This window comes from Pelophylax lessonae, assembly GCF_965119305.1.
Source record: "Pelophylax lessonae genome assembly, chromosome: 3".
Taxonomy (NCBI): domain Eukaryota; kingdom Metazoa; phylum Chordata; class Amphibia; order Anura; family Ranidae; genus Pelophylax; species Pelophylax lessonae.
Window position 1 is genome coordinate 176440036 of NC_138770.1, and position 136951 is coordinate 176576986.

At 44.0% G+C, this 136951-nt stretch overlaps 1 protein-coding gene across 2 annotated transcripts; it reads left to right on the forward strand.

Annotated features, from left to right (window-relative positions):
• Window positions 1-30379: 30379 nt before the first annotated feature.
• LOC309551296 (uncharacterized protein) lies at window positions 30380-101677 on the forward strand. 2 transcript variants are annotated; one of them, XM_082251825.1, is made up of 10 exons: window positions 30380-30692; window positions 52230-52295; window positions 55053-55127; window positions 67243-67314; window positions 73204-73286; window positions 77035-77143; window positions 80617-80734; window positions 89722-89910; window positions 96373-96563; window positions 98497-101677. In XM_082251825.1, exons 1-10 carry the CDS (start codon window positions 30581-30583, stop codon window positions 100902-100904), a joined length of 3423 nt encoding a protein of 1140 aa, XP_082107951.1. In that variant the 5' UTR covers window positions 30380-30580; the 3' UTR covers window positions 100905-101677. The 2 variants fall into 2 exon arrangements, with proteins under 2 accessions (XP_082107951.1, XP_082107950.1); XM_082251824.1 differs by lacking the exons at window positions 30380-30692; window positions 52230-52295; window positions 55053-55127; window positions 67243-67314; window positions 73204-73286 and having other exon boundaries at window positions 77045-77172; window positions 98497-101676.
• The last annotated feature ends 35274 nt before the right edge of the window (window positions 101678-136951 follow it).

Here is a 136951-nt window from a genome sequence, read left to right on the forward strand (position 1 = left end):
ATATTTCAGCTACAAATCGAACTGTTACTGAGTTATTGAAAATAATAAAGCTGCAGTAACTTTTTTGGCTGTTAATCAATTTATTTTTAGACTATTACAATTTAATTTGCAGTTTTTGTGATAAAAACATACTTGTTGAGATTAGTTCTATTATGTGTGGAAGGCCTCATGCACACTGGATGTTTTGCTAGCTCTTGTAGACACCTTTCCTCCAGAGAGCAGCATTTTGGCTTAAAAAATGCTTGACGCATGTAAACACTTGTAACATGTTTAGGTGTTTCAAGTGCTTAAGCATTAAATAATTGGTCAGAATAATAACTTAATCTGGTCATTGAAATGAATTGACTCTTAAGTGCTAAATGCACCAAGCGTTTTTTTATTTTTTTGCTAAAAAGCAGCTGCTTCTGGATGCACTGGCAGTGTTTTTTTTTTCTACCTCTAAACTCCCCCGCTTCTAAACTGCTAGGTGTGCATGGACACTTAGGCAAACATGCAGAGGCATTTAGAAGCAAAAAACAAAACACCAGATGCCCCTAAGAGCAACTTTTAAAATGTCCAATTTGCATGAGGCCTAATAGTTAATGTCTTTTTATTTTGTAGATCTCAAGTGCATAGAAAGGCCTAAGGGATAGTAGCGCAAATACCATCTAAATTGTTTCTTCAATAAAACCTCAAGCGCATGCAGTCCACTCAAGTGATTCCAGTGACAAATCACAATTTTTGATTTTCCCTCACTTTCAGTCCTGGTGACAATGGGGACTTAAGTGATTCTACCTATTTGGGACACAAATAATAGTAGGATTTATGAGAGTGTTTCTACTGTAGAATTAACCATAAAGAGTTTGGCTTTTGCACTTTAAAAAAGTCTCATATCTACACTGAAAAAAATTATAAATGCATTTTTCATGAGCTGAACTCAAAGATCTAAGACTTTTTCTATGTACACAAAAGGCCTTTTTCTCTCAAATATTGTTCACAAACTGTCTAAATCTGTGTTAGTGAGTACTTGCCGAGATAATCCATCCACCTCACAGGTGTGGCATATAAAGATGCTGATTAGCAGCATGATTATTGCACAGGTGTGCCTTAGGCTGGCCACAATAAAAGGCCACTCTAAAATGTGCAGTTTTACTGTATTGGGGGGTCCGAAAACCAGTCAGTATCTGGTGTGACCACCATTTGCCTCATGCAGTGCAACACTTCTCCTTCGGATAGAGTTGATCGGGTTGTTGATTGTGGTCTGTGGAATGTTGGTCCACTTCTCTTCAATGGCTGTGTGAAGTTGCTGGATATTGGCAGGACCTGGAACACGCTGTCGTATACGCCAATCTAGAGCATCCTAAACATGCTCAATGGGCGACATGTCCGGTGAGTATGTTGGCCCTGCAAGAACTGGGATGTTTACAGCTTCCAGGGATTGTGTACAGTTCCCTGCAACATGGGGCCGTGCATTATCATGCTGCAACATGAGGTGATGGCCCTGGATGAATGGCATACCAATGGGCCTCAGGATCTCATCACAGTATCTCTGTACATTCAAAATGCCATCAATAAAATGCGCCTGTGTTCATTGTCCATAACGTACGCCTGCCCATACCATAACCCCACCGCCACCATGGGCCATTTGATCCACAAAGTTGACATCTGCAAACCACTCACCCACACCACGCCGTACACGCTGTCTGCAATCTGCCCTGTACAGTGAAAACCGGGATTCATTCATGAAGAGAATACCTCTCCAAAGTGGCAGAAGCCATAGAATGTGAGCATTTGCCCACTCAAGTTGGTTACAATGATGAACTGCAGTCAGGTCGAGACCGCTTTAAGGATTACGAGCATGCAGATGAGCTTCCCTGAGATGTTTTCTGACAGTTTGTGCAGAAAATCTTTGGTTATGCAAACCAATTGTTGCAGCAGCTGTCTGGGTGGCTGGTCCCAGACGATCTTGGAGGTGAAGATGCTGGATGTGGAGGTCCTGGACTGGTGTGATTACACGTGGTCTGGGGTTGTGAGGCCGGTTGGATGTACTGCCCAATTCTCTGAAACACCTTTGGAGACGGCTTATGGTAGAGAAATGAACATTAAATTCAGCTCTGGTGGATATTCCTGCAGTCAGCATGCCAATTGCATGCTTCCTCAAAACTTGCAACATCTGTGGCATCGTGCTGTGTGATTAAACTGTACATTATAGAGAGGCCTATTATTGTGGCCAGCCTAAGCCTAAGAATTTGGGAGTACCACAACGTTGACATCAACAAACTGCTCACCCACACGACGCCATACATGCTGTCTGCCATCTGCCCTGTACAGTGAAATTGGGATTCATCTATGAAGAGAACACTTCTCCAAAGTACCAGATGCCATTTAATGTGAGCATTTGCCCACTCATGTCAGTACCGACGACGAACTGCAGTCAGGTCAAGACCATGATGAGAATGACGAGCATGCAAATGAGCTTCTCTGAGACGGTTTCTGACAGTTCTGTGCAATAATCATGCTGTCTAGTCAGCATCTTGATATGGCACACCTGTGAGGTGCATGAATTGTCTCGGCAAAGGAGAAGTGCTCACTAACACAGATTTAGACAGAGTTTGGGAACAATATTTGAGAGAAATCAGCCTTTTGTGTACGTAGAAAAAGTCTTAGATCTTTAAGTTCAGCTCATGAAAAATGGGGGCAAAAACAAAAGTGTTGTGTTTATAATTTTGTTCAGTGTATTTTTATTAATACATGTAGTAATTTGTCCAAATTTTCTATGTGTTAAGGCTAGCTGTAAGGTCTTCCCTTCATGGCCACCCAACATTAAACAACATAGCCAACAAAGAGATAGCTACTTTGATAGATTACACTTTTTTTCCATCTCCAAGCACTGACCCACTCACCTGGAACATTTTAGCTGACAAGCCCCCTTCCTCATGAGATACTTGTCTTGACCAAGATCTTAGATACAGAGAAAAGTGCCATCTCTCAAAGCAGGCATCTCCTTGCTAGCTGTATTGTTGGATGTCTGTGCAGGGAATAGAGCTCCCCTGTTCAACCTCATAGCTAGCCTTAGGCAGCACATAGGAAGATGGGACAAAGTACATGTACTTTGTCCCCTGGGAGGCAGAACACATATATATAAATTGAAGTGATGTTTCATCTTTAAGGTTAATCCCTTTGTTATCCTTTTTTTGCAACAACATTCTACATGTACCTATAGGGGAACTTAAAAGATGGACACCTGGTGACCGTGATTAAGTAACGTGGAAAGGGTGAGGGAACATCAAGCATCCAGGGATAACAAAGTGGATTACAGAGGCCTTGGAAAACTAAGTGGCAGTGGTTTGTTTCCCTGTCCTTATTGGAAAGTGATGGTGATGATATGGCCAGCTTAATTTTGCAAAGGACACAGCAGGATTGAGTTACAGTATGAGTTAAGGATCAGGGCCGTCTTTTCCATTGGGCACGCCCGGCGGTTGCCCGGGGGCCCTACTTGCCAAGGGGCCCCACACACAGGGTGGCAATTACACTGTCCCCCCATGCCAGTCTCCAGATTAGTTTACCTGGTGGTCTAGGGCCCCCCCCCCCGTTGTCCGCCGGGCCCCCCCCCGCTGTCCGCCGGTGGCTCTGAGTCTCCCTGCACACTGGTTGCTAGGAAGGCCAGCCGATTGGCATCTAGCAACCAGTGACGTTGGAGAGCAGACCCATCATGCACAGCGGAGGAGGATCCTCCTTATCGGCTCGTCCCTCTACTCTCCGCGCCTAGAAGACTGGCTCCACCCACCTCCTCCCTTCATGATGATTTGGGCAACAATCCACAGAATATAATATAGAAACCCTGAAAAAATACAGCTAACTTCTTATAGCCAATAGGTGTGTATATGGTAAGATTACTGGATGAGAAGGAGGAAAAGAGCACAGAAGAAGCAATAGCAAATGTCTGCTCTGTACTAGTGATGAGGAATGGATTCAATTTGCGGGCTGTTTGTTGAACTCATCATAAATTTTGGGACTTAAAGTTAATAGGTTGCACAGCTTGAAAATAATTTCTGGCAGTCAGCCAGATTTTTTTGGTCTCATCTTTTAAATTTCTTGGGATTCAAGTTTCTTCTAGATTATCAGAATATGTTACTTTGAATATATAGCCATTATTTATAAAATGGAAGCAGAATCATGCCACTTAGTGTAAATTACTCATCTCTGTTGTGGGCATGGTAAATCCTTTTAAAATGGTCTGGTTGCCACAAGCCCAGGCTGCTTGATTTTCTTTTTTTTTTCACTCTCTCTCCATCGACACTGTCACAAGAGAGTACAACTACCTGGAGGTCGGATATACCAGGAAACACACTATATGCTAAAAGAGAGTACAACACCTGGTCCTGGAGTATATACCAACCTTACTATATACATATTACAGGGTCAGGGACCACTATATACTACAAGAGAGTACAACTACCTGGAGGATATACCTTACTGAATACATATTACAGGGAACACTATATACAGTATATAGTGTTCCCTGTAATATGTATATAGTAAGGTATATCCTCCAGGTAGTTGTACTCTCTTGTAGTATATAGTGGTCCCTGTAATATGTATATAGTAAGGTATATCCTCCAGGTAGTTGTACTCTCTTGTAGTATATAATATACTACAAGAGAGTACACCAACCTGGAGGATATACCTTACTATATACATATTACAGGGACCACTATATACTACAAGAGAGTACAACTACCTGGAGGATATATATCGCCTTATCGATAATTTGCATTTTTATTCTCGTGGGTGATTGTGTAGGCAGGGGGCCCCAGTGCACTGCATTGCCCAGGGGCCTATAAGGCTCTTAAGATGGCACTGTTAAGGATTAAGAAGCTGGGCTCATGAATAGGACACCATACCCAAAACTGTCACACAGGTACATACCGAGCATGAATGTTAGAGAGATTGATTCTTGTATATGTGCACAAACAGGACAAATGGGATGGCAAGAGCACAGAGGGGTCACAGACTATTACCCAGAGATGATCTATATTGCTGCCCATTTTCTGATACAAAAACACATTAGGACACCCTTTCTCAACCTTTTCAACAGAAAGGAACCCTAGAAATTATTTTCAAATCTCAGGGAACCCTGCTAAAAATTACTATATTTACAACTCATGATACATTAGTGTGATGGTCAGTGGGATAAATGCTCCTTACACTTGTGGACACTGGGAAGAATTACCTTCTTCCAGATAGCTAAATAGATCAATGGTGTCAGGGGGAACTTATCTAAGAGGCAGAAACTGCCCATTACTCTAGGAACCCCTAGAAACCTCTGGAGGAACCCTGGGGTTCTACGGAACCCTGCTTGAGAAACACTGCATTAGGAGGTGGAGATTACCTATTAACCTTTATGCCCATGAGGTATAACTCACATAGATAGCCATCCATCACATACTCCTTACTTTGACATCAGCAGCCTCCAGGGGAAGGGGTGTGATTCAGCCTGTGACTGTCAGAAATCCACCCATACGATTTTATTGCCAAAAAATAATAAAGATTTGATTTCAAATACATATCTGTATGACAATTTAAAACAGTTTAGTTTTTATTAATTATTTATTTTTAGTCGGTGTTCCAAAGGCAGTTTTTTTGTTTGTAGCACCCTCCTAGGTAGGTGCTAGGTAAAAGCATCTTATGCTCCTTCTGCCTATCAGGGGAGCCTGATCCATTAGGTTGCCTGTTGCATATTCCCAGGTGTGATTCACTGGGTCTAAGGGAGTGTCCCCACTGCCGCTTGTTGGATGGTGGAGGAAACCTGGCCAGTGACACATTGGCTTTTATGAGAGTCCCAGTTGGAGGGCACTCTTGCAGTGCATCATGGGATTGCTCATAAAGGCCGGGGGGACATGTGACAGGGTGTCTTTGGCGGGAAGCAGAGTCCCAGGAAGAGGCTGACGGCTTGTCTCTCCTCCTGCTGTATGAGGAAGGTGGTTCAGGCAGTCGGCCTAGTGAACCAGGTGTGGAGCTGAGCTGCAGAGGATCCAGTAGAGCTGGCAGTTGAACTGCTGGCAGAGTCTTCCAGAAAAAACAGTGTCCATGAGTACCAGGGGACTTGCCAAAGGGTCTGCCCAGGAAGGGGGACCACTCCACTGAAGTCAGAGCATCAAGGGGCCAGCTCACACAGAGTGTCAGAGTAAAAGGGGGTGCCGTATATAACCCTGAAGAGTGGGGACAAAGGGGGTGCCGAGTGGGACCCTGAAGAGTGATTCACAGTGCAGTGCAGTTCAGTTAATTCTTCTTCACTGAAGTGGCAAGGTGAAGCAGCGGCCTTGTTGCACTCAGCGTTACATAGTCCCAGCAATTGTGCATAGTTTGTTCAGTTGGAGTATCCCACTCATACCTTCTCCTATCCCAGTTCTCAAATAAATCAACAAAAAACAAAATCCCTGGACTGTTTTCTGCTGAGCACTTGGAGCACTTGGACTATACTATTTTGTCAAGTTATTGCTATGGGTAACCCAGGGAAACCCGTAAGCAGCAGCTCCCAAGGGAGCAGTGCTACATTTTAACAGCTAGCAGAGGACTAGAAGCTCCTCCTGCTCAAGTTTCCCTGCAGACAGACTGGGAAAGATCTTGGTCATGTGACAGCTATATATCACATAGGAAAAGGTACTTAGATGTTTTTTTTTATTAAAATAATTACAATGCCATCATCCACATGCAGAAATAGAAGGGACAATGTAAATTAAACTGTGTGTTTAGGATCACATTTTGGATACTCCATTTTAGCATAACATAATTATATGCCAATGTTGATTGTGCCATTCTCTGGTTTATACATTATTTGCTTTTTCTGTGTAGGAGAGTATTTAGAAGTTCAATATCTGAGTAAGCTACATAGAAAGCGCTTCTAAATCCTCCTCTCGCCATGGTCTTTGAAATAATGAGAGTGGTCAGACACACATAGATCACTACAACCCCAGCAAACTTTGCTAATTTAGTGTGCTACAGATTTTCCCAGTTGCAATATATGAGGAAGGCCAGGTTGTCCACTGCAGAAGAAAACACAGGTCATTTTTATACCTTTCAATTACCTAACACAGCTCTGGAATAATGTTGCCCAAACAATACCTTAAGACATTCATAGTAATATTTTGCTGAGGGAACAAAGAAGCCTGACTAAATCCAAGGTCCAGCTACGTCTTATACTGTCCACACATCAAAAGAAACACTTTAAAATGGAAAAGAATGCCTCTGCAAGCACTTGTGTTTGTTAAAGGAAATCTATGGTCACAGCATACACCTTCATTTTATAACATCAGTATTGTAACAATATTTTTTTTTACAATCCAATATGAGATTTCTTGAAGAATTTCCTTTCATGATGTAGGTTCTCCCTGTCTGCTGGCCGAGGCGTTCCACAACTTTCGGGATTCCCTGCATGCTTTACAATTTCTCCTCTGCTGTTTACTTTCCACTTCTAAGGATTACATATCCCAAGGTACCTTGCTGCCTGCAAGTAGTGATTCCTGTACCGACTTTGCCTCCAGGAACTCCTTCTCTTAGTACCTCTGTAGTTCAGAAGGCAGACACTGCGAAATGTGTGACACAGCAGTGCCTACCTACAGGGCATACTCAATACGGATGACAGAATTCAAGTAAGTAAATGTGTGTAGATCTTCACAAAGTAAGTATACAAACTTTAAGATTGTTGATTTTACATGTTGTCCATAGATATACTTTACTCTATAATTTGTTTGTAGGAGACTACAATATTTGACTGTCAAGGGCCAGCTTAACCAATGTGATCCAAAGAATGGCAGCCACCAATTTTACATTTGGCAGGGATGAGCCAAAAGGCAGGTTGCATCCTAAGAGGAAGGAGAGAGATTATTGGGGTGGCTATGAGTGGGATCACTATTGCAGATTGATCTTGTAAGATAATTCAATATAATCATCAGCTTTTTACATCTTTTATATATACAGTATATATTTCCTACCTTTCTCCCCAATTTTTTTGTAGGCTGGTAAGGTCTTTAAAAAGCTAAATGTTTCTTATACAGTATACCAATTTTTATTTTCCTTCATACAAGAAACATAATTGTTGTTTATTCCTTTACCACAAATGTCTATACAGTAAACACATTTATTTAATACAGATATTTATAAAATATAGGAATTTCCATCTTCTGACCCCCAACTGTCAGGGCCTAGACTTGAACCTGGGACCTCTGCTGTGTCTGGTAATGACTTTGCTTGCTTAGCCACCCAGAATGCTGGCCAGTCCCCAGGACAATTCCTTGAATGATTCTGCCTTAAGCCCACATTCACTTTGGTCCGATTTGACATGCGATTTAACATGTCAAATCGGAGCCAATTGCCGCCAATTGCACTGTCCTATTTGTTGCGGTGCCGCACGGATTCCCAAAAGTAGTTTCTGCACTACTTTTGGTGACTTAGGAGGGTGATTTCAATAGATATCTGTGCAGGAACCCACACAGATGTCTGTGAAATCACCCCCGAAGTCGGACTAAAATTCCTGTTTGAAATCGTGCTGAACTCGTACAATTTCAAACCCGCCTCAGTGTGAACCTAGGCTGAATCATGTTTGTCTTGAACCTTGAACTCTTTGCTCCTCCCATAAATTTCTTGATTTAAGCTATGTCTCTGCACTTCCGGTTTTCCAGATTATTGTGCTCCCTCCAGCCAATATCTCGCTTTTGTCTCTCCTGCTACCATCCGTATCTTTGCTACCATTCAATACCAAACTTTGGCTTGTTTTACTGTATACGCTTCTGTTTGGTTCTTACCTTTTTTTACCCACTACAAGACCCCGGCTTGCTCACCTCCTGGTGGGGTGATCCTGAAGACCGTGACGTGGTACTAACATGCAGCAAAACCCATCCCCACCATCAGGAGCTCTAGTGAACACCAGTTAGTACTTAGACTCTGCACCTTAGATGAGCCTGTGTCATCTACCAGGGTGACTGCCTGTGTACCTATCCTGCTGGTCAGTGCTAGTCCTGCTACTGCTATAGCAACTGGTCTTCGAGCCTGACCTCTGATCATTACACAAGCTCTTCTGTATCACTAATTCATATATTGTTTGGTCTTTTCCTCTTCCTTCTTCTTTCTGGATTCCAGTCAGAAACCTTATGTGAGATTCTTTCCCCCAACATAACATCTAAGCCATCTAAAGATGGCCATAAATAGATCGAAATTCAGCCACTTCAGCCAATCTAAGTTCAATCCATGCATGGGTAGGATGATTGTACAGCAGTTGATCCACTGAATTCTTTACAACCGCCCAGTCTGATTTTTGCTGCTTGATCAGCGCTATAGGCTATAGCAGCAGGGGCCCATTTATAAGAAAAAAAAAATGGTAAGGTTTACTACCATTACCACCAGGTCCTTACAGGTGTAGGTACCTGCAGGTATCTACAGTACATGGTACCTATAGGTAGCGTGAATATCTACTAAACCGAAAGTTACCTAGAGGTGGGTGTAGGTACCGTGAATATCCCCTAAACCGACAGGTACCCAGAGGTATAAGGAATAGTGCCTTGTTTCAGTGGGAAATCTAAAAGCAATGTTCCCCAGGCACACATTCAAGAAACTGGCTGTTCAGTGATGCTGGGTGCTGTAATGACCATAAGCTGGAAACCGTGGATGATCAAAGTGAAGAAAATGTCACGAGCACACAAAAGATTCCTCAAAAAGGTCCAAAGCTTTATTCTGTGGTCACATGATAAATATACAGCAACGTTTCAGAGCCACGCAGGGCCCCTTCGTCATGCAAGTGACAATGAAGGGGCCCTGCGTGGCTCCAAAACATTGCTATATATTTATCATGTGATCACTAAATAATGCTTTGGACTCCTTTGAGGAATCCTTGGTGTGCTGATGATATTTTCTTCACTTTGTATCAGTGAGAGGAAAAGTACCCCAAGGGCAATAAAGGCGAGCAAAGGGCTCCCGGGATACAGTTTGAAGACCACTGGCCTAGGGGATCACAACTTGTTCAGCCTGTCACTCCCTCTGGACTATTTTTAGTGCCAATTATATTGAGGCTATATAAAGATCTGCAACTGAGATTTGTTGGGCTTGCCAAAGATGGAGAGAATTTCAAAAGAAAAATTCTTAGGAAAAAAATCTTAGGAAAATTTGTAACAACAACTTTCTTTGGTCGTTTGAAAGATTTTGTTTGCTTTTAACATTTGATATTAGAATGAATAGACTTTACCAAATAAAACCACAAACACTGTAGAATCTCGATTGGAGAAAAAATTTCCAACCTGCTCATTCAACCTGTGGGTAACATAGACCTGAGGGTAATCTAAACATGCAAAGGGATCTTGTCACATTTTCACATCTATGACCAAGTGTCACCCCTAACTTTTGGCACATTGCCAGCCACAATTCTGGATCTGTTTTATAAACTTATTAGATTCCATCAAGGACATAATTGCTGCCATATCTATGTGATTGCAATGGGACCCAGAGACACAGATATGCCTGGTCCATGTGAAAAAAATGTAAATACATGTCATTCCTACAGTTGTTAGTTTGCCACCCCAGTGTAAGGACATTCAGACTTTTCTGCACATTGGTCCACTTAGTTTGGGCTGACTGCAAAGCAAAAGCTCCCTTTCTATGGTACACAGTGCAGACTCTTCACAGCGGATACTCACGAGGAGTACGCTGAGTCCTTCAAGCACCCTGCCTGCTCCTGAGGACCATGAATTGATCCAGAAAGCTGGGCTACAAGTTGTAATTTTAACTGTGGTCACAGTTACAGTGGCCACCAGAGATTAAGTTAATAAAAAGCAACCCAATAGTAGTGCTTTGTAGGTCACCCACCTCTAACTACCAACATTATGGTGAGTGCAAGAAGGAGTAAATTATATACCATCCAACTATGCCCCCAATATAAGCCATCTGGTGAGACCCCAATCAAAATGCTATCAGTTCTAGTGATGTCCCTGATGCCACAATGGTCTAGCTGCTTTTCTTCCGCATTTAGTCAGTACTGTAACACAAGAAACCATAACCTGTTTTTACTTTTTGTACTCCTGTAAAGCTGTGCAGAAAGCTCCCCCTAGGAATTCACAAAATACTTACTGCTTAATCCTCCACTTCTAATCTCCTCTATGACAGCAAGCAACCATAATAGCAATATTATCTGGGATCAGCATGAACAACTATTTTTAGAAAGGCTAATTTTATTTTAATAACTTTGTCACTAAACACATGGAGGGAAATAAAATCTTGACAGTAACATATTAAAAAACAACAGTTAGCTTTCACTGTCATACTGTTTATTTTGCATCTCTGAAAAGAGCACTGCACATTGGATATTTGTATTAAAGTTTGTACACCTGTCATTTACAGTATGTAGGCATGCTAAAGTAAGCAACTGCTATGAAAGTGGGCACCAGAAAATGCCTGCACATCCCCCTTATTAGCTGGAAATTCTTGGCTAGGGCACCCCAGATGTATACACCTACTACGTAATTACCCTGAATCTACCAAACTTATACACTGAACTGAATTTTGGCGAAAATTGGCCATTTATTAGTAAATGAGCCATTTAACATTTTCTTAAACAGAAATAATACACAATCCAGGACCCATAAAATAAAGGTTGCTGGTCTTGGGAGGCACCAAAGAACCAAATTTCAGATTGTGTATATTTAACTGTCCCCAGTGGTGCAACACCGGCTCGGGGGGAAAACACACATCACCACAGATACATCCTTGTTATCACTTCCCTGTTAATCAACCATTAACGGGGATCCCATAGAGGACGCCATACCTTAGATGGGTCATCCTATGAACTGTTCCAAAAAATGTTACAGCCTCCAAAGACCCCAACCACCACAGCGCAACCTTACACCTGTAGGCCCCTCCACAAACGTAAGGCTCTCTGAACACCATCTTGGATATATGTCTGTCCCAATGGCATTCAAGTGGACCCAATCGTTCTGCAGATACTGCCATGTATCCACCTCCAGATCATGACAAAATCACTAACTTCCTTGTTGACCTTGATGCATGCCCTTTTCAGCTTCTCAACCGACCTAGCAAAACACCAAGAAGTGCGGCCTATAATATCTGACTAAACCACTACCATGTCCGGGAAGGTCATAAGCAATCTGAGAAAATAGAATTTAATATCCCGGATGAGGTGACGCATAGACCGCACACACAGGTCATTGCCACCCACGTGCAGCACCAATATGTCTGGCGCCTTGTCAAGCCAAGCTAAATGGGGCACTTCCGGAAGGACCCTGCACCATAACAATCCCAGAATACCTATCCACCTAATAATGGCATTTATCCTGGGGAAACCCAGCTGGCGACCATTGGGTCAAACCTCTGTCTACTTAGCCCCCAACAAAACACAAAGGAGTGCAGAGGTCTACACGAGGCACGCAGCAGAGCCTGTAAAAAAAGACATCAAAGAAAATATGGCAGAAATGAATCCACCACAAACAGTATGAACAAAAGGACAAACCAACATAAAACACTAGATCAATTCAGGAGGCATACGTATATATCTTAAAGCGATCAAATTCCCATCTGCCATTGCTCTTTAAAAAGGACTCATCCAAACCCCACCAAGCAGATTCCATAGCCACCCCAATGCGGAAGAAGTGTGAGGAGTAACTTCGAGCATCGAAACCCAATGCTACCAGGCAACGCCGAAATACAGATACATACTGAAATTTCAACAAGGCCGATCCATCCTGATGCATCGGATAGACGCCTTCCCGCTGTGGACTTATACGCCCGGACTCCTCCACTACTGTCACTAGGCAAATCGGGGAACCCTATACCCTGTAAAGGCGTAAATACGTACCTCTGCCCACCTGGTCAGTCTTAGAAGGACGAATGAAGAGAACCAACAAAGAATTTGAAAAACTCACCTCACTCTTAAGCAGCTCACCGTGTACAGTTTTAGTTATAGTTTTAGACTAACTAACTTGCTAATCCGAAGAGCCCCAAAAAATGCCAGTACGAACCCCGTCTTAAACAAAAGTGACTCGTACTCAGAGGCGCATACGAAACTTATCTAAACCAACAATTCCTGCGGCATACAAAAACTGACGCACGACTACCATCCTGCCTCCGGAAACCCTTCCTATAGCCCTTTAAGGCTTGTTTAACAACAAAGTCCTTTGTGAGATCTTGGACACCCCAAAATTTGAACAGGAATACCAAACCAGCCAACTTACGATTGATGACTGAGACCGACACCCCCTGTTCAAAATTCAAGCGGATGAAGTATAGCAAAATAGAGCGAAAATCCATACTGTCTGTCTCGATTCCCACTCGCGTCAAAAGATCATGCCATTCCATCCATACCTTGGAATATGCCGACAAGGTGGTCGTACTCAAGGAGTTCCGTAACAAGCTGGCGATGACCCCAAATGCCAAAGTTCCCGCGGACAAGGCATCCCGTGTTCCTCCGCATCCGGTGCCAACTCTCGTAACCTGTCCAGCTGAAAACGAGACAAAGAATCCGCCAATGTATTAATCGCCCCTGGCAGGTGTACAGCATACAAAAATACATTTAACTGCAGGCAGTGCAAAACTTGAAGACGCAACAACTTGATTACCGGCAGTGAAGAGACCGAAAACTGGTTAATAACCTGCACCACTCCCATATTGTCACAGTGTAAACTAATTTTCTCATTCTGGAAAGAATACCCCCAAAGTTGCACGGCAACCAACACTGGAAAAAGTTCCAATAGGACCAGGTTCTGCAAAAACTCGGCCTCCCGCCACTCCTCTGGCCAACGCTCAGCACTTCACTGGCCACCAAGGCAGGCACCATAGCCTTTGGAGCTCGCAGCAGCCGTATACAGGTCCATATCACAATTGCTGATAGGGCCCTGTTGCCAAAGGGAATGGCCGTTTTAGGTATCCAGGAAGACGTGCCAAACTCTCAAATCCTTCCTGTGCTCAGAATTCATCGTAATGAAGTGACGCATCACTGAGACCCCTGTGGTAGCCGCTGACAAGCGGCGGCTAAAAACCCGACCCTTCGGCATAATGCGGTATGCAAAGTTGAGCTTCCTAAGGAGAGACTGCAACTGCCGGAGTTCAATTTTTTGCTTACCGACTACCAAACAAATTTCAGATTTAAGAGCAAGCCTCAGGCTAATGACATTCCATAGCAATAGAGTCAACAGCATTCCACAAAAAACTGACTGTCGTGATCAGGCCTTCAGTCTTATCCGCCGCCAACAGAATACCGAAACGCTCGGCCACGTGTTGAATCATGGCCAGCAAAATGCCACACAAGTTAGACAAGGGGGGCCCACGCACAAAAAGTAATCCAAATAATGGATGATGGAACTGACCCCCAATACCTCACGGACCACCCATTCAACAAAGGAGCTGAACGTTTCGAAGAAGGCACAAGAGATAGAACAACCCATAGAAAGACAGAGGTCCTCATAAAACCAATCCAACCACCTGCAACCCCAGAGGTGAAAACTCTGTAGATACACTGGCAGCAACGGGAAAGCCATCTTAATGCCTGTCCTAGCCATGAGGGCACCACACCAATAGTGCAGTATCCAAAAGATGGCTGTATGAAACGAGGTGTAAGACACTGCGCAGACCTCCGGATCTATCGAATGATTGACCAAGCCACCTTTGGGGAAGGATAGATGGTGGATAAGACAGAACTTCTGAGGTTCCTTTTTGGGAACCCAGCCCAAAGTGGAAACTACTAAATTGGCTAAAGGGGATTGAGTGAAAGGCCAAGCCATGTGTCCCAACGCGACTTCCTTAGCCGATTTTTCAGAAACCACCTCAGGATGCAGCCTGGTAGAATAGCAAGTTATACGCCATTGGGGGAATTCTGGCTAGAGAACACGGAATACCAAAACCAACTGAAAAACCGACTTCCAACAACCGAGCAGCCGTCTGATCCGGATACCTATTTAGAAAAGGCCTGCATCCTTTCTGCCTTCACCGGCATCATTCCTTTTTCCTGAAGCATCCCCGGAAGGACATCTGCCCTGTTTAAAGCTGCAGGATAGGGCATGAGCGCCCCCGCATCCCAAAAACTCATGCTTGAAGCAACACGCAGAGCTGAATTGTTGCGTGCCTTCGTTGAAGTGCCAGCAGAACCCCCCGACGCTTTGCAGCCGACTGTCCCGGGGTGTTTGTACTACCGGCCCTGCTCGGAAAAAAGAGCAGAGCTGCCCGTGCCGAGGTCATAACACGCATTCACAAACTGATGTCCTTGCAATTGCGTTGACGAAATTTCGCTGAATCAACTAAGCGGATTGCATCTGCAGACTTACCTCCATTCTTGGGGTCCTCCGCCTTGTCCCTCACCATAGGTGTCGTCGATGAGGCCCCTAGTGACAACTCCAGGCCCATCCCTGAAAAGGAAACTGAGCTGGTCCCCAACCACACCACGGCATTGGTAGACGGGCCTGAGGCTGCATCTGGCACCCATTCAGCTACAGGGGTCGTGACCGCTCCGGAGCCCACGTCTAGCAGCTGCACCAATGACCAGAAAATCGTCACCAATTCCTGCAGGCCTGAGAATGCACCGGTCGCAGTGGACCCAGGTTCTGCTACATAAGATGTGGGGGGTACCGTGGACAGCAGCAGAAACCCCCCTAAACCTGCTGCGTCGACCCAGCCTAAACCCAATTCTAAAACAGCATGTAAAGCAGACTGAAATGAGGCACTAGCAGAAGTAATGCACTCACTAGGCTGACCAGGGCGAAGCCCCTCAGCCACAGATCCAGACTCCACCACTAGCGAGGGACCTTGAACCTCCCCATCTTCGGAGCTGGACAGCTCCCCTTCTGACCTTGCTGCAGCTGCCTCATTCTGGTCGTTCTGGAGTGCGCTGGGTGGCACAGAGGGTCCACGCCATGTGCCCGCCACACCATGCTGGCGGGAAGGCCTCAACCCGCCACCAGATAATCTAGGTCTCTTACTGCTGGAGCTTTTTCCAGGCGACGGTGCCAAACCGGCCACTGGGGACACCACTAAGGAGCACAGGAGGGCCGCTCCATCCTACTGGCCAGCGCCCACATGAGTCACTCTCCCCCGCCGAGCTGCCCTAACAGTAGGAACATCACTTGACAGGGCACCTGCACATTCTGGACTCCTGAGATGTACAGGCGGGGCCAGGGACATTACGGGGGAGTGGCCCCACCTGGAAGAGCTCCGCCGGTGATGGGGATTCCTCCCAGGACCAGCGCTGGCAGCAGCAGGTGATTGCTGAGACAGCGAGCTTGGAGGGTCGCTGTAGGGGCTCCCGCTGGGGAACAGAGCTCTAGGGGACACTGGAGGGCTGAAACGCTCCAGAGGCCAGGACCTGTGAGTGCGCTGGGGCCGGTCCCCTTTCACAGAAGTCTCCATTTCAATCATAGAGGAGACCTGCTGCTGGAGCCACGCCGTGCCCTGGGAGGCAGCAGCTGACTGAAGCGGTCCCAAAAGCAAATCCAGCTCACTGCAAGGCAGGAACATAGCCAGCATGATGGAGACTGATTCCAATTCATCCATTGCTCCAAGGGGTCTGCCACGATACAAGGTCATCTCCCTAAATCCCACTGACTATAGCCCCACCTCTTTAATAACCTACCTATCATAGTAAGTGACCTCTCGATGATAACCTTGTTGCTAATAACCCTGTACTACCTAGTATACCCTGTCCCCCTATCATGAGGCCCTGCACTTATATATATATATATATATATATATATATATTTTTGTTTCAGGCCTGTCTATCTTGCTGAACCCAAGGAACCATGCAAATTTGATCCTTAAAGAAGTTGTAAAGTCAGGAAGGTTTTTTTTTTTATCTTAATGCATTCTATGCATTAAGATAAAAAGCCTTCTGTGTGTAGATGCCCCCCCAGCACCCCTAATACTTACCTGTGCCCCATCTCTCTCCAGCGATGTCCATGAGTCCCTTGGCCATCCTGGGACTCTTCCTCCTGATTAGCTGAGATACAGCCGCCGCGCTATTGGCTCTCGGGGCTGTCAATCAAAGTCAGTGAGCCAATCAGGAAAGCGAGGCGGTGGGGCAAAACGGCAGCTCTGTGTCTGAATGGACACACAGAGCTGCAGCTCAGCTCTGGTGCCCCCATAGCAAGCTGCTTGCTGTGGGTGCACTCGATAGGAGGGAGGAGCCATGAGCAGAAACGAGGGACCCAAGAAGAGGAGGATCCGGGCTGCTCTGTGCAAAACCAACTGCACAGAGCAGGTAAGTATAACATGTTTGATATTTTTCTTTAAAAAAAAAACGAGACTTTACAATGACTTTAAGCTAATTTTGACTTTTTGTAAAGCTAAAGCTTAAACATACCTGCCCAACAGAGGCGTAACTAGAACCTTCAGGGCCCTGGTGCAAGAAACCATGAATGGCCCCCCGGTACCCTGGCCGGGGCCCTTCCCTTTAAGCCTGGGGCTCTTCCAACTGATCCTGGGGCACTTTACTCTCGTTGCGGGGCCCTTTATTACAGTCCCGCACTGGGATCCTTTCACAACCGAGGAATGCCAGGGCTCGGTTGCAAGTGTGACCTTTGCGATCCTGGAAGTTCACCCACTGGTGTCAGTCGTTTTTATTTTTTGGTATTTTTATTGTATCATTTTTTATAATTTTATTTTATTTTTTTACAATGTCCCTGACTATGACTCTGTCCATTCAGAAAAGGAAGGAGCTGGTAAATTACATATTTACTGACCCCTTCCCATTCCTCTATTGTGACACATCCCCTGCAGCCGGCAGGAGAGGGGAGGGAGCACAGTGGGGGGGGGGACCAGGGGAGCACACAGGGGCCCAGAGACAGCAGAACACAAATTAACTGAAAGGAGTGGCGGGGGCAGCATACAGAGGAACCAATCTCCTCCATTTTCCTCCTGCAGCCACAGTAGGAAAAAAGAGGACAGTGATTTCTTTACATGCTGCGCCCCTCCTATCCAGGAGTACAGGGGAGCAGTACAGGCCCCCTGGAGCATAGGGCCTGATTGCAATTGCAACCCCTGTAGTTATGCCCCTGCTGCCCAATAAATTATGCATGCAGGTAATCACAGGTAAAATTTCAGCAAATTTTGGATGGTAACTTGATGCCATCTGTGAAAAAGCTGAAGTTAACGAGAGGATGGCTTCAAATGGATAATGATCCTAAACACACCTCGAAATCCACAAGGGATTACATCAAGAGGCGTAAACTGAAGGTTTTGCCATGGCCTTCACAATCTCCTGACCTCAACATAATTGAAAATCTATGGATAGACCTTAAAAGAGCAGTGCGTGACAGACAGCCCAGAAATCTCAAAGAACTGGAAGACTTTTGTAAGGAAGAATGGGCAAAGATACCTCAAACAAGAATTGAAAGACTCTTGGCTGGCTACAAAAAGCGTTTACAAACTGTGATACTTGCCAAAGGGGGCAGTACAAGATATTAACTCTGCAGGGTGCCCAAACTTTTGCAGACACCATTTTTTTTGTTTTCTGTAATTTTGAAAGTGTAAATGATGGAAATAAAATCTAACTTTTGTTGTCATATTATAAGAATGTCTAATCTGTAATTTGATGCCTTTTGGAGATTTTTCCATCTTTCCTTGGCTTCTTTATGCACATTAATACAAATTTTTACCTAGACTTTCGATCACCACTGTAGTTGTGTTTTGTCATAATATGTCATGGACAGGACATGACATTTTATGGCTGCCTAAGTTACATGTGCTAGGGGTGCAACTAGCCCCCAGCACATAATTGTAAATATCCCAGCATGTGCAGTGTTTCTGACTCCTACTACCATGACCACTTCAAATAACTGATGTGATCATGGTGGTTAGAGTGTTCCTTTCATATCTCTCAGAAGAAGTAATTCCATACTGACTCCATTTCATTTGATCATCCTCTAGTTGTGTTAAATTAGTGCTGTGGGGGGGGGGGGGAGCAGCGGCGCGGGATGGGGGGCCCGCGGTGGCGCGGAGTGCCACCTCCCTGAAATTAGTTTTTGCAGGTTTGGATGCCTGTAGCTACCCATACTCAGATGCCCCTAGGGGCAGTAATACAGTAATACATCTAAAGCTGAAGCTGCTGAAAGAATAATCCAGGACACGTAGCAGAGGGTTAAGACAGGAAGCAGGCAGAATAGTAATTTGATATAAAATAGCCAATAGCCAGTAACACAGACACAGACCAATCCCAAAGCCGGATGTGTAGCCAGATTCATTACCCAACAAATAATTAGAATAGGGCTGCAGCCAGGAGCAAGGGATGGATAATATTACACAGGCAATCTAATAAAATGGCAACTTATCTCAGCAGTCCTTAAAATGTGAATTTATAGTACCTGGTGTACAGATGACCAATATTGGGAGGATTTACAAATCTGTAAACGAAGGACAGTAATTAACAATATGGGACTAAAAATTTTAATTAAAAAAATACTTTTAGGCTAATATCACAAATATAACCTAAACATCTGTAATTGCTGAAAATACTTAATAGTTTGTTTTAAAGGGCAATTGCAATGTATACCATTTTGTTTTCAAACAATATTAAAATGCAAGAGCTACCGCGTTGTATGTTAACCCGAATTTTAAAATAATTATAAATTTGTCGCCTTGTTTGTTTAATCCACCATTATAGATGTAGCACCCTACAAGGTGGGTGCTAGGTAATAGCATAATGGGCTTTGGCTGCCTAACAGCAGGGCCATGATTTTCACCTGGACTGTCATGTCTCCCAGGTGTGGCGTCTGAGAGGGGAGTCTCCCCACTGGCTCCAAGAGAGGATTCTCATTGGGCAGTGGAGGAAACCCAATCAGTGGCCTATTCAGGCCTGTATCTACCCCAGAAAGCAGATTCTGCCGCAGAGGATTCTGGGAGTGGGTATGAGTTTGAGGGGAGCCCATGACGCAGCGTCTTTGGCGGGAAGCAGAGTCCCAGGAGGGAGAGTACGGCTGTCTCTGCTCCTGTCAGAAGGATCCAGAAGGGAGAGCTGAGCTGCAGAGAGGATCCAGTGTGCCGAGGACCAGTGGAGAAAGAGGGGTTACTGTGAATTGTCCCTGGGGTCTGCCTAGTGTAGAGGGGACCACTCCGGTGAGGGTCCCAGGGATCCTGGAGCCTGCAAGTGTCAAGGGGGTTGCCTAGTGAAAGGACCCTGAAGTGTCAAGGGGGTTGCCTAGTGAAATGACCCTGAAGTGTTAAGGGGGTTGCCTTAGTGTGTCAAGAGTCAAGGATCATTACAGTCCTGGATCTTCGGAGTTAACCAAGGAGTTAAAGTCGAAGTTTCAGCACTTTCAGCAGAACAGTATTTAAAGCGCCAGGAAGTGTTGGTCGGCATTCAGATGGCGTCTGGACAGCGGTAATAGGTATTTTTCTACAAAGTGTCCCAGTTAAACCTAGTTAAGCAAGAGGAGTATCCCACTCATTCCCTTCTCCCATCCCCATTATAAAATAAACAACACAAACCAAAGATGCCGGAATGGTCATTGTCTCAATTTTCACACTTGGGTTTTCAACTTAAATCTGTTGGAAGTGCTTCCGGTACCAATGGTAGACCCACCTCAGGCCCAATGCCTGGAAATATTGCTACATAAGCATTTTCTGCAGCTCCCCAAGTCCTGAAGTGGTAGCGACAGTTGACAAAGAGGCTAAGGAAGCCATGGAGAGGGGGGACTTGGCTCAGAAATAGGGGTTATGTGACTCTTATGTTGAAAGGATCCCAGACCTCACCCCTCCAGGAAACATTGCCAGGGCCAGAGACCAGAACGCGGCCTATGAGAATATAATACAAAGAGTGTACACTCCATTTTCTCCAAACGGGAGAGGTAACAGGTGGACTCTCCCCCGGCTGTCCCGCATGCAGAGATGGTTGTAGAAGAAAGTGGCACTCGAATATGGATATGACTATCCGTATGCACCCGAGAGGTGATGCTGATGGTGGAAAAAGTCTGGGACTTTTGGTGTGATGAAATAATTTGGGATTTCCTGTTTGTCCCCAAGCCATACAGGGACTCCCAAGAAGAGAAGTTAAAGGAAAAATTTGACAGTGTGAAAGCTCAGTGGAACTTTGGGCACTCCATTTACCTAGACAGAGTGGAGGTCCGTCGCCCGGATGGATCAGGACATGCCTGGTCCATCAGAGTCAGGAATGAGCAAGGTATTTATGTTCAGGTCCCTCACCCATTTTTCTACAAAGTGTCCCAGTTAAACCTAGTTGAGCCAGAGGAATATCCCACTCATTCCCTTCTCCCATCCCCATTATAAAATAAACAACACAAACCAATGATGCCGGAATGGTCATTGTCTCAATTTTCACACTTGGGTTTTCAACTTAAATGTGTTGGAAGTGCTTCCGGTACCAATGGCAGACCCACCTCAGGCCCAATGCCTGGAAATATTGTTACATAAGCATTTTCTGTTCTGTAAGTACCTGTTGATTCTGCCAGTACGTGGCCCCATTACCTGTCCTCTGCACTAGGGTGACAACACTACCAACAGGCTATTAATCCTATGGTTGTTAGCATCCCATGTACGCTCTCAGGCTTGCATTACATGATGCCGTGCTAATAGGCATCTAACAGTGCTACAGAGTGCTAACATGTTAACAGCATTACAGACTACATTCCTGCAGCCCTGCTGTCAGTCTGTGATATTACAGGCATACATGCTTTCCAGATGCCCACAGCACAACCTCCCACATGAGATTAGAAGCACAGTCACTTGACCAATAGAAAGGAAAAGCAAAAAGGTATTAACTGCTCTCTGCAAAATTAAAAAAAAATAGAGGTATTTGTGTTGCTTAAATACATGCTACAGCCTGATTGTTTAAAATCTTGAGGTTTCACTATATTTTAACTAAATTAAAGGGGTAATATATCTAAAAATAGATGTTATATTGCAGCATACCAATTCTTAGATGTGATGGCTGCATTACATTTCTTTTTTAGGCTTAGGCTTTTCATTTGTTTTTCCAGTTAGTAAGTCTGTAAGCAAGCTCTCTTGGAAATGTATCAGTTACAGGGATGAGAAAAAACATTTAACACTGGCAGGGGTGCTTGCGATGATAAGTTTTATTTATGGAAAACCTTTATCCCGAAAGGAAAAAAAATGTTTGCTGTAACTGCCTTTATTGCGTTAACTGGATTTTAGCTTTAATTTGTTAGTGTATCTAAATCTTCTAATATATATAACACTCCCCTCCCCCACTAGACTGACAATGCTGCTGTCTAAATCTAGTAGTAGAGTAGAGTGCACCTTAACAGGGAAAGGAGGAACCTGACCCCTAATTAAATAGGCCTGAATCACCGTCTGTCTGAGCCATCTGGAAATGGTTGCAGCAGAAGTGGCCAACCCTTTCTGAGGTCCATCCATGAGGACAAATAGTGAGTCTGACTTCCTAAGACCCTGTTGCTGCTAGATACACCCTAATTGCCCGAACCACATCCAGGGAATGCAAGGCAATTTCCTTCAGATGTTTAGGCCCGGGAAATAGGGAAGGCAACACAATATCGTCATTCAACTGGAAATCAGAGACGTCCCTTGGAAGGAAAGACCTTATCTCCATGAACCACCAGGTAAGGTGAACAACAAGACAATGCTGCCAGCTCTGACACCCTGCATACAAAAGTAATGGCCACCAAAAAGGCCACCTTCTAGGACAACGTAAGCAGGGAAACCTCCCAAAAGATTTTTTCGAAGAGAGGTTTCTGGGGAACTGACAACACCAAATTGAGGTCCCACGGTGGCAATGGAGACCACACCGAAGTGCTGAACTCCCAGGATAAAGGTACACACCAAGGAATATGTGGCCAATGGACATTGAAAGAAAAGGCTGTCAAGGCCAAAACCTGGCCCTTGATGGTACTTAAGCTCAGGTGCTGCTCAACCCCCCCGTTGGTGGAAAGCCAAGATCCGACCCACCGAAAAAGAGAGAGGGAGAACCCCAAGAGACTCACACCACCGAATGTATGTCTTCCAAGTACGATGGTAGATCTTCCTAGAGGTAGATTTTCTATCTATTCCCGACCAGCCGTACCAGATCAGCGTACCAAGACCAGTGAGGCCAGTCTGGAGCCACTAGAATAACCTGATTCCCTTCTGCTTTGATCCTGCACAGGAGTCTTGGCAGAAGTTTGAGAGGGAGGAAGGCATTATTCAGACAATACTGACTCCATGAAGCGTCTGTGGCGTCGGCCAGAGGATCCAGAGCCAACAGGTTCACGTCGGGAGTACCCCACCAGAGACACAACTGATGAAACACCTCCAGATGAAGTGACCATTCCCCCAAGTCCAACGCCTGTCTACTGAGGTAATCCACTTGCCAATTTTCCACCCTGGAATGTGTACAGTAGAGAGGGCCGAAACAATCATTCTGCCCACCTCAGATCGCCGGCTACTTCCTGAGCCGCCAGGACACTTCTTATGCCCCCTTGGTGATTGACATAGGCCACGGGCATAGCACTATCCCATTGACTTTGTAACAAACACCCCTGAAGATGAATTGTCCAATGATCCAGATAAAGTCTGATAGCTCAAAATTCCAGCAAATTGATCCGCAGTCTGGACTCTTCTAGAGTCCAGACCCCCTGAGCACAATCTGTGCCGAGGAAGCTTCCCCACCCAGACAGGCTGGCATCTGTGGTGACAACTGTCAAGTACAGAGGGAGAAGGATTTGCCCTGTCGAAGTGCTGGGGAACAAAGCCACCAGATCAGGAACCTTCTCATACCCTGGCTCCACAGGATCAGATCTAGAGACTGTGGATTCTTGTCCCATTTCACCAAAATCTCTTTTTGCAGAGATCTTGTATGGAACTGTGGAAATGGAACCGCCTCAAAGGTAGACACCATCAGGACCAGCACCTGCATGCAAGTCCGGAGGGATGACCGTCTGCCGAACAACAGCAGCTGAATTTCCTCCTGCAATTTCTGGAGTTTTTCCAGAAGAAGAAACAATCTGGCTGAGGCCATGTTCAGAGTCAGACCCAGATAGTCCAGTTTTGTGGATGGAACCGAGCAGACTTCTGAAGGTTCAGAATCCAACCGAACTCCCTCAGAGTCCCTCCAAGTTGTCCATCAGAACAGTCGGAGACTCTGCTCGCAGAAAAAGATCCTCCAGGTACCCCAGTACCGCAATCCCCCACTGACGCAACAATGCTAGCACTGGGGCCAACACGTTTGTGAAGACACGAGGAGCGGAGGCTAGACCAAAGGGTAACGCCACAAACTGATAATGCTCCTTGCCCACGGCAAGGCGGAGGAAGCGCTGGTGGCCGGCACATATTGGAATCTAAAGGTAGACATCCTTGATGTCGAGAAAATCCCTGAGGTAGGGACATCACTACCGTGAGAAAGGACTCCATTCGGAACTTCTGTACCCGCACAAAGTAGTTTAGCGCCTTGAGGTCCAAAAGGGGATGTACTTTGCCTTCCTTCCTGGAAACTGTAAAGAAGGTTGAGTAAAACCCCTGGAACTGGGACAATCACCCCTTGGGGTAGCAAGTTGTCAGGGAAATGGCCGTAGGAGAACTGGCAACATTGCCATTAATAGCAATGGATGCTCTTGGCTCAATTGACACAGCCCTCTGCTGGCCTGTCAGGGACATGGCCGTAGGAGAAATGGCAACATTGCCAGTAATAGCAATGGACACTCCTGGCCCAATTGACACAGCCCTCTGCTGGCCTATAAAAGGTGGCTTCTTCCACTGACCTTGGCTGTTCTGGTTGTCTCCTGTGCATGACCTCGGCTTGTACCACGGTTCCCCCTGCCTGCTCCAGTCCCAGACCTCGGCCAGTTCCTGTCTCTGCGTACCAGAGACTATTCCCCGACAAAAGGTAGCCTGCCTGCTCCAGAGCCCTTGAAGACTCCTACCCTGCTATGGTTCCAGTCTGTTCCAGTTCACTCTCGGATTGCTCCTGGATCTATCTACCTGCCTGCAGCTAGTAACCCGTGTCACTTTGGGCACCACACCCTCTGTACCATCTCCAGGGGTGTGCCGCACTGAGCCGCAAGGGGAGCCCTCTAAGCATCTCGGCCTCGGATCAGGTAACCCTGACACAAGTCTTGCACTGCCCCAAAGAGACCCTGTAAGCGATCTGGGGACAAGTGCAGGTTGGAAAGGAAGACCCTTTATGGAGGATAAGACTGAAACTCAATCATGTAGCCAAACCAAATGACTGAGACCCTGAGGGACGAAAAGGCCTCTTATGAGCCGAGAAGAATGGCCCACGTCTACGACGGGGCTCCTTGCCCTTGGTGGCCTGCGGAAAAAGAGTACTCTTTCCCACTGTGAGACCCTCAATGATGTCCTCCAAGGAAGCTCCAAACAGGCGATCCCCTACAAAGGGGAGATCAGTTAAGGCCTTCTTAGAAGTGTGGTCCACAGACCAGCATTTCAGACAGAAAATACGCCGAAGGACCACTGCTGATACAGACAGCTTAGAAATCAAAGGAACAGCATCCAAAGAGGCATCACAGATAAACTGTAGACCCTGGACCAACTGATCCACCAGCTCCGCAAAGGCAGGGGGAAGTAGTTTCCCCTCCAGGTCCCGGGATAAAAGTTTAGCCCACTCGGTCAGAGTTTGTGACACCAGGGCAATAGTAAATACCGGCCTAAGTGCCAAACCAGCCACAGTGAACATATGGCGTGCTAAAGTCTTTACCCTCCTATCAGCTGGATCTTTAAAGGCTGGGGAATCCTCAAGGTAGCTTTATATAACCTGGAAACTGTAGAGTCCACTACAGGTGGGACTGTCCACTTTTTAAGCAGGGAATCCTCATAAGGATACCTCATAGCAAAGTGCTTAGGGAACACAAGAGTGTGTTTTGGACAACCCTACTGTTTTATGACAATGTTGTCAAAGTAATCGAGAAAGGGGAACACCCTCACCACTTTGGAGGGCCTATGGGTGCCAAAAGGGACCGGCGCCTCTGACGCAGCATCAGCTGCATCCTCCAGTTTTAAAGTTTCACGCACTAACACAGTTAGTGCATCCACCAGTGCCTTTTCATGCGCGGCTAGAGGAGCAGAGGAATCATCCTCACTATATAAGCACTCAGGTGTGAGTGGATGCAGACCCAGTGAGGTGACTCGTGTCCGCGGTGGCCGAATCAGATTTAGGATCTGATGAGACAGAAGAGGCAGGGGGGGGCGGGGGGGTGCTATATACTAAGCTCACCCGGAGAACATAACAATCAGGGGAGGGCCGCCGACTGCGATACCGCAAAAGGGACGCCAACCAAGGGCCCACGAATGGACCACCTACTGGACCCCGCAAAACACAAGGGGGTCACCCTCCAACTCCCTCCATAAAGGCCGGCATAATAGGAAATAGCTTCCTTAAAAGGGGGCAGCCTGCCGCAACGTGGACACGTAGGCAGGGTACCCTGATGGTCCTGCAGAACTAAAAAAGGGACAGGTGCCCTACACAATAATGGCAGCATGGCTACCATCAAAAAATACATCGCCCCCACAGCTCCACCCATTCCAAGGGAGGCGCCAAGCTGGCCGCATGGCCTAAATCTTTGTGGAGGACCAGCCGCAAGTGCATGGATCTAAGCCAGGCAGGTGCCCAAAGCAACAGCGGGGGCTTTAGCTAACCCCACTGGGGCCGCCCCCCCCAACGGAAACGCCTGACTCGGCCACATGGTTGATTAGGCTGCAAGCCGCGGCCTAAATTTTTGTGGACGTCCAGTCGCTTGGGCGCGAGCCGACCACCCAGGGGCAGCGGAGGGGAGGGCAGATGCCCAAACTGAGGGTAGTGGCTACAGCCACCTTCACTGGCGCCGCCCCACATAGCTCCTGACCAGTAGTCCGCAAAGCCGCGGCCTGACTTTTTGGCCAGACCTGGTCATGTGAGGTGCGGACCCACGGATGCTAAACCATCCACTCCCTCAGCCCAACAACTGCAGCAGAGGACATCTCTGTCCTAGGTACCAACCCCCAGGGTGGCTCCAACAAGCCCCCTTTGAGAGCATGTGGCAAAAGCCAGCTCATAACCTCACACAGGGAGGGGGGGAGGGTGGAAGACCCAGAGTGACCCCTGAAATTTTAGAGGGGCTGGGGGGGAGGAGGTGAACCCGGGGGGTCCCACCATCCCAGGGAGGGGCCCATGTCCACCCCAAAACCTTCCAGGGGAAAAGGGGGGTTTGCCTGTAGCTGAGAGTGGTAGTATACCCCCTGGGACTGTCCCATAGCCGTAGTCAACTTAGTGTCCTACTCCTGTAGTGGGCAGTATAACCCAATAATCAAGAAGATAAGGAGCTGTGTCCATCAATGAACAAAAGAGAAAAAACATTTTCTTTGTTTGTGTTATATATATACACATCTATATTTCGCAAATAAGTAATTTTGCTTCTTCACTGATGTGCGCTGATTAGGCTGCACTGATAAGAGTGCACTGATGGGCACTAATGAGGCTGCACTGATGGACACTGATGAGGCTGCACTGATGGGTACTAATTAGGCAGCACTGATTGACATTGATAGGCGACACTGATAGGCTGCACTGATGGGCACTGATGGGGCTGCACTGATTATCAGGGCACTGATGATCAGTTCCCTGATTATCAGTGTAAATGTCCCCTGTAACTGAAAATCCGGTTATTGGCTTTCCTTTCCTCAGACACTGACAGCGCTGAGAAGAGGAAATGCCAATAACCAGCATCTCTTTACATGTGATCAGCTGTGATTGGACACAGCTGATCACATGGTAAAGAGCCTACACCTTCTGCTCTTTACCCTGATCGGTGGTGCGCTGTGTCCGAGAGACACAGCTCACCACCAATCGCTGTGCTGCGGGCCAACGGGGGCGCACACAAGTGGCAAGATGTCCCCCTATGATTAGACCCCAGTGAGTGGGGTGAAATGTATAAGGATGTGTGGTTTGTTGGAGACATGTAAACTGTGGCCACTCTTTATCGTTTATTTACCTGGGCTGGTCGGGAGTAGCGGCAATCCTTTCCTTTTTACAGTTAATTTTATACACAGAATCCAAACAATTGATGGAGGTTATGCTATGGGATCAAGAGAATGCTGGTCTCTTCTGCCCCAACCCCCAAGATGTTGCTTGTTCTCAGTGCCATCTTAAGAGCATTAACGGGCCCCGGGCAATGCACTGCACTGTAGCCCTGTCTACACAATCACCCACGAGAATAAAAATGCAAATTATCAATAAGGCGATATTTATTGGTACAGCAGTGCCAGGCTAATGACAGCTTGGTGGTTGGGTCCGGTGAATAGGGATGATCGAATGGTTCAGGTCGACCATCGGTTCGACCCGAACATTGACTGTTCGAAATTCGGCTGAATTCCCGAACTTTTTGCGGAAAAAGTTCGGAATTCGGCAACGAGAACCGACCAAAATGCAATCGGACAGGAACTGGGCTTTAAAAGCCCGTGATTGGACCAGAATCATCAGTAAAAGCCAATTGAGGGGGCAGGAGGATGCTAGGAATGTGATTGGAGTGACTAGGGGGTCCAGAGGCCAATCAGTAGTGAATACGCCCCCCAGTATATAACATAGCACCGCCAAATCTCTAGCACTGTAATACAGGGGCTGTGGAAGAGAGTGGAAGCAGTTCTGTTACTCCTGCTGAAAAAGTGTCATTTAGCAATTATTAGTGTGAGGAAAGGGATATCTAGTGTAGTTAGGGTACTATTTTCCACTATAGTTAGATTTAATAATCTAGTTTCTGTAGGGAAAGTGTTAAGTGTCAGGGTGACCGTAGTGTAGTGTAGGGTGAACTAACTCTGACTGACTGCTATGCCAGGGTGACAGAATTCATCCATGTCGGGGTGACCGCCATAAGAAAAAGATAATTTTTCTTAGAATTTTTAGTAGAGCAGGGATGGGCTCTGCTCCTTGTATGCCAGGGTGACCGAATTCATCCATGTCAGGGTGACCGCCATAAGAAAAAGATAATTTTTCTTAGAATTATTAGTAGAGCAGGGATGGGGCTCCGCTCCTTTTATGCCAGGGTGACCGAATTCATCCATGTCAGGGTGACCGCTATAGGAAAAAGATTGTTTGTCTTCAAATTTTTAGTAAAGCAGGGATGGGGCTCCGCTCCTGTCACACCTAGGTGTTTTTGTTGCAGGCGTTTATTGGGCTTTTTTGTGGACGTCTTTGGAGACAGGCATGACATCTGAACTTCTGTGTAGGGGTATATACAGTATACACACACACACACACATATATGTATATATACACATACACACATATAGGTGTAAAAGTAGCGGAACCCCATCCATACGCTAATGAAATTATTTGCAGGGATGTGGCTCCGCTCCTATCACACCTATATGTGTGTATGTGTATATATACATATATGTGTGTGTGTATATATACCCCTATACAGAAGTTCAGATGTTATGCCTGCCTCCAAAGACGCCCAAAAAATGCCCACAAAAACGCCTGCAACAACACACCTGGGCGTTTTTGTTGCAGGCGTTTTTTTGGGCATTTCTTGGGCGTCTTTGGAGGCAGGCATAACATCTGAACTTCTGTATAGGGGTATATATACACACACATATATGTATATATACACATACAGGTGTGATAGGAGCGGAGCCACATCCCTGCGCTAATAAAAATTCTAAGAAAAATTATCTTTTTTTTTCTGGTTCTGGACATGCTACAGAGCTGGAACTTCACAGGTACACTTTTTAGACCCCCCAGACACTAAATCCAAAGAAATCTCATTTTTTTTGATTACCGAAGTTCGGGTCCCATTGATTTCAATGGGTTTCTTCGGGAAGTTCGGGTGTTCTGGTCGAACCGAACTTTTCAAAAGTTCGATCATCCCTACCGGTGAACACGCACACACGGACGGGAGTCAGACTCGACTGTCCTGTGTGTGCCTGTAACCAAAGAGGCCTGACAGCAGCGCAGGGCCAACAGGCGCTTGCCACCTGCTAGGTTTCGGTGGCGGGATGCACACGGGAATCGGGACTAATGCTTGGCTGGGGCTGAGTTGATGGGCAAGTGGGGCCCCCGGGCAACTGCCCAGCGTGTCCATTCGGTAAGATGGTCCTGTTTGTTCTAGGAGGATAATAAAATGTGTTTGTTGGTGGCTTGGTATTTACATAACTGTTCAACCCCTCAAATAGAGAGGTGTGAACAAGGTTTTTCTGCCATGTTGTCTAGTCATATTTTATTTAGTAAACTGTCCACAAAGACCTGAGTTATTTAGCTGTAAGAGGCAGGAACTTAGATGTGAAATCAGGTTTACACTTGGCAGATTTCCTAAGGGTTCTCTTTAACAAGTTTCTACTGAGCCAGAAAAGGCTGGCACATAATGCAGAACAGGTGTGCAAACTGCTGCTAAACCATGTCCCGGGAAAACGAGAGGAAACCCCATCCGCAGGGGGTCTCAGTTATCAGAGTAACTTAGTACAGAGTCCTCAGGGTCCCCTTTCTCCAGGGTGCTAATGGAAAGCTGGACTCTGCAGCCAGAATTTGTTAGCATTGCTTGTGCAGGGAGGGGGGTAGGAGAGGGGATAGGGAAGTAAAAGCTGGGGTTTGCTGCACGTTGTCCAGCACAGAGACCGCCGAGGCACTGCAGCAACTCATCTGACGGTACAGTGTTTGCTATCAGCTATGGAGCTTAGGCAGGACTGTAACTCCTTACGCATAGACCTGATGCTGATTGTCCAGTCACAGGACAAGCAGATGGCAGAGGACAAACAGAACGCCACTCGAGAGACAGCAGGTACAAAACAAGTATGGTGTGCATGGGGGTGTGTGTGTGGAAAAGTACTAACGTGACCTTTAAGTGTAACTCCACCTTTGTGCAAGCTTTGACATTGTAAGGTACAGCAGTCACACTTTCAAGAAGTAAACCATTTGTCATCTATATATTTCTGTTATGCAATTAAAGGCTTTTGAGGTTTATACCAGATAAGTTTACATTTCGCACGTTGCAGCCATACTGGTCTGACTATAGCTGGGGAGTTGGCATAGGCGGCACATTCTGTTGTACAATGGGGGGAGATTTACTAAAACTGGAGCAAACATAAACTTTGGCAGCTCTGCATTGTAACCAATCGGCTTCCAGGTCTTATTAGCAATGCCTAATTGAATAACTGAAGTTAGAAGCTGATTGGTTACTATGCACAGCTGCACCAGATTCTGTGTTCTCCAGTTTTAGCAAATCTAACCTAAAGTCACACGATGCAACACAAAAAATTGGGAATCGTTTAATACACATTTAGATCCAGTAGGGAAGGGTACGTCTTTATTTACAAAATTTGCAATTTTCTTGTTCTGCCTCCAATATAATATTTCTCAAGGAGTTGGGATTTTTATTTATTATATAAATATCCATGTGCACTAACAAGAAGCAGAATTATTCTTTCCCTCTGCAGACAGCTGCCGTTTGATTGGCTATTTTGGGTAAGTGCTTTGTTATTAAATAAAGGCTGCTGCGGGACACGTAATAACATGACAGCTGCAAAGCAGTAACTACTCTAACACCACCAGCACTGCAGGAGCCATATTTGATGTTGGCAAATATAAAACAACATTATTCATATGAAACAGTAAAGATTATATATGCTATTTATCTTTTTGGTGTGTCTTGTTCAAACTAGACAAATGTAACAAAGTAACAACTAAGTACATAAAAGTAGCAAAAACAAGCCAATAATGCAATTGATTCAAGACTTTGGTTAAATCAGTATTAAACCCAAAAGCAGTAATTTATTATATTGCAGCATACCAATTCTTAGATGTGATGGCTGCATTCGTTTTCTTCTTTAGGCTTTATTTCTTTTATTTTCATCTGGGGATCTGGCCAGTAAGTCTGTTGTTTTTTCAACAGAACAAGCTGATCTGCAGATGTAGCAGTTAGAGGGTTAAGACAAACCAATTAACACTGACAGGGGTGCTTACAAAGATTAGCTTTTTTTAATTCATGTAAACCCGCTATCCAAAAAGGAAAAAAAAAATAACGGTTGCTGTAACTGCTTTAAAAGTGTTAGCTAGAGTTTCATTTCATTTTTTAAATCTGCTAGTACACCTAACACTCCCCTCCCCCCTGGACTGACAATGCTGCTGCTGTCTAAATGTGTCCCATGTGCTCCTTCATCCAGAATGGGGGCACTATATTACAGGAGATGTGATACTGACCAGATCACCAGGTGAAAACAGATTAAAAAAACAAATTGAATGCAGTCTTTTCATTTAGGGATTGGTGAACTGCAATATATTCTATTTTTGGGCTTTGGGTTTAACCCTTTCGCTGCTGGAGCTGTTTTTGCATTATTATTTTTTTTGCATAAGTTTAAAAAATAATTTTAGGCCTAAAGATTACATAAAACCCCAAAACATTATACATTTTCTGAAAGCAGAAACCCTAGTGAATAAAATAGTGACAGTTCCAATTGTTCATGTCAATTCATATTACCGCTAAGGTCTAGGAAACGCTAAATTTCACTAAAGTGAATTTAAGGGCCAATAAATGCAATAATCAAAAAGACAAGTAAATAGATACCCAACATATCAAACTCTTATTTTTTGTGCGCCTGTAAAGTGGCGACAAACTTCAGTAACCTATATTTTCTATAGGCGACGTTTAAAAAAACCCTATAGGTCATCAATTTAGCGTTACAGAGGAGGTCTTCTGCTAGAATTATTGCTCTCACTCCGCTATGCACTGCGATGTGTAACATGTGTATCGCAAACAACGTTTTCACAGGTAGGTGTCCCCGACACATGTGTTTGCGTTTGTATGTGCATATATGTGGGGGGTGGGGGACCTCCATATGTTTTTGGGGTGAATTTTTTGTGCTTGGGTGTAGCTTTATTTTTTTGACTTTTTTTTTCATAACATAGGGGACAAAAAGTCCCCTATGTGAAGATTTTAGGTGACAGGTTCTCTTTAATGAGACCCTGCATGTCTCCTCTGGGCTCCACTGAATGTATTGAAATGCAGATTGCAATGACAGGTGACCCGGGAAAGTGATATGTCATACACATAGCTTTCCGAGTCACAGCAAGAAGGGGAGGAGAGCGGACTTCTGTCTGCTTTTTTTCCCTCCCTTTTACCCACCAGTACCCGCTATGTCGGCCCTAGCCCTGCAGATGGGCAAGCGGAGCTCGGAATACATGGCAGGGGCATGCTGGTACTAAAAGTGGAGGCAATCAGGCGGCAGTGCAGCCGTCCGAATGCTTCCACCATCGATTGTGTGGGAAACTCCCCCACTGTTAGCGAAAGGGTTAGGATCTTCAGCCTGTTTGAAAAATATGAAAAGTTGGCAGCTACAAATACTGTAGCTGCTGATTTTTAATAAAAAGCCACTTACCTGTCCAGGGATCCAGTGCTATCCTCATCTGGGCTGGTTCTTTACTGGTCTTTGGGTCTCCAGTGCCGCCATGTTTTACTGTGGGAAGCCGGCTGTGACTCCTTATGGCCTCACAGCCAACTCCCCACTGCGCATGCACCAGTCATGCTGCTCTTTGTGAATGGACCCGCAGCCTCCCTGGGACGTTGCAGGCAGGGGTGAGTGAACTTCCACTGGGATCACCTAGATGATTCTAGCAGAAGTGGGTATGGGTACCTGATAAAATTAGGTACTCGCTCCCTAAAAAGAACAAAAGTGAGAGGAAGGGGGAGGAGAAGATAAAGTGAAACTTCCCTTTTAAAGTGAAATTCTGCTTTAGGCCCCTTTTACACTTGTGCGACTTGTCCTGCGATTTGGGACTGCAAAGTCGCATGACAATTCGTACTCCATGATTTCCAATGAGTACCGTTCATATTTGTACAACTTCAAGTCGCGACGACTTCAAAGTAGTCCCTGCACTACTTTGGACCGATTTTAATGCGTTTTGAGGTACAAAGACATAGGCATTGCTTCAAGTCAAATCAAAATCGCGGCAACCAAAACGTGGTAAAATCGCGCGACTTTTAGGTCGCATAAGTGTGAAAGGGACCTAAATTCCACTTTAAAACTGAACAATAATGGAAATAATTGAAGGCTTTTGTTAAGAGCTCAAGTCTGGGCCACAACTAATGCTCAAAGTAGAACTATAGGATAAACGTTCTTTTTCATTTTTTTCACCATCTCTGTCCCATTGCAGAGATCCAAACAGGAAGTGAGGAGAAATCCCTGCAAATGGCTCACCAGAACTAGTGTCCCCATTGGAAGATTTCCCCTTTATTACTTTTACTGATAATGGTAAACAGGACAAATAGAGAGGGGGAATCTCCCTAATGCCGGTGTTCTATCAGAATACCACTACCTATCAGATTCTGCAACTGGAAGTGACATTTGGAAGAGAAAAACGTACTGCGCATGCGTTCAAACATGGCCGCTATGCCTTCCAATAGCTTTCCTAATGTGACAGAACACGAAGCAGCTGAGAACATCTTCTTACACCCACGCAAGTCTTGAATTTTACATTTATTTTACCAGTAAACTGCCCTCATAGACTGAATAACAGTATTACATTTCTATTATTATTGTAATATAGTAAATATAGCAAGAAATCTGCAGGTAGAAGGTGGCGGCGGCCATCTTGGTACATCTCACACTGCTCAGCGACAAACTGATTATACAGTGAAATAGACTTTTTCACTCGGTCGCGGTGAAGTAGTACATTTCGGTATATAAGTGGAGTTTACTGCTAAAATCAGTCTGAAATTCAAGAGTTGTGTGGGTGTAAGAACATGTCAGCTGCTGCTTCGTGTTCTGTCACATTAGGAAAGCTATTGGAATGAATAGCGGCCATGTTGGAGCGCATAGCGCATGCGCAGTAAGTTTTCTTGTCCGAACGTCACTTCCTGTTGCAGAATCTGATAGGTAGCGCTGTTCTGATAGAACAGGGGGCACAGACAGCAATTTAAACTGACCGGGGTTCTAATCCCTCTCTACTCTATCCAAAACTATACAAACGGTTTTGCCTTTAGTTATACTTTAAACAATGATAAATTGGTGAAAGGTTGTCCCTCGTTCAGGTCTTTTTTGCTTCATGCACAGGGGGGCATTAGGGAGTACAAAAATATTCTGACTTTTTTCCACACCTTTGAAGTCCAGATGCTGGGTACAGCTGCACAAAGATATGAATGGCTGCATGTGGGTACACACTAGTACTCGTGTAAACCAGCATATAGCAAACGCAGAAAGTCTTTTGCTGTATGTATCTGTTGGTTAGATTCCCACTCACTTCCTGTGTGGTCACCAGTACAGGAAGTAAGCAGAATCTCCCCAACACAGACATAGAATTCAACAAGAGCACATCTTTTTTGCTTAATTGTGAGGGATAATCTCCCCAATAGGGACCCACACCTATGCACAGTTTAGCCAAAATGAAAACATAAATGTTTTGAGCAGAATTGGCTATAAGCCCCTGTTCACACCGGTGCGAATTTGAAATTTCGCTACTTCGGCACGATTTCAAAGCTGCACAGTGCGATTTGCATTACCGATTTCATTGCAGCTTGCGACTTCATTTAACAGAAGTCTGTGAAAGTCGCAATGAAATTGGTAAAAAGTAGTGCAGGAACCTTTTTCATAATTGCTGTGAAATGAGTTGTGACAATATGAACGGTTCTATTGCTGGAAATGGGGTGCGACTTGTCATGCAATTAGGCAAGTCGCAGCGGTGTGAATGAGGGCTAAAGTGTCTACTCACTTATTTACTAAAATCATTAAAACATTTTTATTATTCCCTGGAATAGAATAGAGAAAAAGCTAATTTAAAGGGTAACTCCACTTTTGTGGGGGAAAAAAATATATTAAAAAAATGAATAAATAATATAACATATCAATTGCGACACAAATCATATTGTAATTGAATGTTATTAAAAATGAGCTTTCATTTTCAATCTGCAGCTGTTGTAATTTTCTGAAAATGCAATCCAATATGGCTACCTGGAGGTGTTCTGTACACAGAATATGTACTGACCACACCCCAGAAACATAATTTCCTGCTTGTGTGATTGGCTCACCAATTTTCCCAGAAGTCTTCCTAAGATACAAGTCAGATTTCTGGCATCCCCTGCAATAAAAATTTCATTTTTGGTGAGATACTCCAAAAGGGAAATCACATCTGAAGGGATGCAGACAAAGCAATTTTTCTCATTAGAGCCCTGTAGGTGCAGCAGCTGATTGAGAATTATGAAACCCCTCCCATTACACTCAATTAGCACAGGGGCACAGAGCAATACACAGGGATTTTTTCAGAATAACAAAAGGTAGGAATCTGCAACAAAGTGTGTTTAAATCCTTGCAATGTACAGAGATCACCCAGAGGGGAATGTTTTTTTCTCAACAAGAGTGGAGTTACGCTTTAAATGTAATATACACAGTGCACATTAAATGATATATATTTTTTATTGTACTTTTATTTTTTATCACAGCTTTTAATGGAGGAGCCCACAAGCAAGGTATCATCTAAAATGGGGGTTACACTTAAGTGCACCTGTGCCTAGACTATAGATGGTAAACTATTTACACATTTTTAACAACTAAAAAGCATAAAAACAAGTCATCCCTGAATTCTGCAGGTGTGTTTAATGTGAAGGTATTCCTTCACACTATTGCGATGTTAGACATCTCATGCGATTCATACCACACTGCTGTGCAGATCACATGCTATGTCTGTGCCATGCAAATTCAGCCATACAGATTGTATGACTGAAATCACATAGCATTTGCACCAAAATGGTAGAGGACCCTTTTTTGGTCCTCACTAGAATCAAGATTGCATGGGTGTTCACACCTATGCAATCCAATTCCTGCACTATTTCACAGTTCGCACTGCGATCTGCGCAACGATCTGGGAGTGTCATTAACTTGTATTACCACCCACAGCACTTTGCCTAGGGCAGTGTGAACTGCCTGCGAGAGACATGTGATGCGGGAACTGGAACGAGAACTGCGCTGGCTCCCGCATTGCATATGTGTGTGGAAATATTGTTTTTTTTACTCGTAATGGTGGCGATCAGCAATTTTTGAGCGAGACTGCAACATTGCAGTGGATAAATCGAACACTAACTTACACTTTTGACACTTTTTTAGGGACCAGTGACACTAATACAGTGATCAGTGCTAAAAATATGCACTTTAACTACAGTGGGTACGGAAAGTATTCAGACCCCCTTAAATTTTTCACTCTTTGTTATATTGCAGCCATTTGCTAAAATCATTTAGGTTCATTCTTCTTCCTCATGAATGTACACATAGCACCCCATACTGACAGAAAAACACAGAATTGTTGACATTGTTGCAGATTTATTAAAAAAGAAAAACTGAAATATCACATGGTCCTAAGTATTCAGACCCTTTGCTGTGACACTCATATATTTAACTCAGGTGCTTTCCATTTCTTCTGATCATCCTTGAGATGGTTCTACACCTTCATTTGAGTCCAGCTGTGTTTGATTATACTGATTGGACTTGATTAGGAAAGCCACACACCTGTCTATATAAGACCTTCCAGATCACAATGCATGTCAGAGCAAATGAGAATCATGAGGTCAAAGGAACTGCCTGAAGAGCTCAGAGACAGAATTGTGGCAAGGCACAGATCTGGCCAAGGTTACAAAAAGATTTCTGCTGCACTTAAGGTTCCTAAGAGCACAGTGGCCTCCATAATCCTCAAATGGAAGACGTTTGGGATGACCAAAACCCTTCCTAGAGCTGGCCGTCCGGCCAAACTGAGCTATCGGGGGGAGAAGAGCCTTGGTGAGAGAGGTAAAGAAGAACCCAAAGATCACTGTGGCTGAGCTCCAGAGATGCAGTCAGGAGATGGGAGAAAGTTGTAGAAAGTCAACCATCACTGCAGCCCTCCACCAGTCAGGTCTTTATGGCAGAGTGGCCCGACGGAAGCCTCTTCTCAGTGTAAGACACATGAAAGCCCGCATGGAGTTTGCTAAAAAACACCTGAAGGACTCCAAGATGGTGAGAAATAAGATTCTCTGGTCTGATGAGACCAAAATAGAACTTTTTGGCCTTAATTCTAAGCGGTATGTGTGGAGAAAAACAGGCACTGCTCATCACCTGTCCAATACAGTTCCAACAGTGAAGCATGGTGGTGGCAGCATCATGCTGTGGGGGTGTTTTTCAGCTGCAGGGACAGGACGACTGGTTGCAATCGAGGGAAAGATGAATGCAGCCAAGTACAGGGATATCCTGGACAAAAACCTTCTCCAGAGTGCTCTGGACCTCAGACTGGGCCGAAGGTTTACCTTCCAACAAGACAATGACCCTAAGCACACAGCTAAAATAACGAAGGAGTGGCTTCACAACAACTCCGTGACTGTTCTTCAATGGCCCAGCCAGAGCCCTGACTTAAACCCAATTGAGCATCTCTGGAGAGACCTAAAAATGGCTGTCCACCAACGTTTACCATCCAACCTGACAGAACTGGAGAGGATCTGCAAGGAGGAATGGCAGAGGATCCCCAAATCCAGGTGTGAAAGACTTGTTGCATCTTTCCCAAAAAGACTCCTGGCTGTATTAGATCAAAAGGGGGCTTCTACTAAATACTGAGCAAAGGGTCTGAATACTTAGGACCATGTGATATTTCAGTTTTTCTTTTTTAATAAATCTGCAACAATGTCAACAATTCTGTGTTTTTCTGTCAGTATGGGGTGCTATGTGTACATTCATGAGGAAGAAGAATGAACCTAAATGATTTTAGCAAATGGCTGCAATATAACAAAGAGTGAAAAATTTAAGGGGGTCTGAATTCTTTCCGTACCCACTGTATTCTAATGACACTGGCAGGGAAGGGGTTAACATCAGGGGTGATCAAAGGGTTAAATGTGTTCCCTGGCAGTGCTTTCTAACTGTGTGAGAGGTGCTTTGACTGTTTGAAGACAGAGACCAGTGTTCCTGCTTAGCAGAAACAAAAGATCTCCATCTTCCCCCTCACAGAACGGCGCTCTGTCTTGTTCACATAGGCAAACTGCCATTCTGCCTCTCTCCCGAACGATTGCGAGGTGCTGGCGAACATTGAGTCTGCCGGACCCGCTGATTTGCTCCTGTCGGATTGGACACAGCTTGCCACCGGCAGCACCCGCAGGCGCCCCAGACCCATTGCACAAAATAACATATAGGTACGTGATTTTGAGCAGGAGGGCCGCCCTGCCGCAGAATATCTGCGTGGGGTGGACCAGAAGAGGTTAAATGAGCCCTAGATCTGTTTCTAACAGCTTAGAAATACCTGCTATGTGTTTGCTTTAGAGCAGGGATCCTCAAACTACAGCCCTCCAGCTGTTGCGGAACTACACGTCCCATGAGGCATTGTAAAACTCTGACATTCACAGAATGACTAGGCATGATGGGAATTGTAGTCCCTGAACAACTGGAGGGCCATAGCTTGAATACCCCTGCTTTAAAGGGTAGGCTGCTAATATCTGTTCTCTTAAAAATGCTAAGATATTGTGCCTCATTTGTAAACTTTCAAAATGAACCTCTCCACAATGTTTGTAGTGACAAAGGTCAATGCTTGCTTGCATTATCCCCTGTTCACATTGGAGCGGCTTATCATGCATCCTTTTTCCAGCAATGACACTGTTCAGATCTGTGCAACGCCATCTTTGCAGTGCTGCATCAATTTGAAAAAGTAGTACATGTAGTACTTTTGGCAATTTCGAGTGCAACTTCAATAGATTCTGTGCATGAAGCTGTCAACGGGTCTGTGGTAGTGAGCCCTTATAGATCCCCAGCTCAGGATTCCCCAGGGCGCGGAGTCTAAGCCCCAGCCTGCTTCTTCACCCTTGCCCCTGATGGTGGGGATGGACTTGCAGCAGACTGAAACCAGGTCGCGGCCCCCAGGTAGGCCCAGCTGAGAATGTGGAGACCGCTGGCGTGTGCAGGGTAAACAGGAGACTATAAGGAGATCCAAGAGACAAGCCGAGGTCAGGACAGGCAGCAGACAAACGTAGACGGAGGAACAAGTTGAGTCGGTACACAGGAGATCAGATACAATAGCCAAGGGATACACTGATGGGAGCTCAGAGAACAGGGATGTTGCTCAAGCAAGGAGCAGTGCACTGAGCCTGTGTATATATAGGGAAGCAAACAGGGAGGTGACCCAGGAAGTAATTGACAGAAACAGGATATAACCCACAGTGGAGCAGGGACGCCCATAGGAAACAGAGAAGCCCAAACACCACATGTGAAGGGAGGCAAACAGAAGCACTGCAGCAAGTAGGTAAGAATATACAGACAAAACTATAGGCTAACTTGTGACAGTACCCCCCCCCCCTCTTACGGGGCCTCCCCACTCGTTTGGGCCCAGCCTTGAGAGGAAACTTCTGATGAAAAAGTTTCACCAAACGAGGTGCAGAAACATCAGTGGAAGGAATCCAACATCTCTCCTCAGGACCATATCCTTTCCAGTCCACTAGATACAAGAGCCTCCCCCTGGAGAATTTGGAATCCAAGATTTGCTTGATTTCGTACTGATCCGAAGTACTGGCTATTGGAGAAGGACGACGCATAGGATGAGAAAACCTATTGATGATGTATGGTCTCAGGAGAGAAACATGGAAAACATTGGGGATTTTTAGATGTGACGGGAGACGGAGCTTCAAAGCGACAGTGTTAACCTGGCAGAGGATTGTAAAGGGACCAATGAAACGGAGAGCAAACTTCATAGAGGGTACCCTGAGACGGATATTCTTGGTAGAGAGCCAAACCTTATCACCAGGGAGAATTTTGGGGCTCGCACAGGGATGACGATCTGCAGCTACCTTGTACCTGGAAGCCGCCATATGTAAATTCTTGGAAACATCTGCCCAGATAGAATTGAGAGACCGTTGCACCATTGCGACCGCCGGCACTTCAGCAGAGATCGGAACAGGAAATGGTACTGAAGGATGGCGGCCAAATACCGTGAAGAAGGGAGACTCACCAGTGCTGGCATTAGCATGGTTATTGAGGGCAAATTCTGCCCAGGGTAAAAGGTCTACCCAATCATCCTGACGGGCAGAAATGAAGGCACAAAGATACCGTTCCACATTCTGGTTAACCCTTTCCGTTTGACCATTTGACTGCGGATGAAAAGCTGAGGAGAAATCCAACTTGATTCCAAATGACGTGGCCAGGGCTCTCCAGAAGGCCGTAAACTAAACTCCTCTATCTGAGACAATGTGTGAGGGCCTACCATGGAGATGAAAGATTTCCCTAATGAAGATGGAAGCCAAAGTGACAGAAGAGGGTAGGCCTGGAAGTGGAGTTAAGTGACACATTTTAGAAAACCTGTCTACCACCACCCAGATAACGGTGGAGCCCGCTGATGGGGGTAGTTCAGATATAAAGTCCATAGAAATGCAGCGCCATGGTACATCTGGAACAGGTAGAGGTAACAGGAGACCTGCTGGAGCTGAAGTAGAAGACTTAGACTGCACGCAAATGGAGCAAGCCTGGACATATTCCTCAACATCCTTCCGGAGTGAGGGCCACCAGTAGTAACGCAGCAGGAAAGCACAGGTGCGTTGCACACCAGGATGTCCAGAGAGTTTGGAATCACGTGCCCATTTGAGAAGCTTGGGGCGAAGGGAGGGCCTCACAAAAGTCTTTCCGGGAGGGATACGTGGAGACTGAAGGTGAGTGGAGGCCAGGAAACAATTGGCAGGAATAATATGTTCAGGTTCAATATGACACTCTGAGTCAGCAACGTCAAATGATCTGGACAAGGCATCCGCACGAGCATTCTTGGAGCCAGGCTGGAAGGTGATGTCAAAATTAAACCTGGCAAAAAAGAGAGCCCATCGTGCTTGCCTGGGATTTAAACGTCGGGAAGACTGCAGATACTGGAGGTTCTTATGATCGGTATAGATCAGAATACGATGAGGACATCCAGTAGATGTCGCCATTCTTGCAGTGCCAGCTTGATAGACAGAAGCTCCCGATCCCCGATGGTGTAATTTTTCTCTGCATCAGAAAACTTCTTCGAGAAAAAGGCACAGGGGCGGAGCTTACTGTCATGACTTTGGAGAAGGACGGCCCCCACTCCCAAGGACGAGGCATCTACTTCCAAGAAGAAAGGCTGAAGAATGTCAGGACGTTTGAGAATAGATGCCGATAGGAAGGCCGATTTGAGCTTGTGGAAAGCCTTGACAGCTTCAGGAGGCCAGGTTCTTGCATTGGCACCCTTCCGGGTCAAGGAGGTAATGGGTGCCACCAGAGAGGAGTAATCGGGGATGAACTGGCGATAGAAATTGGTGAATCCCAAGAACCGTTGCGTTGCTTTTAGACCAAAAGGCTGAGGCCAGTTGGAGATGGCATGAAGTTTGGCAGGATCCATAAGCAGCCCTTTATCTGTGACTATGTAGCCTAGGAAAGGAACTTGGGTTTGCTCGAAGAGGCACTTCTCCAACTTCACATACAAGCGGTGGTCCCGAAGACGTTGAAGAACCGTACAAACATGCTGGCGATGAGTGTTCAAATCTGGAGAAAAGATGAGTATGTCATCCAGATACACGATGACACAAACATATAGGAGATCAGAAAAAATTTCATTAACAAAGTTCTGGAAGACAGCTGGGGCGTTACACAAGCCAAAAGGCATTACGAGATATTCATAGTGCCCATCTCTGGTGTTAAAGCGGTTTTCCATTCATCCCCGTCTCGAATCCTAATCAAATTGTATGCTCCACAGAGGTCCAACTTGGTGAAAATATGAGCATCTTGTAGCCTGTCAAAAAGTTTGGAAATCAAGGGTAACGGGTACCGATTCTTAATGGTGATGGCATTGAGACCTCTATAATCAATGCAGGGCCGGAGTGTACCATCCTCTTTCTCCACAAAGAAGAACCCAGCCCCAGCAGGAGAATTGGATTTACGTATAAATCCTTTCTGCAGATTTTCCTGGATGTACTTGGACATGGCTTGGGTCTCCGGGATGGAGAGAGGGTAGACTCTACCTCGGGGTGGTGAAGCCTCGGGTTGGAGGTCAATCGCACAGTCATAGGGACGATGAGGAGGCAAACTGTCAGCAGCTTTTTTGCAAAAGACATCTCGGAAGGCCAGATACTGCCGAGGAAGAATTGGAGAGGTAGAGACCTCAGCCACAGGTACACGGAGAGGTGGAGACACCTTAGGGAGACAGGTCTGATGCATTGCGACCCCCAAGATAACACTTGGCCAGAGTTCCAATCCAGATAAGGTGAGTATTTCTTCAACCATGGAAGTCCAAGAATGATGGGACTAGAAGACTTGGGAAGTATCAGGAAGGAGACTTCCTCCCGATGAAGGACACCGACATGCATTGTGATGGAGGCTGTTCTGAAGCGTAGGGGTCCGAAGGCCAAGGTAGAGCCATCCACTGCCGAAACAGCTAGAGGCATAGCCAGGGGAACTAGAGGAATGCCCAGTTCAGTGGCCAAAGACTGCTCAATGAAATTCCCGGCTGCTCCAGAGTCTACATATGCAGAAACTTGATAAGAATTTAGGGCCCAATGAATAGAGACGGGTATAACAAATCGAGGGTAGGTGGCAGAGTGTAACGCTCCTGCGTTTTTAGTATAGGCTGGATTTGCAGCTGCAAAATCTCCACTCAGCAGTCATGTAGAGATGTGTTGAATACCAAATCCAACTCTCCAGGACTCATCACCGTGGGCCTGTCAGCTTCAACATACAGATATATACACACTCAATGAGATGTTCCTGGAGTGATAGGATGTATATGTTAGTATGAAGGTGATGTGCTGAAGGGACAGGTGTGAACAGTGACAAGGATGGTAATCACTTGATAGGTTTGTATAGGAGAGTTCAAGATGGTATTTAGGAATGCAGATAGGTTAGTATCGAGTATGCTAATAGGTGGTGAGGACAGCAGATGACAAATACAGGATAGAGTAACCCAGTGCAAGGATAGATAGTAGTAGACAGGAGAGCTAGCAATCTATGCATCAGTGCAGATGATAGATGGTAGTAGGCTCAAGAGCTAGCAATCTATGTAACAGTGCAGATGATAGGATAGTATGGATAGGTAGTAACAGTCCTTAATGTGCATAGGTAGATAGTGCAATAAGGTTATGGAGGGTTCCCCTGCGGGGTACTTATCACTTGTAATGTTAGTAGTTTAGAGAGGTCCAGTAGATGAGGAATGGTCCGGTAGTGAGTTACAGGGATCAGTAGCGAGGTTCCGGTCTGCTCCAGGTAAAGGGAATAGCTGGAGGTTCCGATCGGGAGACAGGCTTGAAAGCATGTGGATATCAAGGCAGGTTGAACGTACAGTGTGAGTGAGACCGCCGGCGGTTGAAATAGCCGCCCTGCGGCGCTCAGCAGTGACATCATCGTTCTTAAAGGTATATGCGTACCACCTGAGGAGAAAGGTGGGACGCATTACAGAGGAAAGTGGTGATTAAGGGTACCGGAGGTACCGGAATCTTACACAGAGTTCAGATTCTGGTCTAGATCGCTTCCCTCTAAGCGACCTAGACCCGAGAGTTTCCCGGACGGACTGGGCAGGATTTTATCATACGACCACCAGCTCCGCAGTAAAGACACAGGCCGAGTCTCAGGCAACGGGACCTCTCTTGTGGAGCGAGGCGTGTCTGGCCTAATTGCATGGGTTCTTCAGAAGCCAATACTGCGGGAGAGATGGGTTGTTCCGGAATGTTCTGGACAACAGGAGCAAGGTGACCCAGTGGGGGGTGACGTGACACAGTCCTTTCCAGATCTCGCTCCTGGAAGCGGACATCAATTTGGATGCTAAGGGAAATCAAGCCATCCAAGGTGGTGGGTACAGTTCTGCCAGCTAGTTCATCCTTAATACGATCTGCAAGACCTTGCCAAAATGTTGCAGTAAGAGCCTCATTGTTCCATGCCAGTTCCGAAGCCAGGGTGCGAAACTGAACTGCATATTGACCAACAGCCATGTTTCCTTGACGAAGACGAAGAAGGGCTCCAGAAGCAGATGAGGCCCTGCCAGGCACATCAAAGGTATTACGGAAAGCTTCTAGGAAGGCAGAGAGACTGGAAACGGTAGGATCTTGACGCTCCCACAGCGGCGAGGCCCAAGCCAACGCTGGTCCCGACAGGAGTGAAATCATGTACGCCACCTTGGAACGATCAGTAGGAAAGTAATGGCCTGCTAGCTCAAAGTGGATTGAGCACTGATTGATGAATCCCCGACAAGCTTTGGGGTCCCCAGATAAGTGAGATGGCGGAGGCAGCTGGAGTTTTGCAGGACTGACCTCTGCTGGAGGGACTGCGGAAGCGGAAGCAACAGGGGCGGACACAGGAGCTGGAACGGAGGAAGCGGGAGTAGGAACAATCTGCAGCTGATCCAAACGGGAAGAAAGAGCCTGCAGACACTGCATAATCTGTTCTTGATAAGCCTGCTGAACGTTAACTCTCTGTTCCAAACTCTGAAGTTGATCCTGAAGTGGCTGCGGTGTCTCCGACGAGCTCATGGCTTGAGCAAACTGTCAACAGGTCTGTGGTAGTGAGCCCTTATAGATCCCCAGCTCAGGATTCCCCAGGGCACGGAGTCTAAGCCCCAGCCTGCTTCTTCACCCTTGCTCCTGATGGTGGGGATGGACTTGCAGCAGACTGGAACCAGGTCGCGGCCCCCAGGTAGGCCCAGCTGAGAATGTGGAGACCGCTGGCGTGTGCAGGGTAAACAGGAGACTATAAGGAGGTCCAAGAGACAAGCCGAGGTCAGGACAGGCAGCAGACAAATGTAGACGGAGAAACAAGCCGGGTCGGTACACAGGAGATCAGCTACAATAGCCAAGGGATACACAGATGGCAGCTCAGAGAACAGGGATGTTGCTCAAGCAAGGAACAGTACACTGAGCCTGTGTATATATAGGGAAGCAAACAGGGAGGTGACCCAGGAAGTAATTGACAGAAACAGGATATAACCCACAGTGAAGCAGGCGACGCCCATAGGAAACAGAGAAGCCCAAACACCACATGTGAAGGGAGGCAAACAGAAGCACTGCAGCAAGGAGGTAAGAATATACAGACAAAACTATAGGCTAACTTGTGACAGAAACTGCAACAATGTCTTCAAAGTCGCATCTGAATTCGCACTGAGATGCGGCTTTGAAATTGTGTGACTTCAGGGGAAGTCATACGATTTCAAAGCCGCAGTCAATGTGAACTGGGGCTTAAAGTGATTTTACTGCTTGTTCAGTATGCAACTACTTTAGTGTGCATAGTCCAGGCACAGGTTGTATTTATGAGGTCAGCTGGTCAGCTGAGGATGCAAGGTGTTTTTATTTTTGTCTTTTGGTTGAACTTGATGGACATGATGGGGCATGCTGTATATTTAAGACGATCCAATACCTGCCCTATGAAAAACACTGCCCTGGCCCAGGCTGGTCATCATCAGACAATTGACTTCACATATCAGTTCAAAGCCTAAGCCTGGTCTTATACGGTGCAAATGTAAAATATTGCAGCTTACCAATCATTAGATGTCTTTTTCCCTCTATGTTCACCTGGTGATCTGGCCAGTAGCACACCTCCTGTATTAGAGTGCCCCCACTCTGGATGAAGTGGCATCGTGCAGATTTGAACAGCAGAACTTTCAGTCTGGGGGGAGGGGAGTGTTATATGTACTAGCAGATTTCAATACACTAACAAACTGAAGCCAAACTCCAGCTCACACATTATAAGCAGTTGCACCAATACATGTTTTTTTCTTTTTATATAAACATGAATAAAAAATACAATCTGATCATTGCATGCACCCATGTGTTAAATGGTTTGTCTCATCCCTCTAACTGCAAGAGAGCTTGTTCTTTTAAAAAACTAAAGACAGGCTGGATCACCAGGTGACAATAAAATAAAGAATGCCTAAAAAAGAAAACTATGGCATGTCTTTGCTGCATTAAAGCTTCTTACCTGCCTATCCACCCCTATACAGTAAGTTGTGCAAGCACAGCTCTCTGCACAAATTGGGCAATGCTAAATCTGATGGAACTACCGTGCATGTGTGGGTGTGATTCCTGCCCGGCCAATGACGGCGGCCAGCAATCAAGACCTGAAATCCGCCCGCTTGAAAATGTCAGCGGCTGGCAGGGAGTTCTGGAGACAGCACATCGCTAGATTCAAGGTAAGTAAAATTTAGCTTTAAGAAAAAACACCCCACAATTTGTAAAAAAAATGTAAATTAAAGAAGATCTATCATTATAATTTTTTAATATTATGTCTCCTACATGTACTACTTTGTCCTGTGTTGCTAGGTGCTTCCTGACCCTAGCCATTAAGTCCAAATGCATCCCCTTCCCTCCTGCCTTGATAGATTCAACAACAGCTAGGAAGGAGACAGCTGCTTCATAAAGGCAGCTCCTGCCAGTGTTCTGTCGAATAGTGCATCCTGCCAGATAATTCCTCTGATGAGATCTGCGCATGCACAGTACGTAACGTCACTCCAGCTGATCTATTGATCAGCTGGTGTGACGTCAACACTACACATGCGCATATCGTGGGGGGCATTATATGACGATCTGCAAAGCACGAAGGGAGAATCTAATTGTAAGATTCTGCCTCACTCTCTCTGCGCATATGTGAAACTTAAGCGATGTCATAGGCGGAGTCACAGGCAGAATACTATTGTTGTTCGGTAGATTTGGGTGTGTTTCAGGGCGGATCTTGCAGTGCGAATTTGGGCGTGTTGCAGGGCGGATTCCGCCGCTCGAGTCACGCGCATGCACAGAGAGAGTGAGACAGAATCTGGCAATAAAATTCTCCCTCTGCACTTTGCAGATCGTTGGATAATGCCTCCGACGATCTGCAGTGTTGAGGTCACGCCAGCTGGAGTGACAGGATGCACTATTTGACAGAACGCCGGATCTGACAGCTTTCCCAAGACAAGCAGTGGTAAGAAGAATGCAGAGGGAAGACAGATGTGTCTGCTTTTGTATTCCTATTTCTGCTTCTTGTCTCTGGAAAGCTCTCAGGATGAATTCACATTATATGCGGTGACAGACGTCTTACGACATGGTAAAACATCTGTCACCGCAGGGACACATAGGAAACAATTGTTCCCTATGTGTCCCATTCACAGTGTAATGCAGCCTAGGCATGGTGCATTTTATCTCAGCGCACCGTGACGAATTGCACAGCAATATACAGCAACGCAGCGTATTGGATGCTATACATTGCTGCGAATGAAGTGTAAGTTTCGCGGTCCCCCAGTGAAACATGTTCAGTTAAATTGGAGGAATATAGAGTGACCCCCATTCGTAGGGAGCTTTATCAACATCCAATCTCTATCAGAGGTTTTTTTTTGTTTCAATTATTACTTTTACTAGTTCACTTTTTTGCCCAGGTGCCCCTAGTGGACTATTATATTGTGCAGTGTACTGTGTATGCTCCTCCCTATGGGTAGAGAGTTTTAACAAATGTGGATTTAATAAAATTTTAATATTTTTTTATCATTATTGTTCTGTAAGTTTTTGCGGTACCGTGAAAGTCCTTAGCGCCTCAACCCAATTTCTCCAATCGTTATTGAATTTTAGAACGTAGGTACAACTGTATTGTACTGTAGTGTATTTCAATATATGCAGCACATACTATTTATGAAATGTACATTTTGTTCACTTCAAATAAAGCTAGTACAAAACAAAAAAAAAAAAGGGGGAGCCATGTGATGCCCTGAATCGTGCACCACACTGCCCCCTACCAAAGTCAGTAATGGAGAGCTCTGGCAGTGGTGAATCACTAGAGCAGCTCTCCCTTGCTTTGTGAATACAACCTCAGAGCTGAGACCAGCTGCCGTTATGAAGAAGCGCTGGGGGACAGAACAGTAAAAATGATGGATCTTCTTTAGAAAGATCCTGTCAGTTTAAAATATTCAGATGAAAGGTCCTTGAAATAGAGGAGCTTTTATACAGAGCTCCCCAGGGGGGCCTTCATAAGACCACTTGGCAGCCAACACTTCTGGAAGTGTGAGATGCCAATCTCCATGTTTTCACCCCCTGACCCCTATGCCACAGCTATGTCCTGTACTGACAGAAGATGGGACCACAGTGCTTGGTGGGGGGACATAGACATCCAAAGAGGATGCAGAACTTTAATTGCAGGATCCTTTCCATTTTTAACCTGACAGGGTTGATTAAGAAAGCTTATTAAAATGCATGTTCTAAGCACAAAAAAATGAAAATGAGTCTTGAAACGACTTTTCTTGTTTTTACTATTACATTTAATTAGATATATGTTTGAAATAGTGTATTCTGATTGCAGTTCTTACCAACTCCATTTTTACATGAATTATTATTATTATTAGGTCCACTTTCCATCTGTACTTAAGTGATAACACAATGGAATTAACTAAAGAATTCTCTTTACGGAAAACTATTCAATCCGTAATGAATAAATGGTTCATCTTGTTTTCACTAAATACCACTCTTACTAGAGTGCGGTGATGATTAACAAGGATATTATGTACAGTGCAAGTGTCCAAGTCACAAGCCCGATTAATCCCTTTTTAGCTTCAGAACGCAATATTTTGGCAACATAGAGGTCATAAGACACCATTTATTTATGGATGCAAATGTGTCCTAAATGGAAGGTCATCATGCTCTTATTTACACTGTGCATATTAATATTCATACTATTATTATCATAATTACCCGGTCAATGGTAATACAACAGTATAATTGGGCATCTAATAGTAATTCCAACCTGCAATAACCAATTCTTTACCAAACAGACTTTGCCTAAAACACAGTACCTTAGTTCTGAACTGTCCCTGATTTCAAGGGACCCAGATTTGGAACAAAGTCTCCCTGTCCCTCTTTCCTCCTCATTTGTCCCTAATTTTGGTCTGATCTATATAGTTGCATATAAAATGCACTTTTTATCTTTCAAAAAGTGTTTCTTAGTGCTAAACCTTTCATCCAATTTCTAAATTTCTGCATTTCTAAATGTCAAAAGTCAGTATAAAGGATTACTAGTGATTGATATATATATATTAGGGATGCACCGAATATTCGGCGGCCGAACATTATTCGGCCGAAAATAGAGAAAATAGCACTTTCGGCGTTCGGCCGAATAAGTCAAAAGGCCGAATAATTTTGAGCCGAACAATGTCAGCTTCCGCCCTGACCGCTCACCTTCCTCATTGCGGCTCGCGGCTCCCTTCTCACACGCTGCCAGTGTCCTGTCCGGCCGCGAGTAGGGGGTGTGACGTCACGTGCGCGTCCCGCCCCCTGCTCCTGACTGCGGGTCCTTCACACTAGGTCCACGCCCCGCCCCCCTGTTCACGGCTTTTGGCTCTGGCTGCAGTTCAGGTATGTGATGTGGAGCTGAGCACATTTGGGGGAGAATACGGTAGCTGGCAGCTGCACAAGCATTAGTGTGCAGACTGCCATATGTTGTTGCCACTTGCCATGCTCATTACATTAGAGTGCCCTATAAAGTGCCCCTTAAAAAAAAAAAAAAGAAAAAAAATGTGCCCAACAGAGTGCTCCCTTGACATAAAAAGTGACCATCAGCATGCCCCTTATTTTATGCTGAGGGACATGCTGATGAGCATATTTTATGTTAAGGGGCACTCTGATGAGCATATTTTATGTTAAGGGGCACTCTGATGAGCATATTTTATGTTAAGGGGCACTCTGATGAGCATATTTTATGTTAAGGGGCACTCTGATGGGCATATTTTATTTTAAGGGGTACGCTAATGGGCATATTTTATGTTAAGAGCAACGCTGATTTAAATGTTTTGTTTTGCCCATCAGAGTGCCCCCTAACATAAAATGTGCCCATCAGCGTGCCCCCTAAAAATTGGCAAAATAAATGGAAAAAATGCGAAACACCGCGTTCGGTATTCGGCCTTCGGCCAAGCATTTCATTATTATTCGGCTTCGGCTTCGGCCAAGAATTTCATTTCGGTGCATCCCTAATATATATATATATATATATATATATATATATATATATAAATATATATTATATATGTGTGTGTGTATATATATATATATATATATATATATATATATATACAGTATATATATATATATATATATATATATATATACTGTATATGTATTATATATGTGTGTGTGTATATATATATATATATATATATATAATTCATTACTATAAATATAATTCTCCTGTAAGGGGGTGTGGCAGCGGGTGTGTCCCATGCCTACATACGTTTGCTAATAGGCATCCTTCATTCCCATCTCAGAAAGTTGGGAGGTATGCACAGTACAGCTGCAATGCAGTTGTGTCTCAGGATAAATTCATATATGCTAGACCCTTTAGCACTTATTCACACTGTGGATTTCATTGCATGTGCAGGTGCTTGGTTTGGAACGGTCACGAAAAACTATTCCTAATTGCTAAACTCAGCCACCAAAATTAAAACCTGGAAAAGTCCATTTACAGGATTTGCTTTGGGCTGTCTTGCCTAAACTAACTTCATTGCACGAACAAGGAAAACTTCCTGTTTGAATTGCCCTTGTTCACACTACTGCACAGTGCTGGTATGCACTGGTCAAAAATTAAATTTGCTGCATTTAAACACAGTGCAATGTGTTACAATGAGCTGCAACTCATGTCACGTAAAAGAAAAAGAAACGTGCTTTAGTAAAACAAAAAAGAAAAAAAAAAACAATAAAACACATGCATAAAAAGTATCACATTGCACAAAAAAATGCAAGCAATGCACATATGGGTTGATTTACTAAAGGCAAATAGACTGCGTACTTTACAAAGTGCAGTTAGACTCTGCAAGTGCAGTTGCTCCAGAGCTTAGTAAATAAGGAAAAGCTTAGTTTTGCAAAGAATACCCAATCACATGCAAGGAAATTTATTTAAAAAAAAACAGCATTTTTGTTTGCACATGATTGGATGATGGAAGTCAGCAGAGCTTCTGCTCATTTGCTAAGCTCTGGAGTAACTGCAGAGTGCAACTGCACTTTGCAAAGTGAACATTCTATTTGTCTTTAGTAAATTAACCCCATAGCATTTTGACACATATGCACTGTGGTCTGAATGGGTCCTAAGATGTGTGCCATCCACAGAATGATATCTGACATCCTAAAGTGAAAGAAATCATTATAGTATACTAATGTATAAAAATAGAGCAAGAAAATCCAAAGGATGGAAAAATCGTGTGATGGGTCGCTATGAGCAATCTGGTTTGCTTTTCTTTGGTTTCTCTCTTTTTTCAGATTTCCTTGTTGCAATTTATTACATACAGTGAGCTTTCCTAGTAACCCATACTTCATAAATAGGGTCTCACAAATAGAAAAAAGTCTCTGTGTGATGCTTTCTTGTTTATGTTCTATTTAGTGATAAGTCATTGCCATTCCTTCTAGCTGTGACACCATCTCTGCCGAAGCCACCATCCGGAAGACACATCATCAGTAGCTATGAGAGCCAGGGTAAGACATGCTTGCTAAGCTTGTTCACCTGTTTAAAACTGTGGGTCAAGTTGATTAAACCAGAGCTAATAAAACTGAGTCCACATTGGAAAAGCTGCTTAAAAATACCAGTTGGGTTATGTCTTTCTAAAGGACAAAGAACTTTGTTCCAAAGGGAAACAGCTGTCGTCTTTCGTCTTATAAATAAAGCTGTGTATTTACATGTTGAAATATATATAAATATTATAAATTCACTGTTATTTTATATGTATTCACTATCCATTTATATTTAAAAAGTGGCAAACAATGAACTGGCATTCTAGAAAAGTGGCAAGTTGAAAAGTGTTAAAAAAAAAAAGTACCATAACTATTCTAAAGTAGTGGGCAGTGCCTAGCAATCGTAAATAAATGAGAGACGAGAAAGGAGGCATGCATTTCCTAATATTTTAAACATTCAAGAGGAGTCCTGTGAAGGCTGTCAGCAAAAGCAAATAGTACAATTCTAGTCTGCTCATAGTACAAAACGTGTCTTCAAATGACTAGCCACACTAAATGGGAGAGGGAGAGGTCAACAGCAACATACTGTAGTTCCCTCACTGTGTACTTGAAGACTAATGCCTCGTTTCCACTGAGCGGTGCGGTTCGATTCGGTACAGTTCAAGTTCGGAATGGTACATCTTGATCAGGCTGGCGTTTCCACCGCCAACAGTACCCTTACATGATAAGCGTGGTGTAGCCGGAAAGAAGTGATCAACGTCACTTGATAGGCATGGTGTATGCCGGAAAGTAGAGAATTCTCGCACGAAAAAGAAAGCTACACAGGGAACAACAATGGAAGAAGTAATGCAGATTTTGTTATTGCTTCTTGGCATGTGGCTGTTTGGCACAAGAAGGAGACAGTGTTTGTTTGAGCAAATGTTATATGAATAAAGCCGGCACACGAAAAGTCTTCTTCCAAGTAAAATGCTTTATTCCAACATGGATAGCGGTGACAACATGACAGATGCTGACGCGTTTCGGCTTTACGCCTTCCTCATAGCAAGGAAAGGCTGCAAGGAAAAACACAGCCGAAAAATACAGGAAAATGTTAATGAGCTGGGACGAGACGGACAACCAAGAAAGAAAAGAAAGACAATAAACACGGCACAAGACGGTAAGTTTACTTTGTTATGTCCTGTTAAGCAACCCTACAGTCTAAGCCTGTAGAAGAGGCGATTCTCTGTCAACCAATCAACGTTCTGCAGAGTGTAGCTCCACCCTGTTGGTACGGTATGATTGTGCTTGGTACCCCAACGAAAGGGTCTCAAAAAAGTGGTACGGTACGGTTCGTAATTAGGGTACCATTCACAACTTTTGACAATGGAAACGGCAAAAATTGCGTACCGTACCAAACCGAACCTTACCGCTCAGTGAAAACGAGGCATTATGGGTGGGTTTACCACACAAGAGACAAACAGCTGCACACTGATGACATCATAGTTTGCTTAGCTTTATTCCACAAAGCCACATTAACAAGTATCTGCCTAGGTATTACCCACTGTAACACATTTCACCAATTAGGGCTTAATCATAAAGGACAGTGGGTTTAATTTCATTGAGAATATCACATCATAATCCAAACTCTGCCGGAAGTGGATACATTTAGATGTAAAGTAGAAAATGGGGTCTTGATAATTACACTGGTAACTGTTATATTACAAAGAGAACAGTGAGTTGGAAAACCATAGGATCCTGGAGCAGCAGTTTCTAATGACTTTAATAAAACACAGTAAGCAGGTTGGCAGTATCAGGGGTATTCTATTTTAACCACAGATTCTCTTTAAACATAAGAATCAACTCTGCAGTTATTAGTAATAGCTTATGCCCTTATAGGTGGGTAAAAATTCATGGGGGAGGGGGCTAACATTAAGCAGTTGTTAAATCATTTAAACAAAAAGACAGTTCAATATTCATCAGATGTTGGAGGGTCAGACTGAAGCCAATATGAGTAAAAAATACTCCAGCGTCACTGAAAGTAAAAAAAAAAAAAAACCCGGCATCAGTGGGGGTGAAAAAGATGCCAGTGTTGCGGCTCATGAAGTATAAAAACAAACAGCTCCAGAGGTCAGTGGAAGCAAAAAAGCCCTGGTGGTCAGGAGAGAAATAGTGCCCTATTGACAATGTCAGTGGAAGGAATAAAGCCTTCTCATTGTTGTTAGCAGCAGGGGTAGTGCCTCATGGTTGGTGTCAGTGGGAGGAATGTTGCTCCAATGTTGGTGTCAGTTGTAGGACTTATGTCCCATCATTGGTGTCAGTGATAGGAGAAATAGTACTCCATCATTGGGGTCAGTAATAGGAGGAAAAGTCATTTATTCTTGGGGTCAGTACAATAAAGAATAGTGCTCCATCATTGGTGCCACTAGGTGGAATGGTGCCCTGTTGTTGGTGTCAGTGGTAAAAGGAATAGTACTTTATTATTGGGGTCATTATGAGGTGGAATAGTGTTCCATTGTTTAGGTCAGTAGGAGGACTCCATCACTGGTATCATTGGAAGGATACGTGCCCCATCTGTGTCAGAGGTAGAAAGAATAGTACTCCGTTATTGGGGTCAGTAGGAGTGGGAAAGGTGCCCCACTGTTTGGGTCAGTGGGAGGAAGAATAGTCTAAGTGATCGAAACACTCATTTAGGTATATGACCAGCTAAAATTTTTCAAAGGAATTTCTTAGTGGGAGACCTAAATGTACATCTTTTTTCAAATGTACCATTTCAAATATTTAAAATGCTAATTTTCTTAACAGGAAGTCATGTCCGTGTAGAAATTCATCCCAAAAACAGCAAGCCCCAATTATTCAACAGACCTCCATCTCCAAAAGGTAAAGGAATTTGTGTCATTTTGAGGACATTTTGGCAACAATGAAAAGAATGAGTATCATGGATTAATCTAGCCTTTAGGTTTCTTCAGGGGTTCCTTGGCTAAAAATTGCCCAAAAATTGTATACAAGCCAGCGGGTTGATCAAGCCTGCCTTTTGGTTACACAAAACCACAGGTTTTCATTGGTCACAATTACATCCTTCTAGCTGCCAGTGTCCTAATCACTAATTATGTCATTAGTTGCTAAGGAGGACATTGGGTGCCTGCACAGCATCCATGTTTGCCCCTCCCCCGCCCCTCTCCATCAGCACTGAGGTCACAGCTGAGTGAGGGATAGAAACTGACATTGGAAGTCAGTTTCCAATTGACAGGGACATTGGAATACTAGTCAGTACCAGTGTGCAAAGGTGTATTAGTTTTGGAAGAAGACATCATCTAACATTGGGTGTCTTATGTGTGTGGATATTGCTGCGTTATGTAAAACAATTAGTTTATTTTTTACATTTTAGAATGGGGTGAATGGACATTGTGCACAATTGTATAGGGTGCCTTGACTGAAATCAATCAGCTGTAAGGCCGCATGCACACAGATAGGGGAAGGCTGAAAAGTGAACTAGTAAAAAAAACTCCAGCCATTTTCCCATGCCTAGTTCTCGTACGGCCAGTTTTATAAGCAAATGGCTATACATGCCCATACTTAAGTGCTAATATTTCTGTGCATTGGCATTCACCCAAGCATGCTTGTATAATGTTTCCCAAGCATGGAATTCAAATTTCAAAGAGATGTAATAAAGTCATGTCTTTGCACTCTGCTGTAAGATTACCAAATTGAAATCCAAGGACACTCTACAGACCAAACCTCAGCCTTTACTTCTGTGGATCAGGAGTAAGTAATGTGCAGACTGCGGGGGTCAGGATCGTGTAACGCACAAAGTGCAAGGGTCAGCAGTAAGTAATGCAGAGAGCAAGCAGAAATAAGGTCACTAACTAAATCTCAAGGCACTGAAGGTATACGTTGCCACCATCCCATAGATTTATACAAGAAATATAAAGAAGCATCTCCTCTAAGTTTGAGATTTTATGGGCAACTAGAAAACACAATATATGAAAGTATATAAAAACAATTAATATTTATTATTTTGAAAAATTCACAAATACATCCAGGACCTCAAATGGGTCCACATTACAAATAAAAACGACAGAATCATAGATATAATAGTACATTCAATAGGTCATCCATAGGAACAAAAAGCACCCTTGGATGGTTACAGATTACTGGGAACAACGGTCCTCATGAAGAGGGAATTTCAAACACTTTAATGAACTTTTAGTTCTGTTCTTCTTCAGGGCCAGAATCTTCACCTCTGTAATATAGTAGATGGTATGTAATACACAATTTCACAAAACAAGCCAAACACATGATATGGTATTTTCACTAACCATCAAGAAATGTAACTTTCCATATTTCCATACAATCCCATGAGGATGTCCTATTGCGCTTCACCTCAATGATTAGGAGAAGATGTTTTCTTTTGTCAGAATCACCACTTCCCAAAAAAGATTTCTCTGCCTTGTAGGACCGCGGGAAAGGTACATAATAATCCCATTTTAAAAAAATCGCACAGGTGATCAAATACCATCAAAATAAAGTTCTTTTTGTGGGGAAAAAAAAGGACATAAATTTAATTTGGGTTTAATTTGCGTTAAAGTAACGCAGTGCCGAATAGCAAAATATAGCCCGGTCAGGAATGGAGTAAAATCTTCCGGTCTTAAAGCGGTTAAAAATACGTTCATTGAGAATTTATTTGTCAAAGACATGTAGCTAAATACATTTTGGCCTAAATATATGACAAAAATTTAATATATTGGATATTTTTTAACTGTCAAAGTAGAAAATGTCAATTTTTTTTGCTCTTAGTTTATAAATCCATTTCAATTCATGTTGTAGAAAAATTTTGTTTCAGTCCCCCTATCTTTTGTTTGAATGGACTCAATCTAGGGCTAAAAATGAAACTAGGCAATTTACCGCCATGCACTAGTGCAGTGTTTTTCCACTCCAGTCCTCAGGGCACACTAACAGGCCAGGTTTGCAAGAAAACTGAAATACATGACAGGTGATATAATTTGCTGCTCAGTGATTGCAGTATTCTAGTCTGCATCTCCCCAAGGTAATACTTAAAATCTGGCCTGTTAGTGTGCCCTGAGGACCGGAGTTGAGAAACACTGCACTAGTGATAGGTGTCTTCCAAGTAGGAGATCAGTATTACAGATATTCATGCTAAGTACATGCCTGTATATTCTTTTCCAGCTGTCCTGCTTGGTTTTTCCCATGTAAAAAAACATTCACAAGTCAACAAGTACACAATTCCAATAGTTTTACAGTTTACATGATAAGGATGAAATCTATTCCCATTAGGTAGTTGAATGTTTTTATTGATATTTATATATTGACAATGGAAGCAACCTCCACATTTAAAGGTCCCCAGATTTACAGGGGTTTTTTTCTATCCCTTCCTTTAAAGTCACTTTGTACCAGTTTATCTCTAACGCATCTGATACGTTGTAAGTGAAATTAGGTATGTCTAGGATAAAGGAGTTCAGAGATGAAACTGAACTTAATTAATACCAATATTTTTTACAGTATTCTGAAATTGAATATGTTGATTTGAGTAGCATGTGATATTCTGATATTTTCCTGCTGTTTGGGTTTTCTAGGGGCGTATAAGAGTTCCTGTCTCGATTTTTGTTTTGTTCTATTAAAAGCTTTTTTCAAACAGGTAGGTGTATAGCCTCTTAATAGGAGTCTCTCTGGTAGCTTGTCTGCCTCTATCTTTAAAGTTTCTTCGTTAGAGCAGTTGCGTTTGATCAGAAAATATTGGCTGTAGGGGATTGATGAAATTAATGCTCCACTGGTGGCGTGGAGGTATGTATTGCCTGCAGTGGGCTTCCAATATAGCACACTATGCAGGTATCCATTGTCATCTTTCAAGATGGTTACATCCAAGAAAGTAATGGTCTCTCAAATGCTATGAGTTGTTGTAAAGTTTAAATTGAGGTACATTTTATTGGTGTTAGAAAGGAATTGATGTAGAAGATGATCAGGCCCCTCCAAAATCATAAAAATATCATCTATGAACCAATGCCAAATGCTTATCTGGCTTGCGAGCATGAAAATAGAATCAAATGTAAGAATGTCTCATTCACCCAGGTACAGATTGGCGTAGGGTTGGGCACAAGAAGTCCCCATGGCTAGACCTTGTAACTGGAGGAAATGGGAACCGTGGAATGAGAATATATTGTTGGTCAGGGCATACTCTAGGGCTGTTGTTCTAAAAATTCATTCAATTTCCATTCGGTTTGCTACGTTTTGATTAGATGTGCCTGATAATGCTGATTCCCTTGTCATGAGGAATATAACTATATGGAGCCTCTACATCTATGGCCATTAGTATTGCATGTTCAGAAACACATAGATTGTCAATTTATTGTAATAGGTGTATAGTGTCTCTGATGTATGACAGGAGACTATTTTATATATGTAAATAAAAGTGTAGCGCTAATCTAAATATAACAGTCCATATAAAGGAAAGTCCACAATGTGTTTGGAAAGCACTCCACATCAATATGTCACGCAGGTAGTGAAAAATCCAGATGCCAGGACCGCCACCAAGATGAAAAGACACACACTGCCTCTAACCAAATAAAATGGACCCTCATTACAAAGGTCATATCCAGCATGTTCACATGAATACACGATTAGTGCTTCTCCTAGGTAATCAGCATACCTCCATACCTCCCGGAATCAAGGCATCCAGTCACCCAATGGAACAAAGCAAACAATGGCTTATAGCGTAACATGTACAGGCTGTTTATTGCTTAAAATAGGTAAAAAGCAGCTTACAAGGCGGTGGTGGTAATAGCGCTGAGTGAAGGCTCCTTTCTCTGGCGATTCGCGTCCTATTCCCGCCAACAAAATGGCCGCCGCGTCTCCTTGTGTGGGCTAGCGTCCCCGTAGGCCCCTCCCGATGCGTTTCATCAGAGGTTGACGTCGTCTGGGGGTGTGGCCATACGGCGACGCCGTCGTATATATAGCCATAGAGATGGGCGGGCTTTGGAGTTATCCCGGAAGCTGGGCGTCTCCGGATGCGTTCCAGCGCCCGGAAGTAAACACATTAGCCACAACCAGCATTCCAACTGTAAGAGACCATTCATATGGTCTTCTAAAATGCTGCAGTGAATATGATGAAAAAAACGCATGTTGGTATGTGTCGCTTTTTTCTCTAATCCTAGGGCAAAGGAGATCTTCCCTATTCCTCTGATTGGTTCGCAAGAAAGCCTCATCCAAATCCTCATGTTTATATCCCTTTTCAAGGAATTTATTTCTCAATGCAGATGCCTCCCGCAGGAAATCAACCCTCCGGGAGCAATTCCGCTTTAAGCGTAGAAATTGGCTGACAGGAACGGATTTAAGCCATGCCGAATGATGACAACTGGTCGTGTCAATAAACCCGTTCCTGTCAGTCTCCTTGAAATGGGTTGATGTTATAATCTGACCCTCAACCACTCTAAGGGATCCTAGTGGTACTGTGTTTCTGGGTATCGATAAGTTCAGTGGGCATTGGAGGGGGGAGCAATATGACCAGGGGGGTCTCTAGATTAGAGACCAACTGGATCTATAAAATTAAATCCCATACCCCTCAGGGGTTAAACATTGATTGGGCTATCAATGCTTTTATTAATAATTCCTGATTTTTTAAAACTAAATTATTGCACCCCTCTATTGTATAATATTCTGAACGTTTTATATTCATCTTTTATATTCACCTTTTATATAGTTTTTATATGAGGATTTAAGTTTGCTGTGTATTTTGTTGTACATATGTGTACTTTTAATTGTAATTTTATTGGTGCTGGTGTGGTGGTTTCTCCTTCTTGCGATTTGGCCTGGAGCCACAAGATGGCGCTGCTCTCCGGTGCATTTACTATTGGATATTAATAAGGGTTTTTAATATCTGCTTATTATTATATCGATTCTCCTCTATATATCTATTTATTCGAGTCCTGTTGGAGCGAATATAAGAGGATGATCAAATATGGAAAATTAGCATTTTAGAAGACCATATGAATGGTCTCTTACAGTTGGAATGCTGGTTGCGGCTAATGTGTTTACTTATGGGGCGCTGGAACGCATCCGGAGACGCCCAGCTTCCGGGATAACTCCAAAGGCCCGCCCGTCTCTATGGCTATATATACGACGGCGTCGCCGTATGGCCACACCCCCAGACGACGTCAACCTCTGACGAAACATGTGTGTGTCTTTTCATCTTGGTGGCGGTCTTGGCATCTGGATTTTTCACTACCTGCGTGACATATTGATGTGGAGTGCTTTCCAAACACATTGTGGACTTTCCTTTATATGGACTGTTATATTTAGATTAGCGCTACACTTTTATTTACATGTTTTCTGATCTGGTGTTACATTTGGATCTGTGTTAGCAGCTTTTCGCCTACTTTTATTGATTTACTCAAGCGCAGCAAACATTTCTATTTAAGACTATTTATATATGGCCATAGATGTTTATCTAAAAAATGGCTAATATTTTCCATAATTTTCCATAATTTCAGATATAATTGGTCTACCAGACGTTTTTTTTGTAATTTTTGTGTAATTTTGGGAGAGCATAAAATGTGGGAATTTAGGTGTAGCTAATTTTTATGTATTCCCATATGTTTTTGGTTATTGTTTCTTCTAGGTATGCCAAATCAGTTCAAAAATGTATTTGTTGAACTTTTCAATGACTGAATATGAAATAGGGTGGTACCACTTGGGATTTTGTAAGATCTTTTTAAACATCTCCATGTACTGTATATTGTCCATGACCACAATGTTTCCACCCTTACCTGATGGTTTTATGGTAATTTCGTACATTTTAGCCAAATTGTCCAGGGTTTCTCTTACCAACATTGTTAGATTATTGTGACCAAGTCTAATAGACAGTGTTTGGATATCCCTACTAACTAGGTTAAAAAATGCAGCAATATTAGAGTTGAGACTGATAGATGGGAATGTATCAGGTTTGTTTTTTATACTTGTATCTTGTGATCTGATACCAGGATCTTCTAATTGTTGTATTCGTTTGGAAATATCAATTGGATCAATCTTAATTGGTTGGATCGTTATCTTCCAAGAGAGATTCAAGATCCTCCAGGGCTTTTTGTTCTTTTTCATTGGGTCTACTCTCTGATTTTAATGTTTTCTTTAGGGTATAGACTTTTTAACAATAGTTTACATGCAAATAGTTGAATGTCTTTTGTAGCTTCAAATTTGTCTAGTTCTTCGGATGGACAAAAACGTAAATCTGTTTGTAAAATCTGTATTTCTTGTGTCGACCGCTGGTGTTTTGAAATATTGTTTACATTGAGATTACTTGCCTTGAAATTTGGGAGTGAGTTTGTGTGTTCATTACTATTGTTGTTGTTGTTATGGGTGATGGTGGCTGTAGCTGAGGATTTAAAAAATCCCTAGAGGTGTATAGTAGTACTATATTACTATAATAGTGTTTATAGTACCAGGGAATACACTTTTTCTTTTTTAATATTTGAACATAGGGATGATGGTAATGTCCACTGTACAGTAAATTTAGCTCTCACTGTCTACAAATATTGTAATTGAACATTATTAAATATGATCATTCCTTTTCAATCTGCAGCTGCTGTAATTTTCTGAAAATGACTACCTCGAGGTGTTCTGTACACAGAATGTGTACAGAATGCCACCCAGAAACATCCTTTCCTGCTTGTGTGATTAGCTCACCGATTTTCCCAGAAGTCTGCACTAAGATACAAGTCAGATTTCAGGCATTCCCTGCAACAAAAATGTAATTTTTTGGCAAGATACTCCCAATAGGAAATCATGTCTAAAGGGATGCACTTTCTCATTAGTGCCCTGCAGCTGCTGCAACTGATTAATAATTATGAAACCACTCCCATCAGATTCACTTTCCCACATGGACACAAACACACAGGGATTTCTTCAGAATAACAAAAGGTAGGAATCTGCAACAAAGTTTTTTACAATCCTTGCTATGTACAGTACATAGATCACCCAGAGGGGAATGTTTTTTTCTCAACAAAAGTGAAGTTATGCTTTAACCACTTTACGTCTGCTCGCGGTAATACTACTGCGGCAGAGTGGTTCGTTATCGTCTGACGACGTAGTATTAACGTCGTCAGACACTCCCCCTTCTGGGCCAGGGGAGGAGCAGCGGCGATCGCCGCTGCTCTGCCCCGATCGCCGGGGATCTAGTGTGGAGATCCGCCCGCCTGTGTAAACACAAGCGGACGGATCTCCATAGTGACAGGGAGTGACAGATCGGACTGTTCAGCATAGCTGGACATCCGATCTGTCCCTGGCTCACACAGTCACCTCCCCCCCTACACGTCAGTAAGCACCAGGCATACATTAACCCCTCCCTCTCCAATAAAATTAACCCCTTCCCTGCCAGTGTCATTTTTACAGTAACAGTGCATATATATATAGCACTGATTACTGCAGTAATGTCACTGGTACCCCCAAAAGTGTCAAAAATGTCAGTCAAGGGTCCGACTGTGGGACTGTCCGCCGCAATGTCGCAGTCCCACAAAAAAAATTGCAGATCGCCGCCATTACGCGTTAAAAAAAAAAACACCAAAAATGACAGAAATCTTTCCCTTTGTTAGTAAACGCAATAACTTTTGCGCAAACCAATCAAAATACGCTTATTGCGATTTTTTTTACCAAACATAGGTAGCAGAAAACAAATTGGCCAAAAACTTTTTAAAAAATTGGTTTTTACATCTTTTTTGGGGGGAATTTCATATAAAAAAATGTTAAAAATATTGTTATTTTTTCAAAATAAACGCTCTTTTTTTGTTTATAGCGCAAAAAGTAAAAATCGCACAGGTGATCAAATACCACCAAAAGAAAGCTCTGTTTGTGGGAAAAAAAGGACGTAAATTTAGTTTGGGTACGGCGTTGCACGACCGCGCAATTGTCAGTTGAAGTCGCACAGCGCCGAATCGCAAAAAGTGGCCTGGACGGAAGACAGCAAAATCCTCCGGTGGTAAAGTGGTTAAGATAAAAAGCCTTCTGTGTGCAGCAGTCCCCCCTCAACCCCCCGAATACTTACCTGAGCCCCATCTCAATCCAGCGATGTTGCACAAGAGTCTTGGCTGTCCAGGACTCTTCCTCCTCATTGGCTGAGACAGCAGCGGGGTGCCGTTGGCTCCCGCTGCTGTCAATCAGTCAGTGAGCCCATGAGGAGAGAGAGAGAGGGGTGGAGCCAAACCGCAGCTCCATGTCTGAATGGACACACAGAGCAGCTTGCTGTGGGGGCAGTCAGCAGGAGAGAGGAGCCAGAAGTGTCACGAGGGACCTGAGAAAAGAAGGATCGGGGCTGCTCTGTGCAAAACCACTTCACAGAGCAAAAAGGTTATTCGGGTTCAGTGCTTTATCCTGGATACTGCCGTCATCCCTCTATGAAATGTAGAGCAGAAAAGTTCCCCTGTGGGTGGGATTTTTAAGGCAGGAACCAGGACTTGAGTCATTCAAATAGTAAATTTTATTTGTATAATTGACAGGTGATTTACACAAACTAAAATAAATAGTGTTACATATAACAGAACCACATGGAAAGCTAAATAGACATGAAAGAAAACATGGTCATAGATACGTCTTAGGAGGGGAGAGCTGTCTGAGATGGCTGGAAAGGACCAGACGCGTTTCGGTTTTGCCTTTTTCAATAGTCCAGTGAAGAGAGCCAGATCTCAGACTGGAAATGCAAGAAGCAACAGTTAGCACTCCAAAATTGACATTCATAGGAGTACACATGTTACAGCAGTAAAAAGAAAAATACATGTTTACAATAGCGTATTTTACATAGTATTTACTTTATCAATGCATATAGACAAAGAAGTCAATGGAGTGCAAATGTTGATACATACTCGGATGGAAAAGTTCCCTATATGACAGATTGTCACTGACCATGTGGAAAATTAAAATCCTATCGGAGTGTGGACACATAGTGCCAGAAGGCCGCCATTTGATCTGTGCTTGTTTGTAATTATCTTACACGTTAGAGTTGTTGGAAGAGTCACCCAAAATTAAGTTACTGAGTGGAGGAAAAACTGGGGGGATACCAAACCCCAATGGAACGGTTCCACAATTCCCAGTCAGTATTCACCACGAAGATCCCAAAACAGGAAGGTCCGCAGTATGGGGTATCTATAAAGAGAGTGAAGAAGAATATTGCAGTGGATGGGAACAATGTGTCATGTGGGGCAAGGCAATAGCAAATTAATTAGATGGTGGCTATCATCGATTACCATAGTTGTGGATGGAGTAATGCTTATCTTCTCATGGTCCTTGATGTGATAGAGTATATAGGGTTTCTCCTATTAATGGTCCCCAAAAGGACACGTGTTCTATAAGTAGAAAGAAAGGAATGGGTTCGAATATGTTATGGAAAAATATATTAGGCACCAGAAGGGGCCTAGTAAGGAACAGGAGAGAAGCGCCATTGCCAGCACCGTGCAGATAGTCATTAATGGATAAAGTGTGGTTGGTTCCCAAAAAGCGGAAAGAAGGGAGAGGTTAGCAATCGAGCAATAGTACCTAGCCGTTTACACGGGTCACGGCGAAATTCCCCTGTGTATTCACTTTTGACCAGGCTATCTTTTAGCGATCTCGCTCTGCGATAAGTGATCGCTGGTTTCTCTGTAACAAAAGGATTTAAATTAGGGTCACATGTTAGTAAATGCCAGTATTTACCTAAAATATTGTGTATTTGGTTGTATTGCCTAGTATACTTTGTTATGATCCTCGCTTGGTGTTGAATCTGATTAGCATTTTGTGTGATCTGTGACGTTTTTTTAAAAATTAGATCCTGTCTTTGTTGTATTTTTGCTCTACAATATGCTTTTTTAAGGCATGACTGTGAATAGCCCCTGGTGGTTAATCTTGCTCTTAATTTGTCTGCCTCAACTTTAAAAGAGAGCTCATCAGAACAATTACGACGTAAACGTAAATACTGTCCATAGGGGATGGATCTCACTAGGGGGGCTGGATGTGCACTGGTTTCATATAACACCGTGTTTGCCGCAGTCGGTTTCCTGAATAGTGTTGTAGTAATTTGGCCCTGTTGGTTTTTCTTGATGGTTATATCCAGAAAGTCAATGGAATCTCTATTGTAATTGTGTGACGGCGTCTGTGCGCTCGGGACACGGGGGATCCCGATTGGTCCGCATGCCTTACAGGCGTGGCCCACGCCATGGGCCATCGCGCAGGCGCGGGCATATTTAATGGCGGACGCTCTCTATTGAGAGCGCGCCGTCATTACTTGTGTACCAGAGACCAACAGGGTGAGTTGTTTTTCCTCTTACCGCAGAGATCATTTTGGACAACTTTCATATATCATGCACTGGTGATACTCCTTCTCCTCTACTCAAACACTCTTGATGCATGACCGTATACTATTCTCTCCTCCTGTGGCATACTTACCTGTTTATCTGATTCCTGGTACTATAATTGGTTGATCTATTGCTAACCTCTCCCTTCTTTCCACTTTTTGGGAACCAACCACACTTTATCCATTAATGACTATCTGCACGGTGCTGGCAATGGCGCTTCTCTCCTGTTCCTTACTAGGCCCCTTCTGGTGCCTAATATATTTTTCCATAACATATTCGAACCCATTCCTTTCTTTCTACTTATAGAACACGTGTCCTTTTGGGGACCATTAATAGGAGAAACCCTATATACTCTATCACATCAAGGACCATGAGAAGATAAGCATTACTCCATCCACAACTATGGTAATCGATGATAGCCACCATCTAATTAATTTGCTATTGCCTTGCCCCACATGACACATTGTTCCCATCCACTGCAATATTCTTCTTCACTCTCTTTATAGATACCCCATACTGCGGACCTTCCTGTTTTGGGATCTTCGTGGTGAATACTGACTGGGAATTGTGGAACCGTTCCATTGGGGTTTGGTATCTCCCAGTTTTTCCTCCACTCAGTAACTTAATTTTGGGTGACTCTTCCAACAACTCTAACGTGTTAGATAATTACAAACAAGCACAGATCAAATGGCGGCCTTCTGGCACTATGTGTCCACACTCCGATAGGATTTTAATTTTCCACATGGTCAGTGACAATCTGTCATATAGGGAACTTTTCCATCCGGGTATGTATCAACATTTGCACTCCATTGACTTCTTTGTCTATATGCATTGATAAAGTAAATAATATGTAAAATACGCTATTGTAAACATGTATTTTTCTTTTTACTGCTGTAACATGTGTACTCCTATGAATGTCAATTTTGGAGCGCTAACTGTTGCTTCTTGCATTTCCAGTCTGAGATCTGGCTCTCTTCACTGGACTATTGAAAAAGGCAAAACCGAAACGCGTCTGGTCCTTTTCAGCCATCTCAGACAGCTCTCCGCTCCTAAGACGTATCTATGACCATGTTTTCTTTCATGTCTATTTAGCTTTCCATGTGGTTCTGTTATATGTAACACTATTTATTTTAGTTTGTGTAAATCACCTGTCAATTATACAAATGAAATGTACTATTTGAATGACTCAAGTCCTGGTTCCTGCCTTATAAATCCCACCCACAGGGGAACTTCACAGAGCAGGTAAGTATAACATGTTTGTTATTTTTAAATGAAAAAAAAACAAGATTTTAGTATAAGTTTAGCTATCATTTAAATCCCCATAAAGTTTTTAACATAACATATCATAACTTTAGCTTGATTTATTGGTTGAGTTTGTTTTCTTGGTAGTTTCTCATAGTACTGATGCATCCTTACCAAAAAGCATTTGCAAATTTTTAAAGATATTTTAACACACTGGTGGGTAGATCTTTATTGACAAATGTTTTTAAACACAAGACAGTAGCTTTTCATTTTTGATCTTCACAAAGCTGTGAGAATCCTTGTGCTAGGCATAGAACTGTACTGTACACAACTACATTGGGACAGCTGCCAAGGAATGATAAACTCTTCCTAATTTAGAAGGACTGGAATGATAGTGAGTGATAGAACATGTTATGTATATCTTTCAGATGTACCTGTTCCGACCAGGAATGGTAGCACTTTGGAGCAAATGCCACAGCCCAGCGCCAAAGACTTTTACGGTGAGATACATGTTCAGTATGAATATTCACAAATACTTAAGTTATCTTCAGATTCTCTAGTTTTTACAAATCTTTTTTTATCTTTTTTCTGTACTTTTTTTTTCTTTGCAAATCTGCAGCTCCATCTTCAGTGTTTTGAGGATGTTATTTTTATAAAGATAGTGTTCATGTGGGGTATATGATGTCTTTTTTGTAAGGAGGCTTCATCTGCATTTCATTTTATAATTTCTATTGTAAAATGATTATACATTTTTCTGATTATAAATCAGTATGTATTAGTGTGAAAACAAGTCTCCAAAAGTTGCCATCACATTCATGGATTCTTTAGTAAAAATGGCTTATTGAATTCAGAAAAATGCAAAAAAAATAAAATGGTGGACTGCATTATGCTAAAATAAAGAGCTATTTTTATTAATGTCTTGGCAACTCCTGGGAGACTTGGACTTTAAAAATGGCGCCATGTGTTTTTCCATCTCAAGCGCTCACTGGTGTGACTCTTTAATTAGTTAGTGCTGAAATAGGCACAAGTGAGCTAAGGCCAACTCTAGACTAACCTTTGGTAATGTCTGTTTCTTTGCCTAATAGGACTAAACCTATCAGTCACTATTGTAGGTGGTCTTAAGAAGAAACTTCACCCCTCTCCTTATATAGCCAGGTTGTAAACAAAGAACACACTCGACAATCTAGCAGTATTCTTGGGGGGTCAGCTGTTCCAATGCAGCGCGCCCAGTCCCAAGCCCAAATTATTTTCTGATGCCATCAGGGAAGTCGCCTGTCTCTTCCAAGTTCCATAGCACATCATCAAGGGGAAAGCGGAAAAATCCAGCTGTCCTCCGACGCAGTTGTACAACCCATGAACTGTAAAGTACCCCACGAACTCCTGAGATGCAGGATGTGGGTATCACAGGAGGCTGCAAAAATGTCATTCTCACCAGGGTGAGAAAAAAAAGAAGTATAATAGAAGAAATTGGATGGGGATGACGAAAGTCCACTTTAGTGCCAGCTTTCTATGCAGTCACATATTTTTTTTTTTCTTTTATCAGTGGACCTCAGTTTACATATTAAGTGTCTAGGCACCAGGTCAAACACTTCAGCAAAATCCAAATATACCACATCCCCAGCAAACACAGTCCAACTTTCTACTCAGTTCCTCCTAAAGGGAGAGTACATTTGTTTGACATCTGTCTTTCATAAATCCTTTCTGGCTGTCAAATGGTGATACTATTTTCTATTACACATATTTTTGTATGTGGTTTGTTATATATCCCTCTTTCCTATAATAGAAGATGTACTTGTATATAGTTACCAGGTTAAGGTCCTTAATCTCTTTTCAAATATAAACATGCCACGCTGGCCTTAGCCTTTTGGTATCTTGCCAGACACTAAAGAGCCTCTAAAAACATGAAGCAAGAGCTTGAAAATAACCGAGCTCATCTCTTTGAGGTCTTGTGGGTGTCCAGGGCAAGTCAATGGTGGCTGTAGGAAGTACATATCTAAGCAGTACTTTTTTTTTCTCTGTGCGATGCAGTGCAACGCATTCCACTGTTTCGCATAGAACTATGATTAACAGAACTTAATTAAACCGTGTGCATGCCGAGATGAGAGTATCAGCACCACTGTTATCCTAACGCACACCAGCAGGTGCGTTCCAAAGCAGCCACTATTGTGAATGGGCCCTTACTGGCTTGCTATGTCTTCTTCTGTACTATGCGTGTGGTGGTGGCCGACCTAGTAGAAGAGCAGGACTTTGCTTCCTAAGGTTAGTGCTGCCCCTCTGATAACAAGTGATACGACGACTGGTGGGGGGTATCAAGATGCAGCAGGAGGTGGAGGAAGCTCAGATCCACAGAATTAATAAAGCAAAGGTAGGGAAATCCTTATACCGCAGGTCTTCATGTACAGCTTCCTCTACAGCAAGCAGCACAGTAGTGACCTCACCAAATTACACTCCAAAACTCATGAGACAGTGTGAGGCAGCTGTGCCTTAGATGATTTCACACTGCAGATCAGGAGTCTCTAGGCACCATCACATGTCAGAAGATGGACTTCTATATTTTTTTTAGAAAGAATTCAGTGTGCTGTTTAGATACAATAAACATTTCTAGATCTTCCGTGAAAAATAGCAAATTTTCACTTTTTGAGTACATCTAAAATGTTTTCAGATTTAGACAGAGTAGGAAAAAGAAAGTTACTGTCGGGCTTTAAATGCTGACCATGCCCACCTCCCCATAGAGGAGATTTCTGTGTGACATCCATCATCTTTTCAGGAAGTTAGGGGAAGCCTCCCTCATGGTGACTTAGCAGTAAAATCCCAACAGAGGTTCTAAACCTTCCTTACGCTAGAGAAGCAGGGTGGTGAGGTCACAATTTCCACCTCATCTAATTGGAGAAAGCTTTGTATTCATTAAATTAAATACAAGGCATTCTGTGAACAATGGCTGAGCCAAGCGAGTGACCCTAAAATGTCAGTGTGCAGAGGAGAAGTTGCACACACAGAACACCAGCAAGACCTAGAAAATTGTGGCTATCATTGTAGTAGTTTTTAATGCTACAATGATTATCAGCTTGACTAGCCACCCATCAGGTATGAGATATACACACTTATATTGTGCCAAACTGGACCAATGTGTAGGCAGGTGCCTACAATATGTTGTTTTTATTACTGTTTGGTATGTTTCTTTTAGGTTCTGGCTAGTGCAGGCAGGGGTTAGAGTATTTTTCAGTATTACATGTCTTCCCTTGTATATATGTCACTTCCTTTTTGTTAAGGTTATATATATACACAAGGAGGGCCTGCCTCATGGTGTATTTCGCCATGGGAAGAGAGTCATGAGCATCGCAGGAACTATGTAGCCATTCTACCAGCAGCATCACCCTTTAATGGGACCTGATTATGGGTAACCACACAGTTGGACTCTGAGCATGGACTATCCTGAGGTATGGGCTGCACCATTAGGGGGAACAGCCCAGCAAACTGTGAAGAACTGCTCTGTATGTGACAGTATTTTGTCTACCTCTGTATTAAAAATGTCTTCAAGTAAACCAAGTTCTTGAATAAAGAGAAGTTGTTTGGTTTTATTTACTAAGTAAGGGGAGTCAAGTGTGACAAGTGTATTCTTGGCATATCCTAAGGACTGGGGATTTAGGAGCAAAAGCCTTGGTTAACCCTCCAGGTTATAAGAGTAAACATTACAGTTAACTTTTATAGTTAAAGCTGTACCTGTGACATTGGTTGTACACCTAACCAAACTGTCAAACCATCAAATGGCTTGTATAATAACTGATCACATGTGCAGCACCATAGCAGTTGAAGATTAAACGGAGGCCAAGATGGCAGCTTCCTTGGCTGAAAATGATAGGAGGCTCCAGTTTAAGGAGGAGTGAACAGTGAGAAGGAGAAGCAGCTAGCTGGGAGTGGAAGCGGTTGTGGTGTGGCTGGTAAAGGAGGTTCTGGTTGTGAGGAGCAGCTAAAAAACTCATGCACCTCACTAAGCGGCAGGGTTTCCATATCACAGCCTGATACGGTACAGAACCCCCTTAGGAAATGAGTCTGTAAGTCATGATGTGCATGGCCTTGCAAGATGAAGTATGGTGGCTTCCCTCTGTGCCTACAGGCTGAACACAGTAATGATATAGTGTGATGAGTGAAGACAAGCTGGTGGGGACAAGAGGGTGCTTTGTGCTACTTGCTCAAAATTACTTAGTCGTGTTTCGGGACAAGTAGGAATAGATCATGTCGCCGGCTGAGGAGAGATGTGGTCCTTTTGGATGTATATGTGGGGCCCTGAAGTGTAATGCGGCCTCTGGCCTGAGATTGTCACCAATCCACACTGAAGTTAAGCCAATAGTGTACTGTAATAGCTTGTAATACTCACTGTTTGCCCCTGGCATGAAGACCTGCTAACAAATGCAAGTATGCAATACAGATAATTCCTGCAGTTCAGCACTGTGCAAGTTTAGGAGATATTCACAGTACCTACAGGTAAGTCATATTATAGGCTTACCTGTAGGTACAAGTGGTAGTACAGAGTTTACCACCACTTTAACTTTTCAACATTAAAATATTTTTTCCTTTAAAAAAGATCATAGGAATGACAAAAAAAAATCTAATTTCTGTTCTATGTTGTATTTATAACACACCTAGAATTCCCATTTATTTTCCTTCAAACTGGAGTTTCACTTACAATTTATGAATTATCTTAACATCAAGGAGCCCCTACAGTGGGTATAGAAAATAATCACCCCCTTTTAAAATAATCACATTGTTGTTTTGCAGCCTGAAATTAAGACAGACAGGTTTTTGTTTTATACAACTGGTGCAACTTATAACATTCAAGTGAAAGAACACCAACATATCAGAAAAAAAAATAAAATAAAATAAAAAACAGAATCACTAAGTTGGAAAAAGGATCACCCCCTTGTGGCAGTATTTTGTTGAACCACCTTTTGCTTTCATTACAGCCTTTAGTCTGTTGGGATATGTTTCTACTAACTTTGCACATCTAGGCTTTGGAATATTTTTTCACTCTTTTTTGCAGAACTGCTCAAGTTTAGGTAAATTTGATGGTGGCCATTTGTAGAGTGCAGGTTCAAGTCATTCCACAGATTTTCAATGGGGTTCAGATCTGGGCTTTCACTTGGCCATGCAAGGACATTCACTTTTTTTCTCCTTCAACCACTGTGTGGTCATTTTTGCTGTGTGCTTTGGGTCAATGTCATGTTGGAAGGTAAATCTTCTTCCCAATGAAAATTTTCTGGCAGAGGGCGGCAGATTTTTCTCAAGAATTTGACAGCATTTTGACCCATCCATTTTTTATTCTATCCTGACAAGTTCTCCAGTCCCTGCTGCAGAGAAACGCCCCCATAACAGGAAATTACCACCATACTATACTGTAGAAATGAAATGGTGTTATTTGGATGGTGGGCTGTATTGGACTTCTGCCAGACATATAATTTCTTGTTGAGGCCAAATAATTCAATTTTAGTCTGATCTGACCATAACACCTTTTCCCCATGGCCTCAGAATCTTCACGGTGTGCTTTGGTAAAGCTCAGTCCTGACTGCATGTGGCCTTTCTTGAGGAGTGGCTTTTTTCTTGCAACCCCCCCATGCAAGCCACATTTGTGGACAATTTGTGATATTTTTGTCACATGCACACAATGACAACTCTATCATAAATTCTTGCAACTGCTTCAGAGTTGCTGTAGACCTCCTGGTAGCCTCTCTGACCGGTTTTCTCCTAGCTCTTTCATCCAGTACCTTTCACTTATTAACAATAGATTTCACTGTGCTTCTAGGCATTGATAAAGTTTTTGAATTTTATTTGTATGCATCTCCTGACTTGTGCCTGTCCACAACTTTATTCCTGAGATCTTTTGACAGTGCCTTGCCACCCATAGTTGATTTGTTTGCTTTTTGATTTGTTTGCTATGTGGTTAGTTTGACCACATAGATTGTTTGTTTGCTTCAGTTGCACTACCAGGGACTGAAATGCTCCAGAAAAGCACTTTTCATGCTAAGCTAAACAAAATGACCACAGTTGATTACAGTTGAAAGTCAAATGGCTTTGTGTGCCATTGAGAAGGTGATTAGCTACACCTGATTGAGTTTTTCAAGTCATTTTTAGGAGGGGTGATCCTTTTTCCAGCTCAATGATTCTGTTTTTTAATTTTTTTTTCTGACATGCTGGTGTTATATCTTATACGTGGGTGGTATAAATTGAGTAAATACAGCTGGATAAAATAAAAACTGTATATGTCTTCATTTCAGGCTGCTGCAGGAACAAAATGTGATTATTTTACAGGGGTGATTCTTTTCTATACCCACTGTAACTATATGTTCATGAACTCACTTATCTGCATCTCATATATGTGTGTAATACTTTTTTAGCTTATCCCTGGGATAAATCCAGCCTTAAATCGATGCCTGTGAATTTGAAGAACTTTGAAAAGCTGGATGCCTATGCTGTGCAGGCAAGTAAAACTGGCTGTTCGTTAATGTGATACACAATTATGCTTTCTGTGGGTGTCTGTCATTCTTATTTGTATTATGCCAGCAAGCTATATATACAGTATGTCATACCGGAAATGCAATGCTAAGTGGCAAGTGAGAACATTTTCCTGCTCACTTACACTGACTGACATAATAGCCCTACTGCAAGATTAGAGCACACAAAGGTAGAGAGTAACTCATCGGATTTATAGGTATACATCCTTTAGGATTACCTTTAGGCAAACGAATCACTTTGGTGCAGAAAACATTCCTATATCAGGGTCATATATGACATTTTAAATCAGAGACTGCCAATTAAAAAATAAGCATTTTATATATAAAGTAGCAATCTATATGAGCAGAGTTTGTTCTGTAAGGGAGGGCTTTACAAACTTGCTTAGAATCTAGGAGCCAGCTAAAAAAGTTAGGAGCCAGTTTATTAAATCGTCTGCCCAGCGCCCCGGAACTGTATGTCCGGGGCGTCCGGCAATAAGAATTGCTCACACATGGTACCAAGCAAAAAAAAGACAGAAAATGAACACAAAAAAAAAAACATTTTTTTTTTGTTTGTTATAAGTTTTTGCAAATAAGTAATTTTTCTCCTTCACTGATTTGTGCTGATGAGGATGCACTGATAGGCGACACTGATGGGCATCGATGAGGTGGCCGAACAGTCTGTTGTTTACCGGGGCGCTCGGGTTCGACACATCACGGAGCGGGGGGACAGATTATTGGGTGGGGCTGGGGAAGGCCTTTGACACCGTTCCCCACAAACGCTTACTGTACAAACTAAGGAAGGTAGGTATGGACCATAGGGTGAGTACCTGGATAGAGAACTGGCTCCAGGGGAGAGTCCAGAGGGTGGTGATTAATAGGGAGTACTCGGATTGGGTGGGTGTGGAAAGTGGGGTCCCCCAAGGTTCTGTCCTGGGGACAATCCTGTTTAATTTATTAATAAATGATCTAGAGGAGGGGATATCTAGTACAATCTCAGTATTTGTGGATGATACTAAACTAAGCATGCCAATATCTTCTATACAGGATGTGGAAACCTTACAAGCGGATATGAACAAAATAATGGGGTGGGCAACTACATGGCAGATGAGGTTTAATGTTGAAAAATGTAAAGTAATGCACTTGGGCGTCAGAAACAGGAAAGCAAGCTACTCACTGGGGGGGAAACCTCTGGGTGAGTCTAGGATGGAAAAGGACTTGGGGGTACTGGTAGACAACAGGCTTGGCAGTGGCATGCAATGCCAAGCCGCTGCAAGCAAAGCCAACAGAATACTGGCATGTATAAAAAAGGGGATTCACTCCAGAAATAAAGAGATTATTCTCCCACTCTACAAGACTCTGGTCCGGCCACATCTGGAGTATGCTGTCCAGTTCTGGGCACCGGTCCTCAGGAAGGATGTGCTGGAACTGGAGAGAGTCCAGAGAAGGGCAACAAAAATAATTAGGGGAATGGAGGGCATCGGCTATGAGGAAAGACTACAAGCACTGAACTTATTCTCTCTGGAGAAGAGACGATTGAGGGGGGATATGATATCAATGTACAAATACTGTACTGGCGACCCTAGCATAAGGAACAAACTTTTCAGAGAAAGGGAATACAATAAGACACGTGGCCACTCAATAAAACTAGAGGAAAAACGGTTTAACCTTAAAATACGTAAGGGGTTCTTCACTGTCAGAGCAGTAGGGATGTGGAATTCTCTTCCACAAGCAGTTGTATCAGCAGGGAGCATCAATAGTTTCAAAAAACTATTAGATGGGCACCTTAAAGACCACAACATACAGGGGTATACAATGTACGGTTAACAACAAACACACACACATCATAGGTTGAACTGGATGAACTGATGTCTTTTTTCAACCTCACAAACTATGTAACTATGTAACTTATAGGCAGCACTGATGGACACTGATGAGGTTGCAATGATGGCCAATGAGGTGGCTCTTTTGGGCACTAATAGACTGCGATGGTGGGCTGCACTGACGTGCACTCAGCGGAAGTAAGGAAAGGGGGACGATCAAGCCCGAAACCTCAACCCCAGCTGTCAAACTGGGAAGATGTTGGAGGTGGGCGGGCAGTGAGAAAAAGCCGTGCTCATCACAGCACCACCCACAGAGCACCAGTTCGCACACAGGAGTGTGTATCCCGCTCCAGCAGGCTTCAATTATCAGCTAGCCCAACCTGAGCGGGGGGGGGGGGTTGGTCACATGGGAGAAATCCAGACCACTGCTGCAGTGTGGCCCAGGCGCAAGAACGTAAATTCCATTTGCTTTTGCGACCCGGCACCTGGGTTTTATCGAGCCCTGTTGTAAGGGAATGTTTATGACGGCAGGACATAAACAATAAACTGGTTTTGAAAAGATTCCTAGCATTGCCAGGAGTCTAAACTAAAGTAGTAGTCACATTTTTATTGTGTGAAAAGCCTTTGGGGCTAAAGCTGGCTATACATGGTTCAGATTTTTTTGGCTGAATGAATAAAAAAACTAGACTGATTTCCCCCATCCACACATTCGAGATGAATGGGGAATCTTCTTCTCTGCGCTATTGTATTCCGACAGCAGGGAGACTACCCTGCTGTCAAAATACGCAGATCAGCACTGCAGCCACCTATCAAGCAGCTTTTAGCCGACAGAGCGGCTTAACAGAAGTTGATCAATAGATCACAATTGTGATTCACACATCTGCCCCACTGTCTTACCATGAAGACTATTCCATTATTTCCTGGTCGAACTTTACAGTTTCCCATGTCCCCTTCCCCACTGGACTATAAATGAGAAATGCAACGATAGCTGAACCGAAAAAACGTTTGATTGAGATATGCGACTCACAAGACTGTCTGAACAGAATTACAATTCTTTGGCAAGAAAAAGTTTTGTAAAGTTGTTTTTTTATCTGCCTATATATTGTGCTTGGAGCTCAGCTACTGCTGAAGATGAAATACAAGGAGATTCATATCCTATAGGTTACATCCAAGTTAGCATACGGTCCTGAATGTATTTTGTTAGCGTGTTCATTTTTTGCTTTAAAGCTGAATTCCAGGTATGGCAATTTTTACACAGTGACATTAATCCAGCTGGAATCAATGTAAGTATGTATGTGCCATACCTATGGGATCCTTACGGAAGCTGGAAATCACTGTAGTAGCCATCATTATTACAATGGTCTCCACTAGCTTCTGGGTCCTATGCTGAGTGTCTGCCCTGCTGTATTGTGAATAGAGAATTTATTCACTCGGCAAGGGACCATACAGGTCATTTTCTCAGAGAATGCTAAGCATTCTCAGATTGGAGAAGAGGAGGTGGGGCGGTGACGTCACAATCTCCACCTCATCCAATCAGAGAACACTGCATTCATTGAGAAAATGTAAAGTTTTCTCTGAATGGTTTCACAGCTTGGCACGGGACCTAGAAGGTAGTGGCTATCGCTGTAGTAGCAGCGCCTACTACAGTGATGTACACATTGGTGCAAGCTGGACCAAAGTAATAATGTAAAAAATTGCCATATCCAGTTTTAAGCTATGACAGACTTTCAGAAAGTTTTAAAAGTAACATGCTGGAAAGAGCTTCTATGAGTTTAACATATGTATATGAATTAAAGATTTGTGGTTGCAATGGGTACTTACATAAGATATACTGTGCCAGTCAAAAAATGTGCCGTGTAGTGCCACCACAATGTGCTAGTCACTTAACATAACACTGTGTCCATGCTTTCAGGTGGGAACAACAAGAACAGTAGAAGAACTGGTGAGATCCCTGCTAAAGCTGGCTCGTACGGACCTGGAGAAAGTCAGGGCCATCTGGATGTGGGTCTGTCACCACATAGGTGAGAAAAAGCCCATGAACCATAGAGAGGTTTGTAGCAGAATCTTTACACACATTACAATATACCACGTTCTTTTCCCCCCCCCCTTTTTTTATTTTTGTGAGTGGAACTCTATTTAAAAAAAGTTCACTTTTGGTGGACTTTTCGAAGAAAAGCCAGGCATACATTGCTGTTACAGTGGTTTCTTCTTTAGCAATGCGATTTGACAGGGGGTGAGGCCTCAGATTAGAGGTAGTTAGGTTCCCAATCACTGGCACAGTTGATTTTGTTTAACTAATGTTAAAGGACAAATGTAACCTTTAGTACAGTTGTCATTTGATTACTGCCTTCCTTACCTTTGAATCCTCTTCTTATTGGTCATTTGTGTCTGACAACCTAAATACAAAGTCTAACAATGAAGGAGATGCCAATTATAATTGTCATGGCAAGTAGGTGCAATTAATAATGTAGCTCACAAAAGTGAATACACTCCTCACATTTTTGTAAATATTTTAATATTATCTTTTCATGTGACAACACTGAAGAAATTACACTTTTCTACAATGTAAAGTAGTGAGTGGACAGCTTGTATAACAGTGTAAATTTGCTGTCCCCTCAAAATAACTCGACACACAGCCATTAATGCCTAAACTGCTGGCAACAAAAGTGAAAACACCCCTAAGTGAAAATGTCCAAATTGGGCCCAAAGTGTCAATATTTTGTGTGGCCACCATTATTTTCCAGCACTGCCTTAACCCTCTTGGGCATGGAGTTCACCAGAGCTTCACAGGTTGCCACTGGGGTCCTCTTCCACTCCTCCATGATGCATCACGGAGCTGGTGGATGTTAGAGACCTTGCGCTTCTTCACCTGCCATTTGAGGATGCCCCACAGATGCTCAATAGGGTTTAGGTCTGGAGACATGCTTGGCCAGTTCTTCACCTTTACCCTCAGTTTCTTTAGCAAGGCAGTGGTCATCTTGCAGGTGTGTTTGGGGTCATTATCATGTTGGAATACTGCCCTGCGGCCCAGTCCCTGAAGGGAGGTGATCATGCTCTGCTTCAGTATGTCACAGTACAAGTTGGCATTCATGGTTCCCTCAATGAACTGTAGCTCCCCAGTGCCAGCAGCACTCATGCAGCCCCAGACCATGACACTCCCACCACCATGCTTGACTGTAGGCAAGACACACTTGTCTTTGTTCTCCTCACCTGGTTGCCACCACACACGCTTGACACCATCTGAACCAAATAAGTTTATCTTGATCTCATCAGACCACAGGACATGGTTCCAGTAATCCATGTCCTTAAGCCCCGTACACACGTACTGATCGTCGGCCGAACGATCGGCCGTCTTTTGTCCAGGGCTGTCGTGTCTGTTGAAAACTGCAAAAGACTGCACACTAATTTTGTCGGCCAACAACAGCCAACTGCAGAAGTGATGTCATGTGATGGTTAACTTTCCTTGTCTTTTTTCTTTTCTGAGCATGCCCAGTCTTGCTAATCTGCTGTCTGTCGGCCGAAATCTGTACTGACTGGCGAACAATCGGCCGTTCTGGTGTTGGCCAACAAAAATTTTAATGCCTGCACGACAGATTCTGTTCGGCCCAAAATGCGCTGTCGGCTGTCGGAAGCATCATACTAACAAGCCTACAATCGGCCGTCGGGTGAATATTTACGGCCGACAATCGGTACGTGTGTACGGGGCTTTAGTCTGCTTGTCTTCAGGAAACTGTTTGCGGGGTTTCTTGTGCATCATCTTTAGAAGAGGCTTCCTTCTGGGACAACAGCCATGCAGACCAATTTGATGCAGTGTGCGGCTTATGATCTGAGCACTGACAGGCTGACCCCCCACCCCTTCAACCTCTGCAGCAATGCAAACGTCTATTTCCCAAAGACAACCGCTGAGCACGTACTCTCAACTCCTTTAGTCAACCATGGTGAGGCCTGTTCTGAGTGAAACCTGTCCTGTTAAACCACTGTATGGTCTTGGCCCCCATGTTGCAGCTCAGTTTCAGGGTCTTGGAAATTTTCTTATAGCCTAGGCCATCTTTATATAGAGCAACAATTCTTTTTTTCAGGTCCTAAGGGAGTTCTTCGTCATGAGGTGCCATTTTGAACTTCCAGTGACCAGTATGAAAGTATGGGAGCAATAACACCAAATTTAACACACCGGCTCCCCATTCACACCTTAGATCTTTTAACACTAACGAGTCACATAACACCGGGGAGGGAAAATGGCTTATTGGGCCCAATTTGGACATTATTACTTAGGAGTGTACTCACTTTTGTTGCCGGTGGTTTAGACATTAATGACTGTGTGTTGAATTATTTTGAGGGGACAGCAAATTTACACTGTTATACAAGCTGTACACTCACTACTTCACATTGTAGCAAAGTGTCATTTCTTCAGTGTTGTCAGACGAAAAGATATAATAAAATATTTACAAAAATGTGAGGGGTGTACTCACTTTTGTGAGATACTGTATGTCTTTTAGGTGTAGTACTGAAAGGAGACAAACAAATGTGAACAGATTCTCATTTACCTTAATGCTGCAGTGCGGATGATAGTCTTGAGGCTGTGTTTGATCTGATTTGTTTTGCTTTCCTTTCGATGCAGCATGTTCTATTAAAAATGTTTGCATTGCAGGCAAAATGCAGCCTTTTTCTGTGATTTGCATACAAGCTGTACACTCACTACTTTGCATTGTAGCAAAGTGTCATTTCTTCAGTCTTGTCACATGAAAAGATAAAATTAAAATATTTACAAATGATGTGAGGGTGTACTCACTTTTGTGAGATACTGTAAATGTGGCAAAGACCCCACCATCTGAATACCTTTATAAAAGCTAATTTATTATGGCAACCTAAATCCAAAACTGAAACTAATTATGTGCAGTTGATCATTTGTAAAATAAATGCATGCAATGCTATTCTGACAATATCCAGCTTGTCTGGCTGGCAATGAAATCATTATGAATTATTATATAACTTGTATCCCATTGTTTGCACAGATCTCCCCATAAGCTCTTGTGAAAGTAAATGATTGAGACCACCCTCACTCTTGCTTAAGGCTTCATTCACACTTGTACAACTCAAAAGTTGCTTCGACTTTGGAGTGCAAGTTTGAAAGGGTGCAACTTGGATACGACTTTGACCAGTGATAACGGACAACTGCTGCATTGTATAACATTCAGGTATGACTTTCATGCAACTTTTGAGGGTTAACATTGAAGTCTATGACCCTCAAGTTGCATGAAAGTCGGACCAAAATATTGCATGAACTACTTTGATGTTGCTTCAACTTTAAGTCACACATATATGAATGGTTATCATTGGAAAACATGCGGAATGACTTGTCATGCAACTTTGATGTCCAAAGTTGCATGACAAGTTGCTCAGAAGATGCTTACTTGGTCTAGGACCAAAAACTGATTAACTAAGTTGGAATAATAAACTGGGAGAACCACTAACAAAACAATATTATTTTATTTAGAATATGATTTAGAAGGTCTGGAAGACAAATCCAAATGGACAAGTGATCCCTCCCAGATCCTACTCACTGGTAAAGGAGCCTGTGAAGGATATGCAGGACTGTTTGAAAATATGTGCAGGTGAGTGAATATGTAGAGTGGAAGTTATAGTCTAAGTAGAGTCTTGAAAGGTTCTCATGTATCCAAGTCATGGATATACCCATACCTCCAAACTTTCAAATGAGGGACACTTAAGGGAGGCAGAAGCCTGCAAAATGACATGGAAAAAATGGGTGTGACCGAACTTTACAGTGGGAGGGGCTTAAGGGCATGGTTAAACAGAACCCAGGATTCAGGTTTGGGAAGGAGTGGGATCTTTGAGAGGGGATAGGACTTGTGCTAGAATTTGGGTGGGAGAAATGGGACACAGCAAACACTTCCAGTGTGGCCTATGCTGCCACTGGTTTCATCTCAGCAGCCATTCCCTGTCATATGGCTGATTATGCTTTCCTTCCTCTGTCAACCTGTAAAGTTTTTTAGAACTCTTAAGGATGGAGATTATTCAGGTGGAGGGGGGACATAGTTCTGATTTTTCGGCTTCAAATTCATCTCTTCATCCAGAGGGTTTCAAACTTATCACCTACAATTTGCACAGCCACCACTTTACCTGCCGAGCCCCAGATACTGACATTCGTTCCCAAAAAAGTAATACAAAAAACAAATCTTGTTTGTAAAATGATCCCTCCATCAGTCTCAACTGAATGGGGCAACGCCTAACTCTTTCCCACTACCAATCATTCGCCCTCTGACGAAGGGATTACTGCAAATCGCTCTTCAGAGGATGACGCCAGTGTAAATAAGCACCTATTTCCTGGCCAGGCCAAAAGTGAGAGTTCAAGGGTTAGGACAAACCATAGAACACTTCTGGGGAGACGGGGGGTTACATTGGTCAGCTCTGTGTGTGCAGGAAGTGGGGCTGGGGGGTTTGGCCGCTTCTGCTCAACTAAGCCACTCCAGAGAACTCAGCTGGCTGACAGCTCCCGCCCCTTCCCACTGTCACACAAGGAAGGGAGCAGTAGCAATGGCTGGGTGTAATAGCAGCAGGCTGAGCAGATGGCTCCAAGGTGGCTTTTCAGCCAGAGGCAGCTGACAGACAGAGAGGTGGTGGAGAGAAGGTACAAGGGGGACTGGGGGGGGGGGTAGGTGGGTGCCCTCCCAGGTGTGTGCCCTCCTGACCCTCCCAGTGTGTGCCATTGTGACCCCCCCTGATGACACCTAGTCCTTTGTTCTACTAATCCCTGTACACTGTCCTATATTCTAATGACCCCCTGTCCTGTCAACACCCGTCCTCTGCCCTGCTGACCCCCTGTTCTCTGCCCTACTGTTCCCTGTACACGGCCCAACATCCTACTGACCTCTCTACACTGCCCTACAAAATACTCACCTCTGTACACTGCGCTACATACTACTGACCTCTGTACGATGTCCTACATACTACTGACCTCTGTATGCTGCCCTACATACTACTGACCTCTGTACACTGTCCTACATCTTACTGACCTCTGTACACTGTCCTACATCTTACTGAGCTCTGTACACTGCCCTACATCTTACTGAGCTCTGTACACTTCCCTACATACTACTGACCTTTGTACACTGCCCTACATACTACTGACTTTTGTCTGCTGCTCTGTAATACTACTGACCTCTGTACACTACCCTACATACTACTGACCTCTGTACGCTGCCCTACATACTACTGACCTCTGTACGCTGCCCTACATACTACTGACCTCTGTACCCTGCCCTACATACTACTGACCTCTGTACGCTGCCCTACATACTACTGACCTTTGTCTGCTGCCCCATAATATTACTGACCCCTGTACGCTATACTACATACTACTGACCTTTGTACACTGCCCTACATACTACTGACCTCTGTACGCTGCACTACATACTACTAACCTCTGTACGCTGCACTACATACTACTGACCCCCTGTTCTCTGCCCTACTGTTCCCTGTGCACGGCCCTACATCCTACTGACCTCTCTACACCACCCTACAAAATACTCACCTCTGTACACTGCGCTACATACTACTGACCCCTGTACGATGCCCTACATACTACTGACCTCTGTACGCTACCCTACATACTACTGACCTCTGTACGCTGCCCTACATACTACTGACCTCTGTATGCTGTCCTACATCTTACTGAGCTCTGTACACTGCCCTACATACTACTGACCTCTGTACACTGTCCTACATACTACTGACCTCTGTACACTGCCCTACATACTACTGACCTTTGTCTGCTGCTCCGTAATACTACTGACCTCTGTACACTGCCCTACATCTTACTGAGCTCTGTACACTTCCCTACATGCTACTGACCTCTGTACACTACCCTACATACTACTGACCTTTGGCTGCTGCTCCGTAATACTACTGACCTTTGTATGCTACCCTACATACTACTGACCTCTGTACGCTGCCCTACATACTAGTGACCATTGTCTGCTGCCCCATAATATTACTGACCTCTGTACGCTACATTACATACTACTGACCTCTGTACACTGCGCTACATACTACTGACCCCTGTACGATGCCCTACATACTACTGACCTCTGTACGCTACCCTATATACTACTGACCTCTGTACGCTGCCCTACATACTACTGACCTCTGTATGCTGTCCTACATCTTACTGAGCTCTGTACACTGCCCTACATCTTACTGAGCTCTGTACACTGCCCTACATACTACTGACCTCTGTACACTGTCCTACATACTACTGACCTCTGTACACTGCCCTACATCTTACTGAGCTCTGTGCACTTCCCTACATGCTACTGACCTCTGTACACTACCCTACATACTACTGACCTCTGTACACTGTCCTACATACTACTGACCTCTGTACACTGCCCTACATCTTACTGAGCTCTGTGCACTTCCCTACATGCTACTGACCTCTGTACACTACCCTACATACTACTGACCTTTGTCTGCTGCTCTGTAATACTACTGACCTCTGTATGCTACCCTACATACTACTGACCTCTGTACACTGCCCTACATCTTACTGAGCTCTGTACACTTCCCTACATGCTACTGACCTCTGTACACTACCCTACATACTACTGACCTTTGTCTGCTGCTCCGTAGTACTACTGACCTCTGTATGCTACCCTACATACTACTGACCTCTGTACGCTGCCCTACATACTAGTGACCATTGTCTGCTGGCCCATAATATTACTGACCTCTGTATGCTACAATACATACTACTGACCTCTGCACACTGCCATACATACTACTGACCTCTGTACGCTGCACTACATACTACTAACCTCTGTATGCTCTGTATGCTGCACTACATACTACTGACCTTTGTCTGCTGCCCCGTAATACTACTGACCTCTGTACGCTGCCCTACATACTACTGACCTCTGTACGTTACCCTACATACTACTGACCTCTGTATGCTACTCTACCTACTACTGACCTCTGTACACTGTATGATATGTTAAATTCAGTTCTGTACGCAACACCTTTTTTTTCTGTCAGTGCCCCAATCGAGACTAGACTCTTGATCCACCCCTGCTCTGTCATCCAGCTCTCTCCTGTGCATCTCTCACTCCCTCTCTCCCTGTCATTTCCATAGTCTGCAGTCTGTGTGAGAACACAATCTCCTCCCTGCCCCTCCCCTCTCCTCCGGCCTTCATTGAGCAATGCTGTTTCCCTGAAACTACACCTCCCCTCCTCTCTCTACCCAATTTTTGGTTAAAATATAAAAGATGATGCTACACTGGGTAAATAGATATCAAACATGCTTTAAAAACTGCTTACACCCGTGGAACGCTGCCAAACTACAGTACCTCTATTAGCGACACTTTAAAAGTCTTTACACGTTACCAGATTAAAGTTACACAGGAGGTCTGGTGCTAGAATTATTGCTCTCCCTATCAGTTCTGTAGTCTGCAGTCTGTGTGAGAACACAATCCCTGGCCTTCCCCTCTCCCCTGGCCTTCATTGAACAATGCTGTTTCCCTGAAACTTCGCCTCCCCTCCTCTCCCCACCCAATTTTTTATAAAAATATAAAAGACGATGTTACGCTGGGTAAAAAGGTTTTAAACATGGCACGCTTTAAAACTGCTTCCACCCATGGAGCGGCACCAAACTACAGTACCTCTATTAGCGACACTTTAAAAGCCTTTACATGTTACCAGTTTAAAGTTACACAGGAGGTCTGGTGCTAGAATTATTGCTTTCCCTATCAGTTCCGTAGTCTGCTGTCCATGTGAGAACACAATCCCTGCCCCTCCCCTCTCCTCCTGCCTTCATTGAGCAATGCAGTTTCCCCTATAGCTTCTCCTCCCCCCTACCCAATTTTTTGTTAAAATATATATGATGATGTTACGCTGGGATGGCGCCAAACTACAGTACCTCCATTAGTATTGCTTTAAAAGTTACACAGAAGGTCTGGTGCTAGAATTACTGCTCTCACTGTGACGTTTGCGGTGATAGCTCACATGTGCGGTGTGATCACCGTTTACATGTGTGCGCATTTACACATAAGCTGGGGGAGGGGGGCGTTTTACATTTTATCATTTTTATTGCTTATTTTATTCAAAACTTTTTTTTTACACTGTCTCTAACTTTTTAAATCAACTTTATTACTTGAACAAATCGACCAATTAATCCTTACTGTCATCGAGCGACCAATCTTTCCTTCAAACGATCCTTCCTTACTTTGATCCCTCCTGCGACCGATTGGCCGATCCTTCCAGCGACCGATCCTTCCTGTGATCCATCGACTGATCTTTCTTTACTTTGATCCTTCCTGTGATCGACTGACCGGTCCTTCCTTTGACCAATCCTTCCTTTTTTCAATTGATCCTTCCTTCCTTCATTATTTTGTCCTTGTAATTCTTTGTAATGTTATTTATCCTTTTCCATATAGCATAATACCTGGTTGATCCTGCCTGTTCTTGTCAGTAAACTGACTTTCCATCATCCTGCTCTCTGCAGCATTTGTATATCCCTCTCTCCCCCTCCCTTCCCGTAATTTCCCTGGCCTGTGTAAAACTGATCCTCCCCTAGCCCCTCCCCTCCTGAAATTAAACCAGCAGAGGGATGTGAGCCCCTCCCACTGGAGTCTCTGTGCTTGGGAGAAAGACTTGAGAAAACCATGTGACTGCACAGAAGCACTGCTGGGAAAAGGTATTTAGAGATTATATTGCTGGAAAAAAAAAACACACACTGCCATTACTATTGTCATATAGGAGATCCCATCATGGGAGTTTATTATGGAGACTTTACAAACACTTTAGGTCATTCCAATGTTAGGTGATTAAGTTAGCTGTGTGGCTAAAAATGTTGGGGTATGTTCATGACACTGATTAGAACCAAAGAAGATGCTTAGATGAGTGGAGAAATGTCTTCAACATTGCAGAATAAGTCAAATGAAATGTAACTTGCTACGAATAGCCAGTCTAAGCGGTGGACATGGGTAAGTAGGTTTAATGGAAAGTTGAAAAGATCGGAAAAGCTCTGGAATGTATCATACTTAGAAGATTTTTGTTTAGATTATAACTTTGCACCCAGGGCAACAATAGCACTACGGGTTTAAATGCATCCTCCAATGCATGTCCACACCTTTCAGAGTGTATATATAATTCACTTTATTTATTTATTTAGTAGAGGTGTATAAACATGTTCTCTATACTCATAGAGATGTGCCTTGACCTCCAGAAAACACAGTATGCTGGACACAGATGTCACTCCTGTCCATGAACCTGCATATATATTCAATAATACACAGGCTCTTGGTACAGTGCTGGATGAGAAACAGCCCCCTTCCTAATGAGAAATTCTTACTTAATGTAACCAGGGTTAAAGGAGGACCACCATCCTTATTTTACTCAGGCTGCCCTAAAAATCATGCATAGAGTCAGTAGCTGTCAAATAAGACTCAACATCCCACCAGACTAGCAGCCTGAGTAGCCCCCATGATATAATATTGACAAGTTCTGTCTTCTCTAATCCAGCACATATATGGTCCTATCTCAATTTGTCATAAGGTCAATTTGTCATAACTCTCCAATAATAAAAATCATATCAAAAAAGGGCATTACTTAATAAGCGCATAACTCAGAAAAAATAAAAAGAAAACCCAACATGTTTCACATGCACCCATGTGGCATCATCAGGGGTAAAATAACAAACAGTGGAATAATCAGGGGAAAGGATAGTTTTAGAGGACCAGGGCAACACAGTAAAAGTCTGTATGTATAATTTTTGACTGTATATCTTTTTCCCACCAGTTTGTGTTAGAGCCCACTCACACTTGCATGCATTGAAGTGCATTCTATGCAGTCTGGAGCGGACTTGAAAGCATACCTAAACCATAGCAGCAGGGTTAAAAAGAGAACTGTACCACTGAAAGCAATACTGAAGAACCCTCTGTGCACTTATGAGGCAGTTAAATGTGTAGTTAAGATAAAATGCATCTAAATAACTCAGTACTGATGGGTCTTTAGTATGTATTTCTATAGGGTTGAAAGACTGTGATATTTGCCCACACTGTTTAATTGCTGTTGGATATGTACATCAATACTTAAAAGTAGAACTATAGGCAAAACATTTTTATTTCGTTTTGGATAGAGTAAGTGAGGGTTAGCCACTTTTTTTTTTTTTTTGTTATCTGTGTTCTATTGCAGAGATTTCCCTTCACTATCTGTCCTATAGCCAAACAGGAAGTGAGAGGAAATCCCTACAAATTAAGGGAATTCCTTGGGGCCCCCAGGTCACCATAACTAGTGTCCGCAATGGAAGATTTGGCCTCTATTACTTTTCTGGGGACAACCCAACATTTTGGGTTTTCTTTAACTTTCAATGATAATGGTAAATAGGACAATTAGAGAGGGTGAATCTCCCTAATGGTGGCACAAACAACAATAAAAATGGTCAGGGGTTCTAATCCCTCTCCACTCTATCCAAAACTATAAAAACATTTTGCCTTTAGTTACAATTTAATATTGATAATCCTGCAAATTGTGATCAAGCTCACAATATTATTCTGTTTGACAGCTATGGTTGACACCATTTATGATTTAGCGTGGCCTAATAGAGAAAATGTATTTTTTACAAGGCAATGAACAATTCACTCTAAATTTAAACCATCTACAAATATTTTATGAGATAAACACGCTCATCAGCACTTAGTGGCTGATTTATAATCTAGAGCAGATATTCCTTTTCACTTTCAGTTACACTTGCATGCAGCACTCTGCATTTTACGGTCCATTCATAAAATGTGGACCGCAGTGTGGAATTAGCAATTGTCATTCAGATATCTCTTCTTAAAACAGCAGAGAGAGCTCCGCCATTGGAGGACCAGGGCAACTGCCATTAAGTTTTAGTGCACTCCACCAGCTTCAGACTATCAAAGGCAGCAGAGTGCAATGCACATTTGTACTACATACTAAACTTGAGGCTAAAGCCCCGTACACACGTACCGATGGTCGGCTTACAAATGTTCCTCTTTTCTCCCCGGGATGTCGGTGTCTGCTGAAAAGTGCAAAGACAGCACAAGGACAGCACAAGAATTTTGTCCGCCGACTGCAGAAGTGATGTCATGTAATGGTTAACTTTCCCTGTGTTTTCTATTTTCTGAGCATGCCCAGTCTTGCAAATCTGCGGTCTGTCGGCCGAATTGTGTACTGACAGGCGAACAATCGTCCGTTCTGGTGTCGGCATACAAAAATTTTCATGTTTGCAAGAAAGACTTTTGTCCGCGGATTGTGCGCAGACATCTGTCGGAGGCACCATACTAACACGCGTACAATCGGCAGATCCTTCGTCCACCGACGTTTGTATGCCGACGATCGGTACGTGTGTACGGGCCTTTACAAACCCATTATCGGTCTGACTACTACAGACAGCTATCACTGATACTTATAAGAAAAATACACTATGGGCTCTTTCACACGGTCCGCCTCCATAGGCGGATCCCTGCTACATACATAGTTACATAGTTTGTGAGGTTGAGAAAAGACATCAGTCCATCCAGTTCAACCTATGATGTGTGTGTGTGTTTGCTGTTAACCGCACATTTTATACCCCTGTATGTTGTGGTCTTTAAGGTGCCCATCTAATAGCTGCTGCTCAGCTGCTCGTAAACACAGATCCCCGCTGAGCAGGAAGGTGACAGTTCCCTCTCCGCTCTGTGTGCAGAGAGGGAGGTGTTAGAGCCCCATTCATCTCTATGGGGGAATCGGATGAGAACGGATCACCTGTCCACTCTCATCCGATCCCATCCCCTGGACTGATGGAAAATAGGATTTCACGGACAGGATCGGATGCGGATGGCAGCGGGTGTCAGCGGACATGTCTCCGCTGACATCCGCTGCCACATAGGGGTGCATGGAACATCCAATCAGATCCGCCTAAAAAACTGACAGGTGGATCTGATCGGTGTGCTCGTTTGAAAGGACCCTATGTGTAAAATTTATAATGATGAATAAATAAATATAAAAACCAAAACATTGCAGGCCATGCCCCCTAAAAAAAATAAAATAAATAAATAAAAATAGAAATAAATAAATGTAAACTCTGTTACTTGCTCCTTTTTGGTCTGTTGTTCAGTATATACCATTGAAAGCTATTTTTTTTTATCTGTTTTTTTTTTTTTTTAAACTGTTCATCCAGCCAGAAATTGTGTGAGCTAATAACTCTCTGTGGTCTCTGCCTCAGAACTGGCATAATTTAGCATTGTTCCCTTCTGTCTCGGTGGACTAGAAAAGCCCGTGTTATGGAGAAGTTAGAAGGGTGCTATAATACAGTGCTATATTAACACACTGCCTGTCCTAGGTTGACAAAGTACTGTTTTCACCCTAGGATAGGAAGTGAGTTAATGGCAGGATTACTACATTAAAATAAAGGGAAAACATGTGAAAAATGAAAATGAGTGCAGCCACCATATCTAAGGACCAGTAAGCTGCAATACTTTTTGAAATACTATTTTTTTTAAATGTTGCTGGTGGCATGTGAGGAATTTTTCAAGAATACTTGTAATCTTAATGATAATGCCACTTCATTCTCATCAATCTACAGACTTGCAGGAATACAGTGTGTAAAAATTGGTGGCTACTCAAAGGGCCATTGTTACGTTTTGGGTCAGACTTTTTCTGGAGAGATGAATCATGCTTGGAACGCAGTGTATCTAAACAAGAAATGGCACCTTCTAGACACCACCTGGGGAGCAGGAATTGCAGACCACAACAGTAATAAATTTAACTTTCGGTAAGTAGAGGCAGAAATTCTCAAACATTGTCTTCAAGTGTAACTGTCAACTAAACCTTTTTCACTGTCTGAGCCATTTTTGCATTTTTTTTTTTTGCACACGTTTAAAAAAATCATGTTAGCCTTGAAGATTACATAAAATTCCCAAGCATTATAGATTTTCTGAAAGCAGAAACACTATTGAAAAAAATAGTGGTAGTTCCAATTGTTTATGTTACATGATATTAGTGCAAAGGTCTAGGAAATGCAACATTTCAGTAAAAAATACACTGAAGTTAATTTTAGGGCACACAAACCCAAGAGATTACCAATTTTTTTTTGTAAAATATAAAAGATGAGGTTGGGCCAAGTAAATAGATACCCAATGCGTTACACCTTAAAATTGTGTGAGACCGTGAAATGGCAACAAACTTCAGTACCCTATATTTTCTATATCTTTAAAAGCTCCTACAGGTCATCAGTGCGAGGCAATATGTAACATGTATCGCAATCAGATAGCCGGCATTCAGATCTACAAACACTCCCAGTGGCTACAGACACGCAGTAAAAGGGATAAAGCAGGAATTCAGGCTAAACAAATTTCTAAACACAAGAGGCACCTATATTTCAATTCCCTTGTGTATTTATTTTGGACCATTGAAGTAATCCTGCACTTCACTGTTGCGTAGGAGCTTCCTGTTAAAGACCAGTCACTGCTGCTCTCTTTCCTTGTGCAGGGTGACTGGTGTTTAGTCCACCCCCTCCTGTAGTTTTCTGCAGGGAGCCTGTACTGCGTAGGTCTGCTGGGTCTCCTCCCACAGCTCTCTCTGAAAGTCAGTGGCTGTTATAGGAAATCTGCCAGGACACAAGTATTGGAGATGCCCTTGTTGTCATTCTTACACTTCCTTCACTAAGCAGTAGCCCACAACCTTGCAAAAACATACCTGATATGCATATGCTAGTCTCAGGTCCCTAGCACACTAAGGCCAGATATAGACAGTGTGAATGTCTATTCTGCAACCATGGACAGTATTGACGGGGGAATCCCTCCTGCTGAGCTATTGTGTTTCATGAGGAGGGCAAGGAATAATCACATGTAAAATCTGGCAGGCTGGTTGTACCCAAGTTGATGGATCAATCAACTTGGGGATATTCAGTCTGCCCATACATGGTTAGAATCATGGCTGGTTCCTGCTAAACCAGCTAAGATTTGAACCATCTATGGCCAACTTAAGTAATAAAGTAAGGATTAAAGCCCTCAAGTTTCCACTTTTAAAATCAAGTTAGAAGTGGCATCTCCAGGGCCGGATTAAGAGCATCATGGGCTTGGTGCTGAGGATTTTGAAGGGCCTTAAGGGCCGTGCCTTGGCATGCACCCAGAGGAGGAAGGGTGCAGCCATGCATGCCTAATTCAACATGGGATGCTGTCTCTGAAGCCCATAAACACATCCATGCATCGGCAACTGTCCCTCCTTGCCCGACCTTCGTGCTGTGTGGGGAGGTTCTGAGGGAGCTGCCTGGGGAAGCGAGCATAGAAGCCAGACTTCTGTGTTTACAAGTGACAGAAGAGCGGTAACAGTGAATATGGCCAACCCGGGGCCTATATAAAAGGTAGGGGCCTGGAGCTGCAGCTCCAATAGCCCCTACGTTAATGTGGCCCTGGGCATCTCTTATATTTCTACTCTGACGGGTTCCTAAAAATGACTGGAAAGAGTGGGGGTGGGAAGGTGAGACCTAGGACTGAGGCAAAAAGAGAAATAGAGTTTTCTAGCTAACAAAAGTTATAACAGGCATCAGCTTTTTATTTTAAATGTTTAAATTAGCTAACAGGTTTACTTCACTTCCCATGTTTACAGCATCTACAGAAAAGTAATGGAGCCCCGATTCTCAAAATGTCTTTCATACCATATAAAAACCAATTTCTAAAATAATTTTCATGCCATATAACTTCTGCCGTTACTAGAGAATGTTGCATCACAGACCCAGTAACATTAGTAGCACAGCATCTGTTACAGGAATCTGGATGCTGAATGCTGGAAAATGTGCTGGATCCATGTAAATAATAAGCCTTAGAGATGGGGTTCCAAGAAGCATGTTCCACCTAAAACCATATATTTAGGCTGGTCATAGATGGATAGAAACTTGGTTGGTTTAGCAGGGACCAGCCGAATTTCAATCTATGTATGGCTGTTCCACCTCAACAGAAGTCCATCTAAAGCCCCGTACACACGTACCGATGGTCGGCTTACAAATGTTCCTCTTTTCTCCCCGGGATGTCGGTGTCTGCTGAAAAGTGCAAAGACAGCACAAGGACAGCACAAGAATTTTGTCCGCCGACTGCAGAAGTGATGTCATGTAATGGTTAACTTTCCCTGTGTTTTCTATTTTCTGAGCATGCCCAGTCTTGCAAATCTGCGGTCTGTCGGCCGAATTGTGTACTGACAGGCGAACAATCGTCCGTTCTGGTGTCGGCATACAAATATTTTCATGTTTGCACGAAAGACTTTTGTCCGCGGATTGTGCGCAGACATCTGTCGGAGGCACCATACTAACACGCGTACAATCGGCAGATCCTTCGTCCACCGACGTTTGTATGCCGACGATCGGTACGTGTGTACGGGCCTTGTCAATCAACTTATGTCAAATGGGAATGTTAGAAAACTTTTGTTCTTCAACATAGGGTGGACCTGTCCTTTTATTTATGAACGGATTATGCTGTTGGAGATGTGGGTATAAGGCATCTGGAAGTGATTAGTGCAGATATATCACATTTGAGAGAGTAGCCTCTAAGGTGCCCAATGTATCGTGAGTGTCACCACAGAATAGGAGTGTCATATTCTGATTTACAAGGTCTGAGTGACTACTAAGACGATAACGTAACTTCCGGCTCCGTTGTGTCGAGAAGGGCAGACACGCCACTTCCAGTATGGACGGAGGTGGCTTCAAAGTGGGGGCAGTGTTAGAAGGAGAAGGAAAGGAAGATCATAGCCAATTCATTTTGTTGGACACGACACTTCCTGATCCCTCAATAAGACAAACGTTATCATGGAGATTTTGAGTTATAGAAGAGCAAATAAGAGGTCGACTCCCCACTTACTGAAGAAGCCCAATAGGAGGGCGTAACGTGTATGGGTGAGAGGAGCTGAGCCCGTGATGTCACACAATAGTTATCCGAGCATCAGCAGTGAGCTGAGAGCATGTAATGCTTGTTTTTTTGCTATTTTTGTATTACCCGTTTTTAAATATAATAAATTGTTTGAAAATAGAGAGCACTATGGTTCTCCCTTTTTTTAGCTTATGATATGTCCGAATTAATGAGGAACGAGCATAGGGAGATAATCTGAGCACCTGAATTGGAACCAGGAGGAGGAGAAGAGGTGGTGAGAAGCTCCCAGGAGGAGTGGTGTAGAGGCGAATGAGACTCTATAGTGGGGTCTGATTCTGGAGGTGAGCAGGCATTGCACTTAGAGGTGAAGATCTTACACTGTCACCTGTTCAAGACACAGTGGTGTGATTTCTGAATACATATCAATTGGAGATATATGAGAGACTATTGAAGACACATACTGAGTTATATATTTGGATTTTTGCATGGTTTGTTTTATGTAATGATTTGCGCTGCACAATATTGAGATTTATATATATTATTTTTGGTGGAACAGTGGAAACAATATAAAGTGTAAGCGGCAATTTTGTCTTTAGAAGAAAAGGCACATATTGGATTTAAGTAGAATTCACGCAGTTCGTATTGTATAAAGACTGCGCAGATTGAGTCACACTATTGTTTTTTTGGACCTGTCCCCGGAGGAGATATTGAAAGAAGACACACTAATGGGTCTACACTCTCTCAGAGAAAGGTATTCCAAAAGATCTTAAGTAAGTCCTTCTGAATTTGAAATCTGATCACTGTACAAATACCCAGTTTTCCTTCCTTACTATTTTTTTTTTATGGCGGTGAAATTACTTCTAGCTAAAAGCATGCTTTGTGTTACCAAGGGGGGCCCTCCAACCCCTTGGTAGCCCGAGTAAAGAATACAATTGTATTGTACCTCTTGAATGAAAAGATGTCTTTTATCCTCAAGGACAAATTATATTTAAATGGGTCTGAAACCACTGACCTAACCTACCTAAGGACTTTGACCACTGACTCCTGACCATCTGATTATTTCATCCAGGCAGCTAGGCTACTCTGTCTAATCAGTGATTCGTGTTCCCCCTCACCCCGAAAATTTCTCTCCCACCCCCTGCTTACTCCGGTTTCCCTGGATTAGGGTTGATTTACTAAAACTGGAGAGCACTTCATAGAAACAAATCAGCTTCCAGTTTTTTTTTTTGTCAAAGCTTAATTAAAAAAGCTGGAGTTAGAAGCGGATTGGCTACCATGCACAGCTGCACTTGATTTTGTACTCTCCAGTTTTAGTAAATCAACCCCAATCAGTTTCTAACTTCAGCTTGTTCAATTCGGTTTTGACAAAAAAACTGGAAGCTGATTAGTTTTTATGGAGAGCTGCACCAGATTTTGCACTCTCCAGTTTTAGTAAATCACCCTCATTGTTTCTTACTTCTCTTAACTCCTTACCCCTCTGGGTTGGTCATTTACACAATTAAAGCAGAGCTCCACCAGGGGCGGATCCAGAGCCTAGTCTCGGGAGGGGCACTGCCTGAAAATAAGTTGTTGCTTACGGAACTGTATTGCAAAACAAACTTTCCCCGTACTTCTCTTTTAAGTGTGTACCCAGCTAAAAGTGGAAAGGGCTTAAAGGGGGACAATAAAACAGAATCTGTGCCCCTCTGACATCAGGGTCCCCACACAGAGCCCAGGGTCCCCACGGAGCCCCTCCTCACAGCGTCCCCACAGAGCCCCCTCACAGGGTCCCCACAGAGCCCCCCCTCACAGGGTCCACACAGATCCCCTCTCACAGGGTCCCCACAGAGCCCCCCTCACATCAGGGTCCCCGCAGAGCCCACCTCACATCAGGGTCCCCGCAGAGCCCCCCCTCACATCAGGGTCCCCGCAGAGCCCCCCCTCACATCAGGGTCCCCGCAGATCCCCCCTCACCTCAGGGTCCCCAGAAAGCCCCCCCTCACAGGGTCCCCACAGATCCCCCTCACATCAGGGTCCCCGCAGATCCCCCCTCACCTCAGGGTCCCCAGAGAGCCCCCCCTCACAGGGTCCCCGCAGATCCCCCCTCACCTCAGGGTCTCCACAGATCCCCCATCACATCAGGGTCCCCACAGAGCCCCCCCTCACAGGGTCCCAACAGAGCCCCCCCTCACAGGGTCCCAACAGAGCCCCCCCCTCACAGGGTCCCAACAGAGCCCCCCCCTCACAGGGTCCCCACAGATCCCCCATCACATCAGGGTCCCCACAGATTCCTCCCTCATAGGATCCCCACAGAGCCCCTCTTCACAGGGTCCCCACAGATCCCCCCTCACATCAGGGTCCCTACAGAGCCCCCCCTCACATCAGGGTCCCCACAGATTCCCCCCTCATAGGATCCTCACAGAGCCCCCCTCACAGGGTCCCCACAGAGCCCCCCCTCACAGGGTCCCCACAGAGCTCCCCCTCACAGGGTCCCCACAGATCCCTCCCTCACATCAGGGTCCCTACAGAGCCCCCCTCACATCAGGGTCCCCACATATTCCCCCCTCACAGGATCCCCACAAAGCCCCCCCCTCACAGGGTCCCGGGTCCCCACAGAGCCCCCCCCTTCTAACATTAAAAAGAGCATCCTGATTTAACGTACTCACGTTTTTAGGCTGACACTCACTCACTGTGCTGTGCAGTAGCTGGAGAGAGGAGGTGGGTGGAGCCAGCACTCCACTCGGCGCGCAGCAGAGGAGGAAGGAGGCTCTGCAGTGAATGCTGGGGCGCTCTCTTCCTCCTCAGGTGACAGCACTGATTGCTAGACGCCGAGCGGCGATAGCAACCAGTGCAGCGCAGTACATGCCAGCGGCGCGGCTCTTGGTTCCGCCGCCGCTGCTGGCCTGGCTGGAACTCGGACACCCACTGGGGGACTCACTGCCTGGACTGGTCCGAAGTGGATAATATTCTCGGGGGGGGGGGCAATTGACCCATTGCCCCCCCCTGGATCCGCCACTGAGCTCCAACCAAAAGGGGAAACCTGCTTGTGTTTGCTTTATGGCACCTTTTGGGAGGGGGGGGGAGCGGACACCTGTCAAAACCAGGTACCCGCTCCCACTTCCAGGTAAGATCGCTGCAATCTAAGTGCGGCGATCTACGAAATCTTTTTTTCCCCAGGCTGGGTCTCCTCTTTAAGATGTTTTCTGGTATTTTCTATTGGAGGGCATTGTGAACATAGATTATAGACATGACATTCTTAATTCCTGACTATCATTGTATCACACGTTGATCCTGTGTAAAAACCTTCCGTGACTTGAATTGTGCTTGTTGTCATATATGTTTATACATCCCTGAATAAAAATGTATTAAAATATAAAAAAAAAAATTTCTTTTGGCAGGTACAATGAATTATACTTTCTGACTCACCCTGCATTATTCATAGAAGAACATTTTCCTGATAATCAGAACTGGCAACTCCTGCAAGTGCCACTGTCACTAAAACAGTTTGAGGGAAACTTGTGTCGTAAAAGCAGCTTCTACAATGCCGGCCTGATAGCATCCTTTCCTGAGACCCTCCAAGTTGAAACAGGTATTAACTTAGGCTGTCTATGTTTATAATGAAGGCAGGGCACAGAAATAATCAATAGAGTTGACCCTCTTGTATCTCTTACCTAACAAATGGAAATGTTAACGTTTTGCTTGTTGCCATGTGGTAGCTTGTAGTTACAGAGTTTAGTCGGCATGCTTCCAATATATGACCAAGAAAAGCAAATTATGTTAAGGCAAGTATAAGTTTTTAAAGCAAACAGCTTTTAGTACTCAGTTTTGCAGCTTATCACTACTTAGATGATGTGGCTGCATGCATTTTCATTTTATCAGGCCTTTTTCTTTTATTTCTACTTAATTGTCTTGTCACTTCCTTTCCCTTGGTGGCTATACTCACTTCCCTACTGTATCTTTAGAGAATGCAATTGTTGTTACCCATGCTGGATTTTAGACATACACTATATTACCCAAAGTATTGGGATGCCTGCCTTTACACACACACATGAACTTTAATGGCATCCCGATCTTAGTCTGCCCGGTTCAATATTGAGTTGGCCCACCCTTTACAGCTATAACAGCTTCAACTCTTCTAGGAAGGCTGTGCACAAGGTTTAGGAGTGTGTCTATGGGAATCTTTGACCATTCTTCCAGAAGCACATTTGTGAGGTTAGGCACTGATGTTAGACGAGAAGGCCTGGCTCGTAGTCTCAGCTCCACCCCAAACTTGCTCATCCATGTCTTTATGGACCTTGCTTGGCTTTTGCACTGGTCCAAATCATTTGGTGGAGGGGGGATTATGGTGTGGGGTTGTTTTTCAGGGGTTGGGCTTGGCTCCTTCGTTTCAGTGAAGAGAACTCCTAAGGCGTCAGCATACCAAGACATTTTGGACAATTTCATTCTCCCAACTTTTTGGGAACAGTTTGGGGATGGCCCCTTCCTGTTCCAACATGACTGCGCACAAACAAGGTTCATAAAGACATGGATGGAGTAGTGGAACTTGACTGGGCTGCACAGAGTCCTGGCCTCAACCCGATAGAACACCTTTGGGATGAATTAGAGCACAGGCCTTCTCCTCCACATCAGTGCCTAACTTCACTAATGCATTTCTGGAAGAATGGTCAAACATTACCATAGACACACTCCTAAACCTTGTGGACAACCTTCCCAGAATAATTGAAGCCGTTATAGCTGCAAAGGGTGGGTCAGCTCAATTTTGAATCCTACAGAGTAAGACTAGGATGTCATTAAAGTTCATGTGCGTGTAAAGGCACGTTTCCCAATACTTTTGGTATAATAGTGTAGCTTGCTCTCCTTATGTCCAGTATAAAGGGTGGGGAATGAGTGTTTTACAGAAGGAAGATAATACTGTGTACTTGTATACAATGTACGGTACTTGCTGAATATGCCCTTAGCTTGAACAATGGTACTAATGCAGTCACTACATCTAAGGATTGGTAAGCTGAACTATATAAAAATGTTCTTGGGTTTGATATCCTTTAATATGAGCTTATTCACAGCTTTCTAGGTCAAAAGACGACCACATTTGCTGAGAACATTTGTAGACCTCTCATAAGTGAATATTTCAGTAGCATCCATTAAATGCATTTTCTATATTTTGTAAAAGCTATTAGGACAGCAATTCCACAGACACAGCTGTGTGTGGTCACTAATGACAACAAACCAGTTTGAACAATTTCCATTGGAAAGAATAGATGCTTAAATATTGTCAAATGTTGGTAAAAGTAAACATTTAAATTGGAAATACGTAAAAAAAAAAAAAAAATAGGACTAGCCTAATTTTCATTTTCAATAAAAATTAAGTTGGCAATTGCAGATACTAAAATGCATAAAAATACTATTTTAGAAGACTTTTGATGCTATATCTACGTGATGTAGGACAGTGACATGACAATATCTTGAATTTTTATTCTATCACATGAACCCTAATAGATGACACAATTTCTATTTTATTACAGTTAATGGAAAAGCTACATTTTCTATTGAAGGTCGCTCCCCTGCACTGTTCTCTTTCACACTCAATAAAACAGAGAAACCCGGGTTGATGACATTAACTAAATCTGGGATGCAGCTCGAATTGTATCCACAAGTGACTGGAAGACACACGCTGGCAATATATACAAAAGCATATGACAGTAGCAAAGATTCATATGATAATGTTGTAGAGTATATTATCTATTGCAGATCTGTGGACCCTGTGTTTATGATCCCTAAGGATCTGGATGTTATAGTTGGTCCCAGCTGGCTAACTGACAAGAAGGGCTTTCTGCAGCTCACATGCCGTGACCCAGTGATTAACACTCATGATGGTCGTTGTACTTTTGGTTTAACTCTAGCCAAGAGAAACATCGTCCTAGCAACATTACATGGAGATCACATCAAATCGGGAGATGAGAGGAGATATGTTCTGCAAACCCAGCGAGGAAACAGAGTGGAATTTAAAGTTCACCTTCCCCAGGCAGGTTACTATGCTCTAAAACTGCTCAGCTCTACTGGTCCAGGAACGTTTGAATGTTTCTGTAATTACTTAATCATATGTACAGATCCTGAGGTTGCATGGCCACCTTTCCCCAAAAAATTACAAAACCCTGTTGGGCCAACTGCGTTAATGGAGAAAAAAGGTATTCTGAAACCCTCTTGTAATGATCCCATTATTTACACTCACACAGGACACATTTCAATTTCATTTACTTTAAAGGATGATATAAAAATTTTACCAGCACTTCAGTGTGATGATGTCTCATTTAATGACTGTGGAGACAAGCGTCATGTGACACAAGTTCAAAGAGGCCACCATATAGAACTGCAGGTTCATTTGCCTAAGACTGGCTCATATGTTCTCCAGATCTTTGCAGATAGGAAAACCTCTCCAACTAACTTTGAATATACCTGCAATTACTTAATATGTTGTTCAGGCATAGAGACTTCAGGGCCAGGGGTACCTGCTATTCCACAGATACCAGTGGGTTCCAGCAACTCAGCAGACAAAAAAAGTTTTATCCAGCCATCACAGCTAGGACAAGTAATCAACAGCACAGATGGACGCTGTTCTTTAAGTTTCTCCTTAGACAGAGATATGAGCTGCCTGGCTACGTTACATTCTGATGATAATAAGTGGAATAGCCAGATGGAAAGACGGTACATTCTCCAAATACAGAAGAAGCATCAGGCAGAGTTCTACATCCAGCTTCCAAGACCTGGCTCTTATGACCTCAGGATTTATGCAGATAATAAATTTCAACCTGGAAGCTATGAGCTTGTTTGCAGTTATATAATATCTTGTTCTAATCCGAAGGCAGCTTGGCCGCCCTTTCCCAACATACTTCAAAACCCTGTTGGACCAACATCTCTGTCAGAGAAAAAAGGTCTTTTGCAGCCTTCCCAAACTGAGCCAATGATTCACACTTCGGATGGACGCTGCTCAGTCTCTTTTACACTCAAGAAGGAGATAGGTATATTTGCCAGGTTGCAGTCAGAAGATGTGTTGTTAACAGAAGAGGGAGAAAGGAGACACATACTCCAAGTTCAAAGACAGAACAGAGTAGAATTTCAGGTAAAACTTCCACAGGCTGGGATGTATGTTCTGAAGATATACACCGAATCTGAGCAGGGCAGTTTTAAATTTGCATGCAATTATCTGATTACCTGTGTTAATACTCAAGTGAAGTGGCCTTTGTTACCGCTTGAACTGTGCAACCCGGCTGGACCTAGTTATATCTCAGAAAAAAAGGGTCTTCTTCGCCCATCCCACCTTGAGCCTGCAATCTTTACAGATGATGGACGCTGTTGTGTTAGTTTTGCTGTAGATGAAACAACTGATATTGTGGCTACCTTACATTCTGATGACATCACAACAGAGGAAGCAAGAAGAAGATACATTTTTCAACTGGAGAAGGAGGGTCGGGTAGAATTTCACATCCAACTCCCTAAAGCTGGTTACTACGTTCTTAAGATCTGCACTAAGATGAAGACAGACCTCAGCAATGTTTACGATTATGCCTGCAATTACCTCCTATATTGCTCGAATACAAAAATAAGGTGGCCATTTTTCCCAATGAGATATAATGGCTGGAATGCAGGTTATGAACTACTAGAGCCAAAGACTGGTGTTCTGCCAGCCAACACTGAAGTGCGGTTCAGAATTAAGGCCAGAGGGCTGGCAGCAGTGTCCGTCAAGGGCAAGAACTTTTGGCCTTTGACCTTAGGTCATGATGAATGCTGGGAAGGGGTATGCAGCACAGCTGGAACTAAGGACATACAAGTGCTGGTGACAAACAATCTGAACAAGAACCATGCTTTGGTGCTCAGTTATCAGGTGAAGGGAGTAGGTCATCAGAGACTGATAGAAAGCTCATATTCCTCCTAGCTTTGTAAATTACAAACTTCCTTCCAAAGCAACAGCTCCCTTACAATATGAATCATCTTAACAAGTACACTTGTCAGAGGTGCTAAAACATGATATGGATGATCTGCTACACTGAAGTCTTGTTGTGTGACATATTCCTATTCTAAATCAAGTTTTAGGCTAACGCTTCTAGTTAAGCTGATAGATTTAAAACAGCTAGTAAATTACTTTGGAAGTGCTGCTGAAAAAGGAACCTAGCAAGAATGTGTTATCTCGGATTGAGTTTGTATATTGTACTGTATTATAATGTATATGTTGATGCTTTTAAATGTAGCTGAATGGGCATTTGTGTCATAGGACAGATGGACAGAATTTAAACATTTGAACTATATTATACAAGTGGTACTACAGTATGGATGATCTTAAAAATTAGAAACCTGAGGCCATGTTTACTACTTTTAACTTTTTGTTTTTTGCTATATGACCAGTTTTTAATGTATAGCTTTGTCTTGTGTTTGGAGAAGCTTATAAACTAAATGTTCCCCAATGGCAGTTCAGCATATCTTTTGTCTTTCTCCCAGCAAGACCCTTTCCAACTGCTCAGAGTAACATCACACGCATACTTCAGATATAAAGAGACTTGTGCACAACCTTTTTTCTATTGAATCAGTTTGTTTATGCATACATAAAATACCACGGGTTAAGTTTACACACTATTTTTGCATCAGTTACATGAATGTAATTGCTAATTAGCTAGTAAACTAAATAGCTATTGTCTTTGCCTTTATGGGATTCCAGACCGTCAGTATGTCCCCATATGCCTTTAATCAGACTGTTGAAATCATCATTATCATCACCAGTCCTATTAGGTACCGATAGGACTTTTAAAGATGGCAGTAGGTTGGTTTTACTTTACATATGGATAACTAGGAACAGAACAGCTGATAGAAAACCCAGGATTTTTTCAACAATTTATATATAATCGGCAAAAAACAACGACACAAGTTGGGTATAACCATTAAGGTTTTTGCTATTGTTTGTGAAATCAAACCAAGGAATCAAAGTATACTTACTGACAATGTTAAAGTGTATGCAAATTTGCAAAGCCAAATTTTTATTTTCTGTTATTTTTTAGGTGAAATATTAGAACCTCTTTCTGGTTATTTTTATTACAAATTCTAAACAACCCTGCACCACTACCTTTAACCCCCTTCTGGAGGTTGCAAAGCCAATGTTGATGCATAAGAAAAATAGAGAAAAATAGCCACACCACCATGAATAAAACCTCAGAAAATTAAGGAAATAATCAATGCAAAAGTGCAAGCACAAAAATGGGGAAAAGCTCATGCAAAATCTGAAAATCCAGCAGCTGCAGGGGAGAAGAACCTTGAAATTTATTACAATGATTTTATAACCCGCACTGGATATTGCACTTTCTGAATAAATTAATCTGCACCTTGTTTATTGTATAGTTTTTTTAACATTTATTTCTAGAACTGAGCACCTTATGGGCACATACACTCTAGCCCAAACATAGATCCTGTTATTTGGCACTTGCACTTCATCATCACTTGTGGATTTATTTATTTATATATCAGTTTATTTAATATTTTTTGTGTTTTTGAGGAGTACACACCTATAGGATCTAGTACAACATATATTATCACAACAGGTAGCGCCGGTCCCAGTCTTTTCATACCTTTCCTTTATACTTGACCCCTACACCTAGGGGTTGGTTGGTGGCAGCTTCACACCTGTATACACATTTTTACATATTCCATAGCGCTGGTCAATCCCACCTTTTTTCCAAATCACCGTACATGTATGGCTCACTCGAGAGTCTAGGGGGCGAGCGAGCGCGCGCCGGCATGCTTCCGCCCCCGCTCATCAGCGGGGAAGCCGATGCAGCGGGCAGGCGGCTCCGATTGCCGCCTGACACCCGTGATCGTTCCCCGTTGAGAGAGGACGGTCGGCTGTTGTAAACACAGCTGACCGTCCTTCTCCCCGGGATTATCACAGAGCTCATGTGATCCTGCTATATAGGATCACATGTCTCTGTGATCATTTCAGAAGCCCAAGCCCCCACAGTTAGAATCACTCCCCTAGGCTTATATCTAACCCCTTGATCACCCACGGGGTTAGCCCCTTCCCTGCCAATGGCATTATTACAGTAACAGTGCATATTTTTAGCACTGATTACTGTAGTAATGTCAATGGTACCCCCAAAAGTGTCAAAAATGTCAGTTAGGGGTCCGATCTGTCCGCCGCAATGTCGCAGTCCCGCTAAAAATCACAGATCACCGCCATTCCTATTAAAAAAACGCATATTGCGATTCTTATTTACCAAAAATATGTAACAGAAAACAAATTGGCACAAAAATGTTAAATTTTGATTTTTAAATTTTTTGGGGGGGAATGTCCTATAGCAGAATGTGAAAAATATAGCGCAAAAAATAAAAATTGCACACCATCAAATGCCACCAAAAGAAAGCTCTATTTGTGGAAAAAAAAGTAAATAAATTTTGTTTGGGTACAGCGTTGCACGACCATACAATTGTCCATTAAAGTAACGCAGTGCCGAATCGCAAAATAGGGCCTGGTCAGGAAGGGGGTAAAATCTTCCGGGGCTGAAGTGGTTAAAGATAATGGTGCAGGATGCATTGTTTATACCCTAAATATGGGATTACCATATAACATGGTACAAAAGGTAAGCTAGGCTTTTTACAGAACAAAAGAGAACAAATGAGAGAAGTTGATCATTAAGATTTACATATCCTGGTGTAAAAAGAGCAAAGGAAGAAATTAAATGGCAGTCTGAGTTTCTTATTTTTTAATACAAACAACAGTAAACAAAATCCCTAAATACATGGCTTTAAACCCCCCCCCCCCCAAATTCCCTTCCACCATTCCCATATCCCATATAGAATTAGTACATTACCAAAACAAACTTTCTAAATTTCCCCAATTTCAGGTTCCAGTCCCGGGGTTTCAATCCATGCTTTTCATATCTTTTCCAATCTACTTTTACCTCCCCTTCTTATATCGGCCAGTTTTTCCCTTATTTCTGTGTTGTTGACCATTCTCAGCCAATCCATTATAGACGGTGGTCTAGAATTTATCTATGTCCAAGTGATCGCCTTTCTAGCTTGATAAAGACATCTCAGGGCTGCTATTCGTGTAGCCTCAGATCTTGCACTTTGCTTCATATACGCCGGTACGCACAACACCAGATCCAATCGTAGATTTATTTTGAATACTATTTTGAATTTATTTTATCCAATACCTCTTCCCAATATCTATGCAGTTTACGGCACCTCCAGAACATCTGGATCAAGTCACCGACTGCTACCACACATTTTAGGGCAGTATGCTTTCAGATGTCCCCCAAACAGAATTAATCGTTTGATGTATAGTATGCTCTGTGGATAATATAAAACTGTGTACGTTTTTGGCCTGCTGAGAGGGATACTAAATCTATTGCGGTTACTATACCCTTCCATTGTACATCTGTTAATTCCCCCACATTCTCCTCCAATTTTGCTCTACTAGAAAGCTGAGAATCGTTTTCCAATACTTTTAAATGTATATTATGGTATAGTTTTGAAATCAACCCCTTTAGGGAAGTGGCTTCTACCAAAATTTCCAATAAGGGGATTCTACTCCATTCTAACCCCCTCTCTTTAAATTGTGTTGTCAGTGCGTGTCTTGGTTGTAGATACTGGTAAAGATTTTTTATTTGAAAACCCAAACTCCTCTTTCAACTCCTGAAATGTCTCTAGCTCTTTTCAAGCTCAGATAAACTCGTATTGTCCTAAATGGGGGTATATTCTGTAAATCCTGAGTACTAAAATATTGATCGTGTTGTGTTCCACACTTTCAGCAGCAACCCAAAGAGTCTGCTTCTATCAAAGATGTATGTGAGGTACAAGCCAGTAATGCTCACGAGTTGTAACTAGTAGTGGTGTTACCCACCTCATAACCCCCCACTTGTTACAACTGGGCTGCCAGGAAGTAGCTCCAACGGTCTGAGATCTTAGAGGACAGTAAACATCGAAGCAACACCTGAAGATGCATTTTGGGCTAGTTACACTTTTGGGTTTCCTGTACTTTTATGCTTATGGAGGAGAAGGTGCTCTGAGACACCTCTGAGATCAGCTTCATTCAGGGAAAACAATATTCAGATAAGGTTTTTCAATCTGACAGTTATTCAAGAGACCTTTTGGTTATCATGTCTGCAGGTACCCAAAGATATAAGATTGTTAGCTGAATTGGATGATGGTCATCTTACATCTATGAGCCCTAGTACAGATGAAGACTATGTTCATCAATTCTTTTTCTATTGTCATAAATGAATTATAGAGAAGAAGCTACCAGAGTGAAAGCAACTAGTTTGTTGGAAAGGCACTGAAAGTGGACCTAGCATCAGATCTATTTCTTCATGTTAAGGACATGTACCAAACTAAGTGTAAGTGTAACAGAGATATTTATTTCATTTTACAGAGATTGCAGTATACCTCTTGACAATCCTTACATCCTTACATCTTTCCTCCCTAGAAGTATGGAACCATGTTTGTTTAGGAATTATTCAGGGTCAAACAAATAGAGCTTTCTTTTGATGGTATTTAATCACCACTGGGGTTTTTTATTTTTTGCTAAATAAATTAAAAACGACCAAATGTTTCGAAAAAAAAAAAACATTTTTTTTTTGTTCGCTATAAAATTTTGCAAACAGGTAATTTTTCTCATCATTTGCAATGACGGACACTTATTTGCAGCACTGAAAAATTAGTGCCCTGATTATCAGTGTAGATGTCCCTTTCACGCAAGACAGCTATCGGCCCTCCTCTCCTCGTGCTGTCACCGCGAGGAAAGGAATGCCGATAAACTGTTTCCAATTACAGCTGAGCATGTGGTAAAGAGCCACTGACTGGGCCTTTACCCCAATTTGTGACCAGCTGTGTCCAGAGTAGAACTAAAAGGTAACATTTTTCTCTTTTGCTCATTGACAGACACAGCTCCTGGTATTCATAACCATTGAGTTATTCTGCCCCCTACAGGAGTAGGACACTAGGCAGAAAAGAATTCTGGCTACACCTATGGGTAGACCGAGGGGGTATACTCCCTCTCTCTGCTATAGCCACCCAGTTTTTTTCTGCCTAGTCAGAAGTAAGGACCTAGTTCCTTGCTGGGATCTTTGGTCCTGGCAATTTTTTTTCTTTTTAGATAGGAAAAATCCAGGGGAAAACATTTCTGTTATATCTACAATCAACTGCCAGGCTGGGCGAAGGGATGGATAATCTAGATCCTGTGGTCTGGAGAGCGAGCAAGCAGACATAGCCCCACTGGACGGGGCTTGCCTGCAAGTTAAACGTCTAGTGAGGTCGCATACGACCGGGTCTCGGCCCGAGTCGCAAAGTTCCTCCTGGCCGACAGCCCCCCATTTCGATGGAGAGGGCTTCTGTCTAGAGTGGTGCCCACGTGGTTCCTGGTATGGTGAGTAGCTGTCCCCCCTCTCCCCCTGGAGGGTTTTGGGGTGGACGTGGGCCCCTCCTTGGGACGGTCGGACCCCCAGGTGGCGGCCATGACAGTGGAGCCCTGTGGGTGGCGATTTCGGTGGTGGGAGCCCCTCTTCATCCCCTTGCTCTGACTCCTGGATGATTTTACTTCCTGATCACCGCATGTGTAATTCATTATCCTGGTGGCTGCAGGCACTTGTTTCTGCGGGTGGCGAGTCTAGTGGGGTCCTCTCCCTCTCTGCTGAGGATCGCTTGGTGCCTTGTGCCTGGCGACCGGGTGGTGCTGCCAGCGCAGGGGAGGTTGTCCCTTACCAGTGTTTTACACCTTTTGTGGGGTCCCCCTGGTGACTCATTGAGTTTTTGTAGCACATTTCCCCACCTGATCCCCTCTCTGAGACTGCGGGTCCCTCCAGGTCCCAACCATCCATCAATGCAATGACGGCGGTCCTGGAGTCCCTTGTGTCTCCATCTTACCCTGCCTCATCTGTCTCATCAGATCCTAAATCTGATTCAGCCGCCGCGGATGTGGGTCACACTGCTGGGTCTGCAACCACGCGCCTGGAATCCTCTGATAGTGAGGATGATTCCTCCACGTCTGCAACCGCGCATGAAAAGGAGCTGGTGGATGCCCTGATTGAATCTGTGCACGAGACCCTAAATATGGAGGATGCAGCTGAAGCTGCGACAGAGGCACAGGCACCTTTTGGTACTCACAAGCCACCCAGAGTGGCAAAGGTGTTTCCTTTCCCTGCCTATTTTGACAGAATTGTCGCAAAAGAGTGGGGACGACAAATGCATCCCTGTGGGGTTCCTAAGCACTTTACTAGGCAGTACCCCTATGAGGAGTCCCTTAAGAGTGGACTGTTCCACTGGTGGTGGACCCTCCGGTTTCCAGCTTAAAGAAGGCAATCATGAGTCCGGTTGAAGAGTCCCCATCCTTTAAGGATCCGGCTGACCGGAAGGAGGAGGCTGTGGCCCACAATATGTACACTCTGGCTGGTTCGGCAATAAGGCCGGTATGCACCATTGCCCTAGTGTCACAATCTCTGACCAAGTGGGCTAAGCTCTTATGCTGTGGCCTGGAGGGGGAACAGCTCCCCTCTGTCGGACCAGCTGGTCCAGGGGCTGCAGTTTATCTGTGATGCCTCTTTGGATAATGGCTTGCCTCTCTTTTTTGGCAGTGTTCCTTCAGTGGGTCTTTTGGCTCAAGTGCTGGTCTACGGATCAGACTTCAAAAAAAGACCTTAACTGATCTTACATTCCAAGGAGATCGCCTGTTTGGAGCTACCCTGGATGACATCATTAAAGGTCTCAAAGGGGGGAGTACTTTTCTTCTACAGGCTACTAAGGGCAAGGAACCTTCTTGTAGACGTGGGCCTTCCTTCTCAGCTCATAAGAAGTTTTTTTTTGTCCCTCAGGGTCAACTGACAAGGGCTCAAAGCCGTTCATGGCCTCTTCAGGAGGATCCAAATGAGCCTGGTCTGGCAAGCTAAGATCGGACTTCTCAAGTCCCATGTATAAGGCTTTTTCAGCATGAAGGTGTGCCCTCACCTGTATCTGGGGTGGGGGGACGTCTGTGCTGGTTTTCGGATCTGTGGACTTCCCTGGTGCAAGACAAGTGTGTACACAATGTCATTCGGTCCGGCTACAAGATCAAGTTTCACTCTTGTCCCCCCGCAAGGTTTTTCCTTTCAACGTGTGCCTGTCCCCAGACCGCTTACAGGGCCTGTTTGGGGAGATACAAGACCTGTTCCTTTAAGGGGTGATTGCCCCGGTTCCGACTTCAGAACGTTTTCAGGGTTTTTCAGTGCATCCAATCCTGGACCTCAAGGCGCTCAACTGCTTTGTGTGGATACAGAAGTTCAGAATGGAATCCATTCGAACAGTGGTGGCATCCCTGCCTCAGGGAGATTTCCTTGCCTCTATCTAGATCAAGGATGCCTACCTTCACATTCCAATATGTGCCAGTCACCAGCATTTTCTCCGCTTTGCTGTGGGAGAGGAGCATTATCAGTTTGTGGCATTACCCTTTGGTCTCGCCTCTGCTCCTCGGGTCTTCACAAAAGTGTTAGCCACCATGCTAGCTTTGCTACACCAATGGGGGATTGTGGTGCTGGGCTACTTGTATGATCTCCTTCTGTGAGCGGAGTTTCAATCTGCTCTGGTGGAAGACCTGGAGATTACAATACGAACTCTGCGAGAGTTTGGCTGGATTCTGAATTTTCAGGCATCTGCTCTGGCTCCGTCCACGAAGCTGGACTATCTGTGCCTGACTTGGACTCAGCCGTAGCCAGAGTGCTCCTTCCTCAAGAATCTGCAGGCTGCAATTCGCCTCCTGCTCTCCCCCCTGGACTTGCATGCGGGTTCTGGGCATGATGGGGATCTACCTTCGAGGCGGTTCCATGTGCACAGTTCCATACGAGGTCCCTGCAAAGGGAGATTCTCACCAAATGGGACAAGACTCTGCAGTCTCTGGACTATCAGATCCAGCTGAGTCGGGGAACAAGGGTGACCCTGATATGGGGGCTTCATTCTCCAGCTGGGAAAATCCTTCCTCCCCTTGTATTGGACCGCGGTCACTGTGCACGCCAGCCTTTTTGGCTGGGGAGGCGTCCTCGGCAAGCATTCTGCTCAGGGGATCTGAACGCTGGAAAAGTCTAGACTACCGATCAATGTCTTGGAACACCGAGCGATCAGACTGTGTCTGGATCATTGGACGGATCGTCTTCAGGGTTGTCCAGTGCGCATGCCATTGGACAGTGCCACGGCCGTGGCTTATGTCAATCACCAATGGGGCACAAGAAGTGTCCTGGCGGCACTGGAGGTAGCCGGAATTCTAACGTGGGCAGAACAGTTTGTTCCAGCCCTCTCCAGCGTACACATTCCCGGGGTGGAAAATTGGCAGGCGGATTGCCTCAGTTGGCAGGAGCTGAACCAAGGGGAGTGGTCCCTTCTTACGAAGGTGTATTATCAGCTGTCTCCGGTGGGGTACCCCCGAGGTGGATCTGTTAGCGTCTCCACTCAACAGAAAGGTGCAGAGGTTTGTGGCTCGGTCAAGGGATCCTCTGGTGAATGCCACAGACACCCTGGTGGCCCTGTGGGGTCAGTATCGGCTGATTTACGCCTTCCCTCCTCTGAAGCTTCTGCTCACACATCTACGCAGGATAGAGGCAGATGGGATTCAGGTCATCTTAGTGGCTCCGGACTGGCCTCATCGGGCTTGGTACGTCGATCTGGTGCGGCTGGTCACCGACGTTCTTTGGAAGCTTCCTCTCAGGGATGATCTGCTGTCCCAAAGACCGATCTTTCATCCTGCTTTACAGTCGCTGGCCTGGGCGGCTTGGCTGTTGAACGCCAGGTGCTGAAAGATAGAGGTTTATCTAAATCGGTGATTCCTACACTGTTGAATGCTAGGAAATCTAGAGGTTTATAGCCCCTTTTTTTTTTTTGCTATCTGTTTTTCATGAGGGAGATTTCCCTTCACTTCCTGTCCCATAGCTAAAACAGGAAGTGAGGAAATCCCTTGAAAGTTAGGGAATTCTTAGTTGCCTCCAGGGTCACAAGAACTAGTGTCCCCATGACATGATTTCCCCTCTATTATTTTTCTGGAGACAACCCAAAATTTGGTATTTACTTTTATATTCGGTGAGAACAATAATCAAGATAAATAAAGAAGGTGAATCTCCCATACTAGGCAAAGACTGCACTAAAAACCTGACCGGGTTCTAATCCCTCTCCACTTGGTCCAGAACTGCAGCCTCTTACCTTGTGAATGGCTAAAATATTACAATGCTCAGCCCCAATACCTTACAAATATGCACTCAGCGACAAGAACTCTGCTTTCCTAAACACACAAGGGCAATCCACTCTCTCTAAATTTGGCCATTGAGCTCAGAATTCTGCAAGTAAAACAGCATTATTGTAGCTCATTTGTGAGGTGTTCAGGCTGTACATCCAAAGGCAGGAGGCAGGAGAAAAAAGGGGATCAGTAGAAGCAGCATCAAATGTATCATTTAAAAAAATAAAAAGGACGGCATTTTAACGTACAAACAGCTGTAATACACAAAATATATATGGTGTACTGACCCTTTGAGGTTTTAAGAAATTAGGTTAATTTTTAGAATAATGTTACGTTTTAATATTACAGCGAAGTTAACATAGTACTAAATCCTAACATTTTTTTAAAAGACAAAAAGAGTTTATACCAAAAAAGTTTAGCAACACTTACATTGTACAAATAACTATCTTTACTGCCGTATCCTTTGAGTTCTTGTGCACCCCTTCCCAGTTTCTGGCTGGGGAGTGTGCACTGATCACGGTGTAGTAGACCCTCTGATCCTGTGCCTCTCGACTAAATGTCTCCTAATTCCAAGAGCCACTTTGCTTACACCCTCTTTTCTGGCTGCCTGTTCAACAAAGGATGCTCTCTTGCCTGGAAGTGTGCACGTAAGGGTAGCTCCATAGGTCCCTGAAAGGCAACAGAGGTACCCAAAAACCAGGGACCAATAGACCAGCTCTGCTAAGAAGAAGCAGAACAAAAGGTAAGTAATGAAGTAAGCTGGTGTAATTGCTTTTGTTATTTTAAGGTTTATTAAAGCGGAGTTTCACTGGCTTTTGTGTTTATTAAAAGTCAGCAGCTACAAAAAGTGTAGCTGCTGACTTTTAATAAACACATACTCACCTGTCCTACGGTCCAGCGATGCGGCCAGGGGGAGCCTCGGTTCTCTCCATCTTCTCCCCTTGGCACCGGCATCTCTAGTGTGGGCACCTGGCTGTGACAGCTTGTGGCTTCAGAGCCAGGTGTGCACTGCGCATGTGCGAGTCGCGCTGCGCATCCTGAATGGACGGGCAATCTTCTGGGACCTGTGACGTATTCCAGAAGATTGCAGCGAGGGAGGGGCAGGGGAGAACTTCTGCCCGAGCCGCCTAGGAGGCCCGAGCGGAAGTGGGAGTGGGTACCTGTCAAAACTAGGTACTCGCACCCCCCCCCAAAAAATGACATGCCAAATGTGGCATGTCAGGGGGTCAGGACCACTTAGAGCGGAAGTTCAACTTTTGAGTGGAACTCCACTTTAACACTTTAAGGGCTTGTTCACACTAGCCTGCATGGTAAACAAAGTGTTTTGCTGTGCGGGCTATTGTCTGTGTGAGGTTTGGCAGAGGGTGCTGCAATGCGTGTTTCATTGCATCCGTTTACTTTTTATATTTTATTTACATTTCTAAGAGTGACACATCATTCATGCGTCAGCAGAACAGCATGGTGCATTGCGCTGCACTGATCTTCTGTGCCATTTAGTACACTGTGAAAAAGCGCAGCATGTTTGCATTTTTCCACACTGCACTTCGCACCAGTGTTGTGGTGTGAATAGGGCACATAGAAAACAATTGTTTTCCATGTGCCCTTGCTTTAACTGGCATTGATTCAGTGCAGAAAAACCCTTACCTAGGGTGAATGAGTCCAAAGTTTTACCGGTGTTTAGCCAATGCAGAGCAAAGTAACAGGCTCTAGCAATCCAACCTACTCTTTCTCTTTATATCTTGCCACTCCATTTGGTCACGGAGATGAAAGATAAAATATATGGTACTTCCAGATATAGGAGCATTTGATTTGCTTCTCTCTTTTTCATCATGACAGCACTAGTGGCTGGCTTTTGGTTGCTCGGGCACCTCACTGTCACATAGGGGCTGGGGAAGAGCTCTTGCCTTGTGTAAGCTTTTGTTCGCTTACATTTTATTGTTAACAGTTAAGGTACAAATAAAGGCTCCTGTATGGCATTGTAAAAACAAAAAATGCCAAATCCAGTTACTATATGATTTGCCTTTCATGGCTGAGCCAAAACCTCCTACATTTGTGTCTCATGTGCTCTCCTCCCAGACACTGCAGCTCACAGTGGGAGGGTTTCAGCAACAAAGGCAGTGTTGCAAATCCAGAATGCAGTGGGTAGGACTAGGTGTGGCCAGGTGCTGACAGACAAACTACAAGCTTGTTAATCAGTAGTGACAATGCTGATAGCAACACAACCCCCTGCAACATTTTCTTATACTACTGTATAGCCTACATGAGATTGGCAACTCTGCTCTGATTTCAGATACAGTGCAGCATCATTGCCACACCACCACAGGAAGCTGTAGTAAGTGGTCTTTACTGGCAGGATCAATGCATATCTTTGGGAATTAGCAAGGAGAATTAAAGCGGTAGTAAAATGAGGGGGGGGGGGGGGACTCTCCCTGCAAGGTATAGACATATTGTGCTAGTATGCATTGCTAACTATGTACCCATGTTTTACCTTGAAACAAAGCCCTCCAGTGGCACGCTGCCACCACTGCTAAGGCTTCCATCTTCACCCAGTCTTCCTTCTGGGTTTGCTGGCTGCAGCCGCCTGAATGGCTGAGCCACAATGACGTCACAGCATACCTGTGCCATTCCTTCAGAACGCATGCGCCAGTAATGTCACCGGCTGCTACTCACTAGAACATATCCTAAACGGTGCAGGTTTAGGAGATATTAATTTTACCTCCAGGAAAGCTTTTTTTTAAGCTTGCCTGTAGGTAAAATTAATAAAAGAGTTTACTACCACTTTAAGAAAAAAAATGTTATAGTTCTAATTTAGTGCTGCAGCTCTACTTTAAATGTTGGAGGACTGTTGTGTTAAGAGTTTAAATTAAGGGGATTGGTTAGGATTTAAGAGGGAGTAAGATTGAGACAGGTAAAGGTGATTGACTGAGACATGCTGGGGCATGTACGTGCAGCAAAAACTTTGTTCATTTTGAGAAAGCATAGAATGGTTAAAACTCTAGGCAAATTTTACTGCAGTCTGTGTCCCTGCTGGAGAGATTTATCCTCTTTATTAGGGATGCACCGATGCCATTGTTTTTTTTTTTTTTTAACACCAAGTACGAGTACCGATACTTTTTTTTTTTTTTTTTATACGCACTTGTCGATATCAATTACAGTTACCTCTCGCCTAGGAGGGAACAGGATGGGGGGGGGGGGGGTTGGGGAGAAGTTGGGGAGTTGGGTGAGGCTGGGGTGGAGGATGAGTAGGGGGGAGCTAGAAGGGACCCTGGGAACACAAAGGGCACAATGGCAGCCCCCATCACCTGGTTCAATGCCAGTCCTACTTCTGGTATAGTGGCAACCCTTCCAACCCATCCTGCCCCCCTGTATGGTGCCAGTTCCCCCATCATCCTGCCCCTGGTATAGTACCAGTCCCCTACTGTCCCTGATAGTGTCAGTTCTGCCCCCTAGTGTAGTGCCAGTCCCCTTGTCCTTTGGTACTGCCCCCCTCCCCCCTTTATCCCAAGTATGGTTCCATCCCACCATCCATCCCCTGGTATAGTGTCATTGCATCCCCTGGTACAGTGCCAGTCTCCCCTTCATCTTTTGTTTGGATCCCTCTTAACCCCCTTTCCCTGGTTGGGTGTCCCTCAGATGGAGCCTCGGGTGGACGTCACTTACCCCTCAGCAGGCAGCCCAGGCCACAGAGCAACAGGCTCCTCAGCACAGAGCTCCACATATTGTGTTACTGGAGGGGCCCAGACATGGGGGCGGCTCCTCAGTGCTCCCGGCTTTCCTGGATGCCCCTCTCCATGATGCTTTTGAGCGTCCTCTCCTCCCCATTTCCCCCCTGGCTCCCCCCTCCTGCCACGGACTGATACTTTCCCTTGTCTCCCAGTACCATCTGCTCCGGGGTGCTGGTGGCTCATGCGGTGAAAGCTGGCAGAAGGGGAGGAGGAGGCAGGGGAGGGGAAAACTACCGTAAATGTCTGTTATGCATTATACATGTTAGAATAATTTCCCTAATGATAATTATAACGGAGTTCTTTTAGTCAATTTCTTTTTAAACCGCATACACCAAGCGATATGAATACAGACTAAATAGGGAAATATATTTTTATTCAAAAGACATGTATTCACAATAAAGAGTTAGGTACAAATGACATAAAAACAAAATCTTACATAAAATACAAAATTATTTGCAACACTCGTTAATGAGTTTTGCTCAGTAATATGAATGAAATGAAAGGTTTCATTTCTCCCAGTCTAAGTAAAAAACATATAATATAGAATTAGTTATCAGACAAAAACGTCTGCGATTTGCGTAGCCAACAGTTACTCCTCTGCAGTTGGAGTGAGAGTCAAACTACGTAAAACGTGAAACTTGTTCGCTAACAAAGCGCCAAACTAAGAAGGTACATACAGTATTTAGAAAAACAAAAATAAAGTTAAAGAGAAATCTACGATGGTTGTTATATCTGGGGAATCATAATCTAAATATCATGAGCACTAGCATCAGTATTCAAACAATGAATGACAAAATCAATAAAATATATTTACCCTTCCAAAATGGCTGCTGGCTCACAATGGTCGTCACCAGAGTCCCCTAAGATGGCTGCCTTTCCCAAAATGGTGGCTGGTTAAGGAGGAGCTTGCGTCCTTAAAGTTTCAGAGAAGGAGGCGTGATGATGAGGGTATGAAGTATGTATGAAATGTGATAAAGTGTATGTAGTGAGGAAGTGTAAAATCGGTGTGTGAATGGGTTTGTGTCTTGATGATCAATTGTGATCTTCTATATACCGTTTTGGGACAAAAAGGCCATAAAAATTATGATAAGCCTAGCCCATTAGGTGGAACTTCTTCCCTTTGGTTGAGGCAGATAAAAAATAACTTTCCTGTGTGATTAGGCATTTGCCTCTTTTAACCACCAAGTGTATCCAAGAGCAGAAATATTTGTTCTGAATTATTCTTATAAATGATTTGTTGTAAGAATGCCCATTTTCTCATGGTACAGGCATAGCCATATGATATTTCTAATATATATCTGTAAGGTTCAGATATGGTAACGCCGTCTAATGAGTATACATTAGTAATGCAGCACTTATATCAATTAGGAATAAAAGTTTTACCTATATATATTCTGATTAATCACAAATCTGGGTAGAAGCAGAAAACTGCCGTATTTCCCTGAAAATAAGCCCGGGTCTTATAATAATTTTAGGTACAAAAAATGCATTAGGGCTTATTTTCGGGGGATGTCTTATTTGTCCCCTGACTTCTCTCCCCCTCCCCCTCCCCCTCCCTGTCAGCAAAGGAGTCAACATCCCCATAATCTCCAAAATAAACTCTAGGTAAAGTCCTTGTAAAATCATTTCATCTGCTCTGTAAATTAATTACATAATGTCCAGTGTGTGTCTTTATGTAATGTTCTATAAAATACCTTATTTACAGCTTTGCTGGACGCTCGCATGACCTGCCGGAGCTCTTCTTTCCCACTCCGAGCACTGCCGAGGGAGATGTCAGGATCCGCGCTGATGTCAGCCCTGCTCCGAGCACTGCAGGGGGAGGGGCCATTGACATCAGTCAGGAGGAGGAGGAGATCCCGTGGGAGTCCCACGCAGTCCCGCTGCACCCACCAGCATCCCTGGGCCCTCCTCGTCTCCTTTTTTAGGGCCACCCCCCCTCTGCCCAACAGAAAAAAGAAAAGTACAAGAGGTAGAAGGGGAGGTTCAAAACGAAGAAAACAGGCACAAAAAAGACAGGAAGGAATAATAGGTAACAGCAAGTCCACGATCAAAATTTATAACCTGTCCTCTCATCCCCTGACGGAGGCCGAACAGTCCCTATTGTCCAGGGGGTTGAGCTTCTGCCCTAATGTTAGAGCCAACAAGTTTCAGATTTTCAAAGATCTGAACCGTTTCATCAGGAACCTGACGGTCCAGCGGCACTACATACAGCCCACCACGGCCACTGTTTTTCCTGTACCGTCAGCACCCAACAACACCCCTTCCCCCGTCATTAGCCCCCCCGTGGACATTTCAGAGACGGGCTGTCTCCAGGACCTTTGGGACCTCTGGGAAGAGGGCCACATAGATAGCCAACCCCTCGAGGCCTGTTTTGATCCCCCCGTGATCCACACATCCTTCCGCCCACGGTCTTTGTTTTATCCTTCCCAATCAAGAGGGCCCTTCTTGGAGACATACTACCACGTTGTTTGAGTTGTTGAACATGTGTGACAACACTACTTCACAGAGGTCCAACTTGACATCTTTTGAAACGACTGCCCTTAAGGCACTCAAACAGAATAAGAATATTGTCGTCAAACAAGCCGACAAGGGAGGGAGCATTGTGGTTCAGGATCGGACAACCTACATCAGTGAGTCTTTACGGCTCCTATCCAATACCAATACCTACACTGCTCTCCCCTACGATCCCCTTCCGGCATACCAGTTGGCCCTTGGGGAGATGGTTCAAGCGGCCTCCATGGCGGGAGTGCTTACCAAGAGGGAACGCCAATTTCTCCTCCCCTCGGCTTGTAGCACACCGTAATTTTACCATCTCCCCAAGGTCCACAAATCCCTGGTGGACCCTCCAGGCAGGCCCATTGTGGCAGGCACTAACAGTTTCACCAGCTGCCTGTCCGAATATATTGATTGGTTTCTACAACCTGTAGTGCAACAGCTGCCATCATATATCCGTGACTCGGGCCATGTGCTGGACATATTGAAACATTACCCTTGGGAGAGTCGTTATCATTGGGCCTCTTTAGACGTGTGCTCCCTGTACACGTCTATCCCCCATGATGTGGGTATCCGAGCCCTGCAACACTTCCTCACCAAGGATGGCCAACTTAATTCCCGCCAGGTATCCTTTCTAGTGGAGGGCACACGTTTCTGTCTTGAGCACAACTACTTTTCCTTTTTGGATAAGTTTTATTTACAGACCCAAGGCACACCTATGGGTGCAAGCTTTGCACCCTGCTATGCCAATCTCACGATGGGTCTGTGGGAAGAGATCCAGGTCTGGCACAACAACCCGTTCTCCAAACACCTAATCTATTATGGCCGCTTCATAGACGATGTGTTGATCATCTGGGACGGGGACCTGGATACCTTTCAGGCCTTCGTGGATCACTGCAATGGGAACACCTTCGGGTTGTCCTTTACCCATGTCATTGACCCCGTGCGTCTGGTCTTCCTTGATCTAGAGCTCACACACGCCGACAACGTGATTGTGACCCTGAATCACACCAAACCGGTGGCTGGCAACTCTTATCTCCACTATGAGAGTTGCCACCACCCATCCTGGAAGACCAATATACCGAAGGGACAGTTCCTGCGGTTACGCAGAAACTGTTCCCGTTTGGAAGATTACGAGACCCAGGGCCAACTCATGAAGGTGAGATTCCTGGAAAAGGGTTTTCCGGAGGAGTTGGTCCTAAAAGCCTTCACCGAGTGCAGGGACACATCTTCTCTCCATCCACCCGGGTCTACCTCCACAATGCAAACTACCCACCAAGCCCGATTCATTACCGGGTTCAACAATAATTACAGACAAATTTCCCATATCCTGAAGAAACATTGGCCCATACTACGTTCAGACTCCAGATTAGGCCCCCATCTCCCCGTAGTTCCCCAGGTGGTCTATAGGAGGGCACGGACCATCAAGAACGCCACAGCTCCCAGCAAAGTCAACGTACCTACGACCAACAGGCCTTTGGACATTAGGTCCTATTTCAGCGACAAGGTGGGCATTTTTCAGTGTAGGAAGAGAGGGTGCCTCACATGTTGCTTTATCCAACATGGTCGTGATTCCTTTTGCGATTCCTCAGGCAAGAGTTACACCATACGTCAATTCATTACCTGTTCCACAGAATATGTGGTTTACATCCTACAATGTCCTTGCAATTTACTCTACGTGGGCCGCACCATCCGCCATCTGCGGACACGGATAGGGGAGCACCGTAGGGGCATTGCACAAGGACTGAATACCAAAAATGGGAAACCACCCCACAGTGTCCCCCGCCACTTCGCCACCCACCACAAGGGCCTAGTTCAAGATTTGAAGGTGTGGGCGGTGGAGTGCGTACCCAAGGGCTCTCTGAAAACCAACGAACGTCTCTCCTTGCTTTGCAAGAGAGAGACGTTCTGGATTTATAAGCTAAATACCTTGTCCCCCCATGGGTTGAACGAAGAACTTGACGCTTATACTGTGGTTTAACATCTATTCTGTTGGGGTCGAGGTTTTAATAATTTAAATAATCTAATTTTATTTTATTTTTTTTCCATATTATTATTACATTTTTTTCCCATATGTTTACAACACCCATTCATATTTCGATCTTGGTTGTTTTGTCTTTGCTTTGTATTTATCATCATCATTGTGTGTGTGTTTTTTGCGCAAGGTGGAGCCAGAGAGTGGGGGGCAACGCCTCTTCCTCTGTACACCCATTAAATTTGCCCCCTGCCTGACAGCCACAGGAGATCTGAAGAAGGGCTTGGCCCGAAACATGTCATCCCCTCCATCCGTGGCTACCTACATCAGCTCCGCCAGTTGAATAGCCAGTTGTATAGCACAGCCGTCGGTGCGCTGCTTCTGCACCCCTCCGGCGGCCGTAGAGCTACATCTGTGCAGCAGCCCTCGGTGCGCATGTCACCGCCAGGCGCCCGGAGACGTCATCATCCGGCGCCACGGTAGTCGGGTCCGAAGAGCAGCGGCCGCCGCTGCCTCGGGTGTGCACCATCCGGCACCGGAGCTGTCTGTGGGGGTTGAGTACTCCACTCCCCCCCCCCCTCCTCTCTACATCCCAGGCATCATCCAGTCCGGAGGCACATCAGCAGAGAGGCTTCCCGGGTTGATCGAGGCTGACAATCCACCCACAAGCGCCACACCATCCAGGCTTCATAGGTGGTTAGACGTCGCTCCCCCGCTCCTGGGTCCTCCTTGTTTTGAGGTATTTTCACCGGTCTTACATCTGACTGCTGCTTGCTGCACCCTAGGCACACCACTGGCTTTTTCTGTTAAGGAGCATATTTTAACTTATTTTAATAAACAAGTTTTAATGTTTCAAGATCCCGAGCAGCATCCATTTTGTCCTTGTGCCATTTTGTCCGGGAGCGCCAATATACCCGTTTTTGTCGCTACTTTTCTTCTCAGTTGGGATCTGGGTTTGGGTAGGCTGCAGCCCGGACATGGACATGTAACCAATGGTGGACCTCTTTGGGCATTGTCCGACCTTACTGTTCCATCCCCGCCTTCTGATTACCGGCACCATAGCGCCAGGATTTTTTGCATGGATTACATGATTTTACAAGGATTTCATCTAGGGCTTATTTTGGGGTAGGGCTTATATTGCAGCCCTCCCCAATAATCAGACTAGGTCTTACTTTCGGGGAAACCCAGTATATGAAGATATATATATATATATATATATATATATATATATATATATATATATATATATATATATATATATATATATATATATATTATATATATATACACACACACACACACACACACACACACACACACACACAGTATCTCACAAAAGTGAGTACCCCCTCACATTTTTGTAAATATTTTATTATATTTTTTCATGTGACAACACTGAAGAAATCACACTTTGCTACAATGTAAAGTAGTGAGTGTACAGCTTGTATAACATTGTAAATTTGCTGTCAACTCAAAATAGCTCAACACACAGCCATTAACCACTTAACGACCGGCGCACGACGATCTACGTCGGCGCTCAGCCCCGGCCAGGCAAACTGACGTAGGCCTACGTCAGCACTTTTTGCCGGCCCTGTGCGCGCTCCCGCGCCCCGCCGCCGCCGCCGATGACTCGATTGGGTTCAGAACCGATCAGTCATCAGGTCCAGGCCAATCATTTTTGGTCTGGACCTGTTGATCGGTCCTGCCCAATCAGATCTCCCTCTAAGCCTGTGAAATGTAAACACAGGCTTAGAGGAGATGTGCCCTCCCCTCCCAACGGTCTTTTCGGATCCAGCGTGAGAGGAGAGCACATCTTACTGTGAGTAATTGCACCAAGCACATCACACACAGCTAGATAGGCACATTTCACCCCCGATCGCCCCCCCAATTAACCCCTACAGCACCTGACACAACACACACTATATACAGCATATAGCATATACCTATATACCTGTATAAGTGTGATTTGTGAACAGGTGTAGCCCTTGCGACCCCCCCTTTTCCACTCAAATTACCCCCCACCCCCCCTAATAAAGATTTAACCCACTGATCCCCCCTGAACCCCCCCTGATCACCGCCGTTAACCCCTACACCCTCTGTCACATCAGCACTAATACAAACGCAATATACGGTGTTATTGTATTTTTGTATTAGTGTCATTGTGATCAGAATTAGCGCAGGCGACTAAGTTTCTGTCCCAAGAAGGTTTAGGGTCCCCGCCACCCGCCCAATAAAGATTTAAGCCCCTGACCCCCCCTGATCACCCCTACACCCCCTGCCATAACACACACCGTATACAGTATATAGCATTTTGCTATATACCCGTATAAGTGTGATTTGTGGTCAGGTCTAGCGCTTGCGACCCCCCTTTTTCCACTTGAATTACCCGCCACCCCCCCCTAATAAAGATTTGAGCCCCTGATCCCCCCTGATCCCCTCCTGATCACCGCTAGTTAACCCCTACACCCTCTGTCACATCAGCACTAATACAAACGTAATATACTGTGTTTTTGTATTTTTGTATTAGTGTGATTGTGATCAGAATTAGCGCAGGCGACTAAGTTTGTGTCCCAAGCAGGTTTAGGGTCCCCGCCACCCGCCCAATAAAGATTTAATCCCCTGATCCCCCCCTGATCACCCCTACACCCCCTGCCACAACGCACACTGTATACAGTATATAGCATTTTCTATATACCTGTATAAGTGTGACTTGTGACCAGGTTTAGCGCTTGCCACCGTTCCTTTTATCCTTAGGATACCCGCCAGCCCCTTCCAATAAAGATTTAAACCCCTGATCCCCCCCTGATCACATCCCGTTAACCCCTACACCCTCTGTCACATTAGCACTAATACACACATAATATACTGTTTTTACTGTATTTTGTATTGGTGTCATTGTGACTTGAGGTTGTGCTAGCTAGCTAGTTTCTTTCCCAAAGGAGGTTTAGGGTCCCCGCCACCCCCCCCAGATCCCCAGCGCATAGTTTAGAAATAACCCCTTGATTGCCACACACACACGCACGCACCTACACTTCCATTTCTAGTATAGTGTTTGAACAGATCAATATCTGATCTGATCAGAGCTATACTAGCGCCCCCATAGTTTAGGGTTCCCAAAACGCAGTGTTTGCACGATCAGCACTGATTCCTGCCAGCACCTGCGTTTAACCCTTTCACCCAGGTAAGTGTAGTAATCAACAGATTACTGTCACTTACAAAAAAACACAAGACACAAAACCGCTGTGTTAGCAGAGTCAGGCCTGATCCCTGCTAGCATTAGCAGTTTTTTTGGTAGCGCTTGAAATAGTCTTCGACAACCAGGTGCTTTTATTACCTGTGAGTCGCATCACTGTACGGGTAAATTTAGTTACCAAAATGTCTAAACGTTCGTACAGTGATGAAGCTATTTACAGTATGATGACCATGTCAGGTGAGAGCGATGGGGAAGCCTCACCGGCAGAATCAGGGTCAGTATACGAACCAAATGACAGCAGCGGCTCCCTGACAGATAGCTCCGACGACAGATGGGTCCCTGTTAGACCCAGGCGTACCCGACCCCATTCTGGTGTTGTTGAGATGCAGGAATCGCAGGGTGCTCGTATGGAGCAGAGTGTGGGTACTAGTGCCGCTCATCCTTCTGGCGACCTGGCAAGCGCCAGCGGCCTAGTACACCCTGGACCTAGTACAACCAGCACTGCAGTAAGACCTGGTGACGTGGCGAGTCCCCTAAGTGCAGTTGAAGCTGGTGCGGTGGCTAGCACAAGTAGTGGCCCGCAGCCACCGCGTATTCGAAGACAGGCCCGTAGAGCCCATAGTGCCCTCCCTGATGCGCTGGCATTTCCTAATTGGCAACCCACTGATACTACAGCGCCAGTACTTCCCCCATTCACCGCCCAACCTGGAATCCACGTGGAGACAGCTGGTTTTACGCCCCTGAACTTTTATGAGCTGTTCTTCACGGAAGATCTTTTCAGATCTATTGTGGATCAATCAAATTTATATGCTCAACAATTTATCGCCGCCAACCCAAATTCGCCCCTTGCCAGACAATTCGGCTGGAAACCTTTAACGGTTTCCGAATTTAAGATCTTTCTGGGCCTTTCCCTCCACATGGGCATAACTAAACAGAGTGAATTGCGGCTATATTGGTCCACTAGCCCACTTCACCATATGCGCATGTACTCTGCCTCCATGTCCAGGGCGAGATATGAGCAAATTCTGCGATTTATGCATTTCAGCGACAATGAAATCTGTCGTCCTCGGGGAGACCCTGCATACGATCGGCTCCACAAAATTCGGCCCCTCATAGACCACTTCAATCAGCGGTTTGCAGCCTTGTTTACCCCCGAACAAGTTGTCTGCGTTGACGAGTCCCTGATTAAATTTACTGGCCGCCTTGCTATGAAACAGTACCTCCCCAGCAAGCGTGCCAGATACGGGGTCAAACTGTATAAATTGTGTGACAGGGCCACAGGCTATACAGTTAGTTTCCGGGTCTATGAGGGAAAAGATAGCTGTGTGGAGCCCCCCAACTGCCCAGACTACATAGGGAGCAGCGGTAAGATCGTTTGGGACTTGGTGTCACCCTTATCCGGAAAGGGGTACCATTTGTACGTGGACAACTTTTATACAAGCGTGCCACTATTTAGTCACCTGCTCGAATTACAAATTGGCGCATGTGGCACCGTGCGACATAATCGCCGGGGCTTCCCCCAACGGCTTGTAGATTCCCGTCTTAGTCGGGGGGCGAGAGCCTGCTTGAAAACGGACAAATTGCTTGCGGTGAAGTGGAAGGATACACGGGATGTTTATGTTCTGTCCTCCCTTCACGCAGACACGACAATCCAAATCACTACGGCAACTGGCGTTGTGGAGAAACCCCTCTGTGTCCACGAATATAACCTTAACATGGGAGGGGTGGACCTTAACGACCAGATTTTGGCGCCGTATTTAGTTGCCCGTAAAGCCAGACGCTGGTACAAAAAAGTGTCTGTTTATTTATTCCAATTGGCGATGCTGAACGCCTTTGTCCTATACAAGGCGTCAGGACGAACTGGATCTTTCCGGGAATTCCAGGAAGAGATCATCCTTGCCTACCTGTACCCAGGAGGCATGCCTGCCCAACTTCCCCTTCCAGATGCAGTGAGCCGGCTGCATGAGAGGCATTTTCCTTATGCCCTCCCGAGTACACCTACCCAAAGATGGCCCCAAAGAAGATGTCGTGTCTGTAGCAGGCGCGGATTTAGGCGTGACACCCGTTATTATTGTCCCAAATGTCCTGACCAACCTGGTCTCTGCATCGGGGAATGTTTTGAGCGCTACCATACACTAGTGGAGTTTTAGTGTAGGGTACAGCACGACACAGTGTAGGGCACACAAACACAGGGTCTCGAAGGATGTTGGATGTCCATCGACATTTTGAGAGACCCAAGCTGGAAGAGAAGATCGCAGAAGATCGCAGTCCCTCCCAAATCAAGACATGAAGAAACAGTTAGAAAGAAAAATAAAAGGATCCAAAAACTGTTGTTGTGTCAGTCATTTTATATGTCCTTCTACTCTTCTTACTGTACATTTAAATGTCCTTTGTTTGTTTTTTCATTCTTTTGTGACCTGTTTCTCCTGCAGGTACTCGTCGGCTACCACGCATTGATTTTATATATTCTGACACAAACAGTGTTTGCGCTCAGCATATATGGATACCTTTGCTGATAGCAGCTGTGGTGATTTTCTGATTTCAGCACTGCAGTTAAAATCCTATTTTGGTATACGTGGATAGCGCCGTGTATACCCATCATTAAATTCAGTGGGTGGCTGTTTGGGCGGTTAATGATGAGAATCCAAAAACTTTTGTTGTTGTCAGTCATTTTATATGTCCTACTCTTCCTAATGTACTTTTTTTTAATGTACTTTGTTTTTTCATTCTTTTGTGACCTGTTTCTCTTGCAGGTACTTGTCGGCTACCACGCATTGATTTTATATATTCTGACACAAACAGTGTTTGCGCTCAGCATATATGGATACCTTTGCTGATAGCAGCTGTGGTGATTTTCTGATTTCAGCACTGCAGTTAAAATCCTATTTTGGTATACGTGGATAGCGCCGTGTATACCCATCATTAAATTCAGTGGGTGGTTGTTTGGGCGGTTAATGATGAGAATCCAAAAACTTTTGTTGTTGTCAGTCATTTTATATGTCCTACTCTTCCTAATGTACTTTTTTTAATGTACTTTGTTTTTTCATTCTTTTGTGACCTGTTTCTCTTGCAGGTCCCTCGTCGGCTACCACGCATTGATTTTATATATTCTGACACAAACAGCGTTTGCGCTCAGCATATATGGATACCTTTGCTGATAGCAGCTGTGGTGATTTTCTGATTTCAGCACTGCAGTTAAAATCCTATTTTGGTATACGTGGATAGTGCCGTGTATACCCATCATTAAATTCAGTGGGTGGTTGTTTGGGCGGTTAATGATGAGTAATACTACGCATTATTCTTGTGCTGATTTCTGATAGGTTCTCTTTTTTTCCGTTCAGCCCACAGGCTGCATGAAAAAAAAAAAAACCTATATGCCAAACAAGGACTAGCAATGTACTGGTACGTTGCTGGACTTTGAGTGGTTATACCAGGATGATGCCTGCAGATTTAGGCATCATCTTGGTATCGTTTTTTACAGCCAGCGGTCGGCTTACATGTAAAAGCAATCCTAGCAGGTAATTGGCCGCTAGACTGCTTTTACATGCAGTGGGAGGGGCCTCCCCCCCCCCACCGCCGCCTTCCGCAGCCTTCCGTGGTTTTTCTCGGGCTCTCCTGTCCCACCGGTTAACCCGAGAGTGCAGCCGGTGGTTCAGTTATCTAACCATAGAGCTAATTGAAGATTAGAATGGCTCCAATCATCTCTATGGCCTAAGATGCCGGAGGCTACGAGCATTTCATGACTTCTTTTTCGCCAGAAATAAACAGGGCCATTGGGAAATTGGGAAAGTATTTTATCACACCAATTTTGGCGTGGTCAGAAGCATTAAGGTCAGAGGAGAGATCTAGAGTATAAAAGACCCCAATTTTTAAAAAAAAGAGTACCTGTCACTACCGATTGCTATCATAGGGGATATCTAAATTCACTGTGATAGCAATAAAAATGATTTAAAAAAAAAAAAAATTAAAGGAAAGGTGTCAAAATAACATAAAAGAGCAAAAAAAAAAAAAAAAAAAAAAAAAAAAAAAAAAAATCGAGCTCCGCCCCCTTTCCCCCGTGCTTGCGCGCAATGGCACACGCACGCGTTGGTCTAGTGTCATATGTAAACCGCAATTTCAGCATGCATGTGAGGTATCGCCGCGATCGCCAGATCGAGTGCAGTAATTCTTGCAGTAGACCTCCTCTGTAAGTCTAAAGTGGTAACCTGTAGAGACTTTTAAAGGTTTTTAAAAATGTACGTACGTTTTTGCCGCTGCACAGGTGTGCGCAATTTTTAAAGCATGTCATGTCAGGTGTCTATGAACTCGGCATAAGATCATCTTTTAAATTTTACCAAACAAATTGGAATTATATAGTGTATTTGTGCAATAAATTTAAAAAAAATGTATTTTTTTCGCAAAAATTGCGTTTGGAAAATCTGTGCGCAAATACCGTGTGACAAAAAAAATTGCAACATCCACCATTTTATTCTATAGGGCCTCTGCTTTAAAGAAATATATAATGTTTGGGGGTTCAAAGTAATTTTCTAGTAAAAAAAAAATATTTTTTCATGTAAACAAAAAGGCACAGAAAAGGCTTGGTTTTCAAGTGGTTAGAAGAGTGGGTGATGTGTGGCTAAGATTGAGCGTAAAATGCCGGGACTGTTCAAACACCCCCCAAATGACCCCTTTTTGAAAAGTAGACACCCAAAGCTATTTGCTGAGAGGCATGGTGAGTCCATGGAATATTTTATATTTTGCTACAAGTGTCGGGAAAATTATTATTTCTTTTTTTTTTGTTGTTTTTTTACAGAAAGTTGTCACTAAATGATATATTGCTCACACATGCCATGTGTATATGTGAAATGACACCCCAAAATACATTCTGCTGCTTATCCTGAGTACAGGGATACCCCATGTGTGAAACTTTTTTGCAGTCTAGCCGAGTACAGGTCCCCGAAAACCAGTCCCCACTTTCAGGCTTTCCAAAGGCGTAAATTGTTGATTTCACTCCTGACTACCTATCACAGTTTCGGAGGCCCTAAAATTCCAAGATAGCACAAAACCCCCCCAAATGACCCCATTTTGGAAAGTAGACACCCCAAGCTGTTTGCTGAGAGGCATGGTGAGTCCATGGAATATTTTATATTTTGCCACAAGTTCCGGGAAATATATATATATATATATATATATTTTTTTTTTTTTTTACAAAAAGCGGTCAGTAAATGATATATTGCTCACACATGCCATGGGTATATGTGAAATGACACCCCAATATACATTCTGCTGCTTCTCCTGAGTACAGGGATACCCCATGTGTGAGACTTTTTTGCAGTCTAGCCGAGTACAGGACCCCGAAATCCAACCTCCACTTTCAGGCTTTCCAAGGGCGTAAATTGTTGATTTCACTCCTGACTACCTATCACAGTTTCGGAGGCCCTAAAATTCTAAGATAGCACAAAACCCCCCCAAATGACCCCATTTTGGAAAGTAGACACCCCAAGCTGTTTGCTGAGAGGCATGGTGAGTCCATGGAATATTTTATATTTTACCACAAGTTCCGGGAAATATATATATATATATATATATTTTTTTTTTTTTACACAAAGCTGTCAGTAAATGATATATTGCTCACACATGCCACGGGTATATGTGAAATGACACCCCAAAATACATTCTGCTGCTTCTCCTGAGTACAGGGATACCCCATGTGTGAGACTTTTTTGCAGTCTAGCCGAGTACAGGACCCCGAAATCCAACCTCCACTTTCAGGCTTTCCAAGGGCGTAAATTGTTGATTTCACTCCTGACTACCTATCACAGTTTCGGAGGCCCTAAAATTCTAAGATAGCACAAAACCCCCCCAAATGACCCCATTTTGGAAAGTAGACACCCCAAGCTGTTTGCTGAGAGGCATGGTGAGTCCATGGAATATTTTATATTTTACCACAAGTTCCGGGAAATATATATATATATATATATTTTTTTTTTTTTTTTACACAAAGCTGTCAGTAAATGATATATTGCTCACACATGCCACGGGTATATGTGAAATGACACCCCAATATACATTCTGCTGCTTCTCCTGAGTACAGGGATACCCCATGTGTGAGACTTTTTTGCAGTCTAGCCGAGTACAGGACCCCGAAAACCAACCTCCACTTTCAGGCTTTCCAAGGGCGTAAATTGTTGATTTCACTCCTGACTACCTATCACAGTTTCGGAGGCCCTAAAATTCCAAGATAGCACAAAACCCCCCCAAATGACCCCATTTTGGAAAGTAGACACCCTGAGCTATTTGCAGAGAGGCATGTTGAGTGTTTTGCAGATCTCACTTTTTGTCACAAAGTTTTGGAAATTGAAAAAAGAGGAAAAAAAATGCATTTTCCTGTTTTTTCTTCATTTTCCAAAAAAAATGAGAGCTGCAAAATACTCACCATGCCTCTCAGCAAATAGATTGGAGTGTCTACTTTGCAAAATGGGGTCATTTGGGGGGGTTTTGTGCCATCTTGGCCTTTTATGGACTTCAAAAGTGTGATAGGTAGTAAGGAGTGAGATCAACAATTTACGCCCTTAGAAAGCCAGAAGGTGCAGATTGGTTTTCCGGGTCCTGTACGCGGCTAGACTGCAAAAAAGTCTTACACATGGGGTATCCTTGTACTCAGGAGAAGCAGCAGAATGTATTTTGGGGTGTCATTTCACATATACCCATGGCATGTGTGAGCAATATATCATTTACTGACAACTTTGTGTAAAAAAAAAAAAAATATATATATATATATATATATATTTCCCGGAACTTGTGGCAAAATATAAAATATTCCATGGACTCACCATGCCTCTCAGCAAATAGCTTGGGGTGTCTACTTTGCAAAATGGGGTCATTTGGGGGGGTTTTGTGCTATTTTGGAATTTTAGGGCCTCCGAAACTGCGACAGGTAGTGCAGAGGTGACATGAACAATTTACGCCATTAGAAAACCTGAGAGTGTTGATTGGTTTTCGCGGTCCTGTACACAGCTAGGCTCCCAAAAAGTCTCACACATGGGGCATCCCCATACTCAGGAGAAGTGGCAGAATGTATTTTGGGGTGTCATTCCACATATACCCATGGCATGTGTGAGAAATTTATCTTTTAGTGACAACGTTGTGTAAAAAAAAAAAAATTAAAAAAAGAAATTGTAATTTTCCCGAAACTTGTGGCAAAATATAAAATATTCCATGGACTCACCATGCCTCTCAGCAAACAGCTTGGGGTGTCTACTTTCCAAAATGGGGTCATTTGGGGGGGTTTTGTGGTATCTTGACATTTCAGGGCCTCCAAAACCGTTATAGGTAGTGAGAAAATGCAATGAAAAATGTACGCCCTTTGAAATTCTGATGGTGGTGATTTGTTTTCCGGCTCCCGTACACAGCTACGCTCCCAAAAAGTCTCACATATGTGGTATCCCTGTACTCAGGAGAAGCAGCAGAATATATTTTGGGGTGTAATTACACATATACCCATGGCATGTGTGAGCAATATATCATTTCAATGACAACTTTGTGTAAAAAAAAAAAAAAAAATTATTTTTGTCATTTTTCAAACACCTGTGACAAAAAAATAAAATATTCAATGAGCTCAACATGCCCCTCAGAACATTCCTTAGGATGTCTACTTTCCAAAAAGTGGTAGTTTGGGGGGGTTTTGTACTGCCCCGCCATTTTAGCACTTCATGAAATGAGATAGGCAGTCAGAAATTAAAGCTTCGTAAATTTCAGTATTTACACCATAGTTTGTAGACGCTATAACTTTTGCGCAAACCAATAAAAATACGCTCATTGATTTTTTTTTTGTCAAAGACATGTAGCTAAATATATTTTGGCCAAAAAAAATGACATAAATTGAGTATATTGGATATTTTTTAAAAGACAAAGTTGAAAATGTCATTTTTTTGCAAAATTTTCGCTCTTTTTTTATTAATATCGCAAAAAATAAAAAGCGCAGAGGTGATCAAATACCACCAAAAGAAAGCTCTGTTTGTGGGAAAAAAAGGACGTAAATTTCGTTTAGGTACTGCATTGCATGACCGCGCAATTATCAGTTAAAGTCACGAAGTGCCAAGTTGAAAAAAGGGGTCTGGACCTTTAGCAGCCAAATCCTCCGGGGCTTAAGTGGTTAATGTCCAAACCGCTGGCAACAAAAATGAGTACACCCCTAAATGAAAAAGTCCAAATTGGGCCCAATTAGCCATTTTCCCTCCCTGGTGTCATGTGACTCATTAGTGTTACAAGGTCTTGGGTGTAAATGGGAAGCAGGTGGGCTAAATTTGGTGTTATCGCTCTCACTCTCTCATACTGTTCACTGGAAGTTCAACATGGCACCTCATGGCAAGGCAAAGAACTCTGAGGATCTGAAAAAAATTATTCTTGCTCTACGTAAAGATGGTTTTAGGCTATAAGACGATTGCCAAGACCCTGAAACTGAGCTGCAGCATGGTGGCCAAGACCATACAGCAGTTTAACAGGACAGGTTCTACTCAGAACAGTGTCGACCAAGAAGGTTGAGCGCACGTTCTCAGTGTCTCAGCGTCATATCCAGAAGTTGTCTTTGGGAAATAGACGTATGAGTGTTGCCAGCATTGCTGCAGAGGTTGAAAGGGTGGGGGGGTCAGCCTTTCAGTGCTCAGACCATACGTCGCACACTGCATCAAATTGGTCTGCATGGCTGTCATCCCAGAAGGAAGCCTCTTCTAAAGATGATGCACAAGAAAGCCAGAAAGCAGTTTGCTGAAGACAAGCAGACTAAGGACATGGATTACTGGAACCATGTCCTGTAGTCTGATGAGACCAAGATAAAAGTATTTGGTTCAGATGGTGTCAAGCGCGTGTGGCGGCAACCAGGTGAGGAGTACAAAGACAAGTGTGTCTTGTCTACAGTCAAGCTGCCAGCACTGGGGAGCTACAGTTCATTGAGGGAACCATGAATGCCAGCATGTACTGTGACATAATGAAGCAGAGCATGATCCTCCCAAACACAACTCCAAGATGACCACTGCCTTTCTAAAGAAGCTGAGGGTTAAGGTGATGGACTGGCCAAGCATGTCTCCAGACCTAAACCCTATTGAGCATCTGCAGGGCATCCTCAAATGGAAAGTGGAAGAGCGCAAGGTCTCTAACCTCCACCAGCTCCGTGATGACATCATGGAGGAGTAGAAGAGGACTCCAGTGGCAACCTGTGAAGCTCTGGTGAATTCCATGCCCAAGAGGGTTAAAGCAGTGCTGGAAAATAACGGTAGCCCCAGTTTAGCAAACAGCCAGTTTACAAACCTCCAACATTGTGATAAAAACACAGGATGTTCTGTTTGAAGACTTATATGAATGTCCTGAGTTTAACCTTGTTTTGGGGCTTATTCAGTCTTAAACCTCCACACGAAATTCATGAAAATATGTCTATTTCTTTATAATAGTTCTGACATGTCATTGGTTGTTAAGGACGCGGTGGCCTCGCTCCTTAACAACAAATAATTGCTGGCACTCTTTTCTTTACATTTCAGCTGTTAGCGGGGAAATCCCGCTGACAGCTGAAGAACCGAGCCAGAAGGTATCGGGTGTCAGTGAATTTGCATGAGTACCGATACCAGTGCAAATGCTTAGTATCGGCACCGATACTGGTATAGGTAGAACCCTACTCTTTATTAGTTACAATGACCACTGTCACCATGACAGAAATGATGGGAATTCCAAATGGTTAAAGTTACCACCAGGACAGGTAAGGGGAAATCACTCATTGGGGAAACCTGTTCCAATGACAACTTTCTAAGTGGAGGAATCCCCCTCACTGTAGAGATTTCCTCTCATTCCTCTTGTGTCTCTAAGGAAGAAAGTGATGGGAAATGGAATGGAGCAAGATAGCAAACCAGGGTTTTAACAATTCCCTATTATCCAAACAAACATAAAAAATCTGGCTATACATACAGTACACTTTAGAAAGAAAGCCAGGGGAAAAACATGTTTTTTTTAAAACAAAATCTGCTGGCATACAAGGAGTTAATAGCAAAATGGTGCATGCCACCTCTGGGAGCTATCCCTTTTTTTACAATTTACTGTTTCACTGAACTCCGATAGTATATTCAGCTGTATACTTCAGGCCCTCTGACAACCCAGCTACAGATCTCCTGTACACCACTGCCCCCCTCCACTTCCTCTCCCCCACCCAACTGCAGAACGCTTTGCTTTAGGATAACTCATTCACTAAATTAAAAAGCTTTGTGTGAATGGGCAGAGGAGAAACGGGGCGGGTTGTGCAGATGTAGTCAAGGAGAGCCGTATATCTCCTCTCCAGTGGCTCAGGTAACCAGTAAACTGGAAACCAAAAAGAGACAGAATCAGAAGGTGCCACACACCTCACCTAACTCTTTTTATGCCAGCAGATTAAATGCTTTTTGCAGTTCTTCTTTAAATTGTTTTTAGTTTCAAGTGCTCCATGGCTAGGCTCTCAGCATAAAAACATGAGGTAGTTCATACATTAAAATAGTACCGAATGCAACGCTCAACAAAAACACAAAAAAGAATATTCAAATAATTTATTAAGTATAAAAATATTTTTTGTACATTTTAGGAATGTGATCATGCAGTCAAAAGGTATTAGAAAGTCAATTCACATTCAAATAAAAAAAGATATAACAACATATAGCATACTCCCCCTTCCCAATCATCAAATCTGAAAAATAAAAAACAGACCTCAGTTAAAGACAAACCCAGCATCTCCCAACCCAGGGCCAGGCAGTGTTTACATCCTTCAGGTTTCTGTGAATTTTATGTGCATGGAATGGTCCAGCCTGCATAGACCAATTATTGAAGCCTCCAGTTCAGCCACTGTTCTCTATAGGCTTGGCTTGGTGCACGCTCATCAATTTCAGAGGACACCAATTAGATGTGGGAAAGTGTCCTTGTCTACATGTGATGTCTGCAGTTGTCATTATTAAAACTTAGATTGGGAAAGCAGAAGTAGCATATCGCAATTCCCCTTCAAACGTGTAGACTGAAGGCCCGTACACACGTGCAGAAAATGTTCGGCCGCCGAACGATCGGCCGATTTTCGGCTTGTTAGTATGATGCTTCCGACAGCCGACAGCGCACTTTCGGCCGAAAAGAATCTGTCGTGCAAGCATTAAAATTTTTGTATGCCGACACCAGAGCGGCCGATTGTTCGCCAGTCAATACAGAATTCGGACGACAGACAGCAGATTTGCAAGACTGGGCATGCTCAGAAAAGAAAAACACAGGGAAAGTTAACCATCACATGACATCACTTCTGCAGTCGGCTGTAGTCGGCGGACAAAATTCTTGTGCAGTCTTTTGCACTTTTCAACAGACACGACAGCCCGGGGACAAAAGACGGCCGATCGTTAGGCCGACGATCTGCACGTGTGTACGGGGCATTACTTAGCATAAAACTGCAGAATCTCATAGCAAACAACAAGCAAGAATCTCTCATTGATCTAGATTCAGGTGACTGGAACTGGTTGGTAAAGGCTACAGTACTTTGTGCACTACCACAGCTCGTTGTCTGGCTTTATAAGTCTGAACAGGTCAGTGTATGATATGATCTTGCAATAAAAAGCCTCAATGTATATATTAGAAATACACAAATTACTAGCTACTGCTACTGGATTAAAAACATATCCAAACAAAAAATAAAGGGGGATAACTGACTAAAATTAGAGTAGACAGAATCTGGAGCAGTTGTGCATAGTAACAAATTCAGATTCTATCTACAGATGGTTCGTTAAAGCGGAACTAAACCAAACTATTAAAATGTTTGCCAAAACAGTTACATTCAAAAGTATGCCATGAATGATAACTGTTAGTTACTAGTGTGCTTATGTCAGCTCTCAATCCAACTGTGAAGACTTCAAATGGATGGTATCATAGCCGATCACATGTACAGCACCTTGGCAACTGTAGATCAAACAGAGGCTAAGATGGCAGCTTTCTTGGCTGTAAAGAAGAGGAAGGTTTACTTCCACTTGTAGCTTTAAAAATAAAAACTAGAAGGAGATTGGTTACTATGCACAGCTGCTCCAGTCTTTCGTAAACTTCTCCACGTCGGTTTCTTTTAGAACACATTGTAGCATACTATGGTTTCTGGAGATGAACCAAAATGAAAATTCGGTGCCGAAGCCGAAAATGAAAATTCAGCATGCACTTGGCCTAAAACCGAAATTGACAGTTTTTAAAAAATATACATATTCTGTAAAAATAATTGTATTATATTCAACTTTTAAATTAATACCATGAATTTAAATGAATATAAATTTATTGTCGCCCACTAACAGCAACTTTTGAAGCGGTGTTAAAAATCCTGCTTGCTGCATTTTTGGTGCATATTTAAAAAACCACACCAAAATTGCACCTCCCCATTGAAATGCATTGAAAACGCAGCAAGAACACATAAATAAAATGCACCTGTATTGTGTTCTTGATGCATTTTTTGAGTCACATTTCCTGAGAAAAAACACCATAACCAAGGTAAAAATCACAGCAAAATCTAGGGAATTTGCCAGACATTATGCTGTAAACCCTATTTTCGGCCGATAGTTTTCATGGCATCAATAATAGTTTCAGATCTATTCAGTTTTGTTAAAGTAATGCAAATGTAGTACCAGAGCTACTCAAATAATATTTCACTACCTAAACATTGAGATGTAAAAACTAATTTAAAAACTCCACAAAACATTGCAATATTTAGACATTCTATTATTTAATGTAAAGCAGGATTTGGTTCATTTAGGCTGCTTTCACAATTCTCTATTGCCAAGACATGGTAAAAATGCAGATGCATTTTTGCCACATTTCCAGTTTGATTTGCACCTGTAAAAAAAAAAAAAAAGAAAAAAGGATATGCGATTCAAAAAACGCACCAAAGATGCAACCACAGGGGTGCATTTTTGATGCGTTTTCCATTTCAATGGGGAGGTGCATTTTTGTGTTTTTTTTAATCGCACCAAATATGCACCATGGAGGACTTTTAAAAACGCAACTGACCCACAACTGACTGGTGTGAAGAGTTCCATAGGATTTATTGGTCATACATTTTTCTTCCACTTTTGGTAAGGCAAAAGAAGAAGAAAAACTGATTAATGTGAAAAGGCCCTAAAAGACAGTGTCACCTTTCCCATTCAGGGTGAAGTGACAGTGTCTTTGCAAAGGGCCATTAGACCTTATAGATTGCCAGTGCTCACCCACTGCTTCTTTTTTCATAGTAGCAAGTAATCCAGCAGCAGATCATTGGGCTTGAGCACAGTCACATAACAGGAGTGATGCAGCTGCTTTCCTTGGTGTCCACCACCAGCTGACACTGGGGATTTTGGTGCCCAATATGAAAATGCAAACAATGGCAGGGAAGTGGAGTATCAGTGGGGAGGGGCTTTGCAAAAAACGGAATTTTTGTAAAATCTTACCTGTAAAATTCCTTTCTCTGAGTCCTCCGACAGTCGCCGCCTCTTCATATTCGTCACATATGGGGTATTAGACTTTGCTCCGAAGGAGTAGCTAGGCAACAGAATATGTTAACAATAAAGCTTTAACATATCCCACCCTCAAGGGGTGGTCCCCTCAGTCAATACCCTCCTACTTCCTGCAACCATATCTCAGTTTTAGTGGAATAGCAGTAGAGTATACATTCAAACCCCAAAAGAGGGGCGGGGGCGGCGACTGTCGGAGGACTCAGAGAAAGGAATTTTACAGGTAAGATTTTACAAAAATTCCGTTTTCTCTTACGTCCTCCGACAGTCGCCGCCTCTTCATATTCGTCACATATGGGGACGTCCCAAAGCAGTGCAAACATGAGGGGTGGGAAACGCATCCGCGCCGAAAGGCAACGCAGTCTCCACATCAAAGAAAGGAACCTTACCAAAGGAAGGAAACCAGCTGGGCAACAGCAAAATAAGTGCTCAACAGGAGCAACAACCCAGGAAAAGACAAAAAAACCAGGGGATACAAAAAACTATCCCAACAGCCAGGAGTCCCCAACAAGGGACCCTATGGAACAGCCGCACTAAGAACCTTGCGGCCAAAGGAAGCATCCGCCGATGCCTGAACATCTACTTTGTAGAATTTTGTGAAAGTGTGTACGGTCGACCAAGTCGCCGCCTTACACACCTGGGCTACAGAAGCCCCATGACGGCAGGCCCAAGACGTACTCAGTGATCTAGTAGAGTGCGCCTTCACAGGCACAGGGGGAACCTTCCCCTGCAAGGCATAGGCCTGTTCAATGGTCTGCCTGATCCATTTGGCAATGGTAGAGGCGGAAGCCGCCATGCCCTTCCGAGGACCCTCTGGAAGAACAAACAAGGAGTCAGTCTTACGAAAAGACTCAGTCGATTTAAGGTAAACCCTTATCGCCCGAACAACATCCAGAGAGTGCAATCTCACCTCCTTCGGATGTTTAGGCTTCGTGCACAACGAAGGCAAAACAATATCCTCGTTAAGATGGAATTCCGAAACTCGTTTCGGTAGAAAAGAAGGATTAGGTCGCAAGACCACCTTATCCAAATGAACAACCAGGTACGGAGACTTGCAGGACAAAGCCGCCAGTTCCGACACTCTGCGAGCCGAAGTGATCGCCACCAAAAAGGCGACCTTTTTGGACAACATAGACAACGAGATCTCCCTGATACGTTCAAAAGGAGCACGTTGTAACACAGATAGAACTAGATTCAAGTCCCAAGGGGGCAAAGGATCCCTCCTAGGAGGAACCAGATGCCGCACACCCTGAATAAAAGTGCCAACCAAGGAGTTGGAAGCCACGGGACGTTGAAACAGAACGGCCAGCGCCGACACCTGACCCTTAATCGTAGCCAGCGCCAAACGCTGATCGACACCCGTCTGAAGGAAAGACAGCACACGGGAAACCGAGTACGTGCGGGGTGAAAACCCCCTGGACTCACACCAGGCAAAATAGGCCTTCCAAGTACGGTAATAAACCTTCCCCGAGGAAGACTTCCTCGCGTTGATCAAAGTATGAACGACCTCTGGAGAGAGACCCTTCTCCTTCAGGACCTCGGTCTCAACAGCCAGGCCGTCAAAGCCAGCGACTGTAAAGCAGGATGGTAAATCGGTCCTTGAGACAGTAGATCGTCTCGAAGAGGCAGACGCCAAGGAGCGTCGACCGCCAGATTCACGAGGTCTGAGTACCAGGACCGGCGAGGCCAGTCCGGTGCCACAAGAATCACCGTGCTGCGTTCCGAGTGCAACCTGCGAAGGAACCTGGACAGCAACTGAATCGGTGGAAACGCGTACATCAGCCTGTACTGATGCCACGGGGCCACTAACGCGTCCGACGCGTCTGCCCGAGGGTCGCGCGTCCTTGCCACGAACCTCTTCACCTTGTAGTTGAGGCGAGACG

Coding starts and splice junctions, on each gene's coding strand:
- LOC309551296 (XM_082251825.1), top strand. CDS start 30,581: ATGGAGCTTAGGCAGGACTGTAACTCCTTACGCATAGACCTGATGCTG. Junction 55,128..67,242: donor CAGACCTCCATCTCCAAAAG/GTAAAGGAATTT, acceptor TATATCTTTCAG/ATGTACCTGTTCCGACCAGG. Junction 96,564..98,496: donor GACCCTCCAAGTTGAAACAG/GTATTAACTTAG, acceptor ATTTTATTACAG/TTAATGGAAAAGCTACATTT.